Genomic DNA, 144,179 nt, shown 5'->3' with positions numbered 1-144,179 from the left:
TGGCAGAATGTGGAGTGGAGTGATCAGAGACTAGTAGTATCTGATGGACACATCTGGGTGTAAAAAGAATGTTTCACCCAGAATGTGTTACACAAACAATGACGTTAGGTAGCAGTGTAATAAAGTTTGTAGTAAAAAATGTTACACATAGCGTATAGAATAGAACCCCCTGTTCTGTCAAAACTTGATAGATTATAAATAAATCAATAATATTCGATAACTGATTTTCACACAACGATTTATTTAATGTTGTTTTTTTAACTTTAAGATTATAGAAGATCAATGAGCAGTTCTTATACCCCGATTCACTATAATTCAGTTTATTTAAAAATAAAATCTTAATTTAATTAGCGATATAAGAGCAGCGGTTTTGTTTTTTCTTCTTTCTTTTCTTTCAAATCAAGTCAGTTGAAGGCTGGTTCTGCGTGACTGACACTATAAACTGCTTGCACCTTGTCACTGGATTACATATTGCTTCATTATCTTCCTTGACAAAGTGTCTTCACATACACACCCATAGATGGAAAAGTAGCGAATCATTCACTACCTTTATATCTTTGATCTCAAATTCCCACCACAAAGAGGAGAAGAAAAAATGTGTTCGTTTACTGTCAAGGCCAGTTTTTTTGGTAGCTGAAAGATATCTGAACCAATTTGAGACGAGCGTGTGTTATCTTATCTCCAATAGTATTATAATTATCTCAACATTTAAAACTATTCATTTCCTTCCTTTCTTTCAAAATACGTGAATCAGTTTACCAATGTCAAAGCTAAATCAACATTATCTCGTTAAGTGACAATTACGACAGTTGATTTAGCTGATTGGTTTGTCTTGCCTCCAAAATGCCCAACCTTGTCTAAAGATAATCAGTACTCCATGATGTACTTAAAGTAAAAATAAATTGGGTGTACTGTATCATTTAAAGCGTAAACTGGCACAGGAGTTAAAATATACAGTTAAGTGGCTCCTGTACCAATCCAATTAAACAAATAGATTTCTAGAATCCCCAATCCAACCTCATTACTCACTATTTGTTCACTCATTTTTGGAATCAACCAAACACCTTGAGTTGATTATATTAAAAAAATTGTTCCCAAATGCAACGTACTGATAAGAATATTCCAATTACCATACATATAAAAATGGGATCAATTTTAACTGCCTTGGTATGCCCAAAGTGGGTTGGCATGCAGAGGTTAAGAATGTGGATAAAATGTCCAAATATATGCTAAGCACGAATTTTACAAGGTTACCTTGCTGATAATGAGATAATCCCATTGTCTTTGCATCCATAAAACGAACATTTATCATGTCAAAAGAGCACCTCCACGAAGAGAATTACTTGAATTCTCTCCTTACCGGAAACCATTATCTCTTTCGGTCGCTCAGAACCCAATGCGAATCCCATATAATTATTTGTGGGCGATGATTGTTCCTTGTGCGACTAGCTAAATATTAAAGCGATCTGTGAAGATAACTCTAACGTTGGGTGTGTTCCATGGCTCCCACTGCAATTAGCTTCGGTAGGTAGCAGAAAAAGAAGGGAGTGGAAGATAATACGAATTGCTGATCATGTTATCTTCAGAAGGTGTAACCAAATTACATCAGTGTGATGTAAATGGCTACCCCTTATTACACTGTAATTATCAGTCATTTATGCTAGCAAACTATAAATCATTTCAAAAAAGAGTTTCTATGGTATGAAGGTAAACCATGCTTATAATCAACATATGAACATCTTGATTATAAAACAAAATTTGTAATGCATAGAAAGAATCACAAATTTTGACTTTTCTTGATTTTTATTTGTTATAGAAATAAGAAAGCATATAAATCATGGTATCGTGTCTGTGGTATCACATTGTTCCAAAGAAACATTAATAAGGTGAGAGCTACTCCACTTCCCCCACCTGTGTTAATATCTGTGGGCCTTCTCCGATGCTATGCTATCCTCTCTTTTGCCAGAGCACTATCCTCTTTGTTTTGGATGGGTTGCCCTATCTGTCCACGTCTTACAGTGTGAATATTCTAGCCTTAGACAATTCTGCGCTTTCCAGAGTTTTTCTATGTAGTTCCAGCTTCTCGCTCACCAAGAATGAGTCCTTTGTTTTTTTTTGGAAGACTGTTATACCATGTAGGTGTTTATATTACCACCATTTCCAATATGGAGGGGAACTGGAATCCTTGGTCATGATTAATGATGAGCGTAAAACTTCAACGATGGTGATGCTCTATTAAGCACAAATCAATGAACCAATTTTAACTTGTAATCCGAAAGTTATTGACCGATTGGAAATGAAGAGCCATAGCAAAATTAACAGTAACAGGATGGCTGAATTATGCGAACTAATTCTAATCCTGTCCTTCACTCTACGTTCAGTTTTAACAACATAAACTACACACATCACTAGACACCAAATTTCACACATCACTAGACAGCTTTATACTTTGGAAATCGGAAAATAAGATCTTCAATGTCGTAATTAAACTAGATGTGGTACAGAACTCTGCCTTTGCCAATTTATACAGTTAAAATGCTATGTGACAAATTTGAAAACTGGTCTACTTCTTGAAAGGAAGTTGACCAGTTTTCCAGTGTGCCAAAGACGTATTAGAAGGAACTAATTATTTAGACAGATACACAAAAGAAGGAAAAGCCTCACCTTTTTACTAGAGGCAGAAAATCAATAAAAATCCTCAAAGAAATTATGATTGTGTGTGGTGAACAGCATTGGGTGAATTCCCAGCGAACAAAAATTCAAACAAATCTTTTCTTCAGAAAAAGTGATGTGCACAGCTTCTGAAGCAGGAAAAATAATCTCTTGAATTCGCAGAACACGGAAGCACTGTTAGTATCTAAATACATTGTCTAGAAATAGAAAGCAGACTGGTTAGAGTAGACTGGATGGAACACCTTACATCATCCTCCATATAGCCTAATTTAACATCTTCAGATATTCCCCTGTCTCCTTATCTTAAGCGACATATTGCAGGAAATCATTTCTTTAACAATTATGTGGTTACATCTTGGTGCAACAAGGGTATTAACAGGTTCCTGCAACCGGTATCAAAATTGCCATCAAACTTTGGGATAAATGTTTGAAAGTTTGATGGCTTCCTTCGCTTCATTGTCTGTGTGCAACTGACAATAAAGCAGAGCCAAATCAATTTTCAGTCTTCCACAAACATAAAAATCGCAAAGCAGCAACTCCGGCCTACAGAGGATGTTCAATCATTTCCCGGTCTATTTTATGGATGGTTGTTAACCTCTATGTGTTCTGGTCGGGCATAACAAAATGACATAACCAGTTAAACGCCCGAGTCTCTTAGTTTAGACAGCAGATCTCAGATCAACCTTTGAGGATAAGCGCATAATTTTGGGAGTCGAAGAACAGCATAAACATAATCACATTCGAAAGTCTTGAATTTCTTTGCCCATGGAGATGGAGCTGATGTTTCCAACGCATGCTGCATCGCTTGCTCTCTGGTTCAAAGTTCATGCATCATGTCTCATCTACAGTTACTATGCAATCCAAGAAGTAATCTCCTTCCTTTGAACTGCAGGCACAGTCCAGTTACAAATATTTCTATTTCTTTGATAAGATTTGTAAATACACATATTTTGCACTTTCCTGTATTGGAATCTGTCATGGATGACAGCGTAGGCATACCATGATTGACATCTAGCTCGCTGGAAGATCATCTTCGTTAATTGTCGTACATTGATCTGCCCTGAAGACTCTGTCAGCCAAGGCATTTTCTTCCACGACAACTATGTGAACTTGTTCTGGGCGAAGACCCAGAGTTCCTTTATGGAAACGATTGCTGATTCGTACACCAGTGGGCGTGGCATACAGTTGGCAACGTATAATTTCCATATGTCAGTCAATTTCTGCTAGAAAGAGAAAAGATACTGTAGCTTCCGATCGAAAGCTGCAATATGTTTGTGTGCAGTATTCATAGTTGATACGTTTCAAAATGAATGTACAGTACTCGTTTTATTTTAGAGCAAGATGAAGATGTAAGAGCAACAGTGACAATAGAACTGGACCTGGAACAAGAACTAGTTATTTTCAAACCATCCCTTTTATTACAGATAAAAAAAAAAAGTATTGTTAGTGTTGGACAAGCACTGTTATACACCTACAAGAAGTTCTCAATGTAAGCACCTTACATATCATGGCAGGTATCTATGAATATTGACTTTCGGCGCATCCCAGCATATCTTTATTAACGGTTAAGATCACAGAATAGATTCTCGTACCCGCGCCGGTAGCACAGTGGATATAATCCTATCACACTGGTGAAAAAGGTCTCAGTTCTAATCCCATCAATGAGGCAAGGAATTTTTAAGGGCTTTTCCACCATATCAGCGTGGGTTGCGTGGTTTTTATTCCCGGAAACTTAATTACAAAGCCTTTTCACCCATCTGACTGCTTAGTAACAAATGACCAAAAAACCCATTGAACGTAAATAGTTACCCGATTTTGAGTAGACTACTTTTGTGCCCAATCACCACCATCAATTCTGGATACATTACCAAGTAAAAGGAAAAAACCATACTGCCTTCTCCTGAGACCAACTAACTCAGCCAAGCTGAAAAAGTCTATAAGAATTCCTCACGTCATCGATGGGACTCGAACTCAGGTCTTTTCCACCCGGCGTGGGAGAGGACGGTGATTCTTCCAACTCTGCTACCCACGAGGCATCTAAATGCTGATAAGAAACATGACAATCGTATTAAAACTCAAATGTCAAATTGGCGATCATTGCGCAAGCTTGCTTTCTTCAAAGTGCATTCTTTTAAACAACATTCCCTCTCAAGAAATTCAAGATTCTTCATGAATGTTAATACTGTATTTAACAAGATCGAACCATGCAGGTGGCTCGCAAAGAAAACTTTTATCATCAATCATCGTATATCAAATGTAATGCACAATCAATCATGCTTTCAAAAGTCTAAACAACGCTTTAATTTTACACAACGTTGCGATAAAACGCTCTCAGTTATACAGCCTGGAACATGCATAGCAACCTAATTACAGAGATATACGTGGTCTAGAAACTGGTAGAGCCATTTCCTCATATGATAAAGGTGCCACTTCCTCGGCACCTAAAGCCATACACAATAAAAGGGTTGGACAAGATCTGACACCCGCTGTCCTTCACAAAAATCATTTACCATTCATTAGCCGTATGCTCCTGTTATCTTGAAATAGGTAACTGCTACAGAAGTCAAGGTTAGCAAATCTTATTAAGCTGATGGTTCAAATATTTTTAATAAAAAACGCTGCTACAGACATCCCACCCATTTATCTTGACCTTGTAAACACATAGGCTGCATATAGAGAAAGATGTCACGGGCTCGACCACAATGAGGTCTGCAGTTCCTCCCTCCCAACAAGAAAAAAATAGAAAAGGTAAAATGATCTCACCGACTATCAATTTTCGTGATAAACTGTTATAACTCATTGCAAGTTTTGACTGTATTCAACTGAATGTGCTAATTACAAATATTTGGATTTGGGATATTTCTCTTACATTTATTGGCCCTTGTGGGTAGCACAGTTGGTATTATCAACGTCCTCCCCACATCGGGTGGGAAAGACCTGAGTTCGAATCCCATCAATGATGCAAAGAATTTTTATGAGCTTTTTTCACAACGTGGTTGAGTTAGTCGTTCTCAAGAGAGGGTTGCAGGGTTTTTTCTTCCAGAAACTCTGGCTTTTCGTCCATGAAACAGCAAATCGACCAAAGAACACACGCATTTTACAGACCAACTTATATTCATTAGTTTTATTTGCTTATTTCTTTAAAATTTTAATGATGTGTTTATTGAAAAAAGGAATGATTCTCGGGGAAATGGCGCTTCCTGAGCTCCCCAATCTTTGATTGAAGAGGCCTTTAAGAATTCCTTCAAGATGTCATGGCATCCACTTTGGAATCAGCGGTCCAACCACACCACCTAACCTAATTCTGAATTATATACGCTTGAGTGTGTATACGCTTGAGACCAACTAATTCAGCCACGTTGTGAAACAAGGCCATAAAAGTTCCTTACGTCAATGAAGGAGATCAGAACTCAGTCCTTGTCTTGGAATCAGTATCATGGAATGCATGGACTACCAAGAACAGTACGCTTTGTCAACTCCACAAGTTCTAAATCGTACTGGGGTTCAGTCGCAGGTCAAGCCTTCGTAAAAGTCTGATATCCATATTTTAAACCAACCGCACAATGTAGCCTTTTCATGGTGGCACGGGCTACTGTACCACAGTGGCCCGTGCCACCATGATATCCGAAGGATATACCACAGGATATACGAAGTATTTCGTGGCCATTTCGAGCAAAAATATTTTAGTAATCATCTTGAAATCATTACTAAGTTTGGCCACCCCATGATTTACTCGCTACCTACTTTTTAAAAACAGATAAAGGGATGAAAACATCTAAGTTATTTTTATTTATTAAATCAAGATATCGTAAGAGGGAAGGAAATCAGTTTTAAATTAGAGATAACGAACATGGCGTGAATTCTGATTATTCTTCTGTGGATTTCTTTCAAAATCCACAGAAATCCTTGGCTCGAGGAAAATACTTGCTTGGATAGAGGAATTTATTATTTTAAAAATAAATAAATCCCCATGGAGATCTCTTCTAGTTTAAGGAACAGTAGGATGCAACATTTGCAAAACAAGAATGTTAGAAGAATTCCGGAGTATTTCAACGCAGGAGTTGAACTCAAATCGAATATTAGTACGTTATCTACGTTCGATTTCAGTCATGGAGGGACATTCCACTCTCATTGAAGCCAAGGGCTTCAATGAGAGTGGAATGTCCCTCAGAAAATATATTGGCTACCAATCATAACAAGGTCTCTTAAGCCACATCATTCCTATCTTTCAACGCTTCTAAAATGAAATTTTTAATTAAAGAAAACTGTCTAAATAAGTTCATCAATTTGATTCGATATGAATAATCTTTTCACACATATTTGGTACCAATTCCCAAAATCCGTATGTTATACATGCGTATGTCTTCGCGGTAGCACAGTGGTTATAATTACCGTCCCGTCCTCCTCACAGTGTGAGGAGGACGGGACGGTACCAGTGAAAAGGCCTAGTTTCGAAACCCATCAAACACATGTTTTTTTGTTTTTAAATCCATGGTTGAGTTATTCAGTTTCAGGCAAGCATACAAGGTTTTTTCTCCCAAAAAGTCGGGTTTTACATCCAGCAAAACTGACAAACCGACCAGAGAAAATATGTAACTTATGAATAAAACAAAGATGAGGCAATTCACGAGTGGGCCTAATATTATACACGGCACAATGGCCTAAGTTGCTGATGCACCTAAAACCATACAACAATAATCACAACAGTTCTGCTTGAGCTAGGACATTTTGTTCTGGGACTCAGTTCATTTGATTTAGATTTGCGTTCTGGGATGGAAATAGCAGGTTTTCCACATTATTCTTCTGAAACCACTGCTTTGCTGAATGCTTTGTGACAGAAACCGTTATAATGACGATATAAATACGGTCTCTCTCGAAGAATTTACACAATTCATGCTCTTCCCTCGAGTAAGAAGAGGGCCATCAACGTTATCACCATTATATTACATTGTGAATCTTTGTCGCCCTGAAAAAGCTCACTGTTGCTAATGTCAGGCTACAGCTTCACAACGTTATGAAAAAGGACCATAAAAATTCCTCACGTCAGGACTGGAACTCGGGTCTTTTCCACCCGATGCAGGTGAAGGCTCAAATTCTATATTATTTGCACTAAAGGAAATTTTCTGAAAAGGCAGAATCAACACTACTGTTAATTCTGATAGCAATAAAGTCATACGCCTCTTCTGTGGTACAGAGGGAAAGTCTACTAATGATTCCCAGTCTGCGTTATCCTACTATGAAATTATTTTTATGTAATCCAGACAAGTAGCGTTGATATTTCGTTTTCCTTTTGGAACACATTTAATAGTCTACACTAATAGCATCTGTCTATTAGTGTAGACTTATAATTAAATGCCTTTCAAGGAATTGGAAAACCTGTCAAACACCTTTCGGTAATTAATGGCAGCCCAGAAGAGAGTGTTGAAATCAATCATATCTGTATTAATACTAAATTCAAAAGCTAAAAAAACTATTTAAAAATGTAGGTGCTCAGAAATTTTTGCTAATGCAGTGTTGTAACTATTTTTCTGATGCCACAATCAGCTTTTGTATTCCCGGTCGAATTATTTCTAGGGATGAGTAAGCAAGCTTATATAAGAATTTTACTTCTACTGACACAGTCCACGGTGGGAGCTAATAAACACGACAAATAGAGCGATCAGCTATTACGTCATCATTGCAAGTCACCAGTTTAAAAAAATAAATCAAAAATTCCTGACACGTGAGCAGATCTCCAAACATTGATGGACGTGATAAGTTTTCTGAAGTCTGTTTATTCAAACGGTAGAATAAAGAGACATTTTTCGGGATGACAACATTCCCCTTCCGACCGAACTGAGTCCCCAAGGTGACTTTGGCTAAAATTAGATCAGCAAGTGTCACCGAGGGCAAAATCAACTTTTACTTTCGCATGCTGTACATTGACCTATGAATTTAGTATTTTTATACAATAAAGACCATTATGAACTTGGAACGTTATATTACCTGATTGGCTAGTTTGTTGGTTTCTTTGATGTGCTACTTTGTGCAGTAACCTAATTAAACTTTGATCATCGATAAAATATTCCACGCATTTCGCTCAGTCCATGGATATCAAAGCTGAAATCGATAAGCCAAAGATGCAAACATGGTTTAGCATAAATCTACTCTTCATTGCAAACCAGGCTAGGATTTAACACAATCAGAAAAAACATATCATAACATGGATGAGTTGTATATGATTTCTGAGCAGACATAACTTAACTTTGGTCATTAGTGATTTTGAGAAATGTAGGATACCAATAAGCACATGACACCCTCACTCAATTTGAATTTATGCCCCTCATGTACGTAATCTGAGCAAGAGGAAGAATCCCATCAGCATAGAGTTTGCTCAATCCATTCACAGCCTTAAAGACCTGAATCAGATCACCTCACAGGTACCTAGTCCCCAGACGCTGCAATTTGCAGAACTAAAGCCTTTATTAGTAAGAGCACTCCTTAGTTCCCCTCACCAATTTCGTTGCCATTCTCTATACCCATCCCAGCAGCTCTACAACCTCCCTAAAATGAGTCCTCCAGACCTGCATGCAGTACTCAAGTTGTGGCCTGACCATTGCCTTATACAATGGGATAATCACCTCCTTGTCCCTGCTAGCAAAATTCCTATATATCCTTGACAAGACTCAATGAGCTGTCCTGGCAGCCTGTCTGCAATGCTCAGAGAATTTCATATCTTACAGAACAATTACCACAGGTCTTCTTCGTTCTACACTATCCTGAGTGTAGTACCGAATAGGTAGTATGTTACTCTGGAATTTACTGCAACCCATATGCAGTACTTTGCATTTGTTGATGTTAAACTTCAGTTGCCAATTCTCAGTCCATCTGCCTAATTTTTCTAGATCCTGTTGCAATAGCTTACCGTTATTACTGTTATTAACCACCCTGCCAACCTATGTATCATCTGAAAACTTGGAAAACCTGATATTGCTTCATCAATGTCATTGATAAATATAGAAAATAACAATGGGCCCAACGACTAAACCTGGAGGATGCTAATTACATTAATCCACGAAGAGCAGTGTCCATTATTAATTACCAATCTCTGTTTTTCTCTCGCTCAATCATCCCTTTATCCATAGCAGTAACTTTCCCTTAATGCCACACTACTCCAATTTGTGAAGAAGTATTTCAAGTGCAACGGTATCAAAAGCTTTTCTGAAATCCAAGTATTTCTTTTGTGTAACTTCAACAATATCACTTCCACTTTCTTCTCACTTATTACAAAATCATTTAGCTCCCTGTTACAGTTTAATAAACTTCTGACCTCCACGTCCCTAAAGAATTCCTCATGTGTGAACGTAAATGCAAAATACTCATTCAGTTTGTCAGCAACCTGAGAGCAGGATCATCAACAGCCGAGTCATCGATATCAAGTGGATCAATCTGATTCATCCCCTTCCTTCTAGAGTATACATAAGTAAAAAGGTCTTTGCTGTATTTCCTTTCTTCTTTTGCAAAAGATTTCACGTAATCTGCCTTCGCTTGCTTAACTTCTTTTTTGACTTTATTGCAGACTAGTTTATATTTATCATGGACTTCTGTGTCGCATGATAATTTGTATGCATCCCATGCATTTTTCTTCTCTGCCACGAGTCTCCTTAGTTCATCTGGCATCCATTTAGGCTTAAACCTTGAACAGTATTTCTTAGTTTGTATGAAAAGCCTTATAGCTTCCACGATTAATTTCTTGAATGCTTCCCGTTTAGAATTTGCTGTTGGTGATATCATCAATTGATCCCACTGTATAGAATTTAAAAACTGCCTGAGACCACTGTAGTCACCTTTACGAAAGCAAAAACTGATCCCTTTACCCTTGATTGCAGTTACTTCTTTAACTGAATCCCACAACAATACTCTGTGGTTACTGCTACCTAGTAGTTCTTTTATCTGCAGACCGAAAGAAGAGAAATGGAGATAGAAATTAAATGGATTCTCTTTTGACGTATTCCAAACCACACACAATGCTCTACAATCCTAGCACGAAGCCCTTCAGACAACTGCACTTAAAATGTTGGATCAAAGGGCGTTCAAGATTTATCTACTGTAAATCAGTCACAACTTTATGGTAACAGAGGGCTCATCACTTCTCGGAAACGACCTTGAGGGTAGCAGATTTGGTAGAATCGCCGGACTCCCCACACCAGACGGAAAAAACCTGACTTCGAATCCAATGGGTGACGTGATGAATTTTTATAGGTCTTTTACACAACATGGCTGAGTTAGTTGGTCTCTTGCGAGAATATCATGGTTTCCCTCCCGGAAACACGATTTTTTTTGTCCAGCAAACAGCAAATCAACGGTAGAACATTTTACAGACATTATATATTGTGCAATATGACCTAATTTAATGCGCCTAAAACCCTACCACAACATTTTCGGAAGAGAAAAATATGTTGGTTCTATTAATTAAATTTTATCCCACCTATTCTCCAAGAATAGGTGGGATATGCTATCCTCTTTTCAAAAGACATAGGATGAAAATACCAGTGATCCACTTGAACCGCATTCTGATCAAGATGGTGATGGCTGATATCAATAGAAAGGTTTATTATTATCGTCTCAATAGTGCTCTTATTTTCTATAAGTCAACCATTGTATGAAATAAAACATTGATATCATCAGGATAATACGAACTTCTTATTTCTATAAGAAAAATACTTCCTCTGGGTATTTATTACAACAACAAAATCTGCATTCTTAGGACCACCAAAAGTCAATTTATAATGTTCATAAATTGCTAGTGTTCTCTGGTCGATTAAATGTTCGGACAAAAAACCAGAGCTTCCGAGGGAAAGTCTTATTCTCGCTATAGCTGAGACCGACTAACTTGGCCAAGAAGTGGAAAAGCCCATAAAATTTCTTCGTCTCTTTGACGAGATTCGAGCCTTTGCCACCAGCTAGGAAGGGGGGGGGGAGGATGATTATAACTACTGCGCTACCATCAAGAACTTTACGTATTACTACAGAAAATTTTATTTAAGATTTTTCAAAGTTAACAAACGCAGAAGTCCACATATCTTGTTTCAAAGTTGTTTTACTTCCTCCACTTTTGCTATTGACGCCGGTTTATAATTACAGGCATCGGCTCCGTTGATAAAAAGCACACTTGAATGTTTTTTAAATGAATATAATCTTTTTTCTGGAAAGAGAACCATACAAATCTCTTCACGACATTGGAATTCCGATGGTTATTAACATGTAAAAAAAACTTCTTTTTAAAATTTTCTCAAGGGATTCGCCAGTTTTTATTCTTTACAAAAGAAGACAAATTATTAGGTTGTTAAAATTATTTAATCATCTTCTCAGAACTATTTGCATAATAGACATGTACGCTGTATGAACAGTCTAGCTGCTTCAAATTCCTGAATGTGGTAGCTGATATCACAACTGGCAGTTGCCGTATTAAAATCTTCAAGTGCCTAGCTTGTAATGATAAGTATCGGTGGCTATATAATCATCATTTTTTGGAAACAAGCATCTTATCTGATGGAGTTCCACATACTGGTGGTTCCAGCCACTCTTCTAGTAGTTCATTAGCAAGGTGTGTGGTCCCACTTGTAATATACAGAAACTTGCTGCTGTTCGAATACAAAATTTACCCTCCCCACCACGACGAAACAGGCTATCGATTAAAAAAACAAATAAAAAATGCTATTTCTCCATCGCTTCTACTACAAATAACCGATGGCTGCGAGTCAGCAATTGCCATCTACACCGTTAACAGTAGAGGTAAAGAATTCGAGTATTTTGCTGAAGGCTACCCATCAGATACAGTTGTTTAACAAGAAACATCGAGCTGCTGTCAAATATTTCCAGGGTGCAATCAAGGAATGAACTGAGACCCTCTTTCTTTATTTATTTCTTCAAAAGCCTGTCCACGCGATTTCCAAGAAAATATGCATAAGGCATCGGAATTCGTAGAAGCAACATCCAGTTCCACAAAATTGCTGAAAAAAAAGAATGCTACTGAACCTACAGACGTTGAGAATTATAATCTGCGCGCTTAAATTTTCAAAGTTCAAATCCATTATTATCAACCGGACAATATTTATTCGGCTTTTTTAACCAATTGCTGCCATAATTCGTAAACTCTCTCTTTCAAATCCATCTACTCAGTCGGCGAAGGTTATCGGAAATACGTTTAACAGGTTCAAGTGTCATAATATGAAAATGACGAACCGGTTTGGAAGTATTAAAAGAAGGCTATTACTGAACTCAGACAACTGATCAGAAAGATATATGGACGACGACATCTTTCTCCTCAGGCACGCAAGAAAAAAAAATAAATGCACAAAAATTTCCAAGGTAATGGGGCCGTTGCACCTGTTCATGTGATCCAGCAAAAAATCTACACGGTCGTGAGTACTCTCTTTTCGAAAAGGGAAAACGTTATATTGCAAAATAATTTATACAAGTCAATGAAATTTAATAAGGAGGTACTTCGCTGATAAAAATTGTCAGAAAAATGAAGACATTTTTCCAACAGAAGTTTTACACCGTAATAAGGATTTTGACAGCCAGCAATACAATAGGTTATTAATGAAAACGGTTTGTTGTTATCACCAGATTCAAAAATTCAAATTAGGGCCACCCATAAAAAAAAACCCAGTTTCTGGGGGGGAGGAACCTTTCTATTTCCACCTGAGACCGAATAACTCAGCCACGGAGTGAAAAAAGCCTATTAAAGTTCCTCGCGTCATCGACGGAATTCGAACCCGAACCTTTTCCACGCGATGTGGGGGGGGGATATTAATGATCCACTATGCTGCCCGCGCAGACACCAGATTCAAACACGTATTCAAGTGTTGAGAAGCGGACCCAAGGGTTTCTCCCATTAGCAGCTGTTAATCATCTTGTGGTGGAGCTAAAAGATTCAAACTCTCCGGCAGTACTGAAATCCATTCTTTCAAGAGAGAAATTCGAGGGCAGGGGTAGGAGAGAAGGTTGCGACTTGAAATTTATTTCGCCAAAATATTAGATACAGTTCAATGGGATTCAGGTCTGAAGATATCTGATCCTGTTCAACTGGGTCTCCTTGGGTAGTATACTATTACTATTATATATATTTATATATATATATATATAATCACTATTCTCCCTCACACAGGGTGGAAAAGGCCTGAGTTTCTCGAGCCATTTCATTCCGTGAGTGAGTTAGCGGTTTCAAACGAATAATTCTCAGTCAAGGTTTCCCACCCGGAAACTGGTTTTCCGTCCAGCAAAACAAGCAAGCCGACCAGAAAAAACATGCAATTTACAGACATAATACACACTATTATATGGAGTAATTCTACGGTGATCCTAATATGACAGGGTTTTTTTTTGTTTGTTTGTCTTTATCCCTTCCATTCGGAAAATACCCTCACTCTGATGAAAATTCTACCACAATCCAAAAATATCCAGCATAGGAGTGGACATTTTCATCCCTCAGGCACAGTCTTATCTGGATATAGCTCCATGTATATATTACACGTTATGTCTGCTCTGACAACCGTCTTGCAGCGGTCTCTTTCCAATACAGTTGAACCTCCTGGATTTTGAAGGTTCATCTGTGTTGGGAAAAGGACCACTACTGACGCAATCCATTATCTGGCAGTATCCATTTTTCTAGTTGTTTTAGAAAATTGAGCGAATCCAGCAAAACAACTCGAAAATAGGGAAATTTTGCTCGTCGGTTGGCCATTTGCCAAAGCAGAATGTTCAGTGCTGATGTGCAAGATGGAAATTTCACCTGAGGGTCATAAAAGATTTTACTGAACTTCAAACACGTGGAGAAATTTCCATTTTTCAACTTTCATCTATTCATATTATGCCTCCAAAAAGAAAAGCAAGTGGTTCATAGGATTGCGGTGGTTTAAAAGGCAAACAGCATTGCAAAAATATTAGGAGAAAAAGGGGGACGAATAATATAAATTAGACATTTACTTTTTTATATAAAATTATCCATTTAATGGCTTGCCCTACATTTAGACGCAGTGTAATGAAATCTAGCAGTGACAGTAGCAAGGTAATCCAGTTTATAACAAGAGTTACTCTAATTCTTTACATGACACAATCAAAATGGTTTCAGATCCAAGTAGAATATGTCTTGTCCAAACGTTTGATATTAATTGGCTGACGCAATCTAGAAATCACTCGTGTTGCATTTCCTTCTGGTGCTCAGACTCTGGCCAAATTAACATTTCACTTGTCGTGCGGTGCACTATGGCCTGGACAGCCATGAGCCAAAAATGCCCAAGGACATAAGAAACTCTCGTGTAAAGTTTTTTACTTTTTTTCTTCCATCAAACAAGTAAGTCAACCACAAAATAAGTTGGCCACTTACAGAATTAACATATTGACGCCTCGTAGCCTTAGTTGCTTTTGCGCTTAACACACGCACACACTACTGAGAGACGGTGTTTCATAAGGTTGAACTCCTACGATGTTAAGTTTGCGGAAAGAGTAGATTATCCTTTCAACTAGTTCTCTTCATATAAAAAAGTATTCTCTTGCAGACAGTTCACATTGTGTACAACATAAAATGTTGAGGAAAACGTTAAATCCAAGTCAATAATCTTTAAATGATCTCAAGGTCTTGTTTGGTGCGACTACATGAATTATCGCGTTTCTTTATTTCTCTTCATTTGACATCTTCACGCATGCGTCTTACTGCAAGGATGGTAATGATTGAAAAGAAGACTTGGAAGACAGGAATAGCTCGCGTAATCCGGTTTGGGAAGGTGGGGTCGGTTATAAACGTCAGCTGGGAGTTTTCTGCTCATTTGATAAGATTTTCTTGAGGAAGAATTGGATAATGATCTGCTCTTGTTTTCTATCTTGCATTTCTCTATTCGTTCTGTTTACCGTGATATGCTCACAACGTAAGGATTATCTGTTTGTCTTGTCTTCATGAATTTCACATATTCTCACCTACTTTAGTTTAAATACTATTTTGATAAGCAGTTCGTTTTCTATTTACTTATTTTTTTCTCAGAATGCGGACAAAAATATTCACTCAGGTTTAAGATTGTTGGAGGTAATGAATCCGAACCAGGAGCATGGCCTTGGCAGGTAATCAATCTTTCAAATTTAAATCGTAATTCGTTTAATATGAAATTCCCTTTTGTTTGTTGAATTATCAAATTAAGATATCCAACAAGATTGCTTTTACTATTTGAAAATTTCTTTGTTTGTTATGTATGCTTTGTAATGAAAGCTGCAGAAATGTAATACTCAAATCCATTTCGTCAACAAAAGACCCCGGACTTGCTTGTACCATATGGTGCAAGCAAGTCCGGGTGGATAAAAATCTTGTTGGATAAAAAACTTGGACTTGCTTGCACCATATGGTGCAAGCAAGTCCATTGAAATAATTTGAAAACTGATTTTAATTACTATGTTCAATTTCTATCTTGGAGATGCTGTGGTCCCTTGGGTAACAGATATCGATTATCGGCCCACTTGGGCTTACGCCCGGATTAGAAACCACAGTAATCCATAAGTCGAATTGCTAATATCGTTTAAATATAAATATCATCACCAAGAAGTTGATCCACTATTTATTTAAGACGTAGATTTGCTAGTTAAATTGATGGTTGTTTAAGTGCACTCCACTGTTTGAAATTTCACGTGTACACCCAACTTCCCTTTTCACAAACGCAACGCCTTATCTAACTCGTTCGTACAGGTTGTGTCAGGCGTTTCGGTCAAATTTACTGAAGCCTATTTAGGATTCAGTGAACGGCATCTTAAGAATAAACTGCTAACGGAACAAAGAAATTCTTAATCATCTTGACATTTTCATTGCCATACAAAAAAATGTTTACATTCCCTTCTCATCAAGTTTAACTAGTTCACATTTTGCATAGATTTTATTTGTTCTGGAAAATGAAGGTAGTTCAAGATATAAATTCATATCCTAGTTGTTGTTTTTTTTTTTAAATGAAAACAAGTTTTCCTAAAGAAACCTTCTGATACGACTCCTTAAAAGAAGAGAAAAGTCCTCTGCTGTTTCAGACAACAGGTCTTCATTAATTTCTTTGATATCTTAACTCGTGAATAGACAGCAATCTTTACAGAAGATTATTGGAGATCAGTAACCGGCAAATACATTGACCACTACTAGCCAACAGGAATATTTAACAGAAGATTATCAAGGATTAGTATTTGGCAAATACATTGACCACTACTAGCCAACAGGAATATTTAACAGAAGATTATCAAGGATTAGTATTTGGCAAATATACTGACCATTACCACTACTGACCATTACCACCATAGCCAAACCATTCTTTGGGATAAAAACAAAATTTCATGTTGACCGGAAGTTTATAGGAGTAAATCCAACCTCATTTGATATGTGGGAGCAGAAACAGAATAATATAAATGAAAAGAGTAATTTTATTATTATTATTATTATTAGCCATATGGTGCAAGGAAGCCTGAAGCTTAAGCAGCACCAGCAAAAAAAATTTCTGAGTTATTCTGAGAGAGAGAGAGAGAGAGAGAGAGAGAGAGAGAGAGAGAGAGAGAGAGAGAGAAGAGGAAGTAGACGAAATAGAAGGGAACCATCAAGAAAGAGAAGAATGGTAATATCCAACTCAGAACCCTGGGTGTGCCAATCTCACCAGATGTAAGGTCTCATTTTAGTAAGGAGGTCTCATTTTAGTAAGGATGCAGAATTGCTTGAGCATGTACAGAAAAGGGCAACAAGATCGGTGAGGGGGAATGAAGGGATCCTCTTATCAAGAGAGGCTTAAGTTCTGCAAATTGCAGTGGCTGGAGACTAGGCACCTGCGAGGTGATCTGATTGAGGTGTATAAGGCCTTGAATGGGTTGAGCACGCTGAATTCTGATGGGATTCTTCCACTTGCTCAGATTACGAACCTAAGGGGGCATAAATTCAAATTGAGGAAAGACAGTTGTAAAATAAATGTGCGGAAATTTGCCTTTAGCCAACAAGTGGTTAATTACTGGAAGAAACTTCCATCTGTCATTGTGGAACTTGATAGCTTAAATAAATTCAAGGAGGAACTGGACAAACGGTTAGAGGGAATGGGTACGTGAATTTTTTTTCTTTTGGCTGATGCTACATAAGCATCAGCCAAAATAATAGTAGGGGCATGTGATGCCCCTACTATTATTTTGAAAAATGTGATGTGTTAGCCCAATACAAATGCAGCCATTGAAAGATGATGCAGTGAACAGAGAATTAATGAACGAAATATTTCTCGGACCTTCAACTACAATGAATTTATCATGAGATTCCATTAACTCTCTGATGTTGGAAATTGAAATACCTTTGGCGTAACTAGAAGACAGTTAGCCAACGATCAGATGATTACTTAAACTTACGATTGTACTCATTATCTGAAACATTACTTGAATTTCAAGATTTCAGATCAGCTCAACTTGAGAAACAGTTTGAAATGCAGAAGAAGATTTCTTTACTATCTGACAACTTTGAAGAGGTGTTCGTTTGCGTAGGGTTTGGACTCCACCTGTGTAGGGTTTAGAATCCCTTTATTTATAACAGTATAAAAATCATGTTTCGTGGATGTTTTCTCCTCCGCTTTTTCAGTGATTGTAATCCTGCATAAAAAACGCAAAGCACCAAATTGATAATAACATTTATTATCAATAAATACAGTAGATTCTAAACCATAGGTGCAGTGCTTTAATTTCAAGTATTTTATAAACGACAATTTTAATTTTAGTACTTTTCGAAAACAAAATTCAATCACAGTTTTATGGAATTGCTATCAAACTTTAAATTAAATGGATCCAATACCACTGTTAAGTTGATAAAAATAAGGAATTAGCGCCAGAGATGGAACAGAATGAAATCGTATTGAAAAATAATTCGTTTATTATGCAAAAAAAGGTCCCTCAAATTTACCTAACCCTCAGTAGGCAAATTATCCATGGATAAAAATACTGCTAAATAACTGGAGAATTAGAAACTGAAAAATGATCTTATTAATATAGGTACACAAGCTGGGGGTAATTATGCAATCAGATATGAAGTTTTCTGAGCAGTGCAGACAGGCTGCCAGTCCAGTTCATTGGGTCTTGTCAATGATATACAGGAATTTTGCTAGTAGGGATGAGGAGGTGATTATCCCTTTGTATAAGACAATGGTCAGACCACACCTTGAAGGCCACACGCAAGACGACAAATATTAATTAGGATTACCCAAGAACAACTACATTCACCCATGTATATTATGTCTATAGTTACGTGGGGTCTTTAGTCGGTTTGCCTGGACGAAGCGCCCAAATTTCTGGGAGTTAAAAACCTTGCTTTCCTCGCCAGCAAATGACTTACTCAGCTATGGAGTAAAAAACCTTAACACAGTTCCTCGCGTTTTCGCGGGATTCGAACCCGTGTATTTTCCACCCGCCAGATGATGGATGGTAATAATAAGCTACCACGAGAACGCTGGCCAATAAAAAATAAAAAAAACAGTCATATTAGGGCCACCAGAGAATTTTCTCATCTACCAGTATGCATTACTCCATAAATTTGCATGCGTCCTCTGGTCGTTTTGCTTGTTTTTCCTGTCTGCCTGAAGAAAATCCATGTTGAGACCGACTAACGAATCCAAAGAAGCGCATAATAGTTGCTTCCCTCATTGGAGGGATTCGAACCCAGGCCTTTTCCACCCGATATAGGGAGTACAGTGATTGTAACCACTGTGCTACGCGCAAGAACTTTTGTTGTACACTGTTCCGGTTAACGGTGGGTTGTCTCCCCTTAAATAACATCATTCCTGATATCTGAAAGAAGGAGGAACGCTATTATTCTATAAGAATCTGATTATGCCTTGCATAATTAGGAATCAAAGACATATTAGGAATGTGCGTTTACAGTCGCAGATACAAACCAGAAAACGAACGCCTCTGCATCAGTTTATTCGACTGTTGCTGCTCTCTGCATACTGATTTCATGTTTCTGAGCATGCAAGCAACTAAACTGAAGAGAAGCTGGGGCGTTTCACCAGTAGCTACAGTAGTTCTTTGCGTATTAACCGAAACGCTCTGGGGAAATGGTGACTGATGAGCCATTAATTAGCGAGTAGGATTTACTGTTTTCTACGTGCTGCCATCGAGAGAGAGAGTGAGACAGACGGAGAGAAAAAATAACTGACGTTGATGGATGACACCAGTATTGAAAACCCACAATTAATTTCCTAAACCGTCTGGTCATCCAATATTAAAGAAAAATAACGCATTAGACATTGTAGCTGCTATCGAAGAGTAGAACACTGATCTTAAATTGATTTAGAAAATGTTTCATCGGGTTTTAAATTAAGCAGTGGCAAAACAGCCATACCTCCACGTCCATCACTGCGAAGGTAGAGGTTATCACGATCATCGCGAGAGTACAGAACTACACTCGACTGAGCGATCGTGGTACATAATTGCATTCTCTCTGTCTTTCTGAACTTCTCTGACGTTATATGGTGTTCCCTGAGCAGAAAATTTTATTTATTTATTTATGAGTGTTCGCATATATGATGAGCTCAATTTTTTGTTGTTATCAGGTTACTAAATATATGTTTCATGAACTATTCGAATTTTCTCATGACATTAAACAGAGCAAACCCCCTCCCCACACGCTGATTATACCCATCAGCGGTTATAATTACTGTCCTCTCACATATCAGGGAAAAAAGCCTGAGGTTGGAACATGACAGGAGGATTTTTATAAGCATTTTTATAAGCTTTTTCACAAAGTGGCTGAGTTAATCGGTCTCGGGAAAGGACTGCATGGGTTTTCTCCTAAAACTCAGTTTTTTCGTGCATCAAACAACAAACTTATCAAAGAATACTCGCAATTACACGTTATACTGACGCGTCATAGCCCCATACATTTCTGTAAAGAACAAAATCCACATCCGGACCCTCAATTATATTTACAGGACCCTATCACCAAACAAAACACTTAACTTCCCAGCACATATAATGAAAATCCCAACTAATTGCTTAGAAAAAAAATGAACATTCTTAGAGCAATGTCTGCCAATAAATGGAGTGCTGATCGTGCTAGTCTTCTCAATCTCTATTGAGCTTTAATAAGATCGCGTCTGGACTATGGCGCTACAGTCTATGACTCTGCCAGGAAAAGTGCACTAGCATGGCTTGAACCTATCCAGCACAAAGCTCTCAGAAATGCATTAGATGGTTTTGGAACTTCCCCAGTTCAAAGCTTATATATAGAAGCTCACAAACCACCATTACATCTCAGAAGGAAAATTTTATTAATAAACTAGGCATCCGAAGTTTGAAGCCTGCCAACTCATCCTATTTAGCCATAGACTGTTCAATGTAAACCTCATTTCAATAAACCTGTAGGTATTAGACTCAATGATTCACACTGGAATCTACAGATGGAAAAAATCTATCAAGATGTCCTTCCTTAACCCTCCATGGGGTACAATTATGGTTAAATGTGATAGTTATTTCAGCCAGTAGGGTAAGCAATTTCCGGCAAGCTTAAATATAAGACAACTTCATGCTGTCCACACCCAAAGTTATGCTGAATACACCGATGGTTGGAAATCAGACAAGATATTAGATGTATAAGCTCTATTAGCTCAATACAGAACGAAACACACAAATACCATCCTCTGCTGAAACAAATCAGATCCAAACTGATCCAGCTACAGGACAAACAACATACAGTGGTATTCTGATAGATCCCAGCTCATTGTGGAACACTCGGAAATGAAAACGCATATCCACCAGCAAAACAACCAATAAATTCAAATTTAATTGATATGAAGATTCCTGTCCGAGACTACAAAACCATTATATGAAAAGCTTACTACTCCCAGTGAAAAAATATGTGGCAAGAACATAGCAACAATATGGAAATTAAGACCCGACCATCCTTCTGGACCTCCAACACCAGGAAAGCAAGAAAAGAAGTTACAAGAGCAGGCATTGGACACGCTCACATAACTCATCTTTACTTTCTCAGAAGCGAAGGCCCTCAACGTGTACTCACAGTGAAATATTTTACTTGACTGCTTCTATTAAAGCAGAAAAAGCTATAGGGTGACTAAGACCATATTGCTCCTTGTATACTGTCTGTAAATATCGCGTGTTCTGTAGTCGATTTTCTGTTTTGCTAAACGAAAAACCCGAATTTTCGGGACAAAAAAACCATGCTACCCTCGCTTGAGACCGACTAACTCAGCCACGTTGTGAAAAAGGCCCATAAAAATTCCTCACTTCATCGACTGGACTCTAACTCGGGTCTTTACCACCCAGTGTGGTGCGGACGGCAATTCTACCACCTGTGCGAACCACGAGGGTCTAGCTCACATAAAGTTTACAGGAACCTATAACAATGAAATACAGTGGCGGACAAAAAACTGCATTCTTCTGTTCGAAACGAATTTGTTAGATGGGTTATATATCTCTGTAAATGAAATCCAATAAAAAGACTCCACTTGATGTACCTAATTACCATAAATATCTTCCCAAAGGGTAAAATGCGTAATTAATGGAAATATGAGAAATCATGCAAATGGCAATCAGGACAACCAAACATACATTTTATTGCATTTACGTGAACAAACTGAAATGACAAGTTAACGTAATAGTATTATGTACTGTAAATCAGCAAAATAAGTCCTCATTATTTATTTTTTTTTTTTTTTTTGTTGTTGTTGTTCATCCTCGAGCTGCCATTATAGCCTTTCAATGATCTGGCATGGAGATAATCAACTTCTGAATATACGGTTGCCCAATTTCCTGGTACCACACCTTACAATGCTCTCCTGCAACTGAAACATACTTGTTGGCTTCTTCTGAGCAATTTTAGACGACATTATGTACCAGCAATTTTCAATAGGGTTTAAATCTAACTGTTGCCGGTCCAGTCCAACACTGTAATGCCAGCATTTCTGAGGTATGACTGCACCTTAAGGGAGAAAAACGAGGGAAAACTTTGGTGTAAGTATTTTTTAAGCCTTGTGAGACAAGAAGACAAACTCATCATTATATCTTAATAGCATAAAACTTACCAATTCTGCTGTGTGGCAAGGTGCTGAGTCCTGTTAAAAATTGCAGTTTTAGAGGCCTGTGTGGTGATCCCTAATAACGGGTTTCAGGCACTCCTCCAAGATAGCAGTGTAGGTTTCCGCATTACTGTTCCGTTAATAAACTTAATTCGCCCCACCCCTTTGCTTGTTATGCATCCCCAGACCATCTGACCGGCGGGGAACTTTTCAGGCGGTGTTATGCAGTCAGGATGGTATGCCTCCGAGAGAGAGAGAGAGAGAGAGAGAGCGATCTCTCTCTCTCTCTCTCTCTCTCTCGTATTCTGACATATCGCACCCCATCCGAGCCATGCAAGATAAATTTCGATTCGTCAGAAAAGATGACGATGTCCCATTGCTCTTTTGTCCATGAAACATGCGTTTTAACCCAAGCAAGTCGCTTCTTCCCTATTTGTTGGGTCAATAAAGGCTTCTTCTTGGGTCAATAGGCACACAAACCACATTCCGAAAGCCGTCTTTGGGTAGTTCGTGCATTTGTTTCAACACCAGAGGCCATCTCAAAGTCCAGTTTTAGATCAGGAGCACTAGCATGGCGATTACTAAGGCAATTAGCCGTTTCAAATATTAATCTTGGGAAGGCGTAGTCACTCTCTTACGGCCTGATCCAGGTCTTCTCTTCACATCGCGCTTTAATTTCAACACCCGGGATACTTCTGACTGGTGGCAGCCTATTTTATCAGCGATAGTACGCGTAGAACACCCTTCCTGGGACAGAGCAACAGCTACACTTTTTTTTTCTTGGTGTCAAGTGAACATATGAAACCATGCTTACACCTCCGCATAACAGGATACTAATGAGCGTGTATACCTTTCCAACGCCGTATTTATAGAAACGGCTGATGCAATACCTTGCAATTACTGTCTGATGCAATAGAAGCGTTATCTGACGCAATACCTTTGCTTTGCGACAAAAAAAAATAAGTTTCACTACAAATGTTACTTTTTTTAAGATGATGCAGTTTTTTTGCCCGCCATTGTACATCTTGAGAAATGAAGTAAATCTGGATGATTTTTTATTCTTTCTAAAAAAGATAAGCATGTTCTCCCTAAAAATTTACAGACTTGAAACTATTATATTAATAATTTGAAAGACACAATGTAGCTGTGATCGACATAATCACAGCAGAAACGTAAAATACGTGTTATCTTTCAATTATTATTAAAAATCGATTAGGAAATAAGTTAAGTAAAAATACTGAGCGGTTTCTCACTTTTAAAAATTGTTAACTCGTAAACTACAGGTTGTATCGAAAAACGGTTATTCGCATGGAATCAGTATAGTTAGGAATTTTTAAGAAAAAAAAACTCGAATCTGGTCACCAGGGGGCTAAGCGATTTATTCATTCCAATAAACAAATTAGCTTTTGCGTTCATCATGAAAAAGAATGACTCTGCACGTGTAGAAATCCTGTTTTTCCTCGTCAACATAACAAGCACGAAGCTTTAGCCATAACTTAATTAAGCAAGTGGAGGCAAGTTTGTTTTAAAATGGTGCCTGAAGACAAAAGCACCTCTAATTAAACTTTATTACAAGCATGGAGGTAGTTTTATTGCAGCAGCACTTGCCACGTATCTGAACTCCAGGACACAATCTGTCGTGGGGGGTAGTGAAAATTCGATTGGAAATTATGAAGATAGCTTTGGAGAACGCAATGCCCTGTCTTGTTTGCCCTGTCTTGGTGAAAATTTTGCCTTTGTTTTGTTTTGTTTTTCTGAATTAATTGATTTTAAACAAGTCCTTATCTTCTCGTGCTATTTCCATTAAGATATGGCTACTAATTGATTCACTATAACACCGCGATTATTACCATTAGATCCTCATAGCATCACATTCCATTCCCTTCTGCCATTCCCTTTATCACGCATGTGATAAAGGGAATGGCAGAAGTTAAACATCTCAATCAGATCACTTTGAAGGTGCATAGTTTCCAGAGGCTGCGCTTTGAAGAACTGGAGTCATTCTGGGTAAATGCACCCTTTTGTTCGCCCGCTAATTTGGTTGCCCTTCTCTGAACTCGTTCCAGGAGATCCACATTCTACCAAAAATAAGACTCCACACGACCTGTATTCAGTACTCAAGATGCGGCCTAACCATTGTTTTATAAAATAGCATAATCACCTCATTATCCTCGCTGTTAAATTTCCTGTCTGTATATCATTGACAAAACTCCATTGGCTGTACTGGCAGCCTGTCTGCACTGCTAAGAGAACTTCTTATCTGACTGCACAGTCTGCACTTCCAGGTCTTTTTCATTTTCCACTAACCTGAATGTAGTACCAGACAGTTGGTACGTTAATCTGCGGTTACTGCTACCTATATGCAGTACCTTACATTTATCAATGTTAAACTTCAACTGCCATTTCCCAACCCATTTGCCTAACTTTTCTAGATCTTGTTGTAGCAGATTTCCCTGACTCAATGTCATTAACCACCCTGCCAACCTTTGAATCATCTGCAAATTTAGACATTAAGCCTGATATACTTTCATATACCTTTCCTGATATACTTTCATTAATAAACACAGAAAACAAAACAACAATGGATGCAACACCTTGGACCTTGGGAAACTCTACAAATAATATTAGTCTACGAAGAGCAGTGTCAATTAAAAACCACTCTCTGTCTTCTCCTACTCAACCAACCCTTTATCCACAGATATAACTTGCCCTTAATGCCACACTGTTATAAAACTTTAAAATAAACTATTTTTGGAACTATAAAATTTATATTTATATAAATTTATGAAAAATTTATATATGTCTTTGCAAATGTTGTGAAATAAGAGACATAATTGTTAACAACCATGTACCTCTCTGTTTGAAAGATGTATAGTACTCATAGACTACAAAAGAATAAAGCTGAGTATTCGTTAGTACCATGTTTAATTCATTTCTGTTTTAATTTTGTTAGGTCAGTCTTCATCTAACCCATCCACAGTTTGGAAAAATTGGTCACTGGTGCGGTGGGGTACTAATCGATTCTCAATGGATAATGACAGCAGCGCACTGCATTATCAAGTAAGTGGTTTCATATTGCATACTTCAAACTCAAACTATTTACTATAGTCCTCTAAAGATATAATCGATATCATATTACACATCCATTTAGCCCTAAATGTGCACAAAAAGAAAATGGCCTAGCTTTGAACTGCGTCGGTGGCTTCCCGTCTGTCTGGGATTGGAGATGCGTTTATGGGCAATTTTCATTCATTTTCTGAGTTGGGCGTTCTCGGAGAGGGATCACATGGTTTCCACTCCCAGAAACTGGCAGTTTGTCGTCCGGCAAAAGACAAGCCAACCATAGAAAACACACCACATATAGACAAAAACGTAATTTCTGGGGGTACACGATGGACTCAATTATGGCTGAGTGTAAGGACTCAGCAAATTCATCCAACACTAACTGAGAGATTTGTAGACTTTCTACAGCCTAACAATAAACAGAAATCTGCTATATCCTCCTACTCGCTAAAATCATCCACTATGAAAATTTTACTTGAGCTTCGGAGATTACCACTTCTAAGGGTTAGACATCCCACTAACTTAGGCTGCCTGACAACAAACTGTGACTCACTCAGGACCGTGGGATATCCGAAGCCCTGTGCATGGTAGGTTTTGGTATCCGGTTCCTTTTGTTAAACTACAGTATGTGCTATCCTATACCTTATATTGTAGCTAAAACTCTAGTTATTACTAGTATTAGCATTTGTAGAGCATTTGCAAAAAAGAAAGTTTATACACATCAAACAGGAAAAAAAAAACTTCCCACATCACCTGTCCTACCCCTCTAATAGTTTGTCTAGTTCTTCTTGGAATTTATTCAAACTACCACTTCCACAACAACAGATGGAAGTCTGTTGATGTGCGTTGATTGGATTGAGGAATAGACAAGATGGCGGTTACATAGAAATGCTCTCAGTTCTCACGTATCAAATCACTGTTTTGACTTCATATGAGCTGGTTTTTTGGTTATCAATAATAGAAAGATGGGTCAAAGGATCACAGTTAATACCTTTAAACAAACGAATATTGAGTAAGAATTAATTGAATTATATTCAAACAAGATAAAATAAAGCTAATTTGATAAACATGAAACAAGAACGCTTCCTGGACTGCTTGCAGATCCTCTCCAGCTCTACCCCTATATAGAATGAAGATGTAAATGATGGTGTTAATGAGAGCATGGTTATGGAAAAGGTATCCAAGTGTAGCAAAGTGCTGCATTCCATTTCAGCTTTTGCATTCGTACTGTTATAGGTGATTATAAAATATGAGCTTTTGTCAAAAAAAAATCCTAAATCAGTCCAGCTAGGGAGATGGGTATATGACCTCTAGTAATAGCTAGCTCTTCGTTTAGCATCATTTTGGGGAAAGGGCGCTGTAGTGGATTTAGTTGAGTTTGTGTATTCCATGAAAAATGAAACGATATATTCTGATAGTTGGCTGAAATCATGCTTAATTAGCTTGATTGTAGTTTGGGATCATCTTGTGTATGACTAGTTGTCAATAGCTTGATATCATCAGCAGCAGAGCTTATGAAATTTGATTTTCCATGGAGGAACAGTAACAGCATAATAATAAATGGTAATCCTGAGAGAACATGGTCTTGAGAGAACCCAACTGTTATAAGTCTGGATAATCTTTTGAGTCAAATTGCAGGTGTCTAATTCTTTTTTGTTAACATGGATGTTTTGAATTTTATGATGTCACACTTGATATTAAAATATTGCGTGTTGAGGTAGAGTTAGCCTTCAGATGGTGATGTAATCACCATCTGAAGGCTAACTACAGCACTTACATCCAGACTGGCGATGGCTAGTTCAGAATTTGCCTCAAAAGTAGAAAGGATGCCGTTGTAGACAGCAGATTAGTGATTATAAATTGATTCTTTGCTGCATAGTGGATCTGTGGTGAAATATGTGGGCTTTGACAGTCGGAAGAAGAGTTTTTTCAAGTAGCTTTAGAAGAGTAGCTGCTGAATTCGTTTGGGCACCTAAATCTTGAGGCCCTGATCGTATATTCTGTCCACATAACAGGATATTTCCTTCCATGATGACAAGAGAATATTTAAATTCCGGACTTTGGGACCTTCACCATGAAATGAGTGACATCATCGATCCAGTTGTTTCATTAGCAGCAGAAACGTGAAATATGTGTTTAATTTTAATTTTTATTAAAAATGTGACAAACGTTGAATGAATATTACTTTGTGAGGTATATGAAGTGAAGATAAACAATTACTTTTGTATATTATTAGTTAATTAATTAGTGGTTAATCGGTAACAAATCAATCAGTTATTTGTTGTTGTTTTTTTTAACTTCTATTAATCAATTAATTTCAGAAATTTATCGCCTTTTAAAAATAATACACCGTATATATATATATCACCTAAAATGTTTATCATTGATTTTTCCTGTTCTGTCATCTATGGTTAATTCTTTTAAATCTCAACGTTTTGTTAAACTCGGCCTTCATCTATTCATTTGTGATTACTGCCTCAAGGGGGGTGTTTAAAGAGTAACTAGTTTAAATGGCACTAATAGTTTTAAAAATATATAATCAACTAACAGTAGATCGATATTTTTCTTCAGAAATTTCCGGGAAGAGGGTTAATTCTCATATCACGGTATCAATCTGAACTGTTGTCAATGAATTGAGAAGACAAAAGAAACTTAGCATTGAACTTGAACTTCTGTTGGGTGTAACTTTCAGAATATACAAGCGGAAGAGGGCTGTTCCAGAGAACGACAGTTTACATTAAGTACATAGAGAGAATAAAAAGAAGAGGAAAAGTCTGTTTGGCGAGCGCAAGTTGAATTGTGAATCGATGAATGGTTTGACATGTATTCGGACTGGTTTGAAAGAAAGGATTGCATGTACCAAGTAGGAAAGACTTGTGTCCGTGGAAATATCTGTACAACAGGCATGGGAGAGGAAATAAGCGTCTTCAAACTCCAGGCCTCTATCCTGACACCAGGATGGAGTCGAGGAGTTTTAGAGTGATTTAAGGACTTCTTTTTTGGATTCCATTTATTCACCTCTGTATGTACACAGGTAACTAAATTGTAGCTTCACACAATTTACATATTATAAATTTTTATTATGTTTAGAAGAAGCTATGAGAACTAAAAGCTGTTGTTTCCATCGCAAAGTTGCAAAAGAAGTAACAGTTACAACATTTCGATAAATTTCTACCTAATGACATACGTACTCAACCTCTTGTCACAAGTTCTGCAACGGGGGTGGAGTAATTGTGTAAATCTCTGCAGTAATCTATTACTTCATGTTTTCACATCGGTTGGTAGAGGAGGCTTCTATATCTGCTCCTTAATGTAATTCCGCAAATGAAGTCCTGTGTGATGTTCAGTGAGGGAGCTGCAGCTGGAGGTGGATCGCGCGCTCTATCTAGGGACCTGGAAAGTAAAGATCCAAACAGCCTCGAATGCACTTATGGAAGGGATCATCCTGAAAAATTTGCGCGATCAGATAGTTAGAGAGAGAGAGAGAGAGAGATAATCTTTAATGCCCTTCACGGCCAAAAAGCCAGGGGTTTACATTTTTACAACCTCCCGAAACTTCCGGGAAAATAGAACAATTAATTTACAAAAACAGGTAATTTTACAAAAGAAAACATATTTTATACAAAAGAGAGAACTCCTTACGAGAGTTAGGTCTGATTGAGCTGACTTAACATCGAGATAAGAGCACCAGCTCAATCAGACAGGAACAGATGCAAGGTACACATGTCAATGCAGATTAGTCCTACTAGACATAATTTTTTTCCTGTAAGTCCGGTCAACAGCGAATTTGTTCAGGTCGGCGTCAAGTGCCTGGGTTTGCTTGAACATCTGCTGAGGGAGGAACCTGTCCGAGAGATGGAGTCGCGCTGAATGCGAGTAGAGCTCGGGATTGGCCCTAAGGGCAGCAGGGGGGATCCTCCAGCCACAGGTATCCCAGAATGAAGGTGTTGCGATTATGCCTGTTATCATCTTGACTGTTGCTAGGAGGCGTTGGTCTTCGACTAAGGTGGGAAGCCGTGGAATCCCGAGAGAGTTGGCAAGCTGCGTGGTGTGAATCAGAGCTGGAAGGTTGTGCTTCCTGTTGGCCCACTTTAGGAGCCAGAATTCTGTGGCAAAGAGTGGTTTCTTTATTGATGGTGCCGCTGACGCCCAAATTTCAGCAGCATAGAGTAAAGGTGGAAAGATGATTGCTCTTATGTACCTCACGGTTGTCTTTTTATCTCTGATATGAAGGAGATGCTGTTTTGCTATCCACCGGAGTCTTGAAGCACGTGTGAGGAGCATGTCTATGTGGGCGTTGAATCGAAGTTTGGAGTCGAATACAACGCCCAGATCACGATGGCTGGATGCAATTGGGATGAGGGTGTTGCCGACCGAAGGCTGGAGAGAAGAAGGAGTTTGCTTCAATGAATACACCATGAATTCGGACTTAGCAGGATTGATCTTGAGCCCGAACTGGCAGAGGTAAGATGTGACTGCAGTGAGAGTGTTGTTAATTTCGGTTTTTACCAGATCAAGGTCTTGACCAGGGATGATGGGAGTCAGTATCTTGATATCATCTGCATAGCTCAGTAGACATCGAGAATGTGCAACCAGTGGGAAGATAATAGATGAGAACAGAAGGCCGGAAAGGACCCCTCCTTGTGGGACTCCTGCGGTGACGGATCTAGTAAGGGTGCGATCTCCTGTATGAAGCTTTATAACTCTGTTATTCAGAAGAGAGGAGAGAAAGCATAATATGTTCCCTGTGATCTGGAAGTGGCATTCCAGGAGAGTGAGTAGTTGGTTTACTTGGACGGCATCAAATGCAGCCTCAATGTCTAAGTAAGTCACAGCTAGTTCGTGCCTTTTCTCGAATGCTGACAAGATAGTATTCGTTGTGGCTAGCAGATTTGTGATCGTTGATCTGTTTGGAAGGGAGTAGTGAATTTGGGCTGGATTACTGGGCATGATCTGCTTGGTGAGGATCGGGAGTAAGGTTTTCTCCAGGAGCTTCAGCAGGCTGGAGGAGTTGGAGATGGGTCGGAAATGTTTAGGTTTCGATGGCGACTGAACTTTGGCTAAAGGTTTGATAAGATAGTTTTCCCATTGCTGTGGGAAAATCTGGTTCGAGAGTAACTGGTTGAAGATAATTAAAAGTGGCTGAATAATGTACGGACTTAGGCATTTGAGCATGAATTGGGGAACTCCATCATCACCAGCGGTTGACGAGGCAGGTAGAGAATTGATGGCGACGATCAGCTGTTGTTTTGTGATCTGAATGGTGCTCAACACTTCTTGCTGGGTGGGCCCTGTTAGTAGAGCCAGATCTGAGTTTGGCATAGGATTACGATTAAATCTTGTGACGAAATCGAGCCACAATTCAGGATCAAATTGCAGAGGAAAATGAAGGTTCACTTTCTTGTATGGAATTTTTCCTTTAGCCAGAACTCGGTTAACGTATAATTTGATTGCCTCAGATTTCATGCGATTAAATTGAGCCCGTGCCCTAGAATAAACGATGCGATCATTGACATTTTGCGACTGTTTCCATGTGCGATGGAGCTGTTGCTTCAGCTGGAAACTCATTTTGAGTTCTGAATTCCACCAAAGTCTTGTATATGGACTGATTGTGATTTTTTTAGAGGCGGCATATTTGGCAACCGTGTTGATCCAGTTTGTGAGAATGTTCACAGCTATTTCTGGGTCACAAGTCTCTAAGGCCACCCAGGGAATGAGAGAGGCGGCTCTGATGCACTTATCTACGTCAAGTAAGTTGGGGCTAGTGATGTCAACCTTTTTTGTTGTCCTTCTGGTTTCTAATTTGGGGGCTGGCAGATATGCAGTCACATGTATTGGGACATGATCAGAGTCGAATGACGTTTCTGCAATGTAATCAAGGGTGCAAGGGATAGAGGCTAGGACTAGATCTAAGAGGTTATTCCCCCTGGTTGGAGCTTCATTAATAAGTTGTAGATCAGCACATCTCAAGTGTGCCAGAAGATCCTTTTTCATATTAGATAGCTGAGGAGGTAAATTGAAATCACCACAAACTACGTGAGAAGTTGTGGGATGCAGCTGATTGATTATCCAGTTGGAAACTTCAAGGATGATTTGCGGGGAAGGCGTTGGAGGTATGTACACCACACAGAGGTCAAACGTCACGAAGTTGTATCTTAACGTAACGAGGATTGCTTCATAGTTAGGGGAGTTACTGGATTTATTATCCAATAGCTTGAAAGTGGATTTCTTGTAAAATATTGCGACGCCTCCACCCTTGCGTGCAATCCGAGATGTGAATACGACCCCATAATCAGCTGGGGCAGCTGCTGCTAGGAATTCTTCATCGTCATTGAGCCAGGTTTCGGTGATGGCGAGCAGGTCAAAATATCCGGGGAGCAGAATTTGCTCCATAGTGTCAAGCTTGTTCCTAAGACTACGCACATTCTGATAAAATATGGTGCAGGCAGGTACTGTAGGTACTTTGATACGGACGGGTGGTCTCTGACATAGCACGACTCGATTCAGCGGGGTGTGTCTAGGACTGATGAGCACAGGGATCGGCATATTGGTGTTCCGTGTCTGTGGTTCTAGTTGCGGTAACGAGATCTGGGATTGCTATGAATCAGGGTACCATTGGTGGGAGTCCTTTCCATTACTTCTATATCGCTGCCCTTTATGCCCGAGATATGGCATAACAAGAGCTCCAGCAGGCCAGATTTCAGGATTGAAGAGTGCTTCAAAATCTGCATCAGCCACATCGATCTTAAAGGAGGCGTAGGTGGGATATTTTGTGGATAGCTTGGTGACTCTACCATTCATTTTGAAAGCAGCAAGAAGGTGTTCCACATCATCAGCTGTGGTAGCAGGGGAGAGCCTACTAATGAAGACATTACGGATCCGCTTGCTCATCATTCCAGTGTTCGCAATTTGCATCTTGTTGAAGTGCAAATTGGTTCCAATAACTTTAAGATTGGGGCTCAGTTCCTTAACAGTTGGATTACGGGTCAGTGTTTGTTCTTTTGTTCGTTGGCTTGCAATCATTGCATACGTTGTAGTGTCTCTATGGGTCTTTACATTAGATGCAATCGTAGTCCCTGCATAATGGTTACCCCTCACGTTGTTTGAAGCGGAACTACAATTGCGATGTACTTCAGCAGCCAAAGCATTATCCGGATTTGAGCGCGAGGACCCCATATGTGAGTTTTGTGATCGCGAATAGGTGCGATTTGGCAGATTCTGCTCCTAATGAATTCTTTGGGTCTTCTGTGAGGCAGTATTTCCTGAGTATCCGTTGGCATCTGCTGTGATTTCAATATATACTGGTCTAGTGCTACGTTCAGGGCACACAACTTCAGACTCACATGTTGTAAGAATGGGGGCTGGAGAGGGGTCATGTGGTAATAAAGATGGGGTGGTTTGGGTAGGAGCTCTCGGTTTCGCGTGAAAGTGTTCGTCCGGAGGCTGCTGCTCATGATGGTTAGTTTGAACAGCAAGATCACAAACCGATTGCTTCAGGTCCTCAAAATTTTTCCGCAACACCTCTCCAGCATGTCTCGATACACGAGACTGGTGACTGTTCTTTCCGTGAAGAAGAACTTTTATTGACTTTTTTTCATTCCGTGGTTGGAGCAGTCGGTCTCAGGCGTGAATAGTAAGGTCCCCATCCTACAGAGGGAATTTGGATTTTTTACCAGAAAACACAAGTTATGGACATAATACACATGGGCAGATGAGATCGTTCTCGGGTTGTCCTAATATTGGCAGTTTTTTCATCTTCTGCCCTCCTAGTAAACATGCCACAGAGAATATAGGATGTAGTCAGCCTTATAGCTTGTACCAACTGCAACTCGTATGGTTTAGAGAAAACCGCTTACGAAACGTTTTCCCACATACTGTTTTTGGGGTAAACCTTGTTTTGTATTGATCCGATACTTTGATTTTTGCGGACCATAGATAAACTCCCTTTCATTTCCGCTATGGTTTTCCTCACTTACACTAGGTCTGTCGGTATTCTAATAGTAGTAGTGGCAAATAATGCAAGAAAGCAAGCTTATGTAACATCAGCTAAAAATAAAATGCAGACTGCACCCATTCATACTCTCCAAGAATTTGTCTAGTTCTTCCTTGAATTTATTCCAACTATCCACTTGCACAATAACAGAGATATGACTGTTCCAATAATCAACCACCCGCAAGGCAAACTTCTGCACAATGTGTCCTGCAACCATCCTTCCTCAACTTGAATTTATGCCCCCTTATGTGTGTAGTCTCAGCAAGAAGAAGAATAATACCATCAATCCATCCAAGGCCTTATACACCTCAATCAGATTTGGTGTACAGAACATGAGTATCGATTTTATCTATTTTTACCACTGTCAGCACGTTCTCTACTGCTATACATCACTGTTTGAAGATACTTTTAACTTATCCTCTATGATTACTAATCTATTATTCAAATGATATTACAATATGGCGGATTTTAAAGTTTCAACCTGCCATGATATTTTTGAACGTTTCCTACCTTGTTTTTGATAGGAGTTTTGCCTTTTCATTAATTATGTGTTTACAGAATCCTGTCCAAATTGCATGCAATAATATAGTAATCAACGGTGATGTTTATGTCCACTTGGTATTATGTATAGTAGCTTTATAATTATATAAACACAAATATATTTATTGTATTTGTTTTATAGACAAAAATTATAAATATTTTGTCCCCTTATCATTCGTCAGACCATATAAAATATTGACTCTAAAGTGTACTATTTTTGAATAACCCTGAAGAAAATAAATAAATAAAATGAAATATTTACAGAATTCAGTATTATAAGGTAGCACTCCACCCAACAGCATTGCCAGACGAGTGTAACTCTTACAGGGAACTCGATAAACCAGAAATCAGTGATAATCACTTTCCTATGGCAACTGTTTTCTGCTTATATGGATGGCGAAAGGTTTTGGGTCACGTTATTGACCTGTACTCTATTTATTTTACTTTCAGTCCGCTTTTCACCCTTCCCCAGCCTGTCTTCTGGAAAGTACGAATAGGGGAACATAACCTGAAGCGAACGGAAGGTCACGAGAAAACGTTCAGCGTGTCGCATGTGTATTACAACCCATGGTACTTTGGGTATGACAAGGACATCGCCCTGATGCGGTTGTCGACACCTGTGGAACTTAACGATCGGGTTGAGCCCATCTGCCTACCAGACTCTGATATGGAATTCCAGGGGATGACCTGCACTGCTACCGGATGGGGCAAAGTCGATTTTGGTATGTATAATCAACACATCATGATGTGAGCTATAAAGAAAACAAAGTTCATTTTTGAAAGAGGGTACTCTTTGAAATTAAATTATAGTTCATCATTGTACGCAGAATTTAATTTCTCTCACAGGATGTTAACTTTCAATTTTTAAAAATCATTGCAGTCAAAAACTTTTTTTGCGAAATTTCATTTTAAAACTTGGCAAGTTAATTTACTCTAAAATTCTAAGATTTTGAAAATATTCTGGAAAGCCATTGAATGAAGATGGTTTTTCTTCTTCATCCGATCGCTAAATCCAGAACTGTGGGTTTTCTAAAAACTTCAACCATGTGAGGAGGAAAATATATTTTTTTATGTTATATTTTATCTGACTTTTCATCAATTTCGGAAACTACACTAGTATTATTGGATTGGAAAGAAAATCTCTCACCTCCTTCAAAAAATAAGAGTATCTTTTAATGTGAAAGTTGAAACGCATGACTTGGGATAAAAGAAGGGACAATACGACCACCGGAATGGAACATACTGAACAGATTTGTTAATAACAATGTTTGGGATCCAATGTTTTTAAATTCGTTATCAAGTCTGAAAATTTCTCAAATCCCAAACATGCCATTAGTTAGAAAATCTTGTCAGTATCTTCTGATAAAGACCTTTCAGAAGTTCCTACCTTAACTGTTGGAAATAGATCATCCATTCCAGTCTGGAGATGGAATCAAATCCAGACCTTTACAAAAGGGTCGAGATTTTTTGGCAGAGGGAGGTACGATGATGAACAGATAGATGGTGTAATCCATGTCATCCAGTAGGATTAAAAACGTTTTATTCCTTACTAAAACGGGAGGAATCGTGAGTATGTGTGTGTGTGAGTGTGTGATCTGAGATAAAAAAACAATTTTAACTTATATTTGTATGCCACTTAAAAGTATAAAAAGGCACATTCCTCTTGAGTTTATAATGATGTTATAAAATCCTTAAGTTATCCTTTAAACTTCTCATTAAAGTTATTTCTGACTAGACAAGAAGGCTTCCGACGTCTTACAAGAAGTGGAGATTGAAATTATGGATAATATTATGTGCCATGCTCCTTACTTGGCTGTTCACAAAATCCCTATCCGACCTTGGCATCTTTGTGCAGGTACACTTTTAGGAGGCAAAGGTACATGTCAGGTAAGCATCTGCTAGAAATCTTATAATTTGCTAAAATTAGATTAGTTATGTAATGAAACACTTTTATATCACGTGAATAATTCAAAGTTAGTTTATTAAATGATCATGACATAATTACAATAAATTTGATACGCAAGTAACATTTCTGATCCTTGCCGGATCATATCATCAAGACAAATCAGCAATCTTAGTTTAAGTTTCAAATCCATTGATATAGCAAAATATTAGGGAATTCCATTAATGATCTTCATTTTGATGATGAAGCATCAATCCTTTGGTGATGCTAGATCCAACTTAGTTGGCTTCCTCGTCGTTGTTGTTGTTGTTGTTGTAGGATTTCAGAAGCATCAGCGATTAAGGCCATATTGCTCCGTATATACTGTCTGTAAATTGCGTGTATTCTGTGAAAGTGGTCGATTTTCTGTTTGCTAGAAAAACCCGAGTTTCGAAGGGGGATAAAACCTTGATGTTCACACCTGAGACCGACTAACTAGGCCACAGAGTAAAAAAAAGCCCATAAACGTTCCTAGCGTCATTGACGGTATTTGAACCCTGGCCTTTTCGACCCCTCTGTGGTGATTATAACCACTGTCCTACTCGCGCAGACTCATATCACTAGGAGAGAGACGTTCTCAGTCCATTCCATATTACTGAAAACAGTTTACGACAGTCTCCTCCTCATTGTCCAAATGAAAACGTTTGAGCGCCTTGTTCAGCGGCCGAAGATGTGATAGTCGCAAAGTGACACGGTAGGAGTATTCATTCCCTCTCTTTGCCAGCGATTTCTCATAATCTGCCTTTGCCAGCCTAACCTTTTCTGTGGGACTATTATAGATCAATTTGTAGCTGTTATAGGCTTCGGTGCTTTTTATTGCTCTGTAACTTTTCCATGCGGCCTTTTTCTGCTCAATTAATCTGGCAACTTCATTATTCACCCAAATTGGAATCCCCCTCGTGGAGTATTTTTTTTGATGGTTCATACGCATTCAAGGCTTCTGTGATTAATGTTTTAAAGGTATACCATAATTCATTTGTTATGTATTATCAAAAATATTTGAATATGTTGTTTATTTTATTATAGGGGGATTCTGGAGGACCTCTTCAATGTCGAATGCCAGATGGGAAGTGGTACCTTGCTGGAATAACCTCTTTTGGTTCTGGCTGTGCAAAGCCTGGTTTCCCAGACGTCTACACAAAGGTTGCGTATTTTGCGGATTGGATCACTGAAACGAAGTCCAGGCAGCTGTAGCATTGACTAAGTCATTAAGATGTTCCTCGTGGTATAAGGTCACTGAAGCGCACACCTTATCGATTATTTGCCCTCTCGTCGTGCCCGTGTCCTCATTAAACCTTTTAAAATGAGATTTTTTTCAAGGAAGAAAATATATTAACAAGTAAAGTTTGGCTACAAAAAAAAAAATTTCCTTCCCAAACTGACATAAGTGCTATAAATACTTTTATAGGAACATGTTTGTTAAACATTGACAATATTGTTCAAATAAATAAGAAGAATTACGTTAAAGAATATTGTATTGTGGTATCCAGATGGAAATTTTCGGGGGATTAACTTTTTATCTTATTACTCACTTAAGAATATCTTTTCCTGTATGAAAATATATTTTTAATCGTACAAATTCTGCATATAGTGGCTGCTGAAATATAATTGCTTTTCAAAATGACATCTTTGGCCAATCTGGATTTGAATATACCAAGACATGGATGTCACGAGATTACGACATACATCCAAAGATGTAGTATGTTTCGTTTCTGAAGGATATTTCACAACTGTGCCACAATAATCATGGTAGGGAACTGGGAGTCAGCAGGATGATGATGATAATAATAATAACAAGGGGGGTTCGCCCTATGCTCGCCAACCCCCACGCATGCTTTTCTACATAAAATGTAGAGGTATGACGGAGTAAGTAAATCTTTTCTACGTAAGACCCACCTGTCGAACTGTACTGATCGATATCTAATTAGGAAGTGACCTTTGCAATTATTTGCAATTATTTACCCGTGCATTTGAAGTGATGAAATTGCCACGCCCACTTGTACCACGTGAGCCGCATTCCTCTTCTCCATCGTGCGGCATTCTTAAGGTCGACTAAATATCACTATGTAATTATTTACCTGCGTTTACATAAGTCACTTAGGAAATGGCATTTTGCTTTAGGTTCCATAATGCACGAGGAATATTGTTGCATCCAAAAGAGCAGGACTAAAATATTTAACTGGGTTAATCTTTACAAGCTGGTATCCTTCCGGTTGATCGTTGAGAGGAGACGTAACGTCACTGCATATGAGTAGCCCGCTATGGTTAGTCTTAGGGTGTTTATCCCTTCCCTTACCCTGTTTTAAAATAAGGAACTCGTTTTCCACTATTAAAACAGCAGTAAGGCGGGGGATAAACACCCTAATTAAGACTAACCATAGCGCAGGCTAAGCATATCAATTACTGCTACTCGCAACAATCAACCGGAAGTGTACCAGCTTGTAAAGATTAACCTTTAACTGAAATATTTACAAACTATACAAATATTTAAAATATTTACAAAATACTAAACTATTTACAAATATATAATATTCATTAATATACAAAAAACGTTACAATGGAACATCAAATGTTAGACAGTGAAGCACGTGCACGCGGTTAGTGAACGTTATGGAAGCAGTTGTCAATAACTGATTGCATTTGTCGTGACGTATTTGCTTCGTCCTCTTCTCCCATTGGCTCGAATAAATATCCCTAGGAAGAAAACTTTTTTAATGTATAGAGAGAGAGAGAGAGATAATTTATAATAACAATAACTTTATTCTTAGAAAGAAAACTCAAATACAGCCAGCAGATCAGAAGAGGGTATTACATCAATAATACGCCTTATATAAAAATATATTTACATTCAGCGCAATAAAACACACGTATTTCATAACGTGTACAATAATATATACTTTTTGAAAACGAAATACACAGGGCATAATCCTTATGGGTTTTGATAATTAACTATACTTTGTATAGTATAGTTAACCCATAAACTTGAACTACGCGTAGAGGGCATCGTTTTAATTGTATCTCATAATGTGGTTGCCTTCACAACGAGATAGCTGCTATTGCATTACTTCAAATAAATAACGCTTCTCTAGTAGAGAAGACTACTGTTATTTATTTTCAGCGGTACCACCACTCAGACGATCGTTTCGAAGCTATTCGGCTTCATCATCAGTGGGCGGGCAAGTACCCAGGTAATACAACAAGCCATCACAGTTGCGAAGTTATATCCACAATATGAGCGATACCAAAAGGGTGTGGTGGTAATTACCACCACACCCAATTCCTCAGATCATAACCGAATTGATAATGTATGGGACCACCTCGATTGACACATCAGACGCATGGATCCTCCACCAGGGAACCTACAGGAACTCTGGGGTGCTCTGCAGTCGGTTTCCTTGTTTTGCTGGTCGTAAAATCCTTAGTTTCTGGGAGAAAAAGACCTGCTGCCTTCTCCCAAAACAGAAGGTGAGGTAAAAAAGTTCCTCACATCATTGACGAGATTCGAACCGAAGCTTACTTTAGTAGAAGGAACACTGTAGCGTTGATCATCCATGTCATATGGTGGGTTTGCCACTTGTCACTGATAGGCAGAAATCTGAATTTAAGTCTCCCTAAAAAGCTTCTGCAATCGTAATTGCAGATAATGGATCTCACGTGGAGGGAGTAGAATTCTCCCAGTTAGTTTTTCCCACATTTTCAGCCCGTTTAACGTGCAAATCGGCACACTTATAAAGATAAACCATATGAACTCTTCTTCTATGACCAAAGTAATCGATGTACCAAAAGTTTACAAGCAACAGCAACCTGATCTGCAACTGTGTTCAGATTGGCAATAACTGTCAATTGCTGTTGTATCGTGGACATGTATCGCGGCTCCTAGAACATCAGTTCAACTCCTCCTCGTATCTCTGTGAAGAACAGTATCACTACAAATGGCCAGATATATGAATGACGTAGGTTTGTGTGTGTGTGTGTCTTATGTAATGTTCTGGCCGCTTGGCTATCCAAAGCATCAGTCACCTAGGACAGATGATTTTGGGTACTCGTCCACACCACGGGAAGATGGGCCAGTTCCAGTAGAGGGGACACCTATGGTCTCAGAGTATGAGACAAAAAAATAAATAAATAAAATAAAAAATAAAAATAAATTCCTTCTCTGGGGCCTACTCCACAGGGGAAGAAAAAAAAACCGAAAGGAAGAGAAAGAAAAGTTGATATTGTCTTCCAGCTCTGTTTACTGCTCGCCTTAATACTGTTAATTCTGAAGCCCATCAAGGACAGTTTATACAGTTGTGGAGAGATACTAATTACCCAATGTCCTGTTATAGTGCTTCGGCACTTTGTCGTAGAGCTGAAGGTTATATCCCTCTTGACTTCATCCTATGTAATACCAAACTCTTCTAAATTTTTACAATATAATCCTTCTAGTATCTCATCCTGTCTCAAGTCTTTGGGAACATCATAAATGATTATGGATGGATTATCTTTTCCAGGAACCACCGTGGTAATTCTACTATAGCTAAAGAATCTGACGTTGAATTATTTATTAAATCAGCTTTTGATGCTGTTTCTAATCTTAATGACTTAACTTTAATCGGCTTAAATTCAGTTTTCATTGTGTTCGCAGCTTCAGACTCAATCATCAGAAATCCTTTGTCCTCTTAAAATCAGAAATTCTCTGACTTTAAATATTAGATACTAAATTTTTTAGGTCGACACTTGTTTTCAGATTACTATTTTCAGAAGCTCGTAATATTATGACATTTTCACTTGATCTTGCTGATTTTTCCTTCACCAAAGGTGCTCCACGGGCAGCATCAACATATGATCTCACAGAGGAGGCAATCTGAAACTGTGTTCCCTCATACACTGCTGTATTTGTTTCAGCAGTTTGATTAACTGATTCCGGGATATGATCCATTTTGTTAATATTCCCTACTGAAAAAAGTTTCTACAATTTTAACTAGTAAATTGGCCCGGATTTCGATTTCTTTAATAATACCTCTTAATCTCTCATTATCAATTAAGAGACTATAATGACAGTCTCAATATTTGACCATTTTTCCATAATTGTATCTTTAGCCTTTTTAGGGACTTAGTTGGTCTCCCCCATGAGGAAGTTCATTACATCTTTTTCTCATATTGGATATCTTGTCATGCATGAAAGAAGGATCCGGTGTTTTATCCAGATTTTCTGTCTTGTCATTTTCTCCAGAGCTTACAGAAGTTCCAACTTCTTGTGTTGGAATCTGATTAGGGTTTTCTTGAGTTAACTGTGATAACGTTTCCCCAATCGGCTTTGGAGAACTGCTAACTCTACCCTTTGAGCCAGTTACAGGTTTTCTTAATGGATTAATCTTCCCTTCCATGTTAGATCTCATAATTCTCAAGGTAGAGTTCCCGTGGGACAATAAAGATCAGGGGAACTACGCTCTCCCGGAGCCGAGGACAATGAGTTCAGAGAAAACAGCGCACAGTCCAATACTTCCAGAAGGCGACAAATTTATTCAATTAGTGACCAAATGTCTTTAACTCCGAACAAAGACTCTTGTGTCGGCCATGATGTTCATATCAAAATTAAAAATACAAAATACAAAGTCACGAGCATAGGCAGAACATCACTTTATGATAGTCAGGAGACGAAAAAATATTATGCTTGCAGCTTTATTAATCCAGATAAAAACCAAAAACTCTGGAGCATGCAAAAGACACCAACACACAGTAAACGCCATCTACAGTTTTCCAATTGCTGTTGTATTAAATTATGATATTAGGGTCCTCCGCAATTGATTACGTCTACCCATATATTTATTTGTCTGTTAATTGCGTGTGTTCTCTGGTCGATTTTCCTATTTTCTGGACGAAAAAACCCCAATTTCAGGGAAAAAACTTTGCTATCTACGCCTGAGACCGACTAACTCAGCCACGGAGTGAAAAAAGCCCACAAACGTTCCTCGCGTCATCGATGGGATTCGAGCCCTGGCCTTTTCCACCCGGTGTGGAGAGGACGGTGACGATACCACTGTGCTACCGCCCAGAAAATTGCTCTGGTTTTGTTTCAATTCCAAGATCATAACCTGAATCATCTAAGTCGAATCCACTCACATGTAGATTTTACCAAGCTCTCTGTCTACCATTGCCAAAGTGCCAAAGGTCATCGACCAGCACAACTTTTCCAGTCATAGAGCGTCTATTGATAACATTTCTGATACCAAGCAAGTCACAATTGTCGATAGAATTATTTTCCGGCATAAATGCCGGACATCTGCAATTAGACCCCAGCACAAGGAAAATAAAGCAGATTGTGCTCGAGTTCATCTGGACTGCTTTTACTTTGAATAAATTCGGTATTGGCAGTCGACTGCCTCTTCGGCAGCCACTTATTTTAGAGAAAAATAGACAAATCAGCTTTCAGTGGGGCCAAGAACGTCGTGATTGGACATTGGCCCAATAGAAGAAAGTCACGTGGTAACCAGACGAATCACGATACATTTTTTTTTTGCACTAGTGGTAGGCAGAGAGTGTGGCGAGAACCTCACAAAGCGATGGAATGTTCTGTTGGGACAGACTGGGTCTTTTGATACCGGTGGAAGGTCGAATGTTATCCAGGAAGTACTTAAATTTTGTATCAGATCTATTGCACCCTTCAACGTTACACTTTTATTCCGAAAGTGATGACCTCTTCATGGTTGACAGTGTAATAACTCATCGTACCAGAATCTTGCAAGAATGATTCGGAGAACATGACGCAGATTTCCACCATCCTCCCTGGATGTGTATATTAGCATTAGCATTAGCATTAGCAGAGGCATATGATGCAAGAAAGCAAGCTTATTCAGCATCAGCCAAAAAAAAAAAAAAAAAACCCACTCCCATTTCACCCCTCCGTTCGTTCGAAATACCTGTCCAGTTGAGCTTTAAATTTGTTTAGGCTATCAACTTCAACAACAAGTGATGGAAGTCGGTTCCACCAACCAACCACCCGCTGGCCAAAGGCAAATTTCCGCACATCTGTCCGACATCCGTCCTTCCTCAATTTGAATTTATGCCCTCTGAGGTGATTATTCTGAGAAAGATGAAGAATCCCATTGGCATTGAGCATGCTCAAACCATTCAAAGCCTTATACACCTCTATCAGATCACCTCGCCGGTGCCTAGTCTCCAGACTGTAATTTGCAAAATTTAAGCCTTTCTTCGTAAGAGCAACCCTTTGTTCCATTTACTAATCTTGTTGCCCTTCTCTGTACCCGTTCCAGCAGCTCTACATCCTTCTTGAAATGAGGCCTCCAGACCTGTATACAGTACTCAAGATGTGGCCTTACCATTGCCTTATACAAGGGAATAATCACCTCCTTATCCCTGCTAGAAACATTCCTGTATATCATTGACAAGACACCATGAGCTACTCTTGCAGCTCGTCTGCACTGCTCAGAGAACTTCATATCTGCCTGCACAATTACCCCCAGGTCCTTTTCATTCTCCACCACTGTCAGTGTAGTACCGCAGAGTTGATACGTTGCTCTGGGTTTACTGTTTCCCATATGCAGCACTTTACATTTGTCGATGTTAAACCTCATTTGCCACCTCTCAGCCCATCTGTTCAACCTTTCCAGATCCTGTTGCAGCAGCATACCGTCAGTATTGTCCTTAACGACCTTGCCAACCTTTGTATCATCTGCAAACTTGGACATTAAACTTGATATCCCATCATCAATATCATTCATAAACACCGAAAACAACAACGGACCCAACACTGAACCTTGAGGAACTCCACTAATAACATTAGTCCACGTTGAGCAGTGTCCATTGATTACCACTCTCTGTCTTCTGCCACTCAACCATCCCCTTATCCATAGCAGCAATTTGCCTCCAATGCCACACTGCTCCAATTTGTGCAGCAGTCTTCCATGTGCAACAGTATCAAAAGCCTTTCTAAGATCCAGATATATAATATCAGAGTTATTCCCTGCATCCAGTTCTTTTGTGACTACATCATAGTATACAATCAAATTGGTCAGGCAAGACCTGCCCTTAACAAAACCATGCTGCGTCTGAGCTATAACTGAATTCTTGTCTAGATGATCCTGCAGTGCTTCTTTAACCAGTGCCTCCATTAATTTACCTGGAACAGAAGTTAAACTAACAGGTCTATAATTACTTGTGTCAGCCTTTGATCCCCCTTTGTGAATTGGGGTTACATTTGCACATCTCCAGTCTATGGGTACCTCCCCTGAGTCCAAAGAAGCTCTCATAATTATGGCTAGGGGTTTGCATACTCCCTTTGCTGCCTCCTTTAATATAACTGGATAGATCCCATCCACCCCAGGTGCCTTTTTTATGTTTATCCTCAACAATCTCTCCTCCACTTTCCTCTCAGTTATTACAAAATCATCCAGCTCACTGCCAATGTTTACTTTACCTACATCATTCTCCTTCCTGAATAACTCCTCATGCGTGAATGTAGATGCAAAATACTCGTTTAGATTGTTAGCCACCTGAGCAGGATCCTCAACTGTTGAACCATCAATATCCAGTGGACCAATCTGATTCATCCCTTTCCTTTTCGAGTTCAAGTATGTAAAGAACTCTTTTCTGTTTTTCTTTGCATCCTTTGCCAAGGATTTTTCATAGTCTGCCTTTGCCTGCCTAATCTCCTTTGTGACTTGGTTACAGACCAACTTATATCTATCATAGGCTTCCATGTCACCCATTAATTTGTATGTATCCCATGCATTTTCTTCTCTGCCACATGTCTCATTAGTTCATCTGACAACCATTTAGGCCTAAACCTTGAACAATATTTCTTAGTTGGTATGTAAAGCCTGGTAGCCTCCAAGATTAGTTCCTTGAATGCTTCCCATTTTGAGTTTGCTGTTGGTAACATCATCAGTTGGTCCCACTGTATAGAATTTAAATACTGTCTCAGACCATCATAGTCGCCTTTACGAAAACAAAAACCCTTCCCTTTACCTCTGATGGTAGTTACCTCCTTGAGTAAATCCCACTTCAACACACTGTGATCACTGCCACCTAGTGGTTCATTTATCTGCAGGTTCTTAATGCATGAAGAATCACTACTGATAATTAGATCAAGAGTATTGCTCCCTCTTGTTGCCTCACGAACATGCTGATGTAGAAAACAATCATCCAATAAATCCACAAAAGCCTTGCTAGTGTGCGAGTGACCAACCCACAAATTCCAGTCAATATCTGGGAAATTAAAATCTCCCATTATAAGACTCTCTGATTTACTGGCCCACTCTATTTCCTTGTACAATATATTATTATACTCATCAGAGTCATTAGGCCTATAGCACATTCCTACTCTCAATTTTGATTTCCCTATGCTTATGTCACACCAAACTGACTCGACACTGCCCTGTCCATCGATGTCGACTGGCTTCACTTCCTTGGACTTTATGTGTTTCTTAATTAATAGCATAACCCCTCCTCCCCTCCTGTCCTGTCTATCCTTTCTACACACATTGTATTCCTCAAATTCCAGTTCCGCATTACTTATATCTGTGTGCCACCACGTCTCTGATATCCCAACAATATCTGCCCTTGATGTTTTGAACAATACCTCAAATTCATCAAATTTATTTACCAAACTCCTAGCATTGGTGTACACGCAGGTATACATGCACCTGTTTCTATTCTTAGCTACTCTAACACAACCCATGTGTTTACTTGTACCGCAATGACTACCAGCAGTCTCTGAAATATCCTGCATCTTGTTTTTCAGACTTCTGCTCATTTCAATAGAAGCAGTGCAAGAATCACTTCCACCTCTGCCACTGGCTACTGTTAATCTATTAGTCCTTGTATCCCCCCCATACACATTACCTATTGAAAATGTGTGGGCCATAGTGGAGAGAGCTATTCGGCAACGAAGTCCTCTTCCTTCAACTTTTCCAATGCTATGCAATATTTTGTTTCTAAAATTGTTGCAATTAGACCAAAACGCACTAAGCCACTTCATAGGATCCATGCAGCCCAACACACTTGCTATTATTCGAAACAAAAGCGGCCGATTCAATACTGAATAACGGTTCGTACAGATATATATATATATATATATATATATATATATTTTTTTTTTTTTTTTTTTGGCTAGTGTGTTTATTAATAAGGCCATTTATTGCAAGGAAGCGTAATGCGAATATCACGGTTTTTCTCCCGGAAAACTCTTGCTGCACGAAGGTTCTTCGTGCAGCAAGTCGACCACAGAACACATGCAATTTACAGACGACGCAATATGGTCTAAATTGCTGATGCCCTTAAAAGCATTACAAAAACAACAACTGCAACCGCACAACAGACGGGACATAACTTTTATTGGCAAGAAGGAAATACTACTCATCTGATCGACATAGTGGTAAAGTGTAAAGTGTGTTTAGGTAGGGTCAAGCGGCACCAGGGGTTTCCCCCATCTCCGCGTAGTTTACATTGTGGGTGAACCAGTTGACTGGAAAAGCCAGAGATTCAAAAGTGTATGGACTTTGTATATGTGTGATGCCTTGTACCATTGTTCATCTGGTCATTTAGCCGCCAGACCCGTACTGAGGCCGACGTTGTCCCACTTTTGCCCCGTGGAGGCAGACCAGGTACTCACTAGTATATAGTTCACTCTGGCAGGTCCTGCCACCTAATTTCCTGAGTTTCAATGGCTAGGACTATAAAAAAAAATATATATATCGCGTACGCGTCGCGGGGAGCGCTAGAAGTCCAAAATGTTGGGCAAAATTAATTTAGATTGGTGATTTTAGATTGTCTGGGGCATGTTCACGTTGCTGTCAGATAGAGTGGGGTGAAGGCTGAAGACTGGGGGGCAGATAGACAGAAATATGGAGCCAAAAGGAAGGCAACTCCAGTTTACAGTGGGGCATGCCCATGCCCCACCAGAGGGAAGAAATAGGGTGGCGGGGGAAGGTGACAGCAAACTGTCCCCTCCCCACTCTTCCAGGAACAGGTAAGACAGTGAGCCAAACAAGGGAGCTGGTTCAGGTTGCCAATGTGGCCTGTGTGCATGAGTGTGAGCAAACCAGACCGCAGGGTCAGGTCCACACCATCCAGAAAAACTTGAGGCCCAGCAGAGGCGATCCAATGTTGGTTTGGCTGAATAGGTTGTGCAAAATGTCACAGTTGGGAGTCATTCATGGGACTGTTGTCCCGTCCGGTAGTCAATGTTCTGGGAAGTGGAGTTTTGTCACTTCTCATAAGAGTTCCAGTTTTGTCTTGCATGAAGGATCAAGCAGTGAAACCTGACATCTGGTTGGGGGTCTCTGAGAAGCTTTGTTTGACACATCTATTCGAAGTTTGCAGGCAGAGGAATGGTCAAGCGTCTAGCATACAGGTTCTGGGCAAACTTGGTGAATGCTATATATGAGGCTTCATCTTCCAGTAAGTAGTGTTCCCGGTTTTTGGGATTAAGGCGCACTTGGATGATTAATTCAACACGAAGATCTTCATAAAATTCGCAGTCATACATCTGGTGTCCCCAGGTCTCCACAGAGCCACATGCACACATTGGGTTGTTTTCGAGTCCGAGAAGGTGTAATTTGTGACGGATCGCTCCATGTCCTGTTAGGAGATACGTGCTGTACAATCCAGGGCAAAGCCATACCGGATACTGTGGGTATATTTGTTGTAGATCGGGGAGGAACCTCCGCGTGACTTCCCCTTTTGGGGAGGTCGTCCAGCGCTGCTGCCATATTGATCGCAAATAGATCTGGAGTCTTTTCTTCTCCACTGTCCGATTTGCAGTTGGGTCTGTGGTGTGATCCTGGAAGGTAGTTGGATTTCCGCGTCTAAGCTGCTGTAACATGCCTAGGCGAATCACTTCAAGATCAAGAGGGAGGGTCCCAGTGAGTACTTGCAGCACATGAGTAGATACAGTGCGGCACGCTTTGGTGAGGGTTAATAAAATCGGTCGGTGAATGATGTTGAGTAGCCGACGATTTACCGCCGTAGAGGCCTTATGGTGCCAGACACCAGAAGCATATGCAATCGCAGGGATAATGGCTGCTTTGTAAAGTATTGCTAGAGTTCTTCTTTTCAGCCCCCAGTCGTGGCGGGTAATCCCGGCAAGCATGGCAGCGTAGTTTTTCATTTTCTTCTGGATGTATTTTAAGTGGGGTGTAAATGATAAATTTCCGTCCAGGATCACTCCTAGGTACTTGAGTTCTGTGGCCAACTTGATCGTTCGGTTGTAGATTTTTATCTGCGGTGGTCTGGTAGGAGTTAGATATCCCTTTAGTAGGATAGATTGGGTTTTGGTGGCAGAGATATTAAGGTAATGAGTTTCGGTCCACTCTCTTAGTGTAGAAAGCGCTGAGTTGGCAAGCGTTTCCAGTTGTGCTCTTGAATCAGCAGAGAGGATTAGGGAGAGGTCATCTGCGTATGCGAGCGCTTGCACGCCCCCCAGTTCCAGGGAGAGGAACTCATCCAGCACGTAGTTCCATAGGAGGGGACCCAGTACAGAGCCCTGAGGGCAGCCCCTGTGTACCTGGCATTCAACCTTGCAGTAGGGAGCCTGCACTAGGATCTTCCTATTGTTCAGGTAGCTCTGAATGCATCCATATAGGTTTGTTGGCAGGTTGGCAGCTCTTAGTCTTGCGAGGATGCTCTGCCACCAGAGGGCATCGAACGCCCCTGCAAAGTGCACAGAGATGAGAAGAAGATATTTTCGTTGACAGTTTGACGCGGCATTCATGATATATTCTAGTGCATCCAGAGTGGATTTCCCCGTTTTGAATCCGAATTGTTTGTCTGTTGTTAAATTTGCTGCGGTGTAATGTACTTCAAGCCTCTGTCTAAGAAGTTGTTCCAGGACTTTGCTGAGTACAGACAGGAGGGCTATAGGTCGGTAGGACTCCGGTATATGTGGCTGCTTTGATGAGTTTTTTTATGATTAATTTTATGCTGGCTACCTTCCAATCCGAGGGGAACGAGCCCTGACGAAGACAGTGGTTATAGTGGTATCCAACAACATCCAGAAAACCTATAAGGAAAACATCAGGAAGTCAAAGAAATGTATCATACGAAAAAGTAACAACCATCCCGATCGCCGTCCCAACTACCAGCACGGTTCCAAGTGCCTACATAAGAACCTAGCCACAACAAGCATTCCAGAAAACAGACAACTCCAGAAAGCCTCGAAACTTTACACTTGAAGGATGGACTGCCAGTTCCTCAACCAATAACATAAAATCGGACATAACAACCATCCCACGCTGCTGTTCGGGATGAAAAAAAAAAAGACGATAAGGAAGAGAAATACACTGTGCTGCCTCTTTATTAGGTACACCTACCTAGTAGCGGGTTGAGCCTCATTTAACTTTCAAAACAGCCTGAATTCGACTAGGCATGGATTGAACAAGATGCTGAAAACGTTGTACAGGAATTGGGTACCATGCAGACATGAGTGTGTCGCACAATTACTTGAGATTCGACACGGATGTGTAGTCCTGCAGCGAACAGCCCTTTCCAGCTCATCACCATAGATGTTCAATAGGATTGAGATCCGGGTAACTGAGCAGGCCAATGCAGCAAAGAAAAGTCATTTTGATTAGCATTAGCATTAGTAGAGGCATATGATGAAAGAAAGCAAGTTTATGCAGCATCAGCCAAAAAAAATTCCACTTCACCCCTCCGTTCGTTCGAAATTTTTTTTTTTTTTTTTTTTTATGTGAACCCCAAACACGAGAGGTATTATGACCTATAGTACTTAGTACCGTGCTTGGGTTGGAGGTTAAGAAGACGAAAGAAGATATTTGTTGACATTGGACTTGAACTTCTGTAGATTACAATTTTCAGGAAATACGTATGAAGGAAGGTTGTTCCAGAAAACGGCAGTTGAATGAATAAATGAGGAAGATGAAAAGTTGGTTCTGTGGGTTTGAAGTTGGACAGTAAATGGATGTTAGCTGGTGGCGGCACGTGTTCGGACTGTTTTGAAAGAGAGAGCAGGAATTATAGAAGCCAATTCAGAAGAACAGTGCCCATGGAAGTATCTGTAGAAGAGGCATGCAGCAGAAACAGTGCGTCTATGAGAGAGCGGGTGGAGAGACTCTGTTAGAGATGAATCATTAATTAACCTAACTGCCCTCTTCTGAATGGAATCAAGAAGCCGGAGAGAGGTTTTGGGGGCACCACCCCAGATATGGGAACAATATTCCATAGCAGGGCGGATTTGTGATTTATACAGAGTGAGCAGCTGTTTGGAAGAAAAGTAACGCCGAGAGCGAAAGAGAAAACCAAGTTTTTTAGATGCAGAGGAAGCAATATTTGTAATGTGCTTATGCCAAGAGAGATTAGAAGTCAGGGTAATCCCCAAAAGAGATATATCATTTTGCCTAGAAATCGGAGTGTCACTAAAGATAAGCATAGGAGTAGAAGAATCCTTTTTGCGAGATATAAGACAAGACTGAGTTTTAGAAGGGTTGAAATCAACTAAGTTGTCTTTGCCCCACTGGAAAATTACCTGAAGATCGGCATTTAAGGAATTGGTAGCAGATTTTCGGGAAGTTGAAGCTGATTGAGCAGGACAAGGTTTCTCAAAATGGAAAGTTGAATGCAATGTGCTATCATCAGCAAAACTATGGATAGGATTTCCAGTCAATGGAAGAAGGTCATTGATATACAAGAGGAAAAGAGTGGGGGAAAGAACTGAACCTTGGGGGACACCGGCATTAGTAGAGAAGTTAGAAGACAGAGAGCCATCTACTATCACCCTCAGTGAGCGATCAGAGAGAAAACTGGATAACCAATTACTAAAAACAGTTGGCAAACCATAAGATGGAAGCTTGTTTAGAAGACCTTTATGCCAAACACGATCGAAAGCCTTTGAGATGTCAAGAGCAACTACTTGTGTTTCACCGAACCTTTCCATTGAATTAGTCCATAAATGGGTAACATAAGCCAGAATATTTCCAGTGGATCGACATTGACGGAATCCATACTGGTGATCGTTGATCAGACGGAAGGTTTCTAGGTAGTTTAAGAGTTGGCGGTTAATTGATTTCTCCATTACTTTAGAAAGAGTAGAAGTAATTGCAATGGGACGATAATTGGATGGGAGGGATTTGTCACCCTTTTTAGGAACTGGCTGGATATGAGCAAATTTCCAAGCAGAAGGAAAAACACCTTTGGAATAAGAAAGTGAAAAAAGGCGGCAAAGAATAGGAGTAAGTTCAGGAGCACAGGTTTTGAGAACAAGTGGAGAAATACCATCAGGACCTGGAGCTTTCTTAGCATCAAGATTCGTCAAAATCCTTCTGATATCCTTTTGACAGAAGACCACAGGAGGCATTGAATGGAGCGTGTTGGAAATGGTGGGAGGTGTTTTACCAAGATCATTAATACATGAGCTGGAAGAAAATGGGATGCTAGAAGGTCAGCTTTATCCTTGGCTGAAGTGGCAACAGAACCATCTGGTTTGGACAGAGGTGGGAGTAAAGATGGGCAAAAGTTGCGGCCAATAGCTTTGGCAAGAGACCAGAATGCTCGGATACCATTAGGGCAAGAAGCAAGTTTTCTACTCTTAGCCTGTTCAAACTCTAGTTTGGACTGGTTAATAACTGCTTTACAACTGTTGCGAGCTTTGGTGTAGGCAGAAAATGAAACTGAAGAATTAGAAACAAGCCAATTAAGATATGCAACATTCTTCTCTCAAAACAGCCTTAGCATATTCATTGGAAAACCAAGGTTTATATAAAGGACGAGATTTTAAAGTGGAGTGTGGATTAAAGGATTCCATTCCTGCAAGAATAATTTCACTGACACGATCTGAGCAAACGTTGACATCAGAAGTTTTGAAACAGTAATCCGACCAAGGAAAAGAAGAAAAGAAGTCTCGCAGGTCATCCCATTTTGCATTCTTGTAATGCCAAACAACACGTGGTTGGGAATAGCCATGAGATAAAGGTTCCATTGGAGAAGAGACAATCACCAAGTTGTGATCTGAAGTGCCTAAAGGACCACTCACTTCGACCGTGTACTTAGAAGGGTTGTTTGTGAGAAAACGATCAAGCGTATTGGCTGTATGATTAGGATTGTCCGGTATTCTTGTAGGTAAATGAACAATCTGTGCTAGGTCATTAGTAATTGCAAAAGCCTCAGCATCTCGACCTGCTGGGACGGTGTGACTAGAAAACGGAAGCCAGCTGGAGTTGGGAACATTAAAATCACCAAGGAAAATTACTTCGCTGTTAGGAAAGTTGGACTGGAGAAAGTCAAGTTGCAAAGAGAGGAAGTCAAAGAGCTCCAAGTGATTAGTGGAGTTGGGAGAACGGTAGAGACAACAGATGAATTTGACACAATGAGGCAGAGAGATTTTAAGCCAGAGAAGATCAAAGAGAGGAGATTCCAAATTGCCAAGTCTCTGACAGGGAATATCAGAACGGACATATGCACAAGTACCACCTTTGAGGCGAAAGGAATCATACAGCGAATAATTTGGGCATCTGAGATGAGCAGTAGATGAATCAACCGATAACTGAGATTCTGTCAGAAAAAGTACATGGGATTTGGCAGACTGCAAGTGGAAATGGACATCGTTGAGATTAGAATTGAGACCACGTATATTTGTGAAATGAATTAGGAAGTCCTTGGGAGATTTAGATCTTTTCGCAGATAAGCTTGCTCTATTAGTTTGACAATTCATGGTGTATTCAATAGTAAGGAAAAGTAGGTGGGACATGCTGTATGAAGTAATGAAATTTTTGGATATGGCGTACATGTGGTAAGAATATACCCATTTCCTTGACATAACGTGGCCTCGACAATGCTCCCGGCATACACACTACTCGGACTCCCTCCAGTCACTATCTGGCAGAGTAGAGGCAGCAAGATTATACACTAGCTGATCCGGAAGCATCCTAGAGAGTTACCAATAGGTTCAGTCCGGTGTACTAACTAGCGGCCGGCCTGCGAACACCGTTTTAGAGCTGTACCCTCGAAATGTAAGGAATATTGGATCTCGCCACGACGTTCATCATAACCTCAAAAGTCATCAATCATACTGCATGTTGGAAGAGAAATACCTGTCCAGCTGCAGTCTGTTCCACCAACCAACTACCTGCTGGCTAAAGGGAAATTTCCGCACATCTATCCTACATCTGTCTTTCCTCAATTTGAATTTATTGAAATGAGGCCTCTGTACTTGTTCCAGCATCCTCTCAGGCTATTATTCTGAGCAAGAGGAATGATCCCATCAGCATTGAGCATGCTAAAACCATTCAAGGCTTTATACACCTCTATCAGATCACCTCGCCGGTGCCTAGTCTCCAGACACTGTAATTTGCAAAACTTAAGCCTTTCTTCGTAAGAGCAACCCTTTGTTCCATTCACCAATCTTGTTGCCCTTCTCTGTACTTGTTCCAGCATCCCCACATCCTTCTTGAAATGAGGCCTCCAGACCTGTAAACAGTACTCTAGGTGTGGCCTGACCATTGCCTTATACAATGGAATAATCACCTCCTTATCCCTGCTGGAAAAATTCCTGTATATCATTGACAATACTCCATGAGCTACTCTTGCAGCCCGTCTGCACTGCTCAGAGAACTTCATATCAGCCTGCACAACCACCCCCCCCAGGTACCTTTCATTCTCTACCACTGTCAGTTTAGTACCACAGAGTTGATACGTTTCTCTGGGGTTGCTGTTTCCCATATGTAGTACTTTACATTTGTCAATGTTCAACTTCATTTGCCACCTCTCAGCCAATCTGCTCAACCTTTCCAGATCCTGCTGCAGTAGCATAGTGTCAGTAGTGTCCTTGACAACCTTGCCAACCTTCGTATTGTCTGCAAACTTGGCCATTAAGCTTGATATACCATCATCAATATCATTTATAAATACAGAAAACAATATTGGAAACAATACTGAACCCTGAAGGACTCCACTAATAACATTAGTCCACGATGAGCAGTGTCCATTAATTACCACTCTCTGTCTTCTCCCCCTCAACCACCCCTTTATCCATAGCAGCAATTTGCCTCCAATGCCACACTGCTCCAATTTGTGCAGCAGTCTTCCATGTGCAACAGTATCAAAAGCCTTTCTAAGATCCAAGTATATAATATCAAAGTTATTCCCTGCATCCAGTTCTTTTGTGACTGCATCATAGTATCCAATCAAATTGGTCAGGCAAGTCTTCCCCTTAACAAAACCATGCTGTGTCTGAGCTATAACTGAAGTCTTGTCTAAATGATCCTGCAGTGCTTCTTTAACCAGTGCCTCCATTAATTTTCCAGGAAAAGAAGTTAAACTAACAGGTCTATAATTACTTGTGTCGCCCTTTGATCCTCCTTTGTGAGTTCTGGTCACATTTGCACATCTCCAGTCCATGGGTACTTCCCCTGAGTCCAAGGAAGCTCTCATAATTATGGCTAAGGGTTTGCTTACTTCCTTCGATGCTTCCTTTAATATAACTGGATAGATCCCATCCATCCAGGTGCCTTTCTTGTATTTATCTTCAACAATTTCTCCTCCACTTTACTCTCAGTTATTACAAGATTCTCTAGCTTACTGCCAGCTTTGAATACACCTCTGGCATTCCCATCGCTGAATAACTCCTCATGTGTGAATGTCGATGTAAAATATTCATTCAGTTTGTTAGCTACCTGAGCAGGATCATCAACAGTTGACCCATCGATATCAAGTGCACCAATCTGATTCATCCCCTTCCTTCTAGCGTTTACATAAGTAAAGAACTCTTTGCTGTTTTTCTTTGCATCCCTTGCCAAAGATTTCTCGTAATCTGCCTTCGCCTGCCTAACCTCCTTTGTAACTTGGTTACAGATCAACGTATATCTATCATAGGCTTCTGTGTCACGTGTTAATTTATATGTATCCCATGCAAGTTTCTTCTCTGCCATATGTCTCATTAGTTCATCTGACATCCACTTAGGCCTAAACCTTAAACAATATTTCTTAGTTGGTATGTAAAGCCTAGTAGCTTCCAAGATAAGTTCTTTGAATGCTTCCCATTTTGAATTTGCTGTTGGTAACATCATCAGTTGGTCCCACTGTATAGAATTTAAATACTGTCTCAGTCCATCGTAGTCGCCTTTACAAAAGCAATAACCCTTCCCTTTACCCCTAATGGTAGTTACCTCTTTGAGTAAATCCCACTTCAGCACACTGTGATCACTGCCACCTAGTGGTTCATTTACCTGCAGATTTTTAATGCATGAAGAATCACTACGGATAATCAAATCAAGAGTATTACTCCCTCTAGTTGCCTCCTGAACATGCCGATGTAGAAAACAATCATCCAATAAATCCACAAAAGCCATGCAAGTGTGTGAGTGACCAGCCTCCAAATTCCAGTCAATATCTGGGAAATGAAAATCCCCCATTATAAGACTCTCTGATTTACTGGCCCGCTCTATTTCCTCGTACAATTCCTTATTATACTCATCAGAGTCATTAGGCCTATAGCACACTCCTACTCTCAATTTTGATCTCCCAATGCTTATGTCACACCAAACTGACTGGACACTGTACTGTCCAGCGATGTCCACTGGCTTCACTTCCTTGTATTTTATGTATTTCTTAACTAATAGCATAACCCCTCCTCCCTTCCTATCCTGTCTATCCTTTCTGTAGACATTCTACTCCCCAAATTCCAGTTCTGCATTCCTTATATCTGTGTGACACCACGTCTCTGAAATCCCAACAATATCTGCCTTTGATGTTTTGAGGAATACCTCAAATTCTTCAAATTTATTTACTAAACTCCTAGCATTGGTGTACACGCAAGTATACATGCACCTGGATTTCTTTTTACTTAATAAGTTTCTTGGTCTTATCACTTTCAAAAAGTCGTAGTGTTCCTCATCGATATCTTGGTCCTGAATAGTCTGCAGAAGCTCAAGCTTGTTCTTAAGTTACGGTACATACTGCTTTTTCCTCCTCTTCTGTTATCTCAAAGATCTTCGTTTTATTTACTCGAGTCAGTTTTTTTCCTTTTCATTTCTTACATCTATATCAAGTGTGCATCTTACCATTCTGTGATCATCGTTTACCTTGACGGTAACATCATTCACGATATACAGTGAAACTTCTCCTAATGGACATCTCTCTACAACGGACATTTTCAAATTCCCCAACTCACCTCCATTGGTTTTAACGTGTTTGCAGCTTCTGTTTAGCGGACATTCTCTGTAACGGACGCGGACAGGCAATCTGCACTGTTTCGTTTAGATTAGCACTTAATTTGATCTCCCCATAACGGACAGTGGGGGAGCTCACGGCCCTTTTTCTAGGAACGTTTCTTCCACGTATTGCCTCAATCGTGTGTTTATTTTCTATTTCCGATTCTCTGAATTTTATCAAGGTTGGCGTCACGGTTCTAAACCCTTTTTCAAGAATTTTAAGGCGCGTGTAAAACTTCTGATGAATTGGGTATGTGCAGGGTGGGGGGAATATGGTCGGCCTTTTGTCTTTTCAGTTTCAGTTTTGTTCAGTGTCGTGTGAAGTGCACAATGTCTTCTCGTAAACATTTAACTTTAAAAATGAGTCGAACTCATTAATGCGTATGATCGGCAAAAAAATAGTGTTCGCAATAGTAGTAGTAGTAGTGGCATGTAATGCAAGAAAGCAAATGTATGAGCTTATGCAGCATCAGCCAAAAAAAAAAAAAAAAAAAAATTTTACAAAACAATTCTCTCTAAATGTTTGTCCAGTTCCTCTTTAAATTTATTTAACCTATCAACTTCCACAACAGGTGGTAGTTTGTTCCAGCAATTAGCCACCTGCTGGCTAAAGGCAAATTTCCGCACATCTATTCTACATCTGTCTTTCCTTAATTTGAATTTATGCTCCTTAGGTTCGTAATCTGAACAAGTGGAAGAATCCCATCAGAATTCAGCGTGCTCAACCCATTCAAGGCCTTATACACCTCAATCAGATCACCGCGCAGGTGCCTAGTCTCCAGCCACTGCAATTTGCTGAACTTAAGCCTCTCTTGGTAAGAGGTTCCCTTCATTCCCCTCACCAATCTTGTTGCCCTCCTCTGTACACGCTCAAGTAAATCTACATCCTTCCTAAAATGAGGCCTCCAGACCTGTATGCAGTACTCAAGGCGTGGCCTGACCATTGCCTTATACAGAGGGATAATCACCTCCTTTTCCCTGCTAGCAAAATTCCTATATATCATTGACAAAACCCCATGACCTGACCTGGCAGCCTGTCTGCATTGCTCAGAAAACTTCATATCTGCCTGCACAATTACTCCCAGGTCTTTTTCATTTTCTACCACCTTAAGTGTAGTACCACACAGTTGGTACGTTTCTCTGGGGTTACTTCTACCCATATGCAGTACTTTGCATTTGTCAAGGTTAAACTTCAGTTGCCACTTCTTAGCCCATCTGCCCAAATTATCTAGATCCTGTTGCAGTAGCACACTGCCATTACTGTCATTAACAACCCTGCCAACCTTTGTATCATCTGCAAACTTCGACACTAAGCCTGATATACCTTCATCAATATCATTGATAAATATACAAAACAACAGTGGACCCAACACCGAACCCTGTGGGACTACACTAATAACATTAGTCCAAGAAGAGCAGCACCCATTGATTACCACCCTCTGTCTTCTCCCACTTAACCATCCTTTGGTCCATTGTAGCAACTTACCCTTAATACCATTCTGCTCCAATTTGTACAATAGTCTTCCATGCGCAACAGTGCCAAAAGCTTTCCTGAAATCCAAATATATGATATCAAAATTATTTTTTGCATCCAGTTCCTTTGTAACCACATCATAATATCCTATCAAATTTGTCAGACAAGACTTTCCCTTAACAAACCCATGCTGTGTCTGAATTATTGCTGCAGTCTTGTCTAGATGATCCTGCAATGCATCTTTAACCAGCGACTCCATTATTTTACCCGGAACAGAAGTTAAACTAACTGGTCTGTAATTACCCATGTCACCCTTCGAACCCCCTTTGTGAATTGGGGATACATTTGCACATCTCCAGTCCGTGGGGACCTCCCCTGAGTCCAAAGATGCTCTCATAATTATGGCTAAGGGTTTACTTACTTCCTTTGCTGCCTCCTTTAATATAACTGGATAGATCCCATCCACCCCAGGTGCTTTTCTTACGTTTAACTTCAACAGTTTCTCTTCCACTTTGCTCTCAGTTATTACAAAATCATTAAGTACCCTGCTACAATTTAATAATCTTCTGCCATTTTCAAACCTTAATAATTCCTCACGTGTGAATGTAGATGCAAAATACTCATTCAGTTTGTTTGCTATCTGAGGAGGATCATCAACAGTCGAACCATCGATGTCAAGTGGACCAATCAGATTCATCCCCTTCCTTTTAGAGTTTACATAAGTAAAGAACTCTTTGCTGTTTTTCTTAGCATCTTTTGCCAAGGATTTCTCATAATCTGCCTTCGCCTGCCTAACCTCCTTTGTAACTTGGTTACAGATCAACTTGTAGCTATCATAGGCTTCTGTGTCACGTGTTAATTTGTATGCATCCCATGCATTTTTCTTCTCTGTTACGAGTCTCATTAGTTCATTTGACAACCATTTCTTAATAGGTTTGAACCTTTTAGTAGCTTCCACGATTAATTCCTTGAATGCTTCCCACTTAGAATTTACTGTTGGTAACATCGTCAGTTGATCCCACTGTACAGAATTTGAAAACTGTCGGAGACCACTGTACTCGCCTTTACGGAAGCAAAAACCTTTTCCTTTACCCCTGATGGAAATTAAATCTTTAAGTAAATCCCACGTGAGTACACTGTGGTCACTGCCACCTAGTGGTTCTTTTATCTGCAAATTCCTAATACATGAATGATCACTGCTGATAACCAGATCGAGAGTATTACTTTCTCTGGTTGCCTCTCGAACATGCTGCTGCAGAAAACAATCATCCAATAAATCCACAAAAGTCTGACTAGTGTGTGAGTGCCCAACCTACAAGTTCCAGTCAATATCTGGGAAGTTAAAATCCCCCATTATAAGACATTCTGATTTACTAGCCCACTCTATTTCTCTGTACAATTGTTCATTGTACTCATTCGAGTCATTAGGCCTATAACACACTCCTACTCTTATTTTTGCTTTCGCAGTGCTTATGTCACACCAAACTGACTCAACAGTGCACTGTTCATCTATATCAACTGGATGCACTTCTTTTGATTTTATGTTTTTCTTAATTAACAGCATAACACCTCCTCCCTTTCTATCCTGTCTATCCTTTCTGTACACATTGTACTCCCCAAATTCCAGTTCGGCATTCCTTATATCTGTGTCACACCATGTCTCTGATATATCAACAATATCCGCCTTTGATGTCTTGACCAACCCTTCAAATTCATCAAATTTATTTACTATACTTCTAGCATTGGTATACATGCAAGCATACATGCTCCTTCTATTCTTTGTTAACCTAACACATCCCATATACCTACCCGTTCCACGATGACCGCCACCCGTCCCTGAAACCCCCAACACCCCACGCTCCAGGTCGCTACTTATTCTAATAGAAGTTGTGCAAGAATCACCTTCACCTCTGCCTACGGCTACTGTTAAACTATTAGTCCTTGAATCCCCCCAAGCTATCAGTTTTCCGACCCACCCAACACTGCGTCGATAGCATCAGCAAATATTCTTGCACCCTTTCTATTTAAATGTATCCCATCCCTGTAGAAGCAGTCTCTCCTGTTAACAAGTACAGTCCAGGCTGAAACAAATTCTACCCCTTGAGCCTTGCACAATCTTTCCAGGGCCGAATTGATCACAAGGCTCATCATATACTCCCTCCTATCGTGTCTGGGCAGAATTGCAGACACTTTCAAATTCAACCCTACTTCACGGCTTTTTTTCAACAGTGACCTGTACTTGTTAAGTAATTCTGCCGGTCTCCTGCTCTTAATATCATTATTGCCAACGTGTACAACTATATCACCATTTGTGCCCTTAAAAGATGATATCCGCTCTACAACGTCATCAACCTTTGCCCCTGGCAGACATACCCTGGTCCTGTTCCACCTATCCTTTTTACACAATATATTCCCCGTCTCCCTGACAATAGAGTCACCAACAACTACTAGTTCCTGTGGGACCAGCGCATTCTGCCTTGGGGGCTGCCGCTGTGTTGCGTGATGACCAAGTGCAAGCTCTGGCGTTGATGTGGGCAGCTGAGAGCCTGATGGGCCCCTCAATTTAGATCTTTCGAGGGCATCCACCCTGTCCTTCAAACTCTCATATAGGCCCATAACAACGCTGAGTTGTCGCCTGATTTCCTTACACTCCTTGCATCGCGCACAGACAAAAACATCCCCCATGGCAATATCATGTTCCGTTCCAGATAGTCCGGCAAACATTTCACAAGCTGCACATTTTTTTAGGCTGTGATGCGTTGGAGAATCCCCCCCCTCAGTTCTCCCACGAGTCACAGCACTCCTGCCACTTTGTGCCCGTTGCTTTGCTGCTCTAGTTTGGGGCATGATACTTTAAATTAATAAAATCAATAAATTAATAAATAAATCAATCTCGCTGCAAAATTCAAAATCGGGAAGACGCAGGTAAGCAACATCCAAAAGAAAAAAAAAATGAACTGCTCAAACAATTTTGGCAACACGGAAATAATCAGGTTCAAAAATCATTCCCGAAAACTGTTGCACTTCAAATTGACAATGTTACGTATGAGTGGTTTTGTCGCGAACGTGCTAAAAAAATTCCCATTAATGGGCCTATTATTAGGGAAAACGGGATAAATGAGTTCAATGCTTCTGTGGGATGGCTAGACAAGTTCAAACTCGGCATAAAATTTCTTGGAAAACCGTAAGTGGTGAAGGTGGATCTGTTGATACTTGGGTTGTAACAGAGTGGACCGTCAAATTGGAAGAGTTATGTCGTGATTTTGAAGCAAAGGATATTTACAACTGTGACGAAACAGGGTTGTTTTTTTAAAGCTCTTCCTGAAAAAACAATGAGTCTAAAAAACGAAAAGTGCCAGGGCAGAAAAATTTCTAAGGAACGATAGACTGTACTATTGTGTACAAATATGCTGGGAGACTTTGAACAACCTCTTGTTATAGGAAAACCACAAAATCCTAGTTGATTCAAGGGCATAAAGTTGAATCTTTTGAATGTTGACTGGAAGTCTAATTAAAAAGCGTGGATGACACGAGATATCATGAGCGAATGGATAAGTCACTTTAACCAAAACGTGATTCGTCAAAACAGAAATATTATTCTTTTCATGGATAATGCTGCATCTCACCCGCACATTGAATTGTCCAACATTCAAATCGTTTTTCTGCCACCAAACACATCTGCAGAGTGTCAGCCCTTGGATCAAGGGATAATAAAAAAATTCAAACTTCACTACAGAAAACGTGTTTTAAGACATCTCATTGCAAACATGAACGATGTAACATGTGCGAGTGACCTTGCAAAGAAAATCAGCATCCTAGATGCGATTCAATGAATTTCCTCTTCAGTAAACGCAATTAGAAAACAAATTGTCGTGAACTGTTTTGTAAAGTCTGGCTTCTCAAACGCAAAAATTGAAGTTGTGAACAGCAATGTGGAGCACCAAGAAGAACAAGAACTTCAACATCTATTGATAATGTACGATATTTCAGCTACAAGTGACTCTGGCTACAAAGATATAGACTCGAACCTCACTACAGAAGATGGTGCTATAGATATCACCGACATTATCATCGATGTTTTTTAACAAGTTCCTCATGAGGATGAAGAAATGGAAGGAGGTCATTCTGTCGAAGAACATATTAACGACGAACCACAGATGAAAATAGAAGCGCTCATACAAATCAATCGTTTAAAAAGGTTTTTCGCCGCTGAAGAAGATACTGAAGGATTTTCGATGGTTTCTTCACTCCAAACAAATGTTGAAAACAAAATTATCAGCCGGAAGAAGGTGCAGAAGAAAATAAGTGATTACTGTATGTATTTTTCTTAAGATAAAGTCATAATATGCATAGCACAATTGTATGTATATTATTTACAAAAATATTGTGCAAAATCTGTATATATTTTAATTTAATTTTACATTAAACGTTTAACGATTTTTCTTTCTTTCTTTTTTTTTTCTCCCTCAGACTTCTTGTTAGCGGACACTTCTCTCTAACGGACACATTTTCGTTCCCCATGGCTGTCCGTTAAAGGGAAGTTTCACTGTATCTTCTGTTAGTGTGGATGAACTCGATTTCATTAAGTGTTAATCCGTTTGGGCTCTTCCATGTCACTTTTTGTTCAGCCTTTTCTTGAAGAAAGTGTTCATTACTGACATTGATCGAGATTCTGCAAATTCCACAAGTATTGGCATTAGCATTAGCATCAGTAGAGGCATTTGATGCAAGAAAGCAAGCTTATGCAGCATCAGCCAAAAAAATTAAAGTAAAATAAATAAATAAAAAATAACCACTTCCACTTCACCCCTCTGTTCCTTCGAAATACCTGTCCAGCCGAGCCTTAAACTTATTTAGGCTATCAACTTCCACGACAAGGGATGGAAGTCTGTTCCACCTACCAACCACCCGCTGGCTAAAGGCAAATTTCCGCACATCTATCCTACATTTGTCTTTCCTCAATTTGAATTTATGCCGTCTCAGGTGATTATTCTGAGCAAGAGGAAGAATCCCATCAGCATTGAGCATGCTCAAACCATTCAAGGCTTTGTACACCTCTATCAGATCACCTCGCTGCTGCCTAGTCTCCAGACACTGTAATTCGCAAAACTTAAGCCTTTCTTCGTAAGAGCACCCCTTTGTTCCATTCACTAATCTTGTTGCCCTTCTCTGTACTCGTTCCAGCCGCTCTACATTCTTCTTGAAATGAGGTCTCCAGGCCTGTATACAGTACTCTAGGTGTGGCCTGACCATTGCCTTATACAAGGGAATAATCACCTCCTTATCCCTGCTAGAAAAATTCCTATATATCATTGACAATACACCATGAGCTACTCTTGCAGCCCGTCTGCACTGCTCAGAGAACTTCATATATGCCTGCACAACCACCCTCAGGTCCCTTTCATTCTCTACCACTGTCAGTGTAGTACCACAGAGTTGATACGTTGCTCTGGGGTTGCTGTTTCCCATATGTAGTACTTTACATTTGTCAATGTTAAACTTCATTTGCCACCTCTCAGCCCATCTGCTCAACCTTTCCAGATCCTCTTGCAGCAGCATAGTGTCAGTAGTGTCCTTGACAACCGTGCCAACCTTCGTATCGTCTGCAAACTTGTACATTAAGTTTGATATACCATCATCAATATCATTTATAAATACAGAAAACAATAAAGGACCCAATACTGAACCCTGAGGGACTCCACTAATAACATTAGTCCACGATGAGCAGTGTCCATTGATTACCACTCTCTGTCTTCTCCCCCTCAACTACCCCTTTATCCATAGCAGCAATTTGCCTCCAATGCCACACTGCTCCAATTTGTGCAGCAGTCTTCCATGTGCAACAGTATCAAAAGCCTTTCTAAGATCCAAATATATAATATTAAAGTTATTCTCTGCATCCAGTTCTTTTGTGACTGCATCATAGTATCCAATAAAATTGGTCAGGCAAAACTTCCCTTTAACAAAACCATGCTGTGTCTGAGCTATAACTGAAGTCTTGTCTAGATGATCCTGCATTGCTTCTTTAACCAGTGCCTCCATTAATTTTCCGGGAACAGAAGTTAAACTCACAGGTCTATAATTACTTGTGTCAGCCTTTGATCCTCCTTTGTGAATTAGGGTCACATTTTCACATCTCCAGTCCATGGGTACCTCCCCTGAGTCCAAGGAAGCTCTCATAATTACGGCTAAGGGTTTGCTTACTTCCATTGCTGCCTCCTGTAATATAGCTGGATAGATTCCATCCACCCCAGGTGCCTTTCTTGTGTTGATCTTCAACAATTTCTCCTCCACTTTACTCTCAGTTATTACAAGATTCTCTAGCTTACTGCCAGAGTTGAATACACCTCTGGCATTCCCCTCGCTGAATAACTCCTCATGTGTGAATGTCGATGCAAAATATTCATTTAGTTTGTTAGCTACCTGAGCAGGATCATCAACAGTTGACCCATCGATATCAAGTGGACCAATCTGATTCATCCCCTTCCTTCTAGAGTTTAGATAAGTAAAGAAATCTTTGCTGTTTTTCTTCGCATCCTTTGCCAAGGATTTCTCGTAATCTGCCTTCGCCTGCCTAACCTCCTTTGTAACTTGGTTACAGATCAACTTGTATCTATCATAGGCTTCTGTGTCACGTGTTAATTTGTATGTATCCCATGCATTTTTCTTCTCTGCCATATGCCTCGTTAGTTCATCTGACATCCATTTAGGCCTAAACCTTGAACAATATTTCTTAGTTGGTATGTAAAGCCTAGTAGCTTCCAAGATAAGTTCTTTGAATGCTTCCCATTTTGAATTTGCTGTTGGTAACATCATCAGTTTATCCCACTGTATAGAATTTAAATGCTGTCTCAGTCCACCGTAGTCGCCTTTACGAAAGCAATACCCCTTCCCTTTACCCCTAATGGTAGTTACCTCTTTGACTAAATCCCACTTCAGAACACTGTGATCACTGCCACCTAGTGGTTCATTTTTCTGCAGATTCTTAATGCATGAAGAATCACTACTGATAATCAAATCAAGCGTATTACTCCCTCTAGTTGCCTCCCGATCATGCTGATGTAGAAAACAATCATCCAATAAATCCACAAAAGCCTTGCTAGTGTGTGAGTGACCACCCGCCAAATTCCAGTCAATATCTGGGAAATTAAAATCCCCCATTATAAGACTCTCTGATTTACTGGCCCACTCTATTTCTCTGTACAGTTTCTTATTATACTCATCAGAGTCATTAGGCCTATAGCACACTCCTACTCTCAATTTTGATCTCCCAATGCTTATGTCACACCAAACTGACTCGACACTCCACTGTCCAGCGATGTCGACTGGCTTCACTTCCTTGGATTTTATGTGTTTCTTAACTAATAGCATAACCCCTCCTCCCTTCCTATCCTGTCTATCCTTTCTGTAGACATTCTACTCCCCAAATTCCAGTTCTGCATTCCTTATATCTGTGTGACACCACGTCTCTGAAATCCCAACACTATCTGTCTTTGATGTTTTGAGCAATACCTCAAATTCATCAAATTTATTTACTAGACTCCTAGCATTGGTGTACACGCAAGTATACATGCACCTGCTCTTCCTCTTAGCCACCCTAACACAACCCATGTGTTTACTTGTACCCCAATGATTCCCAGCAGTCTCTGAAATATCCTGCATCTTATTTTCCAGGCTGCTGCTCATTCCAATAGAAGCAGTGCAAGAATCACTTTCTCCTCTGCCAGTGGCTACTGTTAATCTATTAGTCCTTGTATCCCCCAATCTAGCAGTTTTCTGACCCTCCTAACACTGCCTCGATAGCATCGGCAAACATTCTTGCACCCTTTCTATTTTAGTGTATCCCATCCCTGTAGAAGCAATCTCTCCTGTTAACAAGTACAGTCCAGGCTGAAACAAATTCTATCCCTTGAGCCTTGCACAATCTTTCCAGGGCCGAATTGATCGGCAGGGCTCTCATCATATACTCCCTCCTATCGTGTCTGGGCAGAATTGCAGACACTTTCAAATTCAACCCTAATTCACGGCTTTTTTCATCAGTGACCTGTACTTGTTAAGTAATTCCGCCGGTCTCCTACTCTTAATATCATTAGTGCCAACGTGTACAACACCTTTTGTGTCCTTAAAAGATGATATCCGCTCTACAACGTCATCAACCTTTGCCCCTGGCAGACATACCCTTTCACCTCTTTAATATTTTCACCAATTCCAAAATGTCCTATAGTTCCCCTTTCTGCGCTGTTTTGTCTCTATTCAACCATTGCATTGAAGTCCTCCATAATGATAGTGTAGTGGGTTTTCTGCTCATCTAGAAGACTCTCAATTTCGATGTAAATCTTTTCAACCTCTTCATCATCATGGCTCAACGTTGGTGCATAAATCATTATAACCTTTAGCTTGTACCTCTTAGAAATCCTGAATAGTAGTCTGGACACCCTTGGTGATGTACTTTGAATTCCAAAACGTTGTTTTTCATATCTTTATCGAGCAGATAGCCAACTTCACCTTCGCTTCTTTCACTGTTTCCATTGGTGTACACCAGATTTACGCTTGATACTCTTATAAGTGATTCATTTCTTGTTCTTGTTTCAGCCAAACCGATGATATTCCAATTCACATTTTCAAATTCCTTTTCCAGCTCTAATATTCTGTCTTCACCAATGTGCGATCTTACGTTGTAACAGGCCAAGTTCAGTTTCCGTGCATGGCAGCCTGGTCGTACCCAGAGATTCTTAGCACCCTCTGTTTCCACTCTGATCCTATCGCTGCCGTAAGAGGGGGAGTGAAAGTTGCTGGGGTCTGAGGGCCATTGTTTCGTCGTGCTGTAATGTGCTTGAGAGTTTGGTCTTTTCCTCTTCACGCTGACCAGGAGTCTTGAAGAGAACCACTCTACACGTCCGTTGCCACCGAAGCCGAAGCGGCGTAACAGGGCTTACCATCGAGATGTGCATGAATAGATTTTACAGAGGCAGGCCAACTGGATTTCTCCTAAATCTTCTGAAACAGAAAGATATCAGATCCATCTGTTTTAGATTGTGTCTGATAACACACAGAATGCTTGTTCCCCCTCTAAGTTCCCGAGTACTGTATACAGGTTACAGTACTCGGGACTATAATATAATAATAATATTATTATTATATTATAGTCCCTAATATAATAATAATATACAGTATACAGGTACTGTACATTATTATTATATTAGGGTCACCCGTAATTGATTACATCTACCCATGTGTATTTTGTCTGTGATTTGTATGTATTCTCTGGTCAATTTGCCTGTTTTGCTAGACGAAAAAACCCCAGTTTCTGGGACTAAAAAAACCTTGCCATCTATGCCTGTGACCGATTATGGGAATTTAATGGTGCAAAACTGCTATGGCTATAAAGCGAGACCGACTAACTCAGCCACGGAGTGAAAAAAAGCCCATTAAAGTTCCTGTCATCATCGCCGGGATTCGAACCCCGACCTTTTTCACTCAGTGTGGGGAGGACGGTGACGATACCATTGTGCTACACGCGTAGGCTGTATACAGATCTGGAGGCCTCATTTTAGGAAGGATATATAGCTGCTGGAACGAATACAGAGAGGAAGGGCAACGAGATTGGTGAATGGAACGAAGGGTTGCGTTTATAAAGAAAGACTTAAGTTCTGCAAATTGCAGTGTGTGTGTGTGTGTGTGTGTGGAGACTATCACCTGTGAGGTGATATGATTGAAGTGAATAAGGACTTGGCTCAATGCTGATGGGATTCTTCTTCTTGCCCAGATTAGTCGCCTGAGGGAACATAAATTTAAATTGAGGAAAGACAGTTGTAGAATAGATGTGCAGAAATTTGGTGACTTCTTGAATTCTTTATAAGACAGAAGTAGACAAACAATTGGAGTTAATAGATTACTGAAATGGGAAGTTTCCCCCCCCTGGCTGGTGCTATATAAGCTTGCTTTTTTGCATTGCATACCTCTACTAGTGCTAATGGTCGCGAGGGTCCTGTACTACTAATAGTAATGACATTGTTCCTGGAGCCGCGTGATCTTGAGGACTTGGAGTAGCCGCTCTACTGCACTTCGATAAATCCGTCCTTGTATATAAACCATTGACAATTCACTCCTGTTTGTATGAGCATATTTGGCAACCATTTTTTTGGGGGGGACAATATTTATTGCACTACTAGCAATATGAAAATCTCATAAATCTTTAATAATAATAGTTTCATACTCTTAGATAAAAACATTTTTTTTTAGTCATGTTTAATTTAAACTTCTTTTGGCGATTCTCAAGTATAATTATCTCTTAAGAAATGTTTTTAATCCTCCCCGACTTCCTCTTTGGGTGAAAATAAGAATTATTGCTATATGCATTAATACCATGTCTTTGATTTTTTTTTTAAACTGTTAATGACCGTTGTAGTTTCTTACTTCGAATGCCAAATTTTCGTTCCAGTTACTATTTGAAGATAGCCAAATGCTATATTTAGGCGAATTTTTTCATATAAATGAAGGATTTTTAAAATACTTCTTCTTCAGAAGCTTTTAGATATTTGTAAATTATGGCGGTCAATTTCAGTGTGTTTATTTTAATCGTGTTTATGGCGTTTTTGTCAGCTGCGTTAGGATATGAAGAAAAAAGTAAGTGGGAAAAATGTACATATATTTAACATTTGGAGAATATATGTATATTTTTTTGTTTTTTTTTAACCTGACATTTGAGTTAGGTTTCATTAGAAGCTAACGAAAGAAGCGAGTGTATTTTTGTGTACATTTGGATGCTTTACTGCTATTTTGACAGTGAGTGTCAAAATAGCTAGAAAAGACTAAACAGATGCTCAAAATAACATAATCAGAAAATAATAGCATCAGCCAAAAAAAAAAAAAAAAAAAACCTTCCCATTTCACCCATCCAGTCACTCCAATTGTTTGTCTACTTCTGTCTTATAAAGAATTCAAGAAGTCACCAAATTTCTGCACATCTATTCTACAACTGTCTTTCCTCGATTTAAATTTATGTTCCCTCAGGCGACTAATCTGAGCAAGTGGAGCATTGAGCCTGCTCAAACCATTCGAGGCCTTATACATCTTGAATTTAGGGCTATACATTGAAGAGCATTTCTTAGTTGGTACGAAAAGCCTAGTAGCTTCTGTGATTAATTTGTTAAACGCTTACCGTTTGGAATCTGCTGATGGTCACATCATCAGGTCCCACTGTATAGAATTTAAAAACTGTCTGAAACCACTTTGGTTACCTTTACAAAAGCAACCCCCCCCCCCTCTTTATTTATGGTTACATCTTTCAGTTAATCCCAAATCAGTACACTGTGATCATTATCACCTAGTGGTTCTTTTATCTACAGATTCTTAATGCATGAATAATCACTGGTTTTAAACAGATCAAGAGATTATTGTTGCTCTTGTTGCTTCTCTAACATGCTGTTGTAGAAAACTGATCCAATAAATCCACAAAAGTCATGCTTGTCTGCAAGTGACTAACCTACAAAATCCAGTCAGTATTGGGAAAGTTAAAATCCCCCATTATAAGACATTGATATACTGGCCTACTCTATTTCTTTTCAGCTGTTCATTGTATTCTCAGTGATTAGACCTATAACACACTTCTAATCTCATTTTTGTTTACCCAGTGCTTATGTCACCCCAAAATGACTCAACATTGCACTGGTCACTTATGTCAACTGGATGCACTGCCTGGGATTTTATGTGCTTCTTAACTACTTGCATGGTGAGATCAGAATAAGGGCAACCATATGAAGAAAGACTTCGATTATGTGGGCTACATATTGCTGCTCCGTTAACTATTAATTAACTAAGAGCATAACTTTGACTTACCTAACACTGCCTCGATAGCATCAGCAAATATTCTTGCACTCTTTCTATTTAAATGTATCCCATTCCTGTAAAAGCAGTCTCTCCTGTTAATGAGCACAGACTGCATTGAGAAAAGTTCTACCCCATGAGCCTTGCACAATCTCTCCAGGGCTGAACTGTTTGACAAGGCTTTCATCATATACTCCCTCCTATCATGTCTGGGTAGAATTGCAGTCACTTTCAAATTTAACCCTAACTTGTGGCTTTTTTTCAATATTGCCCTGTACTTGTTAAGTAAGTTTGTAGATCTACTCTTAATGTCATTTGTGCCAACATGTACAACGATATCTCCTTTTGTGCCCTTAAAAGATATCTGCTCTACCTACGTCATCAACTTTTGCCCCTGACCGGCATACCGTGGTCCTGTTCCACCTATTCTTTTTTGGATAATTTTTTCCCATTTTCCTGACAGTAGTCACCTACAACAGCAACTAGCTCCTGTGGGACCAGAACATTCTGCCTTGGGAGTTGCCACTTTGTTGCCTGATAACCAGGTGCAAGCTCTGGCATTGATGTGGGCAGCTGAAAGCTTGATGGCATTTTATCGACATTTAATACCAGTGCTGAAGGAGAAAAGACTTCATGTATGTTCCATGCTTCTTGTATGGTATGAGCATCGGGGAGACACATTCTTAGAACACATAGTGACAGCAGATTAATCCTGGATTCTTTATTATGTACCAGAAAGCAAATGCAGAAGTTCAGAATGGCACTGTACATGCTCACCTAGACAAAAAAAAAAAAAAAAAAAGTTACTACCCAAGCATTAGTCAGGGAAGTGTTGTGCACTATATTCTAGTGTTATTACACAGTAATTCTGTGTAATTTTAAGCCAGTAATTTAAATGAAACATGATTTGCTGACTTCGGGTGTGTGCATGCAACATGATAATGCCTACAAGTGCACACCTATGGAATTCCACCTATTCTGTTGTGAATCAAATACAGGAAATGAGGTTTGGGGTAATACTCCATCCTCTACCTTTTTTGCTACTAAAAGATGCACTAAGAGGATATCACTTCTTGTCAGATGAAGTGGTCGTCAGGACATTAGTGCCACAACGCCAACCACAAAACTTTTGTCGAGTATTTCAGGCATTAGTGGAGGAAGTGTATTGAATAATACAACTTTTATTTAATTTTTTTAGTTTTCATTGTAAGCACAGGCATTTTTTTTCCCCTTTTTTTTTTTTTCTTTTTTTTTCATTTCAGCAGCTAAAAAGATACAGCATGCTCCATCCTTGAGGCAGTGGACCTGTTGCCTGTATGAAATGAGTTGCACATGTTTGAATAAGTTCAGTAACATGCTCAAACTGGTGATGAGACAGTTGCTAGCTGTTTTTATCACAAAGCCATGTCTGTTGTAAAAGTAATTTATTTTCTGAGAGAGAAAAAAAAAAATCTACAGTCCAAAAATTAATAGCAGATTGTTGAAACTGCCAATACTCATTAAGGAAATATTTTAAAAAATTCTTTCTCAGTAGTTGCCTAAATGCTCATATTAAAAAAAAACATTAAATTTGTTTCACACAAAACAGTATAAAATACATACAATGCTTGTGTTATAAATACAGTCAAACATTCAACCTATTGTAAATAATTAATACATTAAAATTACAAAATGTCACAGTAACATGAAATAATTTAAAATAGTAATAAAATTGCATCTCCACCTGCAAGGAGACCTGATTGAGGAAATTAAATGCAGATGGCATCTTGACTCTTAATCAGACATACATAATTTTGCATTATACTTCCCTCATTCTAAGGAGAAAGGCACATAAACATACTGTCTGTGAAGTCCAGTTATTCAACTGGAAGAAATAGCACAAACACTAGCAACTTTTCCATTGAAGTATATGTGTTCTGATTGTGCCACCATCAGTTTTCATTGTAAGTCAGTCTTTGTAATATCACAGATATTAATTTATGCCAATTTTAATATCACAGGTTTTATAATTGATTTACAATTATTTCAGTTAACTTTTTCAGATGGTAAAGCGACAGTTTTGGCCTTCCTTCGTTTATAGCATTATTATGACTTATTACTGCAACAGTTTAGTTGCCAGTGTATGCCTGGCCTTACTCAATATTGAAAGTAGCACCCTTTTTCAATACTGTAGATAATCATTTTGAAAAAGGGTACACTTAGAAATGAGAAATTTTATTAACTCATAGAAAGAATTAATTCATTTAATAACATTGAAATGATCCATATCCCCCACAATTTCTTTAGTAGGTGCATGAAGTTTCAGGTTTCGAGGTTTTCTTTTGCTAATTACAATTTCTTGTTCTTCTTCTGGCATTTTAACCCAGGTGGGTCTTAGCCTTCTCAACAATGTTCCACCAGTAAGCCCTCCCAGAAGTCAAACTTCTCCAACTTCTTATTCTCATGATCTTTAAGTCCTCTTCTGCATCATCCATCCATCTTTTCCTGTCTTCCTCTTGCCCTCCTACTGGTAGGTTTCCATTTAATTATCCTCTTAGTTGTTCTGCTATCATCTATTCTCATAACATGTTCCAACCAGGCAAGTCTCTGCCTCTTCACAAATCTGATGTCCACATCCTGAATAAAATTGACAAGTTCATGGTTCATTCTGATCCTCCAGGATCCATCAATATCTTTAATGGGCCCCAAAGACTTTTCGCAAAATTCTATGCTCGAACCCACTCAACAACTGCTCAATTACAAATTACAACTTACTTGTAATTACGTTGCATTTTAGGGCAAAAGCCTCAAGTTGCCTAGTGAGTTAACATGCTTACAAGTTAGTGCAAATGCATCAGATCTGCTTGCAGCAGCCAACTACTAAATAGTTATAAGATCGGCATCATTATGTATATCTCATATTGTGAATACCTTCACAACGAGTTGCCATGATATTGCACTACCTCGAATAAGTAACTCTCCATAGGAAAATACTATTGTTACTTATTCTCAGCAGATGGCACCGTTTTGGAGCCGATTGGCTCCTCTTCTGTGGGTGGGCAAGCACTCTGGTGTCGCAATGATGGCAAGGCAGTTGCGAAGTATAACTCCACAATATGAGAGATGCCTGATGGTGCAATTCAAATTACTATACGCCATCCAGGCCTCTCTCATATTGTGGAGTTATACTTCACAACTGCCTTGCCATCATTGCAACACCAGGGTGCCTACCTACCCACCCACAGAAGAGGAGCCAGTCAGCTCCAAAACAGTGCCGTCTGGGTGGTGGCATCCTCTGAGAATAAGCAACAATAGTCTTCTCCTGTGGTGAAGAGTTACTTATTCAAGGTAATGCAATATCATGGCAACTCATTGTGAAGGTATTCACAATATGAGATATACATAATGATGCCAATCTTATAACTGTTTAGTAATTAGCTGCAAGCAGATCTGATGCATTTGCATAACTTGTAAATTTACTTATAATTAACAAAATCCTTTATTGTGATATCATAATTAATATAAGGTTCTATTGTAAGTAGCTCACTCTTTAAGCTAATTAATGTTGTTATATTCTAGATATAAAGGCTATATGGCTCCAGCCTGGTTATTATTACAGGAATCTTAAAAAGGAAATATCACTTGATATATACTGTTATAAAGGAGAAACAAAGTCAATACTATATATATGGAAAAGTGCATATGTAAGTATTTTGTTTTTTACTGTTTGTTTTCATGATGTCTAATTATTGGCTTTTGAGCACATCAACATTTAATAATTAAAGTGCAGTATCATTTTTGATATTGCTTTTTTTATTATTACACTTACAAAACATTCAGAAACAAAGTATATGACATTTTGTAAAATATAATTTTGAAAACGAAATGCACAAGGCATAATCCTTATGGGTTTTGATAATTAACTATATAATATCAGTGTAAATACACCATAGTTAACCCATAAAATTGAACTAAGTATGTAGCATAAAAGACATCGTTTTAATTGTATCTTATATTGTGGCTGCCTTCACAACGAGATAGCTCCTATTGCACTACTTCAAATAAATAACGCTTCTCTAGTAGAGAAGACTACTGTTATTTATTTTTCAGAGGATACCACCGCCCAGATGATCGTTTTGAAGCTATTGGGCTTCATCATCAGTGGGCGGGCAGGTACCTACCTGGGTGGTGGTATCCTCTGAAAAATAAATAACAGTAGTCTTCTCTACTAGAGAAGCGTTGTTTATTTGAAGTAGTGCAATAGCAGCTAACTCGTAAAGGCAGCCACAATACGAGATACAATTAAAATGCCTTTTACGCTACATACGTAGTTCAAATTTATAGGTTAACTATGGTGTATTTATAAAGATATTATATAGTAAAAAATCCTATATAATAATGAAAAATCAATGTCATTTGTGAATGTAGCTTGTTCAAATTACTAAAGAACATTAATTAGCCAACTCCTAAAACCACTGTAAGCCTGTAGTACAATTTATGTTCGTCTTATGAAACTTTCTTTTATGTTATTAACTTAATCTGTTTGGTAGTTATTCAATATGGTCTGAGCCTGTAACAGTAATGCTTAAAGGTATATGGGACAATGAGTAGCTTTTATTTATTTATTTTTTTTTTTTCTCATTTAGCATTTGTTTCACTTAGTAAAACAGCTGTCACAGATGATGCCTTGAATTTTAAATAAATAGTGGATTTACCTTTTCTCTTGGTGCTGTTTTATATTAAAATGATATTAGCAATTTTGTAAGCCCATATATAATGCTGTTATCTGTTAATAGAGTACAAGCCGAAACCTTAATGGCCAACTGTTCCCATTGAATAGAATTCAAATACCAGAATTCATAATTCTCTTGCAAAAAGTGAAACCCTTCCCTTCAAGATTATCTCTTTTGATTGCAGGGTTATATTTCGCTACAGCATTTGGAATAATTTGAAAATTGTGGGTATTTCTTTGTTCAGTTTCTATTTCAGAGACAGTTTAGGCCCTACAGTGATACGTTGTTTTGACTATCAAAGCTTTTGCTCATTTTCACAATTAGAGACAGCACACAATACCAGAAATTTAGGCAATGAATTGACCTAAATTGCTGGTATTGTTTTAATCTAAATAGCATTACCAAAAAGATAAATCTGTTATTTATTTAAAACTGGCAGCACCGTTGCAAGAGCCATTTCAACATTTAGTAGGTTTTCATCAATGAATGGCCTCTGTTAGCAAACTTATGCCAACTGGTGAATGATATAACATCTCAAGTTGAGTAGCAGAGTGCTGCTTTCATTTAAAAAAAAAAAAATTGCAGTTAAACACACGACAGAAGTTAATATATCTTTGCTAAATATAGGCACCTATTGAGAGACAAGTAAATGTCAAAACAGCTGTCATGATGATTCCTTGAAATTTAAATAAATATTGAATTTTCCTTTTCTCTTGGTGCTGTTTTATATTAAAACAATATTAGCAATTTTGGTCAGCCTATAGATAAGGCTGTTATCTCTTAAGAGTCCATAAGCCCAAGCCTTGATGGCCAAATATTGGTCTTTAGAAGTACAAAAATGCCCCAAAACTGAAATTGAATATATACGATTATTGCTCTCTTAAGATGTATGTTCCACATTGCTACATTATGATTACCACTCATACTTCTCATTATCAGTTGAATCCTTGGTAAAAAGGAAGTCGGGAATATTGTTTTCCTATGTGGCATCTCTAACAAGTTGATTAACATGCAGATATCTAACTAGTCAACAAATGTACTACTGCTGTATGAGTGAGTTCATCGTGGAAAGTTAGTTATGGTGATACATTTATATCACCATAACTAACTTTCCACGGCTTGTTCGGCTTGTTCCCTCCATTTATTTTTGTAAATTTTTATTGTATTCATAACTTAGTTTGTAGTATGTTCTCAATTCCAGTTTTGCTTTTCCTTTACTTATTTTACACCAGGTTGATTCAGTAGTATCTGGACAGATCTCATCTGTTAGATATACTCTTAACTGATTGTCCTTCAGTTAAAAGTGTAATATCTCCTCCTCTCATTTTGTCTGTCTTTCCTGTATATACTATTTACCATATTAAAATTCTGCTTGTACAGTACATCAGAATGAAATCATTTGTTTCTAATATTGACTTTGTTACAGTCAAGTATTGTTATAATGGCTATCATAATTAACAATTTCAAGAGTACATCTATAGATCTGCATTTTTTATGTGAGTTCTAGGGATTATGTACATATATATGTTTTGTAAGTCACTTCAATCAAATTTTTTCAATTTTTCCAATACATGCAATACAGTACAATACATCTCTTATCTTTGTTTTCAACTAAATGTAGAAAAAGATTCGGGCTTACAAAAGCTGAAATTGAAGAACATAAATAGATGCAGAGGATGCTATTATAAAAAAACTAATGACAGTTTCTTTTTATGAATTTATATGATTATTTTTTTTAAATCCTGATTTAATTTTTGACAAGAATTTTAACCTAGTGTTGGCCAATAAAGTTAAAATGAGAACAAATTAATATTTTAAAGAAATTATGTTCAAATGAGGGTGGTGGTTATAGAAGTGAAATCAGGCTTAAAATCTTCCCAGGGACCAATGAAACATATGCTGAAAATCTTCTCCCACTCAACCACCCTTTTATCCATTGTAGCAACTTACCCTTAATACCATTCTGCTCCAATTTGTACAGTAGTCTTCATTGCGCAACAGTGTCAAAATCTTTCCTGAAATCCAAGTATGTATGATATCAAAATTATTTTTTGCATCCAGTTCCTTTGTAACCACATCATACACTGGTGTGCAAAACTTAAGGACCAACACTTTCTAAAGGTTACAACACCAAAATCTTTATTTAACATACTCTTCACTGATGAGAGTAGATTCAGTCTCAGCAGCAATTCTGGATCAGCCAATCTGGCTAGAGGTTGGCACACAGTATCACCCCGCAAACATAACTGAAAGGGATCGATATGGCGGTTGAGGTGTTCTCGTCTGGGAAGGCATTATTTTAGATGGGCGTGCACAACTCCAGATACTGGATGGCGGTACTGTAACCAATGCATGCTGCTATACCGAGGTAATCCTTCCCCATGTGCGTCTGTTCCAAGGTGCCACTGGCCCTGAGTTTGTGTTTATGGATGATAACGTCACACTCCATCGCACTGCAGCTTTTGATATGCTTTTGGAAAGTGAGGACATTGTTTGTATGGATTGGCCTGCCCATTTCCCCCGATCTAAATCCCATCAAACGCATATGGGACACTCTGGGGAGACACCTAGCGGCACATCCACACCCACCAGAAAATGTTCACCAGCTGAAGATGGCGCTGACAAAGTAATGGGCGATGTTACCACAAGAACTTATCAACAACATTGTTCTAAGCAGTGCTTTTTTTGTAAAAAAATTGATTCCGGTACTCATTATTTGCTATCAGGAAAAATTGAAAATTAAAAGGATATGAAAAGTACTCTAAATTTTTTTTTTTTTTCTGATATTGTTACTTTAGTAGTAATGTTTTTAGAATAAGAGCAACAAATTAAGTATATTAACACAGTTTATTAAGCATAAATTTATTATTCAAGTATATAAAAAAATAAGTAAAATGTGAGTAAAATAAGTAAAAAATAATTAACATAAGTAAAATTAATTTCATAACAAAGATTTTGTAGAATATTCCAAATTTTTATTAAGTTCTTTATCCAACACCCTATGCCAGGTGTTGGCAACCTTTTTTAAGTGAAGAGCCATTTTTGATCTAATTAAAAAAATGAGAGAGAGAATCCGAAGAGCCTCAGCTCAAGTTGGGTGGAGGGGGGGGAGGCAAGAGTTGTTTAAGAAATCGAATAGAGTGGGAAGGTGTTTATTAAAAAAAAAAAAAAAAATATATATATATATATATATATATATATTGAAATATTATTTATTAATACTGAAAAAACGTAACAAACACCCAATTAGGTACAAATTAATGTGACTTTTGCTGATGAACTTCTTGAGCAAGTCTCTCAACATCATGCAAGTTTGTCGTAATTAAACATGCTGAGCTTTAAACATGCTCACATTGTTCAGACGACGGTTTCTTGATTTATTTTTAATATAGTTCATGTTCAAAAATATTTTCTCGCAGAATCAAACCAAAAACTGAGAGGAGTCCAAACGCAACTATTTTCAAATTTATATGAGTCTGGTAATCATCTATTGTTTAATATATATTAAACTCATCTATCGCCGTCCATTTGTATAGAATTGCAAGGGCAGCCTTTTGCCTCTCCAAATCCTCAATTTCAAATTTTAAGGCATTTTATTTGCACTCCACATGTCCTTGATTTTTAAGTCCTCTTAAAGCTGTAAAGTTAAAGAACCACGGTTACGTGGTAAAAGAGCTGCAAGTGGCTCGCGAGCCACAGGTTGCCGACCCCTGTCCTATGTCGACTTCTTTTCTTTCTCTTTCTGTGTCAGTTGTTGAATGACATTTCCGAAGCAGCCATGAATTGACATATTTTGCTGGATCGAAGCGGGTTAGCAGTGAGCCTACAATTTTAAAACACAGTAATGAAGAAACTGTTTTTGTCATCAACGAAGGGCTGGTTGGGCTGGCGATCAGATTCATTTGTGAAATCCTCATTTACATTCACTCAGTCAAATTGGTATCATGCTCAGAGAGTTCATCAAATTCTTCAATTCTTCTGAAACCTTATCAATTAGGTATCCACGAATTGCATCTGTTTCATTTAACTGTAACCTAATTGACAATTTTCTAGCTTCGCTTTCACCAAATTACAACAATTCATGTTTAGAAGGTTTAATACCTTCGTTGTCCTTGTTTTCCTTCTCTCGTCATCGGTATTGTCACTAGTTCTTAAATTTGATTTTTTTTTTTTTTTTTTTTTTTGAAACTGTCCAAAATGTCGGTGTCATTTGGATATTCAGGTACTGTGACCATGTAAACAGAGATAGGGAAAATTTATTGAAAAATGTGGATGACGCACTTCCGTGAAACAACAGATGGTTATTTGTCGGTGTAGAAGAAAATCACTTTTGTAATTCTCGAACGGGGCCCTTACTGTTGATTCACAGAGGTGTCCAACCTACATCTGCGAGGAAAGTGAACTAAAACAGAAAACAGCATTTAAAATTTTATTATTTATGAAAAAAAAACTCTCATTAACTGTTTTGTTCAGTAAATGTAATTGTGTATTGTATTTAATAAAATTTTCAAATACTTTCTTTGAATTTTTTTTGAATATGGCCACTGTACGGGAAAAGGTTGGCCACCACTGCAGTAGAAGATTGGCCAGAGCCCATTGGGAATATACCTTGATCTGTTCACTCTTGACTAGCGCGACTCCTCCGCATGAGGGGCAGGTGGTCGAATAAGTTTTACCAGGTACCACTAAGTTGTAGAATGCTTTAGCTCTCTTAATTCGCCAGCAGGACTAATTGCCTTAACGCCAGAAATGTGAAAAGTGCATACCGAGTTAATTCACTCCTAATCCGTTCGCCATATGAAAATTTTCTTTGCTCAACTTAAAGTATTTTAAATGTAACTTCCAAGGAGAAGTCAAAATAATTCACTATAAAAGGACTTTGTTAAACAGAGGTCTGACTGAGTAATTTAGAATTATAAAAATGGTTATACAGTTTTATATAGAAATATCTTAGCAATAGACAGTAAAAAATGCAAATTTCAATAATTTTAAGCTTATTTGAATAATAGGTAAACATGTAAAAAAAATTTATGGAATATTATAAATTTCGGAGTGCACTGCATCCAAATGTCACACTTCACTGTTAATAAAGGTGCCGGTATGGAGTACAGTTGCATACCATCCCAAAAAAAGAGCACCGGTTCTAAGTATTGACAGGTGGTGCAAAGCCTGCATCGACATTAGGGGTGGCCATATCTCCTACTAAGGAGATATGGCCACCCCTAATGTCGATGCAGGCTTTGCACCACCATATGGCCACCTCTTCCTTTGTTCCATCTTTGGCAGTGATGCATCTGTATCATGGCAGCAAGTGTTGTGTTGCCATTTTTGAATAAAGTACCTCTGTACCGTTTTGTTTCCGTTGTTATGTCGGTATTGTTTCCTTCATCATTTCTGTACCTCATGAGGTTCCTTTGGTGTGCTTTTCCCATATCCAGGCCACTCCTATGAGAAGCTACAGGTGAAAACCTGACTGTCCTTAAAGTTTGCACACCATGTAGTATCCAATCAGATTTGTCAGACAAGACTTTCCCTTAACAAACCCATGCTGTGTCTGAATTATTGCTGCAGTCTTGTCTAGATGATCCTGCAATGCATCTTTAAACAGTGACTCCATTATTTTACCCGGAACAGAAGTTAAACTAACTGGTCTGTAATTATTCGTGTCACCCTTTGATCCCCCTTTGTGAATTGGGGATACATTGACACATCTCAAGTCGGTGGGGACCTCCCCTGAGTCCAAGGATGCTCTCATAATTATGGCTAAGGGTTGGCTTAGTTCCTTTACTGACTCCTTTAATATAACTGGATAGATCCCATCCACCCCAGGTGCCTTTCTTATGTTTAACTTCAATTTCTCCTCCACTTTGCTCTCGTTATTACAAAATCATTAAGCACCCTGCTACAATTTGATAACCTTCTGGCATTTTCTTTCTTGAATAACTCCTCGTGTTAATGTAGGTGCAAAATACCCATTGTTTGTTTGCTATCTGTGCAGGATCATCAACAGTGGAACCATCGATATCAAGTGGACCAATCTAATTCGTCCCCTTTCTTTTAGTGTTTATATAATTAAGAAATCCTTGCTGTTTTTCTTAGCATTCTTTGCCAAAGGATTCTTGTAATCTGCCTTCACTTGCCTAATCTCCTTTGTGACTTGATTACAGATTAACTTATATCTGCCTTGGGCTTCAGTGTCACCTGATAATTTATATGCATATAATTGCATTTTTCTTCTCTGCCTGTTAGTCTCATTAGTTCATTTGACAACCATTTAGGCCTAAACCTTGAACAATATTTCTTAATAGGTATGAAACATTTAGTAGCCTCCACGATTAATTCCTCGAATGCTTCCCACTTAGAATTTGCTTTTGCTGTTAGTAACATCATCAGTTGGTCCCACTGTACAGAATTTAAAACTGTCTGAGATCACTGTAGTCACCTTTACGGAAGCAGAAACCCTTTTCTTTACCTCTTATGGTAATTATATCTTTAAGTAAATCCCACATCAGTACACTTTGATCACTGCCACCTAGTGGTTCCTTTATCTCCAAATTCTTAAAACACGAATGATCACTGCTGATAATCAGATCAAGAGTATTATGGTTGCCTCTCGAACATGCTGCTGCAGAAAACAATCATCCAATAAATCCACAAAAGTCTTGCTAATGTGCGACTGACCAACCCACAAATTCCAGTGAATATCTGGGAAGTTAAAATCTCCCATTATAAGACATTCTGATTTACTAGCCCACTCTATACAATTCTCTGTACAATTGTTCATTGTACTCATTCGAGTCATTAGGCCTATAACATATTAAATCCAATATGTAATCTATTGTTAAACTATTTCTCACCTTAGTACAAATTATGTTGATTAAACTGAAACCTCTTTCAGCTTTAGCACTGCTGATTGCAGTAGTGCTATCTTTTTAGCATTTTTACAAGGGCAAGTAGATGGTTCTAGGAAATCAAAATAATTTTTAATTTTTTCATCGTTATTTCTATCTGATAAAAGATAAATTCATGTGTTGAATTATATTTTCTAGTAACATATTCCTAAGAAGAGCATTGAATTTATTATTTTTATTAAATGGAATATCTTTAAACTTATCTGATTTAATCAAATCTTCAACTTGCGATTCATGTTTTCCAGTATCAACTTTTAAATTTTCCAAAGCTTCTATTGTGCATTTGATTAATTTTTGCACTAATGTTAGCTAATCTTTTTGCCAGACTAGAATAAGAAGAACTTGAAAAATGCACATATAATGCAGGATATGCATGCCATACAGCAGTATCAGCTCATGAACTACATGCACCCATTGTGGTCCCAGTACTCAACCAGTTTTAACCAAGTTTGTTAGCTATATGGGCGCCTCCGTAACCAGATGGGCAGGAGCAGCAGTTCGTAGCACACGCTTCTTGATTAGACCGGGGTTCGAGCCCTTGACCACCAAATACGGAAGATGCGGAAAGGTCAGGGAATGACCACTGCATATCCCTGGAGCAATATAGCCTTAGTTGCTAATGCTCCTAAAAACCAAATAACAACAACATTGTTAGCTATAGTTTCTTGCTCAATTTGATTTTTATTAGATTGGCAACAAATAGAATAAATTTTATCTAAAATATTTTAAGATGATTAACTTGTTTTATTTAAGATATTGCATCGTCAAGTGATAATTGCATTTTCCGATTGAAACAGTACCAAATATCGATTTTTAAGAAAATTTTCTAACAACTTAGTAGCTATTGGATTTTCTGTGTCACCATATACAAGCTTATTGCCCAAATGCCACTAGTCATTGTGGATTGAAGTATGTGCTGCTCTACAGTTTATAGCCATTGTCAGTTTTTAACAATTGGTGCTCAAAATTCTTTAAAATTTTAACAATTGACTCGCACAAGCTGGTGCGAGCCATCTCCAGCACTCCACCGGTATTAAGACTGCGTTAACAAAACAGTTTAAATCCTACCATCAACAAAAACACGAGAGGAGAAAATAGCCCTACTTTGCATCATAATATTTTACCTTGTTCTGTATCTTGGCTTAAAAATTTTCACTCTTCCAGTTTGAATTCATAAAAATTTGTAAATTGCATATTAATGTAAATGGACATATTCATTATGTTTATTTTAATTTTATGCTTTGCTACTTCATATGATCTATTCTTTAACCATTGTAATAAAAATAAGTGATCTCTTTTTGCTTTACCAATACAAGAATTAGAATTATTATTATAACACTAAATTGATTTGTGCTATTATATTTCTTGTATTGTGTGTAGAATATGCTCTTTTTGAATCTGAATTTCTTTCTGCTTCCACTGTGTCAGTCCTTCCGTAGACATTATGCAGAAATAAGTACATTCTGATCACATATAAAGAGGATCTTATATATGTAGTCTAAATTGGTTTATATACAAACCAATGAAATTCGAAAAGAAAGTGAAATTCGTTCAAACAAAAACAGTAACTGAGCCATGGTCTTTCCATTTAGCACAGAGCAGTTGCAATGTTATGTTAGTCTTAGAATTTAGAATTGTTACAAAGAATGTTTAAAAAAAATTTTAAAATTATCCTTTAGGAGTGAAAAGGCTATATACCCAACATCTATTCTACAAATGCTTATTAGATCTAATGTCTTCAAACTGAAATTTACCTGATCGATCAATGCTATTAAGAGTTGCCATAAGGCTCCTGGAACATAATATATGTCTGTGACTATTTTTCTTCAGTTAAAAACAGAATTTGATTGTTTTATGCCATTCTACTTACAAATAGTCATACATCAAGTATTGAAGTATATGTAAATGGAAAGTTAGCATTAGCAGAGGCATATGATACAAGAAAGCAAGCTTATACAGCATCAGCCAAAAAAAAAAAAAAAAAAAAACTTCCCATTTCACCCATCCATTCGCTCCAAAAATTTGTCCACTTCTTTAAAGGAAAATTTTTGCTCATCTATTCTACAACTGTCTTTACTCAATTTGAGTTTATGCCCCCTCAGGTTAGTTCTAACAGTGACAGGCTGCCAACATAATCATAACGAATACAACACTGCTATTGCCCTGTGCTAAATGGAAAAACCAAGGCTCAATTACTGTTCTTATGTTTGAAAGAATTTCACTTTATTTTCAAATTTAGTTGGTTTATATATAAACCAGCTTAGACCACATATATAACGTCCTCTTTATATGTGTGACCAGAATCTACTTATCACTGTTTCTAATGAAATTTTAGTGTATCACTTATGCTTATCTGTGACCAGAGGCAGGAAGGACTGGCCATAAGACACGTTCTGGTTTCCATTCGTAGAACCATGTTTCTTTCAGAGTTGACTGCTCGATGGATGAAGAAGACTATGAATTTGTTAGATCATATTACTGATTTGTGAATGTTACTATATTTTAATACTAATAATGACATAAAAGTTTAATGCTGAAGTTGTGCGTGTTAGGAGTAAAGTTTTTCCTCGTTATTTTCTAGTTGGAGTTTCATCAAGTACCACTGGATTATTCACTTTTTGGAGGGGATAATGATACAGATGTGTATGATAAATATATAAAGCATAAAACAAGTTGGCTTCCTATCCTTCCATGGCAGCATGCCACACTTGCATTTCCCTCTTTTAACCAATACTGCATTGGCATTTCATCCTCTGAAGATTATATCCTACAGTTCAGAGTAAGAAGTAGGTTATTTTAATTCTGTTATTAACGTTTAAATAATAAATTTTAAAGTTCTTGGTTTTAACTAGCTATTAACTAATAGCATAACACAAATGTTTTGCAATTTGTAGCATTATCACACCATAAGACTATTTACACGATGCTCAGTTTTACAGAAACACTTTTATGAGTTTAGCTACAATTAGCCCTCGTGGGTAGCACTGTTGGTAGAATCGCCACCCTCCTCACACTGGGTTTAGACCTGAGTTCAAATCCTATCGATGATGGGAGAAATTTTTATGTTAAGGTTTTTCGTCCAGCAAACAAAAAATGGACCTCAGAACACACAATTTACAGACTATATACATGGAACAATATGGCCTTAGTTACTGATGCTCCTAAAATCCTACTACAATAACATTAGCTTCAATTAAAATCAGAATTTAATTATTTTTTTGTGGGATACACCAGTGATGAAAAGATGAAAGTCATTGCTGGTTTATCACTACTGCTTTATGGCCTGAAATGACCAAATCTCTAAAATTAGAAAGGATAGAAGGACTTGTTTGTAATCAGCAATTTATCTGCCTAGTAAATGTAGTCTTGTTGATCACAGCAGAACAAGCTTTGCATTACCACAGATTACCTTAGTATTTTACTATTAAACATATGCCATTTTGTTTAAAAGTATTACAACACCAAGCCAACTTTGTGATAATGACAGTTTGTTTTTCAAACGTTAAGACATTGCATATACTAGGAAGAATAAATGGACAGGATGACAATCTGCCTGCTTTTTATAATTGGTAGTTTAGGCTTGAAGTAACAGAGTGGTCACACATGAGAGTGACACAGATTTGAGTGAACCATGGTTCAAGCCTGCATAACTGCTAAATATGGTTAATGATTATATTCACTGTCAAAATGGCTCACTATAAACTCCTGACCTGGTAGCCATGCCGGAGTATAAGCAGAACATGAGACCTGATGTAGCTGAATGGTCAAGCATGAGTGTAGTAATGCATACTCATTTAAGTGGATGATGTTTCGAGCTCATGTGACTGCTAAATACAGTTAACCATTGCATTTGTTGTCAAAATAATTGTGAACAGTGGTCATGCCAGAATATAAAAAAGAACATTGTTTAATTTTTTTTCATCTTTATTTCACCTCCTACAAATGGTTCTCTTGTGACCTTCCTCAAAGAATGAAGATAACATTAGCCTTGTGCTTCACCTCTATTTCCTTCATTGGTGATCTCAGCAAACTCCTCCTGCAGACCAAAAACACCTTTTCAGTGTCCCATTTGATTTTTCTTTATAAAGAAATCAGAACCTTAAATGACGATGATAGCAGAAAGTCAGCTCCTAACTTTTGTGACATATTTTTGCACACTTATTCTGCTGGTAATTTTTCTGTAGTGTATAAATTTGCTAGTATCCAAACTACTCCTAAAAACAGAGGCAAATCTTGGTCATCCTGTTATTCTTATTACCTTTTCTCTAATTCTTTCTAAAGTAATCCATAAATCCATTAACCTTTTGAAAAATGCAAGATCTGTCATAGCCTTACATCTTTTGCATCCATTTTTCACTTAGAAGTAGTAATAATCCTCTGCTTAGGGATATCTGGTGCTCTCAGGTTAATCTGTTACTTTTTTTTTTTTTAGTTAAAATATTCTGCTGTCACAGCAGAGAAAAACACAATATAACAGTTGTTGTTGCTTGAAGATTCTTGATTTTCACCCAACTGTTTGATGATAGTTTCCTTCTGTGTTTGTTAATACCACATAACATGTGCTTTTGCTATTATTTATAAGAAACTCCATTGTTCTGCTCTTGACTTCCAATTTTAGATAGTTAAAAATAAATGACTTAGCGGAACTGTTTTTATTTGTCTGTTTAATTTTATTTGTCACACAAAGGAATTCCTTATGAGTGCCAATATGTGAATTTATCTGAAAAATAAAATAGGAGATTAAACTTTTGGTGATGCCATTTTGTTTAAAGGTATTAAAACACCAACCCAACTTTGTGATAAAGATAGTTTGTTTTTGCAATGAGCATTAAAACCATTGCATATACTGATATAACTATGACAGTATGAATACAAAAGTTTTTTTTTATATTTTCAATGTTACCATAGTTAACATATTCTGAAAAAATGAATGCAAAATGACGTTTGTATACAGCCACATCTAAATGTTGGGAAAGTTTGGTTTTTAAAATTACATAAAGTGATTACTGTAGCCACGAATATAATGTATTCGTGGCTACAGTAATTGTGGTGCAGTGTTTCTTGTCATATGGCAGCACTTCTTTTCTTGGAGGATACTGTTGATGGAAACATGGAGATCTTCTAAATCTGTTCATTTAATTGCTGGAAGTTGATGAACATGAAAGCTGACTTTGGCAGGATCTCTTGCATAACTTTTAGGAAGCAGGAAAACTAGCAAAATCCCAACAAAACAATGTCAGTATTAAACATGACCAATAAAAAAATCTCCATTTAATTAATTCCAATGATTGTATTAAACTCTGTTTAAAAATAAATATCATATTTATTGGAATTAAGTAAATTAAACTTCAAAAAAGTATTTCCAATTAAATAAATAATCTTACTTTAAAAAAGTTGTTTCAGATTTACTTTAGAATTTGTTTTTAAGTCAGAGAAAAAAAAATTGTAAAAGAAAGGAATGTGTTAACTAAAATAATTTCAAATTGGAGTTGCCAGATAAGCAACCTATTCCACTGTTCATTCAAATTAGGAAATGGAAACGACAATTCATGTAGAGAACCACACCTATGTTTGGTTTGGTCCTATATTTTATTTTATAATAAAATCTTAAATTATCAAGTCAAAGATTTTTCTTAAAAAAGATGATTTTTTAACCCTCCCGTATCTGGGAGAGTTGGAAGCTTGACCAACTCAACAACAAATCCCAAATGTAGCTGTCAGTGGCAAAAGGTTGTACCAGGCTTTCCAAAATTGTATTGAATTTTCATTGGGAATGATGTTAAGACCTAAATGTAAATAAAAGGATGAACTCAGAGATCCTTCCCCCCCCACACACACACCAATTGCGTTGAGATATAATAGAGCAGAACATGTAAAATTATTAAATTGCCTATGCTGAAGATGAACCCTACCTTCTAATCAAACCATATATCAAACCAACCGAAATTTCATTTATTATTTTTAACTGAAATAACGTTAATAAAAACCATACAGGTTTAATTATAGTTAAAATTTTTAAAAGACAAGTTTAAAAGATTTTTGTAATAAATAAAACTTTTTTTTTTTAACAAAAACAAAATATTTGTTGTACCATTAACTGAATAGAATGAAATGTTGTTTTATCTAGGTCTTAACCTCATTCCCTTCGAGAATGCAATCTCATTTTGGGGAAAGCTTAACACAACTTCTGGTTGTCAATTCTCTTAGAGATTTGTAGATGAGAAGACCAAATTTCTAACTTGAGGTAAGAGAATTTTCACTCTTTTGCAAGCAAAATCTTTGAATTTGTGATTTAATATTACAAAATAAAAAGGTTAATTTGGCTGGCTGGTTATGTGAATTTTCCTTTCCGTTTCTTAGTGTGATATAATACTGAATTTAAGTTACTTCTCTGGCATTTTAAATTTGAAATTATTTTGATTACTATTCTCTCCTTTCTTTTTGTTTGTGGATTGGAAAATAAATTCCACCATGAATTTAGAAGCATTGTCTGTTTTTGAGGGCAAGATTATCTAGTTAATTGGTAGTTTCTTTTGTCATTGAAATTACTTAGCGTGGATATTATGCCTCATAAAATATATGATGCAGCAATGCTCTCTATCAGTTTAAACAAACATATCGGCATATACAAGGATTTTTTTGCAAAATATAAACTTTCAGAACACGGAGGAAGGCCTCCTATGAAAGAAGGGATCTGGTGTGGAGTCCTCCCCAAGATATTTTTTTAGAAAATCATGGTGCCAAATTTTCGAATTTGGGGGTTTTTTATAAAGTCTTAAACAGCTAGTCTAAATACTTTTTTCTTTTTTTTTTCTGGGATCTCAATAAAAAATTATTTTATCATTTTGGCCACTTGTTACTTTTGCCACTCTTCCTGCATTCTCGCTTTAACTCATCTTTTTCTTTATTTGATACTTCAATAATATCTCACTTACACAATAAACAGAATTCATTCTCATTTCCCAGAGATGCTTTTAAATAATGATGTCATAAGCACTAATTTTACATTTCAAATGACAGAAGTACAGTAAATTGGACAAAACTAATTTAATGGGTATTATTTTTTTATTATTTATAAAGGGTTCTATAAAAATTTCTGCAGTAAAAGCATGTTATCATATTTCTTATCGTATTTTTTTTTTTTTTATTTACTGTTAATGTGTATGGCTGCATGATGGCCCTGAATGCACCATGGTTTTATTAAGTTTTTTTAATTATTAAGCATTGTGATTGGCAATTGCTTCAGCAGATGGGTCACAAAGCCAAGCTGTGCATCTAGCTTAATTCTCTGCTGACACACAATGTACCAACAGCATTAGTATGTTGTTGGTACATTGTAATAAAAACAAAATATATATGATTTTTTTTTTTTTTTTTTTTTCATTTCTTTTTAATTTCAAGTGGATCTAATTTTGGTCAAGTTTGGTCAATCTGTGACATTCAAATCCTCTGCACCTGCACCTTCATAATGGTGGGACTGTTAATAACCCTGGGTATAACTCCCATGTGCAAGTCCCAAAATACGACACCTGGTGTACTAGAAGTGACCACCCAAGTGCGAACCAACATAAGCAGAGGTCGAGGTGTGGCACCCACACCACATTAGCATTAGTAGAGGCATATGATGCAAGAAAGCAAGCTTATGCAGCATCAGCCAAAAAAAATTCCACTTCACCCCTCCGTTCGTTCGAAATACCTGTCCAGCTGAGCCTTAAATTTATTTAGGCTATCAACTTCCACAACAAGGGATGGAAGTCTGTTCCACCAATCAACTACCACTGGCTAAAGGCAAATTTCCGGACATCTCTCCTACATCTGTCTTTCCTCAATTTGAATTTATGCCCTCTCAGGTGATTATTCTGAGCAAGAGGCAGAATCCCATCAGCATTGAGCATACTCAAACCATTCAAGGCTTTATACACCTCTATCAGATCACCTCGCCGGTGCCTAGTCTCCAGACACTGTAATTTGCAAAACTTAAGCCTTTCTTCGTAAGAGCAACCCTTTGTTCCAGTCACTAATCTTGTTGCCCTTCTCTGTACTCGTTCCAGCAGCTCCACATCCTTCTTGAAATGAGGCCTCCAGACCTGTATACAGTACTCAAAGTGTGTCCTGACCATTGCCTTATACAAGGGAATAATCACCTCCTTATCCCTGCTAGAAAAATTCCTGTATATCATTGATAAGATACCATGAGCTACTCTTGCAACCCGTCTGCACTGCTCAGAGAACTTCATATATGCGTGCACAATTACTCCCAGGTCCTTTACATTCTCTACCACTGTCAGTGTAGTACCACAGAGTTGATACGTTGCTCTGGAGTTGCTGTTTCCCATATTTAGTACTTTACATTTGTCAATGTTAAACTTCATTTGCCACCTCTCAGCCCATCTGCTCAACCTTTCCAGATCCTGTTGCAGCAGCATAGTGTCAGTAGTGTCCTTAACAACCTTGCCAACCTTTGTATCGTCTGCAAACTTGAACATTAAGCTTGATATACCATCATCAATATTATTTATAAATACAGAAAACAATAATGGACCCAACACCCAAGTGCAAACCGACATAAGCAGGGGTCGAGGTGTGGCACGCACACCACATGGAGGAATGCCACCCCTCTGTGTTACCAGGAAATACTAGGTGGCAGATGACTCATCAATCAGTGCAATACCACCACTTTGCTTATTGGAGGCTTGAGGTAGTGGAACCCATGTTTAATCTGCAGAGCAAAGCTCTGGCAACTAGATAGTCCACCAGACCAAACCTATTGGTAACTCTCTAGGAGGCTTGTGTATAATCTCGGATCAGCCAGTGTATAATCTCGCTGCCTCTACTCTGCCAGATAGAGACTGCAGGGAGTGCTAGTAGAGTGTATGTGGGGGCATTGTCAAGTCAACATTATGCCAAAGAACTGGGTATATTCTTGCCCATGTGTGACCCATATCCAAAAATTTCATTACTTCATACAGAAAATTCTTGTACCCTTTCTTACTTCTGAATACACCACGAATTGTCAAACTAATAGAGAAAACTTATCTGTGAAAAGACCTAAATCTCCCAAAAACTTACTCATTGATTTCACAAATATATGTGGTCCCAGTTCTAATTTCAAAGATGTCCATTTCCACTTAGCCTGCCAAACCCCATGTACTTTTTCTGACAGAATCCCAGTTATCGGTTGATTCAATGACTGCTCATCTCAGTTGTTGGGTTTATTTTCTGTATGATTCCTTTCGCTTCAAATGTGGTACTTGTGCATATGTCAATTCTGATATTTTCCATTAGAGACTTAGTAATTTGGAAACTCCTCTTTTTGATCTTCTCTGGGCTTAAAATCTCTCTACTACATTCTGTCAAATTATATGATGAGAGCCTTGTCGATCAATTCGGCCCTGGAGAGATTGCGCAAGGGGTAAAATTTTTCTTCAACTGGTCTGTGCTTGTTAACAGGAGAGATTGCTTCTACAGGGATGGCATACACTTAAATAGAAAGGGTGCAAGAATATTTGCTGATGCTATTGAGGCAGAGTTAGGTGGGTCAGAAAGATGCTAGCCTGGGGGGGATACGCAGACTAATAAATTAACAGTAGCCGCTGGCAGAGGTGAAAGTGATTCTTACACTGCTTCTATTGAAATGAGCAGCAAGCCTGGAAAACAAGGTGCAAGGAATTCCAGAGACTGCTGGGAGTCATTGTGGAACAAGTAAATACATGGGCTGTATTAGGGTAGCTAAGAATAGAAACAGGTGCATGTATACTTGTGTGTACACCAATACTAGGAGTTTGGTAAATAAATTTGATGAATTTGAGGAGTTGGTCAAAACTTCAAAGGCAGGTATTGTTGGGATAACAGAGATGTGGTGTCACACAGATATAAGGAATGGAGAACTGGAATTTGGGCAATGTGTACAGGAAGGATAGACATATAGGAAGGGAGGAGGGGTTATGCTATTGGTTAAGAAACACATAAAATCCAAGGAAGTACAGCCAATCGACATGGCTGGACAGGGCATTGTTGAGTCAGTTTGGTGTGACATAAACACTGGGAAAGCAAAATTAAGAGTAGGAGTGTGTTATAAGCCTAATGATTGTGATGAGTATAATAAACAACTGTACAGAGAAATAGAGTGGGCCAGTAAATCAGTGTCTTATAATGGGGGATTTTAATTCCCCAGATATTGTCTGGAATTTGTGGATTGGTCACTCACACACTAGCAAGGCTTTTACAAATTTATTGGATGATTGTTTTCTACATTAACATGTTCAGGGGAGCAACTAGAGGAAGTAATACTCTTGATCTGATTATCAGTAGTGATTCTTCATACATTAAGAATCTGCAGATAATGGAACCACTAAATGGCAGTGATCACAGTGTGCTGAAGTGGGATTTATTCAAAGAGGCAACTACCATCATGGGTAAAGGGAAGGGTTTTTACTTTCATAAAGGTGACTATGGTGGTCTGAGACAGTAGTTAAATTCTATATGGTGGGACCAACAGTAAATTCAAAATGGGAAGCATTCAAAGAATTAATCTACCCCAAGGGCTCACATCTGGTGAGTATGGGCTTGGCATACCCAGGGTTCTGAGCGCTGGATATCACCATTCTTCTCTTTCTTGGTGATTCCCTTCTGATTCTTGTTCTCTCTCTCTCTCTCTCTCTCTCTCTCTCTCTCAGGGTAATTGAGAAATTTTTTTTAGGTGGTGCAGCATAAGCCTTAGGCTTCCTTGCACCATACGCTAATAATAATAATAAAAATCTTGGAAGCTACTAAGCTTTTCATACCAACTAAGAAATACTGTTCAAGATTTAGGCCTAAATGGATGTCAGATGAACTAATTAGACATGTGGCAGAGAAGAAAAATGCATGGGATACATATAAATTAATGGGTGAAATGGAAGCCTATGATAGATATAAGCTGGTCTGTAACCAAGTCACAAAGGAGGTTAGGCAGGAAAAGTCTGATTAAGATGCAAAGAAAAACAGCAAAGAGTTCTTTACTTATGTAAACTCCAGAAGGAAGGGGATGAATCAGATTGGTCCACTTGATATTGGTGGTTCAACTGTTGATGATCCTTCTCAGATAGCTAACAAACTAAATGAGTATTTTGCATCTACATTCACACATGAGGAGTTATTCAGGGAGGGGAATGATAGATATGTATTAAACTCTGGAAGTAAGCTAGATAATCTTGTAATAACTGAGAGGAAAGTGGAGGAAAAATTGTTGAAGATAAACATAAGAAAGGCACCTGGGGGTGGATGAAATCTATCCAGTTATATTAAAAGAGGCAGCAAAGGGAATAAGCAAACCCTTAATCATAATTATGAGAGCTTCCTTAGACTCAGGGGAGTTACCCATGGACTCAAGATGCGAATGTGACCCCAATCCACAAAAGAGGATGAAAGGGAGACACAGGTAATTACAGATCTGTTTGTTTAATTTCTGTTCCAGGGAAATTAATGGAGGCACTAGTTAAAGAAGAACTGCAGGATCATCTGGACAAGACTTCAGTTATAGCTCGGACACAGCATGGGTTTGTTAAGGGAAAGTCTTGTCTGACCAATTTGGTTGGATACTATGATGTGGTCAGAAAGGAACTGGATGCAAAGAATAATTTTGATATTATGTATTTGATCTTAGAAAGGCTTTTGATACTGTTATACATGGAAGACTGCTGCACAAAATGGATCAGTGTGGCATTGAAGGTAAATTGCTGCTATGGATAAAGGGATGGTTGAGTGGGAGAAGATAGAGAGTGGTAATCAATAGACACTGCTCTTCGTGGATTAATGTTATTAGTGGAGTCCCCCAGGGTTCAGTGTTGGGTCCATTGTTTTTTTCTGTATTTATTAATGATATTGATGATGGTATATCAGGCTTAATGTCCAAGTTTGCAGACGATACGAAGGTCGGTAGGGTTGTTAATGACACTAATGACAGTACCCTACTGCAACAGATCTAGAAAATTTGAGCTGGTGGGCTGAGAGGTGGTAACTGAAGTTTAACATTGACAAATATAAAGTAGTGCATATGGGAAGTAGTAAACCCAGAGTAACGTATCAACTGTATACACTGACAGTGGTAGAGAGTGAAAAGGACCTGGGGGTAATTGTGCAGGCAGATATGAAGTTTTCTGAGCTGTGCAGTCTGGAAGAGTAGCTCTTGGTATCTTGTCAATGATATACAGGAATTTTAATAGCGGGGATAAGGAGCTGATTATTCCCTTATATAAGGCAATGGTCAGGCCATGCCTTGAGTACTGTATACAAGTCTGGAGGCCTCATTTTAAGAAAGATGTAGATCTGTTGGAACAAGTACAGAGAAGGGCAACAAGATTAGTGAATGGAACAAAGGGTTGCTCTTACGAAGAAAGGCTTAAGTTTTGCAAATTACAGTGTCTGCAGACGAGGCACCTGCGAGGTGATGTGATTGAGGTGTATAAAGCCTTGAATGGTTTGAGCATGCTCAATGCTGATGAGATTCTTCCTCTTGCTCAGAATAATTGCCTGAGAGGGCATAAATTCAAATTGAGGAAAGACAGTTGTAGGATAGATGTGCGGAATTTTGCCTTTAGCCAGCGGGTAGTTGATTGCTGGAACAAACTTCCATCTGTCATTGTAGAAGTTGATAGCTTAAATAGATTTAAGGTTGAACTAGATAAACGTTTGGAGCGAGTGGATGGGTGAAATGAGAAGGGTGGGTGTGTTTTTTTTTTTTTTTTTTTTTTTTTTTTTTGGCTGATGCTATATAAGCTTGCTTTCTTGCATCATGTGCCAGTGCTAATCCTGCACGGATTTGCATTCATAATTGAATTGAACCAAAATTCATCTGTTGCCTCTATCATTCTCCCAACTCCATAATCACTTGGAACTTTTTGACTTCCTCTCTTTGAAACTTGACTTTCCCCAATAAAACTTTCCTGACAGTGAGGTAATTTCCCTTGGTGATTTCATTGTTCACAACTCCAGCTATCTTCTGATATTTAGTCACATGGACCCTGCTGGTTGAGTGAGACTGAGTTGAGGCCTTTGCAATTACTATTGACCTCGCACAGATTGTTTATTTACCTACTAGAATACCAGACATCCCTAATCACACAGCCAGCACACTTGATCTTTTTCTTACAAACAGCCCTTTAAGTATGTGGTCAGTGTGAATGTTCCTCTGGGCTCCTCAGATCACAACTTGATCTCTTCTCCAATAGAGCCTTTTTCTTGTAGCCATGCTCAGCATCATATTGTATGGCATTGCCAGATGACATGATGTGCAAGATTTCTTCTTCTCCTTGGTCAGAGTACTGTTTCAAATCTGATGTCAATGTTTGCTCAGATTGTGTCAGTTAAATTATTCTTATAGGGATGAAATCCTTTATTACACATTCCACCTTAAAATCTCGTCCTTTATCTAAACCTTGGTTTTTTTTTAAATGTACTAAGGCTGTTCAAGAGTAGAATGTTGCATATTGTAATTAGCTTGTATCCAAATCACCAGGTTCGTTTTCCGCCTACACCAAAGCTTGCAACAATTGAAAAGCATTTATTAATTAGTCCAAACTAGATTTCGAACAGGCTAAGAGTAGAAAACTCGTTGCTTCTTGTACAGATGGTATTCAAGCATTGTGGTCTTTTGCCAAAGCTATTGGCCACAAAAGGAAGCGGATGAATCTGATCGGTCCACTTGATATTGATGGTTCGACCGTTGATGATCCTGCTCAGATAGCAAACAAACTGAATGAGTATTTTGCATCTACATCCACACATGAGGAGTTATTAAGGATTAAAAATGCCAGAAGGTTATCAAATTTTAGCAGGGTGCTTAATGATTTTGTAATAACTGAGAGCAAAGCTGAGGAGAAATTGTTGAAATTAAACATAAGAAAGGCAGCAAAGGAAGTAAGCAAACCCTTAGCCATAATTATGAGAGCATCCTTGGACTCGGGAGGTCCCCCACGGACTGGAGATGTGCAAATGTATCCCCAATTCACAAAGGGGGATCGAAGGGTAACACGAGTAATTACAGACCAGTTAGTTTAACCTCTGTTCTGGCTAAAATAATGGAGTCACTTGTTAAAGATGCATTGCAGGATCATCTAGACAAGACTGCAGCAATAATTCAGAAACAGCATGGGTGTGTTAAGGGAAAGTCTTGTCTGACAAATTTGATTGGATATTATGATGTGGTTACAAAAGGAACTGGATGCAAAAAATAATTTTGATATCATATACTTGGATTTCAGGAATGCTTTTGACACTGTTGTGCATGGAAGACTACTGTACAAATTGGAGCAGCATGATATTAAGAGTAAGTTGCTACAATGGATAAAAGGGTGGTTGAGTGGGAGAAGACAGAGGGTAGTAATCAATGGATGTCAATCCACTGGTGATATTCTGGCTTATGTTACCCATTTATGTACAAATTCAATGGAAAAGTTTGGTGAAACATAAGCTGTTGCTCTTGACATCTCAAAGGCTTTCGATTGTGTTTGGCATAAAGGCCTTCTAAACAAGCTTCCATCTTATGGTTTGCCAACTGTTTTTTGTAATTGGTTATCCAGTTTTCTCTCTGATCGCTCACTGAGGGTGATGGTAGATGGCGCTCTGTTTTCTAACTTCTCCACTAATGCCGGTGTCCCCCAAAGTTCAGTTCTTTCCCCACTCTTTTCCTCTTGTATATTAATGACCTTCTTCCATTTTCTGGAAATACTATCCATAGTTTTGCTGATGATAGCATGTTGCATTCTACTTTCTATATTGAGAAACCTTGCCCTGCTCAATCAACTTATCGAATATCTGCTACCAATTCCTTAAATTCCAATCTCCAGGTTCTCCAGTGGGCCAAAGACATCCTAGTTGATTTCAATCCTTCTAAAACTCAGTCCTGTCTTATATCTCACCAAAAGGACTCTTCTGCTCCTATGCTTATCTTTGGTGACACTCCGATTTCTAGGAAAGTTGATATATCTCTTTTGGGGATTACCCTGACTTTTAATCTCTCTTGGCACAAGCACATTACAAATATTGCTTCCTCTGCATCTAAAAAACTGGGTTTTCTCTTTCGCTCTCAGCGTTACTTTTCTTCCAAACAGCTGTCCACTCTGTACAAATCGCAAATCCGCCCTACTATGGAATATTGTTCCCACAACTGGGGTGATGATCTCTCTCAGGCATCTCGATTCCATTCAGAAACAGGCCAAGGCAATTAGGTTAATTAATGATTCATCTCTAACAGGTCTCTCCACTCGCTGTCTCATAGACGTACTGTTTCTGCTGCATCCCTTTTCTACTTATACTTCCATGGGTACTGTTCTTCTGAATTGGCTTCTATAATTCCTGCTCTCTCTTTCAAAACAATCCGAACACGTGCTGCCACCAGCCAACATCCATTTACTGTCCAACTTCAAACTCGCAGAACCAACTTTTCATCTTCCTCGTTTATTCATTCAACTGCCATTTTCTGGAACAGTCTTCCCTTCATACGTATTTCCTGAAAATTACAGTCTACAGAAGTTCAAGTCTAATGTCAAAAAATATCCACTTCGTCTTCTCAACCTCCAACCCAAGCACGGTACTAAGTACTATAGGTTCTAATACCTGTCGTGTTTGGGGTTATCATAAAAAAAAAGTTTAAAAAAGAGGGGGATATTTTTAAACAAATAATATCATTGAAAGGCTACTCTGTTTGTTTAAATTGAGAGCCTTCAAAATAAAACTGACAACAGTTTCATTTTAAAAACTAACAAAGTAGCCTTTTTTCAGTAAAGTTATTTAAAATTAATACTTTCTGAGGCAACTTGGTTAATAGACTTCAGTTTAATATTTTATCTCATAGGTCAGTGGTGTGCAAGCTGTGGGATCCGAACCCCCAGAGGGATCGCTGGATAAATTAAAGGGGTCACAGAAATTTTTAAATAAATTTATTTTATTGTATACATTAAAGCTAAAAACCTGTTAAAATTATTTTTTCAATACTGTAGGTGTAGAGCCCTTGCTACTTGAACAAAGTCTGAGATACAAATGAACTCTACTGCCTACCGTGTTGGGGATATGCTTTAATTTGCTCGATGGCTATGGATACAAAGAAAACAGCTGACTAGTGCCACTTCTCAATACTACTCAAATGCTGAGTAGCACTGAAAAGTACTATTCAATTAATTCCTTTACAATAATCCCTTTAGCCCTTATTTCGTGCTTCCTACAGCAGCACAAATTCTTAAATTGCCTGTACTGTATTGCCTGAAGGCCAGAGGTGTGAATGTGCAGTAACAGTAAATATATATAGCAAGTGTTGCATGCAAGCTTTATTCTGCTTTGTAATTCGATGCATTCTCCCTGCTGCAATAAAAATTATTTCAATTATGCATGGAGAAAAGTATAGGAACGGTTTAAATACCATTCCTCTATCCAGAGACACAGTTTCACGGTGTTATTACGGTTATGAAATTCAATTTATTAAATCAATTGAGAGAAAGTCCAGTTTTTGCAATACAGTTAGTGAATCCACAGATATTTCAAACCTTGCTCAACTTATTGTATATATCAAATACTGCTATGAGGGGAATATTTTGGAGGATTTTGTATTTTGCAAAGCTTTGTAAGGAAGAACAATGGGCCAGAAGATTTTTGACCTTATAAATATTTTCTTTTAAACAAATAATCTAACATGGAACAACTGTGTTGCAATTGCTCCTATTATAGTTTTTAATCATTGCATTATACATAGGGAAGCATTAGTAGCGAAGGAAATGCAAATTGATTTGCCCGATGTTTTGAAAAATGCAGTAAGTGTTATCAACTTTATTGAATTGAAAGTAGAAGCTAAAATAGCAGACTTTTCACTATACTTTTTAATGAAATGGGATCCTTCATGACCCCAAACATGAAGTTTTATTGTTTTTATCAGATATCAGATCAGATACAGATCTTGCTCAATTGTTTACAAATCAAAAATGGCTTGGAAAACTTAGCTACCGTGTTGATATATTTCAAAAACTTAATGATTTAAATTTAAGTCTTCAAAGACAGGGAACAAATATATTAATATTCAGTGATGAAATAAAAGCTTTCAAAAATAATCTTAACCTTTGGAAAACTGAATTTGAGCATAATAATTCTGAAATGTTCCCATGCTTTTCTGATTTTGTTAATAGTAATAATATTGATATTTTGCAATTTCGGGATATCATTACCACCCACCTAACAATGCGAATTAAGAATTTTTCTAAACAATTTAATGTATCTTCAGAAAAAAAGAGTTGTATTGGATTCGTGATCCCTCTGCTGTCTGCAAAATAGTATAAGGTAATCCTCAATTTACCAATGTATAACATTAGTAAAGTTGCACAATATAAAAAAAAAAAAAAAGTGTTGTTAATAGGTATTGACTAACTCTGAAAGTCAGGAAATGTTTTGGCTCAAGCAAGGTTACCGGCATGCTATATGTTTATTTAAGTACTAACATTTTCGGGGTTTTTTCTTAATTATTCTCTGTATAGTTATGAAGCATTTTTCAATTATTTTATTTTGAAGACTATAAATGCACAAGGCTTTAAAATATTGTCATCATCATCTTCACCATTTGCCATCTCTCATATTGTGGAATTAACTTTGCAACCGTGATGGCATGTCTGCATTATCAGGGTACCTGCCCGCCCATCAACGAGTGAGCCAACAAGCTCCGAAATGCATCTGGGTGGTGGTGCTTACTGAGAATAAATAACAGTAGTCTCCTCTACCAGAGTTGCGTTATTTATTCGAAGTAGTGCAACACCTGGTATCCCGTTGTGAAAGTAGCTACAATATGAGATATAATCAAACAATGCTGTTACACTACTTATGTAGTTAAATTTATGGTGTATTTACACCAATATTATATAGTAAATTAATTTATGTAAATAATAAAGATTTACTTGAATATACCTTTGCTCTATATTTAATTTTAATTAACTGTGTTTTGTTATTCTTGATTTCAGATATAAATTATTGGAAAGTTCTTCAAACACTTCTTGGATTTTTATTTTTTATATCAGCTCCATCATTAAGCAGGTAAGTAATAAATCTTGTTATATTAATTTTTCTCCCATCTGTTTACCTGTACATTTTACAGAAAATGTACAGGTAGTTCTCATTTACCAGATTCTCACTGACTTTTTCTTCCTATATTAATCCACTTCATACCAAGCATGGTCAGAATAGGCTGAAGTCAAATATCTTTGCTTGTAGGGATTTTTTTTTTTTTTTTTTTTTTTTTTTTACAGGTTTGAATTGCCTTGTTTTTGTTTTTGAATTTAAGTGTCCTTGTAGATAGTTTAGTGACTGGTGTCGTCCCTCTCTCTCATATACATACTGTGGAAAATAGGTCTAGTTTCAATTTCCTACTAAAGTTTAGAAATACTTATTGGTATGGGAGTAATTTTTTGGTGTTTTTCACAAAAAGGTTAACCAGGTGATGCTTGCAAATCTCATAACTGCAGTGGAATACACCAACTGTATATGACCAAAACTTTATTAAAATAAAATAAAAATAACTCACAATAACATTTTCATGTAAAAATAAAATACACTGACAGCTGTAGAATTAAAAGCGATAAAATTATAGGTAGAATTAAAATACATAAAATTGAAATAAGACAAATTAAAAGCGATAAAACAACACCTCAGCTTTCAACCACCTCCTTTATCAACAGTGGAATGTTACTGTCGTGGCCTATATTACTGTAGGACCATGGGAATTATCCTCCACACATGCATGGAAACCGAAAATGGTTTGGAAGTGTGCCAGTTCATCCCTTCCAAGAATTAGGGCTTCAAAGAGGGGTGAATGTGGACTTCCCTATCTTTAGTAATGGTATAATGTTCTGAAAAACAAATCCGCAAGTTCTCAAGCCATTTCCAGTTCCAGTATCTATGCAAATGATCAACAATGACAGCATTGCCTGGGGAAATTTGGCATTTTTCCTCCCAGCAGTGTTCAGCCACAGCAGATTTCCCATAGTCTGTGGTCATTATTGCATATGTATATGTTCCCCCATACGATCTTTAAACCTATGTTCTGTCTCTCCAACATAACACTGCCCACATTCCAGACACTTGATCTCGTATATAATTCCACTTGTACCCTTGATAGATACAGGATCTTTTACCTCTGGCATGACTGTATGAAATCTCTACCCCAGTAGCTACACACACACACATGCGTGAGTGTCTGACAAGTGCATATTATCTAGAGATCTGCTCTGTTAAACTCAGATAAGCAGGGAATGTATGAAAGAGATCAAATGCCCAGACTGCGAGGAGTGTTATTTTGGAGAGGCAGAACATAGGTTTAAAGATCGTATGGGAAACATACTAGTGCAATAAAGACCACAGACTATGGGAAATCTGCTGTGGCTGAACACTTCTGGAAGGAGAACTACCAAATTTCTCCAGGCGATGCTCTCATCATTGATCATTTGCATAGGTATTGGAAACCAGAAATAGCTTGAGTGCTTGTGGATTTGTTCTTTGGAACATAATACCATCAATAGAGATAGAGGAGTCCATATTCACCCCCCTCTTTGAAATCATAATTCTTGGAAGGATGAATGGTTCTGCCCTGTAATGCTTCTGAGCCATTTCCAGTCCCCATGCATGCGTGGAGGATAATTCCCATGCTCCTCCAGCAACATGGCCATGACAGTAAAGGTGGCTGTCACCTTTGAAAGCTACGGTGTTGTTCTTTCGCTTTTAATTTGTAATATTTCGCTTATATTTCAATTCTACCTATAATTTTATTGCTCTTAACTCTACAGTTGTCAGTGTATTTTAATTTTACATCAAATTTTATCATGTCTTATTTTTATTTTATTTTAATTTATTTTAATAAAGTTGTGGTTATATACAGTTGGTGTATTCCATTGCAGTTATTACGAGTCATAACTTTCCCAACCCCCAGAGGCCTATTTAAAGAATGAGATGGTTTCATGTTTTCTGTCTCCCTCAGACACTCTGGTTTTTCATTTTGTAAACAAGTACACTGACTATAGAATACATATGGTTAACAGAAGCAAAATATTGACGTCTCATGGCCATAATTATCTTAGTACACATTCTAAATAACCCAACTCCTAATACTTTAGTATTTATATATGATAGCAGATCATATTTGAAAGCATGTAGTAGAGTTATATGGATGGTACAGTCCCAGCAAGGTCAAGGCCTTATAGCTTCCTTCCTTCTTTTCATCACCATCATCCCTGCATCTTGTTAGTAATGTGAGGTTGCAAATTACACTAAATTGGTGGGGGGGGGCAGAAAATTTCTGCAGTAACTGGAAATGAGCACAATAAAGGGAAAGAATGAGAAGTTGAGGACGGGTGTTAGATTGAGTAAATTTAAGATGCCTCTGCAGCCCTGCTTGAAGACAATAACAAAAGCTGGGACTAGTCTTTTATACTAATTTTCTCTTATTTTTACTACTTTTCCTGTTATTTAGGTGTAGCTTTCTGTGCTGCGTTGTTCTGCTTGGTCCTTTATGTAGCTAACAAAATATGCAATTTTGCAATACATCCTTATTCTTAGCACAACAGACCCACATAAATCACCTTTACTTCAGTCTGAAATTTTGTGACTAAGTGCATTAATAATAAATGCATCTGCTATGCATAATTTCAGCATGATTGAGAAGTTTAGTCATTTCATGTTGCAAAGGGTTGGCACTTCAATTATATATAGATATTATTATTTACAGTTTGTTTTCATTTGCATCATTTTGGCTTTTAGCAGCGTTTACTTATGTATTTCATGTGGCACAAATAATACCATGTGAATGAAATTGTCTTTTCAGTTTAGTTCTTATTTGGGTGGCATAAACTACAAAAATAGGTCAAAATTGTTTAGTTATTCTTATTAATTTTATGGAAGGCTTACTTTATATATTTTAAACCAAAAACAGAAAAACTTAAGTTAAAATACCTTGTGTCATTGTGAATTGTAGCATTCCTCCAATATGGTATTCACTTTTGATCTGCATCATTAATTATTATTTTAATTAGAGAAGTACAGCTGTAAAGAAATTCTTTATGGTTCCGTGTTTGCGTACAAAATGCCCCTGTTCACCCACTCTTGTTCTGAACAAATGTCTTTAGTGACTGCTGTTACTTGTCTGTGGAATTTGTTTTACTTCCTTGCTTGTTCCAGGGACAAATTTGTTTTTCCACCTAGGCTCACAGCTAATATGATGGCTATTTATGACGTTTGCTATTTATGATGTAAAACTTGAGGCCAACTTATCAGATAATACTGTTTTTTTTTGGTTTTCATTTCAATCAGTGCCAGGAATTAAAAGAAAACAGTCAGTATCATCCAACTGTCTTTGTAATTTAAAAATAATAATAACAAAACTCTAACAAACAAAACGAATTCCATATTTATTACAGTGAGGAATGAGGGTTTTTTTTTTTTTTTTTGTGAGCCTCTATATACTAGTCCTAAAAATTAGCAAGTTAAGTATATAGAGCCTAGTGTTTTAGTTGGCCCACAAAATGTTCTACAATTATGCAGTGGACTTTAATTATAATTTAAATTTTTTGTTACTTTTTGTAGTCCCTCTCCCACTTATGTCATTCTATTAAAATAACTACTGTTTTTAAATGATTTTATTTTATTTTTTTGTTAGAAATGTTGTTTTCCATTATGCATCTGGTGTATCCTTTGGAGTACTTGCCTCATTCCTGATACTCATTTTCCTTCTTAGCAGATTAATGCCAAAGGTAAGACAGCTATAACTTTTAATAACCACACGATTGTAATAACATTTGTAATTTGAAAAGCTATTTAGGTGTAGATAGTATGGCATTAGTTATTAATTTTATTATATGGAATTATGAGCCATTGCCATAACAATATATAAACTAAGACCTAATGTAATAGTGAATGACTGATAAACATACCTAGTTAAATTTATGGAGTACACATAAGTAAATATCCTGTAACATAAATTTATCTGTGTGTTGTGCGTGCGCACATGCACTTTTCTTTTCAATTTTTATAAATTGATAAGAATTGCTGTATTAAAGGGTGCATTATGAAAAATGTGATATTAAATGAGGCCTTGTGGCCAGTCATAATATATTGTCAATGTGCAGCACAGTTAGAAAGGTCTGTGCATCATGTGTTCAAACCTGAACAGGACAAGAGAAAGAAAATATGGTCAAATTTTAACTGAGTAGTGTTGTGGTTTCTATGCGCCTCCGTAGCCAGGTGGGCAGGAGCAGTAGTGCATAGCATATGCTTCTTGATTAGACCAGGGTTCGAGCCTGTGACTACCAAATACGGAGGATGCGGAAGGTCAGGGAATGACCACAGCATATCCCCAGCCCGAATAAAGAGTGAGGGTTGGCGTCAGGAAGGGCATCCGGCCGTAAAAATTGCATGCCAAAACAATAAAAACACTGACCCCATATAATAATGGGAAAGGGCAAGGAAAAAAAAAAAGTGTTGTGGTTTCTATAAAAATGACTACAGTTATAACCCCTCTCTTTTCTTAGTTGGCTGTTCTATGAGTATAACAGAATTTTTTGACCAGCCAAGCAGACGTATAAATGCATGTTTGAATGTATATGATGCCACAAAATATGTATTGTCATTAACATGGAAAATTGTGCTAAATGCTGTAAAGCTACACTACTATCATTTTCATGGAATATGAACAGTGATTTTATTTATTTATTATATAGAAACAATTTGATTTTTTTTTTTTTTTTACCCTTTCAGAGTAGTTGCTTGGATTTAAATGCCTAGTAAAAAAAAAAAAAAAAAAAAACCAATCATGGCTATGCTACAGATAATTTAAATAAGCCATAATTGACAGCAAAAATCTCACCTGCCTATGTTTGGCATAAGTGTGATTTCTCTTTTTAATGTGAATAATTTGAAACTAGATAAGTTGGCAGCTATACCAACTTATTTTTTCCCAGAAAATTTATTTTACAGCTTTACAGAAAGATTTTAGATTTAGGTCAATTTATTTTTCAAATAACTGCATGTGCTATATATTTTTTAAGTTTTATTGATATGCTCAAATCTCTTAGGTGGTTGAGGCTCTGATCGTATTTAGCACAGAGAATAAGCACTAGTTAAGAAATTGAGTGTATTTCTTAAATGCCAATCTCAGGTAATTCTCCAGTGGGCCAAAGACAACTTAGTTGATTTCAGTCCTTCTTAAAACTCAGTCCTGTCTTATATCTTGCAAAAAGGATTCTTCAGCTCCTTTGATTATCTTTGGTACACTCCGATTTCTAGGTAAGATGATATATCTCTTTTGGGGATTACCCTAACTTCTAATCTCTCTTGGCACAAGCACATTGCAAATATTGCTTCCTCTGCTTCTTAAAAACTTGGTTTTCTCTTTCACTCTTGGCATTACTTTTCTTCCAAACAGTTCTTCACTCTGTACAAATTGCAACTCTGCCCTACCATGAAATATTGTTCCCACATCTGGGATGGTGCCCCCAAAACCTTTCTCAGGCTTCTAGATTCCATTCAGAAAAGAGCAGTTAGGTTAATTAATGACATCTATAACAGAGTTTCTCCACTTGCTGTCTCATAGATGTATTGTTTCTGCTGAATTCTTTTTCTGCAGATACTTCCATGGGCACTGTTCTTATGAATTGGCTTCTATAATTCCCGCTCTCTCTTTCAAAACAGTCCAGACACATGCCATCACCAGCCAACATCCATTTATTGTCCAACTTCAAACTCACAGAACCAACTTTTCATCTTCCTTGTTTATTCATTCAATTTCCATTTCTGTAACAACCTTCCTTCATACGTATATCCTGAAAATTACAGTCTACAGAAATTCAAGTCTGATGTCAACAAATACCTTCTTTCATCTTCTCAACCTACAACCCAAGCACGGTACTAAGTACTATAGGTTCTAATACATCTCGTGTTTGGGGTTTTCATAAAATATATATATATATATATATATATATATATATATATATATATATATATATATATATTGTGTGCATTCCGTGTCTAAATTACATCAATTACAATATATTAATCCACACCAACTTTGATTTCATCTATATCAGTGCATCAAGAATAGTCAGACTAATAAATAAGTTATCTGTGAAAAAATAAATAAATAAACCTTCAAAAAATTTCCTGATTTGTTTCAGTTCTAATCCCAGTGTTATCCATGTCCACATGCAGTCTGCCAGACTTCCCTTACTTTTCTGACCGACTCTTAATTATCAGCTGCCTCAGCTAATATTGTGATTCCTTCCAATTTAAAAGTGCTACTTGTGCATAATATGTTCACTCTGATGTAGCTTGTAAGAGTGTCAGAGACTTCTTAATCTGGAATGATATTGTCTGGCTTTAAAATCTCTTTATATCATTCTGTCAAATTTGTTGTGAGCTTCTTCAGTCTAACAAAAGTATAACTTTTGCTATACTTGGATTTCATGAAAGCTTTTGATACTGTTGCACATGGAAGATTGCTGTACAAATTGGAGAGGTATGGCATTAAGGGTAAGTTTTCTTTGTGAGCAGTGTCCATTGATTACCACTGGCTAAAGGCAAATTTCCACACATTTATTTACATCTGTCTTTCTTCAATTTGAATTTATGCCCCCTCAGGTTCATAATCTGAGCAAGCAGAAGAATCCCATCAGAATGTTATTACAGTGTATAAGACCCATTCAAGGCCTTATACACCTCAGTCAGATCACCTTGCAGGTGCCTGTAATCTCCAGCCGCTGGAATTTGCAGAACTTAAGCCTTTCTTGATAAGAGGACCCCCGTCGTTGTACTTTTCTGTACACGCTGTAGCAACTCTACATCCTTTCTAAAATGAGGCCTCCAGACCTGTACGCAGTACTCAAGATGTGGCCTGACCATTGCCTTATTCAAAGGGATAATTACCTCCTTTTTTCTGCTAGTTGAATTCCTGTATATCATTGACAATACCCCATGACCTGCTCTGGCAGCCTGTCTGCATTGCTCAGAAAACATCATATCTGACGGCACAATCACTCCCAGGTCTTTTTCATTTTCTACCACCCTTGTCAACAACCCTTCAAAGCACACAGTTAATTTAAAATGCAGGAGCTGACAGACATAATGATGAATGTAGGAATAAACAATTTGATATAAAAAAAAAAAAAGTGCTAGGTTTTGTTATTTTTCCATAATTTAATTTAATCTAAAACAGTTCATTTGACTGATCAAATGAACTGTTTTACAAATGAACTTCTTTCTCTTAAAATTTATAATTTTTACCACTTGCACATAAACTGCAGAGTGAAGGCAGTACATCAACATAAAGAGCATAATGAAAAAAAGGAATAAGAGCTGCAAAGCATGGGCTTCCTCCCGTATCCTTAGGCATCTCAGCACAACACAATGGAGCTATAAGACTGAATTCTAGCTCCATATAAATGTGAACCAAGGACCCAGGATTCCCTATAGCTCTTATTTTGTTATTTCATTGTGTTCTCTTTGTTTTTAGGACAAAGATGTAGTACAATATTATAATGTTAAGTTGATTAATTATATTTATTTTACCACAGAAAGTGAAAGCAAAGCCCTCTGAAATATTTGATCGGTTAAATGTGTTGTTTAAGGTATTGTTAAATGCATTGTTTTATCATAATTTTAGTTAGTTTAAATTATAAAACAATGTATGTGTTTATTTATCAAATATGCAATTAATGTTAGTTGCCCTCTAGGCATCTCAGATTACAGTTTACTCCAGTCTTCTCCATTGGAGCCTCTGTCTCATGGCTATTTTCAGCTTCATGTCATTTGGCATAAAGGAATGCAAAATGGGATGATCTGCACAATCTACATTCTGCTTTAACTTGTTTAGACTACTATTTTAAATATTTTGATTCTAATATTTGTTCAGCTTATACCAGTCAATGAAATCTTTTATATCTAAACCAAGGAAAAATTTAACAATACAGTAGTAAAGCTGAACACCATCTAGCAGCATGTGGACCATGAAAGGTGCTAATCATATTTACCACACTGCTGGCACCCTTCCAAACAAGTTTGTATGGTCACTTGTAACTCGAACCATAGATGTAAGAAAATTTTCTTTTAGCCAAAGAGATCTTTAACCCTTGGAATAAATTACCATTTGATCTTGTAGAAGTAGAACTTATGTAAACTTTGAGGAATACGTACATCTGTTTATTTAAAATTTAAAGATCGTTTCAAAAAAGGTTATTAAAATATTCATTATAATATGTACGTTTTTATACAAATTGCCTTAAAATCTTTCCAACTTTTATTTGTGCTTCTAATTAATATTAAACACATTTTTAATTAATGGCAGTAATGGCATGCATGCATGAAAATACAGTAGACTCAATTTTCCGGGATAGATGGTAAAAAAAAAATTCCCAGATGATCGATTTCCCGGTTAATCAAAAAATACAGTAAGTCCCTGACATACGTAAGAGATACGTTCCAGGACTTCTTACGTAAGTCAAGTTTTATGTAACTTGGGAATGAATAATAAAATATTGTTACTATATCCCTAATATGCCGAAATTACAAAAACCACATAATATCCTCAGAAGAATGAAGAAAAATAGTTATATATTTTTAATTAGTTCAATTTATCTGGGAACAGCGGTGAAGTAGCCAGAGTGGCAGATAAGAAAATAAAGCATAAAAGGAAGAAAAAAACGTGTGTTATTGTACTGTAAAAACTATAAAAACTTGGTTATTATAATTGACTTCCTTGGTGCCGATCGCTTCACTGCTTCTTGTATTCTGTCTTTCTCCTTTATGATTGTGTTCACTGTTGCCACTGACAAATCTGAATTCTGCACAATACTTGTTAATGTTTGGCCATTTTCATACATCCTTATTATTTTAATTTTCTGATCCAATTTGATCGCTTTCCTTTCTTGATAGATTTACTAGTACCGTTGTCACTTATTCTCTTAGTCGGCACCATGATAACGGTCAAAAAGGCGAAAACTTCCTATTATCACCCCACACGAGCTCACATTTTACTAAAGCACATTTCTGGAGGTCACTGCCATAAAACAATAAACACAATTTGCACTTTCCCTGTTATCGGGCTTTTCCGTTAGTGCAATTCATTATAAACGTTTAGTAAACACGATCTTATTGCATTTGCGAAAATATCAATGGCTGGAATTCTGTGGGTTTTTATGTTATTATGATGAAATGTGTCCCCTTCACTGAAATATTCAGTCATATAAAAATATATATAAATAACGGAACGTAAGTTGGGGACTTACTGTATCAAAAAATGTTCAGCAACCTAAGTAAAAAGTATGGCGATGGATAAAAAATGAAAAAACTTACCACGCACTACTCGCGTGTCCAATATGATGCTTCCCTTTATTTTTTACAATGTCACGTATGGTTTGGTCACCAACATTATAATGGTTCTTTAGAGATTTAATGGATGCACCATTTTCAAACTTTGGAATAATTTCAAGTTTTTGTTTAATTGAAAGCACAACTCTTGCATTTGCCCATCATTTTCATGATTTCTAAACAAAAAAGAAAAAAAGTTACTGTAAAAAAAAATTCCGACATCCTTGAACGAAACAAAATTTGTCCTTTTGCAGTGCAACAGAACACAACAATTGATGCGACACACTAAAACAAAATAAACATTCATTAAATAATATGAAGCATCATGTTATTGATGAGAGCAGCAGTCCTTGTTGTTCCATGTAGTTGTATGTAGACTCATTGACACTTCAATTTGTTAAAGTTTAAACATTTTATGTTGTATGTTTGCTGATGAGCTCAACATTTTGCTTAACTGAAAGAATGGTCCTTTTTATATTAACATGATGATGCAAATTTTAAAAAATTAAAAATAAAACCCTTGGGAAAATATTAGAATGAGCTATTAAGCAGAAAGAAAAAGTAGAGATGTGATTGCTGAGAAATTCAAGGGCCTTGTCTCCAGTAACATTACAAAAATGTAAGTTTTTATTATTCACTTTAAACTGATCTAGACTTTTGTGGGCTCTAGACCCCAGTTAATCTGTCTCTGGATAATTGAACAACTGCTGTACTAATGCTAACTAAAAATGCTAACAGTGCTGTATTTCTTTTGGCAAATCTGTTTGATAAAATTCCATAAATTGTAGTGTCATTTATTTTCTATCTGGCTCTATTGAATTATTAAGTTTAATAGATTATATATGAATTTAATAGATTATATATTAAATATCTTTGTGCTCAGAAATATATATTTTTTAATGAAAAAGTGCTTGAAATGCAGAAATTGTAGAAATTATACAGGATGTAAATTATAGGATCATAATATTACAATATTTCTCTAAAAAAATTGAATGGCAAATGCCTAAAAAACGGTACTCACCTTGTATAAATCTGCAATAAATTTATTGGTAAATGGTGGCTGAATTTAGTTTGGAAGAAGCATTAAAAAGAACTAAGGCAGAGAATGGGGGGTAAAAATATTTTTAAACAAATTTTAAAATGAGCTCAAGGAAGTAGAAGTGCAGTTCTCCAATCCTTGGTTGTCATAAAAAAGTTGAAGGACGCGAATGAAAGAATGAAATAAAAGAGAAGACCGGTGGTGCCAATAGTCGTTGCGAGAGACTTTCGTTAAATGAACCGTCATCAGTTGGCAAATGGAAGAGAAGTGAGCGCGTGTTGTATTTAAAGTTGGTCTATACTCTCGTGATGCTCTTTTTGACACGTGGGAACTTTAGCTGCGAGAGGTTCCAAACCAAACCGGTGAGAGGTTGAAGGGAAGTTTTGCGTTAATAATATTGAGATCTTTTTGACACGTGGGAACTTTAGCTGCGAGAGGTTCCAAGCCGGTGAGAGGTTGAAGGGAAGTTTTGCGTTAATAATATTGAGATCGGAATGGTGTCGGTACCATTCGATGGGGGATGGCGCCTCCGTAGCCAGGTGGGAAGGAGCAGCAGTGCGTAGCACACGCTTCTTCATTAGACCGGGGTTCGAGCCCGTCACCACCAAATACGGAGGATGCGGAAAGGTCAGGGAATGACCACCGCATATCCCGGAGCAATATGGCCTTAGTTGCTAATGCTCCTAAAAAAAAAAAAAAAAAAAACCATTCGATGGTGAGGGCTTCATATTGAAGAATTCTGTAGCTCGATCTAAGTTTAATAATAGTGATGGCAGAGTCAACAAGGAGGGTGTGGTTGTGGTTTTGAGCATGGGTTGTTAACTCAGTGCAGGATTGACTTGTCCTGAAACTGTTGAAGTGGTAGTATGCGCGAGTGTTGGAAGTTGTGGAGGAACCGAATTTGGTGGTAGTGCTGCCGATGTAACAGGTGTCGCAGTTTGGTTGGCATTTTATGAGATATATTATATTATTGAGATCATTGATGGGATACTTGTATGTTTCTTTATAAGAATTAAATAGGGAACCTAGTTTATTATAAGTAGAGAAAGTGAGGGAGATATCTGTATCTTTGAATGTACGTCGGAATTGTGCTGCGAGTTCACTATGGTAAGGGAGAACTATGCGAGTATTTGTCTTGTTACTGTGTCCGATGGGGTTATTAATGTTGTTTTTAACAGTGGATATTGTGTGTTGGATGAGTTGAGGGGGATAGCTCCTGGCTATGAATTTATAAGTAAGGTATTGAAGTTCATTGTGTAGATCATTTTGTGAAGAGCTGAATTTGATAGCATTGTAGATTTGGTTGTATAGGACGGCTTTTTTGGTACTAAGGGGATGATATGAAGTGAAATGTAGATATTTACCAGTGTGCGTGTTTTTTCTGAAAATCTTGGTATTTAAATTTGTGTCTGTTGTATAAATAGTGAGATTAAGAAAATTAATTTGGTTGTCCGTTCCGATTTCGAGGGTATGCTTTAGCCTGTCATGTATTGTATTGAATTTTAAAAAACAGATTGTCTATGGTTGTTCTGTTGCCTATTATTAAGGCATCATCGGCGTAGCGGATGTATAATTTAATTTCAGAAGGGAAAGGTTGTAAAATTTGGTTTTCAATAGTGGCGAGATAAATTTCAGAAAGGGGAGCAGAAATGCCTAAACCCATTGGTAAACCGAATGTTTGTCGATAAATTTTATTATTACATCTAAAATATCTAGCGTATACTAAAAGAGTAGTAAGTTCAAGGATGTGGTCAACTGAAAGAGAGGTACGTTTCGTTAAAGTGTCATCAGCTGTTAGAAGTACGCTTAATGCTTGTAGGGTGAAAGGAATATGCATGTTAGTGTATAGGGATATGACGTCAAAAGAAGCTAATATGTCTTCGTCGGATATGGTGGTGTTGCTGATTTTTTGGAACGCTTGGTTTGTATTATTAATTTTGAATGTAGAGAATCGAGTGAGTGGGGATATAATTTTAACAAGGAAGGTGGATAAATTAGCAAAAGCTGATCTACTAAAAGAAACAATAGGTCTTAGTGGGTGGCCAGGTTTGTGTAGCTTGGTTATTCCAAACATGTGGGGCAGAATGTTGTTGCGAATACCTATCTGTTGTAAACGGACAACCAAATTAATTTTCTTAATCTCACTATTTATACAACAGACACAAATTTAAATACCAAGATTTTCAGAAAAAACACTCACACTGGTAAATATCTACATTTCACTTCACATCATCCCCTTAGTACCAAAAAAGCCATCCTATACAACCAAATCTACAATGCTATCAAATTCAGCTCTTCACAAAACGATCTACACAATGAACTTCAATACCTTACTGATAAATTCATAGCCAGGAGCTATCCCCCTCAACTCATCCAACACAATATCCACCGTTAAAAACAACATTAATAACCCCATCAGACACGGTAACAAGACAAATACTCGCATAGTTCTCCCTTACCATAGTGAACTCGCAGCACAATTCCGACGTATAGATACCGACATCTCCCTCACTTTCTCTACTTATAATAAACTAGGTTCCCTATTTAATTCTTATAAAGAAACATACAAGTATCCCATCAATGATCTCAATAATATAATATATCCCATAAAATGCCAACCAAACTGCGACACCTGTTACATCGGCAGCACTACCACCAAATTCGGTTCCTCCACAACTTCCAACACCCGCGCATACTACCACTTCAACAGTTTCAGGACAAGTCAAACCTGCACTGAGTTAACAACCCATGTTCAAAACCACAACCACACCCCCCTTGTTGACTCTGCCATCACTATTATTAAACTTAGATCAAGCTACAGAATTCTTCAATATGAAGCCCTCACCATCAAATGGTACCGACACCATTCCGATCTCAATATTATTAACGCAAAACTTCCCTTCAACCTCTCACCGGCTTGGAACCTCTCGCAGCTAAAGTTCCCACGTGTCAAAAAGAGCATCACGAGAGTATAGACCAACTTTAAATACAACACGTGCTCACTTCTCTTCCATTTGCCAACTGATGACGGTTCATTTAACGAAAGTCTCTCGCAACGACTATTGGCACCACCGGTCTACTCTTTTATTTCATTCTTTCATTCGCGTCCTTCAACCTTTTTATGACAACCGAGGATTGGAGATCTGCACTTCTACTTCCTTGCGCTCATTTTAAAATTTGTTTAAAAATATTTTTACCCCCCATTCTCTGCCTTAGTTCTTTTTAATGCTTCTTCCAAACTAAATTCAGCCACCATTTACCAATAAATTTATTGCAGATTTATACAAGGTGAGTACCGTTTTTTAGGCATTTGCCATTCAATTTTTTTAGTCAGTTTTGTCACAGTATTATAAGACTACTATAATTTCACTATTGTCAAATATTTCTCTAATTATGCCTTTTTTGGGAAAGATGTGATAAACACTAAAACTGGACTATACAAACCAGGAAAACTGAACTGCATTAAGCATTTTATATTGGAGAGCTATCCACAACATCCGAGAAGTATATATATCACACCAAAGCACATTGTCAAAATTATTGACAAATTCTAAAAAATTGGAGTATACATTAAAGACACATTGAATATGATTGTGGTCTGTAATAGTACAAAAAAAGCATGTTTAAGTGTGCAAACCCATATTTTTGGAATTGTAACAGCTGTTTACTTTGTGCAGTGTGTGAAATAGGAGGTCCACCATTCAGGGAGAACCTGAAATTTTAGTTGATGCTTCTGCATATTGATATGTGTAAGCATCACTGCAATTGGAACATTTACTATGACTCCAAACTTTTGATACCCTGTGTATTTTCTACAACCTTGTGTTGATAATTTAGAATTATTATTATTTTATTACCTTGATTATTAGTAGCATGAAAGGAATATATCGACTTTATTTTTCAGAAAGCAGGGGCATATTCCATAATTTTTCTTGGATGGTCTGTTGTAGTCTACTGTTTCCAGGTGTTGTGGGAAAATATACGAACAGTTTTATTTAAATACAGCAGTTTTTTGCTTGGATATATTGGTATCAGTGCCATTATTAGCTTCATAGTATGTTATTTATGGGGTCCTGTAAAAAGTCCCCGAACTTTAAATGTTATTCAGTGGAGCATGCAGGTATGTATTTTTTTTTTATTATTTGAATGTTTCAGAAATATACTTTTTTGAGCTTAAAAAAAAATGTGAGGTAGAATTTTTTATTAACTGTCTCAGGCAAGCCTCACATATCTGTTGGTTTTTACTCCAAAACTGGTTAAATATTGCAGTGGAAGATTTCTTGTAATGACCAACAAACCCGAGAATTAAAATAAAAAAATTGTCATGTTTGAAAGAAATCTTCTACATTATGTTTTTTCAATGCCAAGACTTTTTCCCTAATATATATATATATATATATATATATATTGAAGCTTCTAGAATTTATATAAGTAACTAAATTTTGTTTATTTAAAATTTTAGGCAATAAATCTATTTCCCATAACTCCAGATTAAACAAAAATTTTCTGTAAAAAAAAATAGTAGTATTTAACCTTGACTTAATTTTAATAATTATCCCATTCTTCAATGTACATTTCCTTGTAATTACAAATTTATGAAGTCCATGATTAAGGATGTATTGCAGGAGCACCTTGACAGGAATGGAATTAAATGAGAAACATAGCATGAATTTGTTAAAAGAAATTTGTTTAAATAATCTGATAAACTATTATGAGGTTCTTACAAAAGATCTGAATCTAGAGAATGATTTTGACGTAGTATATTTCCACTTCAATACGACTTTTATACTGTCTCATGTGAATGTCATTTTGTATAAAATGGAACAGTATGCTGTTGGTAGGAAGTTACTGTAGTGGATAAAAGGTTGATTAAGTGATAAAATGGCTATTACTACTTTAATCAACTATTTGCTTAAATCAGTTTTAATCAATCACAAGTTGGTTCTACATGGTTCACTAATGGGTGCTTTGTAATGACATCGATGGAGGCATAATGGGTCGGATGTGTCCCAATTCTGATCTTGTTTTTATTGTTTAATTGATGATATGTAATCCATTTCTCATTCTTTCTCTTAAAATATTAATAATTCTGTAATCCTATAGTTTGAACTTAAGACGATATTTAATATGATACAGAAATTTATGCAAACTTGCATGCTTCAGGAATAGTACTTCAGGGTATTCCAGTTATACAAAAAGTTAGTCCTCCATGACAGTAAAGTAGTTTTTCAACACCTACTCATTTGGAGAGGTAATTGGACACTGGAAGAATTCTTAAAGGCCTCTTCAATGAAGCTGTAGTTTGACTATCTCTGATGGAGGGAGTAGGATTTTTCTCCCCATGAGTTATTTATTCTGGGAAAAAATCTAAGTGAGTTGCTTCATGCAAGGTGTGGCTATTAAATAACAAGCCTGTTGCAGTAAAATAAATATAATGAAATATAATTACCTTGGACTTGCACACACTGTTCCATGTTTTTTCCAAGCACAGAAACATTTCTGGAAGTCCTTTTAACACTGTAAGCCCTTTTAATACTTCAGTCATTTTTTTCTGAATATCTTCAATAGACTGAAAATGCATCCCCTTAAGTAAACTTTTCAGTTTGGGGAACATTAAAAAGGCTAGGCTAGGTCTGCCAAGTAGGATGGATGTTCACACGCAAGGATTTGTTTTTGGCCAGAAACTGGCAAAACAAAGTGCGTGCGTGTTGTAGCATTGTCTTGACGGAGCATCCAACCATCCTTCCACAATTGAGGTCTGTTCCTTCAAATTTTTTCACCCAGCCTTGTCAGAACTTTAATTTAGTATATTTGATTGACGGTCTGATTTAGTTAGTTATATTCAGCTGTGATAACTCTTTTAATATTGAAGAAAACAAGAAGCATGGTTTTGATTTTGATATTCTTGCTTTTTTTATTATTATTATTTTATTTATTTATTTTTTTTTTTAATTTGTTTGAGGGATTGTTTTATTCCATTACATTGACTCTCTTTTAGATTCTGGGTCGTACTGGAACAGCCAACTTTAATCACTGGTAATTATAGTACTCAAAGTCTGAATCTTCTTAAATTTTTTTCAAAAGTCTTCATAAACTTAGTCTTTCCATTCTTTGTTCTTCATTCAAAATTTTTGGCACCATCTTGGCACACACACTTTTCTCATGCCTAAATTTACAGTTAAAATTTGTCTAAATAACTGTTTCTGTGTCCATATTGAGTTCTTGAAACCATTCATGACAGTCACTTCCAATCGGTGTCCTTACCCAGTCCACGTTTTCTCTTCCTTCTAGAAATTTTTTATGCCATTCACCTGTTCACTGCAAAGTGAATGAGCCTGTTGGAACATGACTTGGCAGACAACTAGAGAAGGTTCAGGGTTCACTGCTGTTCCTTTGTTTCACAGTTGGTGTGTAGTGGCTGTGTGCGCAGTCTTGTTATGTAATAGTTACACCTCATAAGTTAGATCATCTGTATAACTGATTGCATATACCTTGCTCTTAAAAGTATTTTGGTTACTGTTTGATAACTATTAATAGCAATAGTGATTCTTCTCTTCAATTTGTGAACATCTCCCACAGAATTTCTGGATGGTTTCCATATCACGTTGAGCTATTTGTGGTTGTGCTTGGAACCCATTACATGCAGATTTTCTCTTACTGCAGTCTGTCATGGATGATGGTGTAGGCAGACTCATGACATTCAGCTTCCTGGCCACATCATAAACTGTCATGCACCAATTCACCCAGATAATGCCTAGACATAAGGGTATCACTGTGACAACTGTTTGAGCTTGGCCTAAGAAAGGTCATCTGCCTAATTTATTACACAGGTAATTTTAGTTTCTAAGCATGATCTTTGTTAATTTTCTGTTCTTGCCTTGAGTTTTTCAGTGTTATCAGTTGGATATGAGGGTACAGGGACCATTTTAAGTTGGGCTCAAAAAGTAGTGCCTAGCCCATTGGTTTTGGACTGTGGAAGCAGGCACTATGAAGCAATGATTCACATTACATATTTTTCAGATTAGACAGTTGAGTGTGGAGATTGCCCTGGATGCATTATCTATTTGAGCATATTGTACTCATGGTGAAGCTTGAAGTAGGCAAAGTCATCACGTGGGTGGGACTGCTTCTTGTGGTTCAAACTTGTACCATTTGCTTTAGTGCCAAAAACCATCAGTGCTGAATTGTACATTGACATCTTGGATTAATTCCATTCCACCCACACTGTTGGTTCTGTGGAAATCAGTCCCCTCCTCATTCCAGCATGATAATAAATAAAATAAATTTTCTGGTTATACTTTTGGGACAGCCATATAGGGCACAGAAGTTTACAAGATGGAAAATACAAGAATGTTACAGACTCTAACTGTAATGTTCTTTCTCCATGAAGCGAGCATTATAAAAACTTGGTTTGAGGCAAACAGTCCAACAACTTGTAGGGCCAGTCCAGCATCCAGATCTGAATGCAGTCAGATGTCTTTGGGATGAACTGGATTTCTGGCTTGGTTTGCAAAATCAGGGTATAGCCCCCTTCCACAACTTAACATTGAAAGAACAGGCACACATTCCTATTGCCTCGTACAAGGAACTGGTTGAAAATGTTCTATGACAGATTGATGTTATCACTGGGGCCAAAGGTGCACCTTATTAGTTTATTCATAAACCTGATGACAATTGCCTTGCACTTTACAGACTCATGAAAAACATCTGTTTTGCAGTAATGACCAGCATTTGATTAGTGGCATTTCCTCTGTCTAGTTTCCTAAGTACCAGGTGATTATAAAATGCTGGTCATTAAAAAATATTAAAAAAAATATATATATATATGTTTTTTTTTTTGTTGTTGCTACCCACCACACACACTAAGCTACATAGTATCAAATTAAAAGTTAATATACCATACTGGATGGTTATAAAATAAGTTTCCCTATTCAGGAGTCCCTAGTGCCAAAACGGTTAGAGTTTGCACTGTGAAAATCAGTGAGTATGTCATTTAGGGTATGGGGAAGCGATTTATAGAAGGAAAAAAAGTTAGTTCAAATGTCTGCCAAGGAAAACGGTGCTGCACATATGTAAAAGTTATCATTTACTTCAAGACACGCTGCTTACACAAATGACATCCTGTTAGATAAAAGTAGAAAGGCCAACGCCACCATTAATAACCATTATGGTTCTTACAAAAAAAGGAACTTGTTTTTAGTAAAACTGTTCTACCAGAATAATAGTAACGCTAATGCAGCACTATGCGAATATCGGAAACTTAAAGGTTTGCGTAAAGGACCTTTGATGTCAGTAGGGCTTCAAAAACTAATAAAGAAATTTGAAGCGACCGGGGAGTTAGATGTAATATCAGGCAGGGGACAACCATGTACCAGAACAGAGGTAGTGGATGAAGTGGTGGTTGTAATGGCCTCCAGGTCAGAATGCAAAACACTACCAGTCAGTAATGCCAGAGGTGTGTCAAGAGACTTGAACCTTCCCTGGTCTATTGTACGTAAAGTGCTTCAAATAATTTTGTGCTGGTTCCTATACAAGATTTATGTAGTGCAAGAACTAAAGTCTTGTGATCAGCACCAACAAATAGACTTTGCTCAATGATTTCTGGCTTGTATGGAACTTGACAATACATGGGCTCAAATGATCTTGTGGTCTGACGAGGCACATTTCACTCTTCAGGGGCTGTAAATGCACAAAACTGCCGAATACGGGGAACTTCTCATCCATCTGCTGTGCATGAAAGACTACTTCAAAGTCCATACATTACAGTATGGTGTGGATTCACAGCAGAGTTTATAATCCGACCATTTTTCTTTGAAGAGTCTACACCTCATGGTCCCGTAAGATATACTGTATTGCATTCTTCTAAGAGATAACATTATTCCTGCTCTGCAAGAAAGGCAATGCTTGGAGACAAGTGAAGGAACTGCTCCGTTCAACATTCGGAAATGATTACATCATTCTAGAGACTTTCCACAGTTCTGGCCAGCCCGATCAACAGATCTCAATCCCTGTGATTTCTGGCTATGGAGATACCCGAAAGACAGAGTTTACCATGCCGGCATACAGACGCCTGTCAATTTGAAAGCAAGCATTAAACAGCATGTAGCCAACATCTCAAATGAGATACTATGCGAACTAATTTTTTTTTTCTTCTACAAATCGCTTCCCCGTACTCTAAAAGACATACTCACCAATTTTCACAGCACTATCTCTAACCATTTTGACACTAAGGTCTCCTGAATAGGGAAACATATTTTATAACCACCCTGTACATACCAAGTAAAACTTTGTATGTATTAATAAGTATTTCAGTTCTTTTCTTTTAGAGAACATTAGGTTAGCATAATGAGAAAAAGAAAAAAAGCCACTGCCATATCAGACTTATTTTTTCAAATGAAATGGCATCTGAATACTTTTGGTAGGGTATATACATTTTTTATGTATAAATAGTGGTAATTAATAAAACTGATGCTGTTATGATTCATGGTAAGTCAAAATAGCTTCACAAATTTGATACCTTGTAACATTTTATTATATTTATACACAAGAAACATTGTATAGGGAGAAAATTAGTACGTATCCAAAACTGCAGTGGAAATAAAAGTTACGCTGTGTTTCTAATATTACTTCCAGCAGTGGTGTGGCATGCATTCCACTGGTAATTAATCAGCCTCTTGTCAGATACACTGTAGCATGGCTGGTGTCACTGTGTTGATTACAGCAGTGGCCCTTCTGTTCAAGTCATTCACAGCAGTTTGTGGGTGGGTTTGTATGTCTGTTCCTTCAGATAATTCCAAAAAAGTCCAGTGGCATGAGGGCTGGTGAACGAGCCAGCCACAGAGCTGGACTTGCGTACTAACATTGACCTGGGAAATGAAGATCCAGACAGTCTCGTGGCCTCCGTATGGAAGTGAGATAGTGCACGATCTTGTTGGAAGGGTGATCTGCAGGATCTGATAATTCTCTGGCATATATTGATACCTGGGACCGGTGATTGTTCTGTCTGTGAACAATGTACCGTACACCTTTCTATAACTTGCAACATAAAACACGTTAACTTTAGGACTGTCTCAGATATATTCCAAAACCACATTGTGTTTTCACTTCCCACACTTTCATATTATGTGTATTATGCACTTACATTTAAAACAACTTTTAAGCAACTTGATTTCTTACATCTTAGTAAACACCTCTGCACAAATTATCTGACCTTATCATCAGCTCTAATGGCTTGTACTATCTACATCTTGTATAGTTTTAGATGCAGCTGCTTGTGAAATATTCTCCACATTGGGAGGGGTGTTTAACACCAAGTTCTTTGCTGACCCAATACATTAACTTTTATGGACTGTAGATGAAATATCTCACTTCCTCAGTGCTGTCCTCACTTGCATTAGGCCTTCCAGTATCCTTACCATGGTGTACAGAACAACCAGTAGCTACAAAAGTGTTTTGCCAATCATAGGTCAATATCTGGTTGGCAGAGTTTTGCTGATCCTTGTACAAAATTACCTCTCAACTTGCATCATAGGCTTCATTTTTTTTTCCATCCAAAAGATAGACTGTGCTCTTTCTGCACCAGTGCATGTTGCCATTTCTGTTTACGGTACAGTAGCACCAGAGGAGGCTACTTTGGAAATCAGTAACAAATGAACATGAAACCTCTTGCTTTAAATATGTATCTTTTTATCATTCAGTTCATGTTCACTGTAATAAACACATTTGCTAACTTTTAAAGTTGTGAAGTTACTTTTTACTTATCCTGCATTATCAATCTCTAATTTCATTTCTGCTAAAATAATGATTATTAATCTGACTTTCTCTTTTTTTTAGGCTCTCTCCTTAGTTTTAATATTTTTTAGTTCAGAATATCAAGAAGTGTCTACAGCTTTTATAATCCTCCTTGTTGCTCTTTATTCAATTCCAGATTACTGGATTGCAAAAACAAGAACAGTATGGTAAGATATATTACTTCTCGGGATGAGTTTTCATTTTGTTTTTTAAGTGACATGCATTATTTGTTTATTATTATTTATTATGAAATTTTTCATCCTTGAACTATTAAAGTATAGATGTCAAAGACAGATATCAAGTGTCTTATTGATACTTAACAATGCAGTTAATTCTTGCAAATGAAGTTTTTTTTAATTAAAAAAAATTGTTAAAAATTAATTTCATATGTTGAAATTAAATGTGAATCACAGAAATTAGTATTAGCCTTATAATGTGAGGAAACCACAGGCTTTTGTTGCACCATCTGAAAAATAATAAAAATATAAACATAAACTGCTTGGGTGTTTTCCCTCCTTATATAGGTAACTATCCAGTTGACCTTTGAATTTTCCTGAGCCGTCAGCCTTGACTACCCATGATGGTAACTTAACAACTGCTGGATAAAAAAAAAGTTTCCTGCATTCCAACCTATACCTCTTCCTTACAATTTTAATTTATGGCCCCCCTGGTTCTGGAATCGTAGTGAAATTTTTACCTTCATTCATTTTACTATCCCCACTCAAAGCCTTATGAATCTAAATGAGGTCCTCTTTAAGGTTCATGGTTACCAAGCTCTGTAGCTCACATATTTTGTCTTTGCTCATATGGGCACCCTTTACAGATCTTGCTCAAAAGAGTTGCCTGTCATCTTTGAATCCTTTCAGGAAGCTTGATGCCTTTTATAGGTGCAGTCTCCATACTTGAATATGAAACCTCTTCCTTTAAATATGCCTGTTTTTATCACTGTTAGCACATGTTCACTGTAATGAACACATTTGCAAACTTTTGGGCACAGTACTCCAAGTGTGATGTAGTCTTGCATTTGCCTTATGCAGTGGAATTGTGACCTTTCTATTTCTACAAGTAAATATTCGATATATAATTTGAAGTGTAGAGTAGGAATAGCTAGTATAGTATATACACATGCATCATGGAATTCAGCATGTGTATAACTCTTATATCAGCACTTTTGACAACTCAGTTCCAGTTGTGAGGAGGTAGATTTTTACTTGGAAGGATTTGAGGCTCCAGTTTACCATATCACTACGTTGTTGGCAGGGGGAAAGATTGCAATAATTGAAGATGCTTATGGTGGTGATCCATGTTACTAGATTTTCACAGAGGAAGCAATAGTAGAAAATGTCACCCCTGCTGCTTTCGAAGAAGAGAGTGATATTGAAAAAGAGACTTCAGAAAACCTTTCGTTGGTCGTATTTCTTAGTACTGCGATTAAATTCACTTATGCAATCTTCTGATAATGATGTGAAGCCTTATTAATGACCACTTGAAAATCATGATGGAAATTTTTAATCTAGGTTTTACTTTACTTTTTTTTTTATTCTTCTTACTTCTCTCCCTTCCCAAATCAACCTTATACCATATTTATGCTTCTGTATACAGTAGACTCTCGATTTTCCAGGATAGATGGTAAAATAAAAATCCCAGATAGTCGATTTCCCAGTTAATCCAAAAATACAGTAAGTCCCCAACATACATTCCAGGAATTCTTGCGTAAGTTGAGTTTTACGTAACTCAGGAATGACCAAAAAGAACATTGCAATATAAATACTATATCCATGATATGCCAAAATTACAAAAAACACATAATATCTTCAGAAGAATGAAGAAAAATAGCTATATATTTTTTATATATTAGTTATATATATAGAAAAATAGTTATATTTTTAATTAGTTAAATTAAAAACTTTATCTGGGGACAGCGGTGAAGTTGCTGGAGTGGTACATAAGAAAAGAAAACATTAAAGGAAGAAACTGTACGGTAAAAACTAATATGTATTTCGTAGCCTTGGTTATCATAATTGATTTCAATGGTGCTGATCGCTTCACCGCTTCTCGTATTCTGTCTTTATCCTTTATTATTGTGTTCACTGTTGACACTAACAAATCTGAATTCTGCGCGATACTTGTTCATGTTTGACCATTTTCAAACATCCTTATTTTAATTTTCTGATTCGAATCAATCGCTTTCCTCTTTTTTTTTTTTTTTTTTTTTTTTTGATAGATATTCTCTTAGTCGGCACCATAACGGTCAAGATGAAATTTTCTCTAAAGAACTTCACAAGGTTAAGGCGAAAACTCACTATTATCACCCCACATGAGCTCACATTTTACTAAAGCACATTTCTGGAGGTCACTCTATAAAACAAAAACAATTTGCACTTTCCGGGTTATTGAGCTTTTCTGTTAGTGCATCTAATTATAAACGGGTAGTAAACTCCATCGTATTGCATTTGCGATAATACTGATAGCTGGAATTCTGTGGAATTTTACATTATTATGGTGAAATATATGTCCCCTTCACTGAAATCTGCAGTCATATAAAAAAAAAAATCTTTAAGAATCTTTCCTTCATTCCTGTTTTTAAGCTTGTTACTCCATATCCCACTTGTGGAATTTGTGCATCCAGTGATCGTCATTATTGATTGCTTATTATTATTATCCTTTTTTAAATTTTACAATCCTAAAAAACAAAAAAAAAAAAGTTGAATGAAAAACATTAACATAAGTTCGAAGTTTCCCTTTATTTTTTATTTATTTTTTATTTTTTTTTTTCGATATAACACACACTTCTTGATTAAATCGAGGTCACCACCAAATATGGAGGATGTGGAAAGGTCAGGGAATGACCACCGCATATCCCAGAGCAATATGGCCTTAGTTGCTAATGCTCTTAAAACTAACTAACTAACATTTTTTTCGATGTCGATTTTAAATCCAATATCTTCCCTTTATTTTTTACAATTTCGCACATGGGTTGGTCACCAACATTATAATGGTTCTTTAGAGATTTAACGGATACACCGTTTTCAAACTTTTGAATAATTTCAAGTTTTTGTTTAATTGAAAGCGCAACTTGTTCGCGTTTACCCATCATTTTCGTGATTTCTAAACAAAAAAAAATTTTTATTATATCTCACATAAAAAACGAAACAAAATTTTTCTCTTTGCTGTGCGATGAAACACAACAATCGAAATGATGCAGTAAGACAAACTAAACATTTGTGTCTCTCTCTCTTTTTTTTTTTTTTTTTTTTTTTTAGCATTGGGTGTGAAGACAGTGGGGTTACAAGATAATAATCTCTCAATGACGACTTTATAATGCCCTGCTTGTCGCTTATTTACAACTTACAATACATCTTTTTTTACCTATTCTAGTTATTACTTGAATTTTATGATTTCTGGTTGTGTTTTTTTTTTTTTTTTTTTTTTTATTTGGAGTCTTGAAGTGTTCCGGTTGTTGTTTGGTTTTTAGGAGCATTAGCAACTAAGGCCATATTGCTCCAGGGATATGCGGTGATCATTCCCTGACCTTTCCGCATCCTCCGTATTTGGTGGTCATGGGCTCGAACCCGGTCTAATCAAGAAGCATGTGCTACGCACTGCTGCTCTTTCCCACCTGGCTATGGAGGCACTCCGATCCCGGTAAATTGAGAGTCTGCTGTATGTGTAATTATTGCTTTTATTTTTTTTTCTTTTTTTCCTTTTGTTGCTTTTTTTTAATTTATTTATTTATTTTTTTTTTTTTCTGGTTTTGCAGTATAAAATTAAGATGCTATAAATATGATATAAACCTTTTCTGGACTTTTCAGTTTCTTTATGAAGTTGCAAATCTATTTTTAATATTCTCGAATAGCTAATGGTAGGAAATATCAGTACACTGAAATTTGGATAAATGATCAATGTTACCACTATAAAAAAAAAAAAAAAAAAAAATCTTATTTGTACTTAAGCATGACTGCTACTCCAGATGAGTTTACAATGAATACAATCATTAACCATATTTAGCAGTCATGTGGGCCTGAACCATGGTTCACTCAAAGGCATGCACATTATGCACTCTCATACTTTACCACTTAGCTATGTCATACACTTGAAGTCACACAGAAAAATTTTTACAGACACATGATAAAAATAAAAGCTCCATTTAAATAAAATATTAAATTTAAAAAATACAAAACATATAGCTGTTTGCCAGTGAACCAAGGCAGCAAAGTCTTGGTTCTGTATCTTGTCTACAGAATTACCTTGAGAGTATTTGCATCTCTTGTGCTGGATAGGTATTAAATCATGATCGTGGTTGTTGAATTTATACTGCATCTGTGTCTTATTTTTAGGCAGGATGAGCACTGGAATCATGTGCCTCGTACTTACACTTACTACATGTGACCTTGTAAGTTTTTCTCCTGCTAAAAGAAGTGTATTGCTTATGAAAACTCCCGAAATTATAACTAGTATAAATAGCAAAGGTCATTATTTTAAATTCATATTGTAATTATTTATAAATTTAGTCCTGGAACCTTTTTTTGATCCAACCTTGTATAATCACCAATCAAATAAATGTAATTTTTAATGTGTTTAACTGACTCTCCCAGTTTTTAGTGTAACAGTAATATGAAAAAACAGTTTCTGTGATTAGCTATAAAAATTGATAAATTGCTCATTACTGTTTCAGGACTATGTATGTAAATTAAGGATTTTCTGTGGATGGGTTCTGTACATATGTTCTATGTTTATATTTTTATGTTATTAACATTTTTCAGAGTTGCTTCAAATAATGCATATATTAACATGCAAATTATCTCAATCTTCCATTATGTGTACTGCCATCTCTTATTTGCATTTCCAGCTAATAGTAGGGTGCAGTTTTAATAGATGGCAGCATGAACAGTAGAAAATTCAACAGCAAAAATTGTGCCTGTCAGCCAGTTGTCCGATTTGAGTTTAAAAGAGCTGGAATTCAAATCCAGAAATAAATAAAGAAAAATAAATTGATAGGGAATATTATTGCATCAAAAATATATATATATATATATATATATATATATATTTTTTTTTTTATTTTTTTTTACTTTATTTTTATTATTTTTTTTTATTATTTTTATTCTGATTTGAATTTGGCAATAATTTTGTTCTAATATTGGGTAAAATAAGAACAAATTAATATTTTAAATGATTTATGTATTAATAGTTTTCATTTTTACAATTTTTTTTTTAAATTCCATAAAAAAAAATCACTCCACAGAACCAACTGGGAGCAGAAAACTGACTACACAGATTTGGCACACTCACGTATGAAAGGGTTAAAATTATACCAGTAATTATTTTAATATGGAAAAAACTTTCTTGGTCAATAAATATAAATTAAGAAAACAACACTTTTGCCCGTAGCTTTACTTTCTACATTGCAACTTATTTAAGTCTTTAAAAATCAAATTATGTTAAAAGTAATTTTTATTGGGTAATGGTGTATATCTAAAATTACACTATTATTACTTTTTACTTTTTTTTATAATTTTCAAAATAACTTTTCACTAGAATAAGTAAAATCTAAGAAATTTATTCTGTGGAATGAAATGCACAGAATTTTTGGTTACTTTTTTAGTATTTTTTAAAATTTCTACTCCTTATCAGGAAACGTTATTTTCCACCAAAAATCAAACTGCTAAGTGAAGAGGAATATATTCGACAAGGAAATGTGGAAACTAGAAAGGCTCTTTCAGAGTTAAGAAAATATTGTCATAGCCCAGATTGCAATGCTTGGAAGACTATGTGTAAGCTAAAAGAACCTATGAGGTAGTTACATATATTTTTTTAATTTTGACTATTTAACTATCCAAAAAAATAAAAAAAAAATAAGAATTTTAACTTACACTCAGTGATCACTAAATTATGACCACCTATCTAATACCATATTTGGCCACCATTCGCATGGATAATGGCCACAATTCACCAAGTCTTTGACTCTGCTAGATGCCTGAAGACTTCCATAGGGATCTAGCCATGCTGCCTGCAAGGCTTTCCATAGTGTCAGAATAGATGACAGTTGTGTCCATATGCTTCACTTCCCATTTCAAAACATCCCACAGGTGCTCCACTGGATTGAGGTGGGGCGAATTTGGAGAGCAATCAAGGTGGCTGATATCTTCACCGCGTTCCAAACCACTTGTGCACAGTGCAGGCCCAATGACATGGCACATTATCGTCGTGAAAGATCCTGTTTCTGTCTGAGAAAAAGTGCAGCATGGCAGGGTGTACATGGTCTCCTAAGAGCTGACAATAGACCTCACCAGTGAAACATTAGTCCATACGCATAAGGGGGTCCTAGTCCTTGCCAGCAAAACATGCGCCATATTAAGCAACCACTGCCACTTGCCTGGATAGTGGGGACTATGCATGATTGGTCCATGGCTTCATGTTGCTTGCACATTACTGCTTGCTGCACCAGATATTTGGACTCATCCAACCAGCACACTCATTTCCAGTGTCCAACCAGCTTGTTGTTGACACCACAGCATTTACAGTCAACGATGATCAGCAGTTAGGAGAGGGTGTCTCTTGAGTCATCTGCTGTTGAACCCGATATGTCTGAGTGCAGTGCATCATCATTTGGGATACTGTTATTGCATTCCCCATATTGTATTGCAATGTCAACTATCACACGGTGACCTTCTGTTGAGCCTGTACAATGCGTTACACCCTTCACTCACCATGAACATCCACACGTAATCCTTTACAGTTCTGTTGGCAGGAAGTGGTTTGGGCTGTGAGCAACTGACAAGACGTGCGGTTTCCGATATGAAAGCACTCAATGTGCAAGAGTTCCCATCATGCTCTTGAAACTCCTTGATATATTTACTGCATCCCATAACTGCTACTTTATCACTTTGAATTGTATGACCAGATGCAAATCACCACTCTTCTAGTGTAAGAAGCTGTTCAGTTTTTTATTCTGTGAACTATGCACATAGTCCATTACGGATGGGGCAATCATAATAATCACAATAAATTCAATGATCACTAAGTGTATATGTATGTTGAAGGCTGAAGAAATATGCAGATTAATGTGTGCACTTGTAATTAAATATGGCTTAAGAATTTTTAAATTCTGATATTAGTATTCCCCTTTAAGTGAAGCTGGATGTGACTTAATCTCATCTTGGATAACATATATATGAAAAAACATTAAGCATTCTTGGTTATTTCCCTCTCCCCCTCCCATTTTCTTAGCTCAGTAGGCACACTTGAACAGTAGTTTATATATCTTGTATTTTTTAAAAATTTCCCATGCAAAACCAAATAGCCAGTCCTACTGAAGCATTCAACAACTTTAAATTGCAGTATGGCATTCAAGTTTCCAGTAATAAAATCTTTAATAGACAGCTGGAGGTCTAATCATGATGCATTGATAGCTTCATATTTCAGAGAGACATAATTTCACTGTGGAGAGATGGTTATATCACTTTGGTTCAGTTTGAAATAATTTATAATTATTTTATTTTTTTTAGCAAATATATATTTTATATAATACATTATATAAAAATATATTAAAATATATTTATTATATTTTAATCTCTGCATCATTTCAGAGGCCTTGCACTCATTTTCTTCATATCTGGTCCCCTTAAAACAGTGTAGTAGGTTTACTTGTCACTCATTTGTAAAGGTCTGGGTTTAAATTCTGTTATCAACTGGAGAAATTGTTTAAGGCCTTTTATGTATTTTTGAGTCTGTATGTAGCCTATTTTGAACAGAGGGAGTTCTCTTGTGAATTGTTTTCAGTTTAAACAACATGCAAATGGCCATGAATGCACATTTGTATGGACATTGAATATACAAAATAAAGATAATATCTAACATCACAAACTAGTGCACCATGGCCAAAAAAGTAGTCTATATAATAATGTGTCAGAAATTGTCTACATACAGACTGCACCCTTTGTACAGCAATTATTCATGTGAAACAGAAAAGTTGAAATTATACCTATGTATTGTTACATTACATGCTAAAAAATGAACCCTCAAGCTACAAACCAACTTTCATATGGTCTTTCCATGGGGGAGTGGTATTAAACCACATTGTTAAAGTGGACCTACTCCCCTGTATGTTTCCATGTTTATATTTCCTGTGAGAGATTTGGCATTGTTTGATAATGATCAGCAAGTCATTTGAAGTTCTGAGGTCAGTGTTCTTGGCAGCATTCACTTTGCATTTCATAATTGTGAACAGAGACAAATCTTTCCTGATTACACCTGATGGCAGAATTTATTAAGGGATCCAGGAATGTCACTTAAATCATGTGGTTTAATTAGTGTTATTCACATTTAGTTAATACCTAAGAAATCTAGATTATCAATTTGTTTCTTGCTCACTGTATGCAGAAGAGAACAAATGTTAATTATGATAATTCACAATTTAGTGTTATTGCACATTCAACTGAATGTTTTAAGCACCACATGTTTATTTTAAGAGATGAAATAATTGCCAAAATAAATAGAATTCATTTGCATTTCTTTGATTTATTTTTTAGCATGTAATGTAACAATACATTAAAATAATTTTATAAAATAAAACAATACATTAAAATAATACAAATAAATTATTTCACAACTGAACTGAACCAAACCAAAGTGATAGTCTAATAATAATAAAAAAAAAAAAGCTTAAAACCTCCATTATGGTGACCATAAGTTTATAAATTGTGTTATTGGAGGTTTTAAGCTTTTTTTTTATTATTATTATTATTAGACTATAATTTTGGTTTGGTTCAGTTGTGAAATAATTTATAATTATTTTATTTTTTTTTAGCAAATATATATATTTTATGTATTTTATTTATTTTTTTTTTTTTGTCCTTGCCTTTTTCCCATTATATATATGAGGTCAGCGTTTTTACTGTTTTGGCATGAAATTTTTACGGCCGGATGCCCTTCCTGACGCCAACCCTCACCCTTTATCCGGGCTGGGAATATGTGGTGGTCATTCCCTGACCTTCCGCATCGTCCATATTTGGTGGTTACGGGCTCGAACCTTAGTCTAATCATGAAGCATGTGCTACACACTGCTGCTCCTGCCCACCTGGCTATGGAGGCACCCTGCCAAGCACTAACTTAATTGCATATAATTCAGCTGTGAAGATGCTGCAAGCAAGCGGTAGTGTGGCTGAACTTGTACATAAAGGAAAAACTGGTGCCTCCATAGCCAGGTGGGCAGAGCAGCAGTGCATGCACACGCTTCTTGATTAGACCGGGGTTTGAGCCCGTAACCACCAAATACGGAGGATGTGGAAAGGTCAGGGAATGACCACTGCGCATATCCACGGAGCAAAATGGCCTTAGTTGCTAATGCTCCTAAAAACCAAACAACAACAAAGGAAAAACTGCCGCAGCACCTACCATACTCTCAGTTTTGGAACCATCCGTATAAATTTTACAGGCATGGTTGTTCATAGTAGCATGAGCTGAATGTAACTGTCTTGATATTGCAGGGAGGTATAATATTTTTCCCCCACTGGAGGAAGTGTATATCTTGAGAGACAGATACATATGCCCAAGGAACAACAGGAAAATTTAATTTAAATTGACATTCCAAGTCTGAACAAGCTCTTTGATCCTGAGCGAGGCAGGTCTATTTTCATTTGGCTTGCTCTCATAGAAGGATTCCCAACAAGTATTATAAAGATACTCCCAACTTGGGTGCGATGGTAGACTTTGGATCTTAGCAGCGTAGTGGAGCAGTAGTGTTTTTCTACGCAGGTGTAATGGGGGATCATGTGCTTCAATATATAGACTTTGGATTGGCGAAGTCCTGAAAGCTCCCAGTGCAGTCCTCAGAGCACTGAGATTATATAAAAATATATTAAAATATTCTTATTATATTTTAATCTCCTGAGAATATTATACAGCAGAGAGAGAGGGGGGGGAAGAGAGAGAGAGAGAGAGAATCATATGTAACTGCATTATAAGTATTATAAAAGTTGTTTTACTTTTTTAAGTAACTATCTTTGTTATGAATATAGCATTTTATTTTTGCAGTTTTTATAGATATATTTGAGCAGATTAAAAAAAAATTGTTTCTGAGATTTTAGAAACTAATCCAAAAACATTGCCTATAATACAAATTAGTATATAATTTATTCTGGTGTGGAGATTATAGCAATAGTAACTGCAGTAAACTTAATGTTCTTCCTACGTATAAAAAATGGTTTTTCTTTATTATAAAGCTAAGCAAGTTCCTCTACAGCAAATTATTATGGCTAAAAGTGAAGTTGTGCAACTATTATAATAAATCAGACATGCCAATGTATGCGAGAATTTGTTTATGTATGTTTATAACAAACACTATTTAATTTAATGTTATTGTACATTCAACTGAATGTTTTAACTGCCACATGTTTGTTTTAAGCAATGAAATAATTGCCAAAATAAATAGAATTCATTTGCATTTCTTTTATTTATTTTTTAGCATGTAATGTAACAATACATAGGTATAATTTCAACTTCTGTTTCACGTAAATAATTGCTGTACAAATTTGAGCAGTGTGACATTGGGGACAAGTTGGAACTTCTATAGATGAAGGAATGATTGAGTGCAAGGAGACAGTGATGAGCAATGGCCATTGCTCTTCATAGACTAGTAATGAGCAGGATCCTTCAGTGGTTGGTGTTGGGCCGATTACTGTTTCTAATATTTGTTAAAAATATTGATGTAATCATATCAAGTTTAATGTCTAAGTTTGCTGATGACACAAAGATGGGCAGGATGACTAATAATGGTGATCAGGGTATGCTACTCCGACAAGACATTGATAAATTAAGCAGATAGACTGAAAAATGGCCATTGAGGTTTAACATTAATAAATGCAAGGTACTTAATTTAGGTTTCAAGGACAGCTCATGAGGTTCTGTCAGTGGTATATAGGAATTTTTCCAGCATTCACAAAGTGATTATGCTATTATGTAAAACATAGGTTAGGCTGTGTGTTGCAGGCTACGTAAAGGTTTGGAAGCCTCATATTAAGCAGAAAGTAGGTCTGTTTGAACAAGTGCAGAGAAGAGCAGCAAAATTATTCAAAAGGTACTCTAGCCAAGAAAGATTGAGTACTCTAAATCACATTTGGAAAATATCTAAGAGGAGACCTCCTCATTGAAATAGTCATGGCCTAGAATAGATTGAACAAACTAAACCGAGAAAGAGTAAAGATGCTGATAGCATCTTTGCTTTTTCTTGGACAACATACACAAGGGAACTTAAATTTAAATTGGAAAAGGATGGTTGCAAGCTAGATGTGAGGAAATTTTTCTGCTAGAGAGTAATTTATTGCTGAAATAAACTTCTACCTGGCACTGTCAAAACTGGTAATTTTAACAAATTTAAAGGATTGGACAAATTATTGGAAGCGATATACATGAAAAGGGTAATATTTTTAATGGCTGGTGCTCTGTAAGCTTGTTTTCCTCGCATAATTTTGCTAATACTAATGCTAATTAAATTATGACAGTATCAATACACATTAACATCACTTTTCACTCTATAAATTCATCTAAATAGCTTTGGCACCTCTTTAATAACTATCCTTTTATACTACTCTTTTGCAGTAGTTCTCAATGGCTGTCCAAGAGTATAAATAACTACCCTTCCCTCCATATGTTCACCGAACACAAAGGATGTATCTGATACAGTTGGAAAAAATTTCAGCATTTGTTGCATGGTTCACAGTACAAATATTCTAGTTTTGAAAATGTTACTGCTGCTACTACTTTATTGCTTTTGCAGTTTAAATCAGTTGAATAAGAAATTTTTGTGTAGTGGGGTTTGGGAGAAGGTCACAACAAGACATTAAAAAATTTTTTACAGGTAACTAGCTTGTACTCACCAACCAAAAGGGTGGTATGATTGGTTGGGCTATTCTTCTTCTTTGTCAAAAGTTGTTCTATTCCAGTCCTTAACAAGGTATACACTGGATGATCGCTGAATTATGACCACCCCAATGAAAACTGAATGTGACCCGTTGACCACTTGAGGTACGAGAGTGCAGAGTTAGTCGACCTACATAACATAGATAAAGTGTCAGTGGTTCAGTAGGTAGTAAAATTCTGTGCGTGATGTGTAAAAGGTAGGATTTATCAGACTTTGATAAAGGACAGATTGTAGGTGCGCGATGAGCTGGTGCCTCGATTTCCCAAATGGCTGTACTGGTGGGGGTGTTTAAGAGCTGCCATAGTTAAAGTGTACCAGGACTGGCATCAAAATGGTCAAACAACTACCCGACGCAAAACTGCAGAGGTCAGCGAAAGGTTGGTGTTAGAGGTGAGTGCCGGGTCTGGCGACTCGTACAGGCGCAGCACTGTTGAAGAGTTGATTACCCAATACAACATGGGCCGACCCGGAACAATATCTGCCATGACCATGTGTCGCACATATGGGCTATACCAGCAGACAACCCCTACGGCATCCTCTTCTAACCAAGGTTCATCGGCGTAAAAGACTTGCCTGGTGCTGAAAGTTGAACGTTAGAAGACTGGAAGAAGATGTGCTGGTCAGATGAGTCATGTTATTCACTCCACACCATGGATGGTTGTGTACGGATTTGGCATCAACAACATGAGGCTCTTGATCCATCGTGCATCAAAAGTGTCAAAATCCATATCTGATTTTGATACCAGATCCATCAGGTATCAAAAGTGTAGGCTGGTGGAGGCAGTTGTATGTTGTGGGGCATGTTTCACTGGCAGGAACTTGGACCCCTGGTGCATGTGAAACAACGTATCAGTGGTCTCCGCTATCATCAACTGCTTGCTGACTGTACACAATGTTACACTTTTTCCTGAATGGCAATGGTGTCTTCAAAGATGAGAATGCGCCGAGCCATTGGGCACTTGTTGTGCAGGAATGGTTTGAGGAATGCAGTTCTGACTTCCAACATATCGATTGGTCTCCAAACTCCCCCAATATCAATCCCATAGAGCACTTGTGGGACACTGTGGAAAGGCATATCAGGTGTCTAGATACACCAATCACCTCCATACCTACATTGCTGATCGCATTACACACAGCTTGGTTGGCCATACCTCCCAAACACTTCCGACATCTTGTTGAATCAATGCCATGTCGGATAGCTGCTGTACTGAGGGCAAAAGGAGGACCTACGAAGTATTAGGTAGGTGATCATAATTCAGTGATCACTTGGTGTATATCACAGCAGTGATAAAACAAAAAACTTTGAAGTTCATCACAGCTGATTGACTGTAAAATACTAGTCACTATGGCAACCAGCTTTTGGCAAGCCCAAGTTTTAAATGCATGTCATGATTTGCAGTTTTCTAATCTGTGGTTGCTCTTCTACTGTCTGGATGATAAAACTGTAACTATGCAAAACTGGCACTGAATGCACTGAATAGCCCTTCATCTGTGGCTGTAGTTAGCCAAATTTAGGCAGAGGAAGAAAGGTTTCCTCCTTAAGTTATTCCAAGTTTTATAGCCAACACAAATTGGCTATGGACACATGCATATACAGATGTAATACGCAATAAATAATGTCTTCTGTTCATGATTATTATCATGAACAGGGTATATGGTTTCACCTGGTAGCGGAGAAAGTGAAAGTAAACGAGATATGTCAGAAAACATAATTATTTGTTTTCTATTACATTCCCTACTTCATCCAACTGCATTGTCACATTGGGTTTCTCTCTATGTAATGAGAAAACCTGCCGTGAATCCCAGACTAGTGAAATCTCTAAAACAAATGTTTGACTTAAGAACTTAATGCATTTCTGCTGTTGGTTCATAGGTCAACTCTAACTCTTTTAGGTACCAAACACTGTATATACAGCATAATAGTATTTTGTCACACATAGTAGGCTGTATGTCCAGTTACTGAGAAGAAATTCAATTTGTCAGAAAGTAAATTGCTGAAAGTAGTTTGAACAATTCATTTAAATGTTATAACATCATATAAATATAATATTATTATTAATAAAATAATATGGACATGAAATTGGCTTCAGGGTTTAAACTCTGTGAATTATTTCTCAGTAAACTGATATAGAGCTTACTCTGTTGCAAATAAACTATTCTTACCTTAATATTAGTGAATTTTTGCAATGGGTTTGATATTTCTTGAGGAAGTGATTTTTAATTGAAAAAGGAAGGTAATGATTAATGTAAGATAGTATTGGTTCTGATGATAGATAGTATTGGTTTTGCAGCTACTATTACTTTCTTGAAGAACACATCAAGGGATATCCAAACAGTTGTCTTTTTCTACTCATATTTAGATAGTAAGCTTTGCATCCGTGAAGCAAGCATCATGAATACCTGCAGAAACCTTGGGAAACATTCAGCTTTAGGGTCTTGGTTTTCAAACACACAGCCAAGGCCTCCTCCTCAAAGAGGCTAAAGCCTTTGGCCATAATCCTTGCAGTTGAACTATTTACATTGTTCAATCACCTCTTCCATCAATTCTTGATTGACGAGCTCCTTTTTGTGGCTATCAATAAATTTCTAATGTCAGCTTCATATATTTCCAAATCTCTGTCTGGCTCTTGGTCCATAATTTCTTCCATACTCCATTCATGGTTGTTTTTTAATTTAATTTCAGCAGAACTAATGTTTTTACGTCTTTTAAAATATCATAGCCTTTCCAAAATTTTGTAAAAAACACCAAAAGATTAAATATATTCTAAACTTTACATACATGAAGTACTTTCATAACCTGCTTGTACTCTCTCTCTCTCTCTCTCTCTCTCTCTCTCTCTCTCTCACTAGCCAGCTCCTTACGTATCCACCTTTTCATCCTTGTTGCTGCATTTTCTACATGTGTATGCATCTCTGGTTTCCATTGTGGCACTTTTTAGCATCTTAATTTCCCCTATTGCTATTCATAGTATGTTCCCATTTCATAGATGCCACTTAGTATCTTGCCAGTCTATTCCAGTCCCCTTTCCTGAAAGTAAAATTTCTACCTTTAACAACTGAGACCTCACTGTCATCATTTTCTTTAGCACTTCATGATCACTTCTCATTGAAGGTCCCTATGCTGTTAATCCTGTGATACTCTCATGATCACTGATAATGATCAAGTCCAGAATATTCTTGCCCTAAGTACTTCCCTAACATGTTGATATAGCTATCAGTCATCCAGTTTATTTAAAAATTTTGTTCCCCAAATTTGACTGCAATCTCCGCTAACAAAGTACTTGCCCACCTTTATAATTAAATCATAAAGTAATAATTATTGAATTACTATCTAAAAACCTGTAGCATTTACATATTTTTCATTCCAAAGTTTTCATAGTAATTGAGGGTGCCTCCGTATCCAGGTGGGCAGAAGCAGCAGTGTGTAGCACATGCTTCTTGATTAGACCGGGGTTCGAGCCCATGACCACCAAATACGGAAAGGTCAGGGAATGACCACCGCATATCCCTGGAGCAATATGGCCTTAGTTGCTAATGCTCCTAAAAACCAAATAATAACAATAACATAGTAATTGTTTAGATAGTAACCGTTGCTGTTGTATTTTAAAAAAGTATTAAATTCATTTACTCTAAAGCTTATCTCTAGCTGCATTTGATACCTATGGTAAATTGGTGCCTAATGGGCAAGGAAGTATTTTCCATGTCCTAATTATGTCTCTTCATTGGAGAACCAGTGAATGCAGCTATGGGTTGCAGCATAATGGTCTTGTGTGCCTTAGGTAATTGATAAATTATTAAAAAGGACAAGAGGTGGTAGGATATAGGTAGTGAGTATGAAATGCAGTGTGGTTCAGCTAGAAATATATGCCATGCTGTACATATACTCATAACTAAAAAAGTTCGTGTGATGTGTACACATATTGAAGATGCCAATTAAAGTTATGTTGCTTATAATGAAATGAAGTGAAAAGGTGGCCTAACTTGTATGCTCTTGATTTTCCGTTGAATATGAGTTCTGGAGACCTAGCAGCCGATCAGTTGTGGGCCCTCTCTTCCTCAGTATAGCTGTTGATGTGAGTCCATTGTGAAGGGATTGCTCACCAGTTTAGTCTCATCATCATTCACCATCACCATCATTATCAATAATGGTTGAAGATAGCAGGAATACTACACACAAATTTCAATTGAGAGATTATCCAAAATTAGTGTAGCTTTACAGGCTAACAGGGCAGGTTTATGAATTAACAAGTATCTGCAATTTGCGTTTTGTTTCAATATTTGTGTTCCATATAGATTCAAATTTTTTGAAAGTATTATTTAATTGGATTTTGTTTGATTTTGCAGGTTTGCAAAATTTGTACAAGGTGAATCGCACTTAACAGATCAGGAAATTTTAGACTATGATTCCGAACCACTGATTCCTAATTCACATGATTATATGACTGATGATTCTGATGACAATGAAACTCCATGGTGACAAGACTTAATTTGTAAACAAGATTTCACATTAAAATTTTGTGTTGTATTTAATTTTACTGACAGTATTGGATATACTCAGTTTAAAAAGACTGGGAATAGGACAGAGTGTTCCATATTTTTAAATTGTGATCCTTTTAGTAATCACATGTGCCAAGCACACTTCTTTGCATTTATCTTATGTGAAAATTTTGTATATATGTTTAATAAAGCAGTTTTTCAGTAAAATAATGATAATAATGTCACACGTTTGTACATAAATGAATTACTAATGCACAATCAAGTTATTTAAAGCCCCCACCCCTCCCAGAAAGACTTCTTATGTTACTCTCCTGAGTAATATAAGAACCGTCAAAATTTTGTAATGCTGTAAATTTTTTTTCACTTTCTTTTCCTTAAAAACACACACAAAGTTTTTGTTTTTTATTGCTGAGCATTTTGTAGTCATTTTTCATCAAGAAAGTAGTTTTTTTTTTTTTTATTAAATGATGAGCTTTTGATTGTAAAACAGTATTGTAATGAAAGCTAATTTGTATTTAATAAAGCAAATGGAGAGCTAATTACTTGTTAGGAGATACCTGATAAGTATTTTTTGATTTTTCTAGAAACATTCATCATAGGAAACTTATACAGCTTCCTCTAATAATGCATAAAGACATAACAAAAAGAAATTTTAACATTTAGCTTCTGAACTCAGCAAACAGAGCATCATTACAGTTTTAAAAAAAAATTATAATAATAATCCTTGAATGTCGTTTTTATAATAAAAATAAGAATTCTTTAAATCAGAGTTTCGCCTGTAAGATATAATATCTTACAGAACATTAATATATTTCTTAATATATGTTCTATGGTTCAGATCTGTTTCTCTGAATTGTTATATGTATATATTCATTTCATCTAAGTTAAGTTATTCTGTGGAGTTTTTCTTTGTTAATTTCATGAATTGAAATTTGTCTTTTTACCAGTGTGTACACTGTGGCTCATTCTTGTCTGAAATACTTTCAATATACTTGAAACATAGGGGTAAATTTCCAACATATATATATGTGTGGCTTGACTTTGGCATTTGGAGAATAGAACCAATGGAATTCATCACCGGAATACCAGTTGAGCTTTCTCTTGCATTGTGTACATTGGCATTCTTTCTACCAAATAATCAAATTGCAGTTGCTGTAATTCAGTGTAAAAATGAAGAATGTGGCTTGCAGGAAAAATAAAAACTGTGGATAAATTCCTGTCCGTAATAAATTCCATTACGTGACATCAAAAAAGGTCAAAATGCCTGAAAATTATTACAAACCAACTGTCATAGATGCAGTTTGCACAAATTTTTTATGAAACGTGCTGAGAAGATATTGCACAAATGAATAATGAATTAATTTGAAATATGAATAACACTAATTAAATCACGTGAATCTTTATCAGGTGAATTTTATTGTGTATAAAGTATTACATTAAGTAAATTGATCTCCCACACAATAGAATTAACTTTCAGGAATGAGGGAATTGAGGGGGAGGTAATACTTCATACATAATAAAATTCATTTTACAACAATTTACTTGGTTTAATTAGCGTTATTCTTATATTAAAATGAATTATTTATAGAAAAACTTCTGAATTGTTATTATTGTGGATTATTGTGTGACACAGATCGAAATGGAAGACAGAATAAATAAGGACAAGTTTTAATACTAATTGTAAAACACACAGATATGTAATATTTAATAATTGTATGTATTTAATATTTAATATATGTGTGTTTTACAATTAGCATTAAACTTGTCATTATTTAGTCTGTCTTCCGTTTTGCTCTGTCACACAATAATCCACAATAATAATGAATCCAGAGCGCACAGGCCTCTTTAATCATATTCTAAATTGTTACTGTCTGGAAACTCCATTATTAAAAACAAATAAGTTAATATATTATTTTTCTAGATATCTCTCATCAGCTTTTGACAACATTGCAGGATATTTGTTAATATTTATAGAACATTCTTTTAATATTAATAGTGGCAATAGTATGACATGGTGTGACTAACCCTGCTGGAAAATATTTATTGCTGGTGACTCACTGGTTGGGATTGCTTGTTACTTCTTTTACCTTATCAGGTTCCTTATTCTTGTATGTGCTACTATTCAACTAATTTATATTGTTATTCATTTCCCCTCTTTCTACCCCATCACAATGATGATACATTATGTATTTTAAGTTTTATGTTTGAATTATTATATTAAAATGGTTTTTGTTCCATTTTTACATATGTTACCAGCAAAAGTGTAGATCTAGCATTGTATAGAATGCCTGGCAAAGTATGAAATGAACTTTCTTTTTATATATATATATTCATTTTAGCAGGGAGGTATGTTGGAGTAGAGTAGAATAGTATTTCCCCATTATACCCTTGTATAAGAGTCAGGAACAGTAATTCACTTATGTAACTGTATCAGTTATACAAGTCAATCACATTTCCTGACTTTTATACAACGGCATATTTGGGAAATGCTAACCCCCCCATATGTCCCTGTATAAAAATTGGGAACTGATTCACCTAGGTTGTCATTCATATCCCTTCCATTTGTTTATAGCAAGATGTGGGGGAGTAGCTGGGTTTCAGCTCTGATTGGAATCTCATTGGTAGCATTGTGAAGACTTGAGCAACCCATAAAGAGATATATTTCTAGATGTATGCCCTGGGCTAAGCTGTGTCTAGTTCCTATATCATCTTGCATTTCACCATTTGTGGATATGCCTCATCACTGGGTTTACTTAGATCTTCACAATGCCTACCTGCTCACTGATGAGACTTCAGTTGCAGTCAAAATTTGTCTAAGCAGTGGTGTACACTTTAAATTAAATTCAGCATACTTCTCCATTTGAGCAGTGCCTTTTATTTAGAGTAATGAAACACCAAGGCAACTCATGGCAAAGTGCCCACAAACATGAGATTCAAAGGTAAGTAGCAAACCCAGTTCATTCATGGCTATGTACAATGACTTTATATACATGTTTCAATTAAAAGGCACTGAGGTTTAGGCTGTTTGTTGTCAGGACCTTTTTTGTCGTAATTTGGGCTGAAATGTTTGAATTTGTTAAAATTGGATTAAATATTATGGTTTGTTTTCTAAATTAAAATTTTGCCTAATTAACTGGGGAGGGGGGGGTTGCAGTGTGAAATATTTTCCCCATCTTCAGTTTAGTCTATAAATACCATCACTATACTTTTGAAATGAACGTAAATCTGTTTTATTTGAAAAAAACAACAGTTGTATGTGATGCCCTTCAGTACGTGTGTTTGGCAGTTTGAGTCACATCTCTGCATGCTACGACTTGTATGCATTTTTTTTTTTTTTTCTCTCTCTCCAAAATAAAATGATTTACACTCTTTTCAGAAGTACACCAATACCTTGGTTGCAGACTAAACCAAGGACGGAAAAAAGACCCCAGTGCCTTTTAATTGAAATACAGTGTGTGGGAGAGATCAAAACAAAATTTGGGAACTGACTTGTGGCATCATAGAAAATTGCAATTTGTTTAAACATGTTCTGAGATGACTCATCTAGACATAGACATAGTAATGCTGAATCACCCATTTATCTACAGTTGTTCTGAATTAGTATGCATTGATTAAATGATGTTTTGTTGTATTTCAGAACAATTGGTTTTACTAAGTAGTAACAAGTTTCATTCAAATTTTGATCAAGTAATTGAATAGAAAGGGTGCAAGAATAGAAATTCTTGCACCCTTTCTAATAAATAGAAAGGGTGCAAGAATTTTTGCTGATGCTGTCGAGGCAGTGTTAGGTGGGTCAGAAAACTGCTAGTTGGGGGGATACAAGGACTAATAGATTAACAGTAGCCACTGGCAGAGGTGGAAGTGATTCTTGCACTGCTTCTATTGAAATGAGCAGAAGCCTGAAAAACAAGATGCAGTATATTTCAGAGACTGCTGGGAATCATTGCGGTACAAGTAAACACATGGGTTGTGTTAGGGTAGCTAAGAATAGAAACAGGTGCATGTATACCTGCGTGTACACCAATGCTAGGAGTTTTGTAAATAAATTTTATGAATTTGAGGTATTGCTCAAAACATCAAAGGCAGATATTGTTGGGATATCAGAGACGTGGTGTCACACAGATATAAGTAATGCGGAACTGGAATTTGGGGAATACAATGTGTATAGAAAGGATAGACAGGACAGGAGGGGAGGAGGGGTTATGCTATTAGTTAAGAAACACATAAAGTCCAAGGAAGTGAAGCCAGTCGACATCGATGGACAGAGCAGTGTCGAGTCAGTTTGGTGTGACATAAGCATAGGGAAATCAAAATTGAGAGTAGGAGTGTGCTATAGGCCTAATGACTCTGATGAGTATAATAAGATATTGTACAGGGAAATAGAGTGGGCCAGTAAATCAGAGAGTCTTATAATGGGGGATTTTAATTTCCCAGATATTGACTGGAATTTGTGGGTTGGTCACTTGCACACTAGCAAGGCTTTTGTGGATTTATTGGATGATTGTTTTCTACATCAGCATGTTCGTGAGGCAACAAGAGGGAGCAATACTCTTGATCTGATTATCAGTAGTGATTCTTCATGCATTAAGAATCTGCAGATAAATGAACCCCTAGGTGGCAGTGATTACCATGTGTTGAAGTGGGATTTACTCAAGGAGGTAACTACCATCAGAGGTAAAGGGAAGGGTTTTTGTTTTCGTAAAGGCGAATATGATGGTCTGAGACAGTATTCAAATTCTATACAGTGGGACCAACTGATGATGTTACCAACAGCAAACTCAAAATGGGAAGCATTCAAGGAACTAATCTTGGAGGCTACCAGGCTTTACATACCAACTAAGAAATATTGTTCAAGGTTTAGGCCTAAATGGTTGTCAGATGAACTAATGTGAGACATGTGGCAGAGAAGAAAAATGCATGGGATACATACAAATTAATAGGTGACATGGAAGCCTATGATAGATATAAGTTGGTCTGTAACCAAGTCACAAAGGAGATTAGGCAGGCAAAGGCAGACTACGAAAAATCCTTGGCAAAGGATGCAAAGAAAAACAGAAAAGAGTTCTTTACATATTTAAACTCAAGAAGGAAAGGGATGAATCAGATTGGTCCACTGGATATTGATGGTTCAACAGTTGAGGATCCTGCTCAGGTGGCTAACAATCTAAACGAGTATTTTGCATCTACATTCACGCATGAGGAGTTATTCAGGAAGGAGAATGACGTAGGTAAAGTAAACATAGGCAGTGAGCTGGATGATTTTGTAATAACTGAGAGGAAAGTGGAGGAGAGATTGTTGAGGATAAACATAAAAAAGGCACCTGGGGTGGATGGGATCTATCCAGTTATATTAAAGGAGGCAGCAAAGGAAGTAAGCAAACCCCTAGCCATAATTATGAGAGCTTCTTTGGACTCAGGGGAGGTACCCATAGACTGGAGATGTGCAAATGTAACCCCAATTCACAAAGGAGGTTCAAAGGCTGACACAAGTAATTATAGACCTGTTAGTTTAACTTCTGTTCCAGGTAAATTAATGGAGGCACTGGTTAAAGAAGCACTGCAGGATCATCTAGACAAGAATTCAGTTATAGCTCAGACGCAGCATGGTTTTGTTAAGGGCAGGTCTTGCCTGACCAACTTGATTGGATACTATGATGTAGTCACAAAAGAACTGGATGCAGGGAATAACTTTGATATTATATATCTGGATCTTAGAAAGGCTTTTGATACTGTTGCACATGGAAGACTGCTGCACAAATTGGAGCAGTGTGGCATTGGAGGCAAATTGCTGCTATGGATAAGAGGATGGTTGAGTGGCAGAAGACAGAGAGTGGTAATCAATGGACACTGCTCAACGTGGACTAATGTAATTAGTGGAGTTCCTCAGGGTTCAGTGTTGGGTCCGTTGTTGTTTTCGGTGTTTATGAATGATATTGATGATGGGATATCAAGTTTAATGTCCAAGTTTGCAGATGATACAAAGGTTGGCAGGGTTGTTAAGGACACTACTGACGCTATGCTGCTGCAACAGGATCTGGAAAGGTTGAACAGATGGGCTGAGAGGTGGCAAATGAAGTTTAACATTGACAAATGTAAAGTACTACATATGGGAAACAGTAACCCCAGAGCAACGTATCAACTCTGCGGTACTACACTGACAGTGGTGGAGAATGAAAAGGACCTGGGGGTAATTGTGCAGGCAGATATGAGGTTCTCTGAGCAGTGCAGACGAGCTGCAAGAGTAGCTCATGGTGTCTTGTCAATGATATACAGGAATTTTTCTAGCAGGGATAAGGAGGTGATTATTCCCTTGTATAAGGCAATGGCTAGGGCACATCTTGAGTACTGTATACAGGTCTGGAGGCCTCATTTCAAGAAGGATGTAGAGCTGCTGGAACGGGTACAGAGAAGGGCTACAAGATTAGTGAATGGAACAAAGGGTTGCTCTTACGAAGAAAGGCTTAAGTTTTGCAAATTATAGAGTCTGGAGACTAGGCACCGGCGAGGTGATCTGATAGAGGTGTATAAGGCTTTGGATGGTTTGAGCATGCTCAATGCCAATGGGATTCTTCATCTTGCTCAGAATAATCACCTCAGAGGGCATAAATTCAAATTGAGGAAGGACGGATGTCGGATAGATGTGCGGAAATTTGCCTTTGGCCAGCGGGTGGTTGGTTGGTGGAACCGACTTCCATCACTTGTTGTTGAAGTTGATAGCCTAAACAAATTTAAAGCTCAACTGGACAGGTATTTCGAACGAACGGAGGGGTGAAATGGGAGTGGTGTGTGTCTTTTTTTTTTTTTTTTGGCTGATGCTGAATAAGCTTGCTTTCTTGCATTATCATATGCCTCTACTAATGCTAATGTTTAACTGTCCACAAAGTTGCTAGTGAAATTGGTGTATCTTATGAGACAAGTGAATCAATTTTTAACACAAGATTTGGGAATGCAGTGCGTTTCAGGCAGGGTTGTACCTTGCATCATGTCCTCTCTGACAGTCACAAAGAGCAGCACAGTGGGTTCTGAAATATCAGGATCTTTTTCAGTTTGCTGCTGATCCTTATTTTGTTGTTCCATCATTACTGGTGATGAATCATGAGTGTATGGCTATGATCCAGAAACAAAGGCCCAGTCTTCTCGGTGGAAGATTCTCTTTTCATGAACCACCAAAAAACAAGGCATTCTTCATGATGTTGCCCTATGTGGTCTAGGAATATTACAAAAC

General features: G+C 37.4%; 2 protein-coding genes across 2 annotated transcripts; both read left to right on the top strand.

Moving 5' to 3' along the window:
• Positions 1-15,487: 15,487 nt before the first annotated feature.
• Positions 15,488-37,627, top strand: LOC150091773 (trypsin-2-like). Its single transcript, XM_090385666.1, has 6 exons — positions 15,488-15,581; positions 15,695-15,771; positions 25,684-25,790; positions 34,777-35,048; positions 36,062-36,213; positions 37,295-37,627. Exons 1-6 carry the CDS (start codon positions 15,515-15,517, stop codon positions 37,460-37,462), a joined length of 843 nt encoding a protein of 280 aa, XP_090241792.1. The 5' UTR covers positions 15,488-15,514; the 3' UTR covers positions 37,463-37,627.
• A 30,806-nt stretch (positions 37,628-68,433) lies between these two features.
• Positions 68,434-137,025, top strand: Nemp (Nuclear envelope integral membrane protein). The gene is made up of 9 exons (XM_090385654.1): positions 68,434-68,530; positions 73,289-73,413; positions 83,935-84,139; positions 99,326-99,398; positions 103,009-103,102; positions 113,651-113,866; positions 120,580-120,704; positions 126,172-126,333; positions 136,802-137,025. Exons 1-9 carry the CDS (start codon positions 68,452-68,454, stop codon positions 136,932-136,934), a joined length of 1,212 nt encoding a protein of 403 aa, XP_090241780.1. The 5' UTR covers positions 68,434-68,451; the 3' UTR covers positions 136,935-137,025.
• The last annotated feature ends 7,154 nt before the right edge of the window (positions 137,026-144,179 follow it).

Source organism: Mastigoproctus giganteus, chromosome 1, assembly GCF_048544385.1.
Source record: "Mastigoproctus giganteus isolate SK-2022 chromosome 1, ASM4854438v1, whole genome shotgun sequence".
Lineage (NCBI taxonomy): Eukaryota > Metazoa > Arthropoda > Arachnida > Uropygi > Thelyphonidae > Mastigoproctus > Mastigoproctus giganteus.
The sequence above is the reverse complement of the archived record's forward strand: the minus strand, read 5'-3'. Positions and strand labels throughout refer to the sequence as shown.

Coding starts and splice junctions, on each gene's coding strand:
- LOC150091773 (XM_090385666.1), top strand. CDS start 15,515: ATGATCTGCTCTTGTTTTCTATCTTGCATTTCTCTATTCGTTCTGTTT. Junction 15,582..15,694: donor TACCGTGATATGCTCACAAC/GTAAGGATTATC, acceptor TTTTTTTCTCAG/AATGCGGACAAAAATATTCA. Junction 36,214..37,294: donor GAGGCAAAGGTACATGTCAG/GTAAGCATCTGC, acceptor ATTTTATTATAG/GGGGATTCTGGAGGACCTCT.
- Nemp (XM_090385654.1), top strand. CDS start 68,452: ATGGCGGTCAATTTCAGTGTGTTTATTTTAATCGTGTTTATGGCGTTT. Junction 99,399..103,008: donor TCAGCTCCATCATTAAGCAG/GTAAGTAATAAA, acceptor TTTTTTTGTTAG/AAATGTTGTTTTCCATTATG. Junction 120,705..126,171: donor GCAAAAACAAGAACAGTATG/GTAAGATATATT, acceptor ACTCCTTATCAG/GAAACGTTATTTTCCACCAA.